At 46.8% G+C, this 144,179-nt stretch overlaps 3 protein-coding genes, 1 long non-coding RNA gene and 1 other non-coding gene across 5 annotated transcripts; 3 read left to right on the top strand and 2 right to left on the bottom strand.

Moving 5' to 3' along the window:
• The first annotated feature begins 31,267 nt into the window (after window positions 1-31,267).
• Window positions 31,268-31,339, top strand: TRNAS-ACU (transfer RNA serine (anticodon ACU)). The gene has a single exon. It is a non-coding gene; the product is annotated as a tRNA-Ser (tRNA).
• Window positions 31,340-56,763: 25,424 nt separating this feature from the next.
• Window positions 56,764-69,291, top strand: LOC144108395 (sodium- and chloride-dependent neutral and basic amino acid transporter B(0+)-like). Its single transcript, XM_077641642.1, has 5 exons — window positions 56,764-56,817; window positions 62,433-62,536; window positions 63,412-63,536; window positions 64,245-64,363; window positions 69,193-69,291. The coding sequence occupies exons 1-5, from the start codon at window positions 56,764-56,766 to the stop codon at window positions 69,289-69,291; spliced, it is 501 nt and encodes a 166-aa protein (XP_077497768.1).
• Window positions 69,292-77,501: 8,210 nt separating this feature from the next.
• Window positions 77,502-88,543, top strand: LOC144106408 (uncharacterized). Its single transcript, XM_077639213.1, has 3 exons — window positions 77,502-77,570; window positions 82,275-82,430; window positions 88,169-88,543. The coding sequence occupies exons 1-3, from the start codon at window positions 77,502-77,504 to the stop codon at window positions 88,409-88,411; spliced, it is 468 nt and encodes a 155-aa protein (XP_077495339.1). The 3' UTR covers window positions 88,412-88,543.
• Window positions 88,544-95,734: 7,191 nt separating this feature from the next.
• On the bottom strand, window positions 95,735-104,776 carry LOC144108394 (uncharacterized). The gene is made up of 5 exons (XM_077641641.1): window positions 104,627-104,776; window positions 102,978-103,224; window positions 99,369-99,534; window positions 96,810-97,176; window positions 95,735-95,752 (listed from the first exon to the last, which is right to left on the bottom strand). The coding sequence occupies exons 1-5, from the start codon at window positions 104,774-104,776 to the stop codon at window positions 95,735-95,737; spliced, it is 948 nt and encodes a 315-aa protein (XP_077497767.1).
• Window positions 104,777-108,081: 3,305 nt separating this feature from the next.
• LOC144107115 (uncharacterized) lies at window positions 108,082-110,517 on the bottom strand. Its single transcript, XR_013309220.1, has 3 exons — window positions 110,387-110,517; window positions 109,316-109,377; window positions 108,082-108,170 (listed from the first exon to the last, which is right to left on the bottom strand). It is a non-coding gene; the product is annotated as an uncharacterized LOC144107115 (long non-coding RNA).
• Window positions 110,518-144,179: the final 33,662 nt, after the last annotated feature.

Below are 144,179 nucleotides of genomic sequence, written 5' to 3'. Positions count from 1 at the left end.
ATTTTACAGGGAACATACTGTTGGGAACATTCACCCCATACATGGTCAGAATACTGCCTAATGAAGTGCTGCAGTCCTTTGCATTGCCAGTTAAATGCAAGCCTTATTCGTTGTCACACTTCCATAACACAGGGCATATCATGCCAAGGCCGGTCTCGAGGGAAGCGCGCGCTCTCTGTTACGGCCTCAGCAAGAGGGGCAGTTGCGGCCTATCGCCGCATCTCTCCGGGGCCGCTGCGAGCCAACCCTCTCCGCTCGAAGGGAGCCGCTGAAATGTTCGCTGGAGGCAGCCTCGGCGCGCGCTGGTTCCGAGGCCTTGCACTTGTTACTGAACAGCTGCTCTCAAACATTATGTTGGAAGTTGGAACAGATGGATCTCAAAACATTGAAGTTGGCATGCAATGATGGCCCATAGCTAGGCTGCATTATTTGGGACTGACTCGAGTAAAAGTGAAGCATGACATTTCAGTAAAAAACAGGATTAGGAAACATTTATTTTCATCTCAAAGGCCGGCAAAGTCTCTGTCGGTACTTAAAAATGTATTCTAACAATAATATAGCATTTGCCGCTCCAATGCGTTCAAACGCATCTGTTCAATCTGTTCGCACTGCACGAAACACAATACATCAGACAAATCATTTGCTCTTTGAAGCAACGTTTCACATGCTTAAAAGAACTTACACCAATAACAAGAACTGTTTGTAATAAATTATACAACATTGTCGTGCGACTGACAGTTCCGACTGATTCTGTTTAGAGCCTGAAATGCTTTCGCGTTGGTTTGTGGATAAACCCAGACGGCTTGTCATTTTGGTCTGTCAACTTTGTGTAATTGACGAGAAGAATTGAGAGAAACTTTTCCGAGATCAGATCTGCTAAGCGTTTGGCGTGGCTCCTGTCAACACCTTCCGGGCATCATAGGAGGGGAGAATCTTCAATATGTGGCTCAACAATTAGTTGTAAGGTTTCAAGAATATTCCATCGTGGAAGATCCTTGAACGCCTTTTAAAAGACGTCGAAATAATTTCCAAGAGAGCTAGAAATCCTGGCTTTGGATAGTGAAGTTCACCATTCTCCTGGCCATGCAGAAGTTTGTAAAGGGGGCTGCTAGTCTCGTTCGTCTTCACAAGCATAATGCAAGCGTCACACCCAAGATCACTGATAAGTTTGGCAATATAGCCGTCTACGTGCACCAAGCCTGAATAAGCAACAGACGCAGCCGGAGCTGGAAGATGTGCTCGCAGAGCTTTCAATTCTTCAAATAAATCTTGGGGAACAGAGGCGGCCGGTTCTTCAGCGTTTTCACCTTAATTAGTGGCATCTTTCGATGCCAGTGCTTTTTCTTTACAATGTGATCTGGAGCTGCTGTAACGGATATTGCGTCCAGCGCGTCGTTACCTCCACATATAAAGCGCAATTTTCCGAACAATGCCTCCACAGGATCACTGTTGAACTTTTAGTGAGACCGTAGTTGACGCCTCTTCTCAGTAGAAATTGAGTTACCTCCACTGGATTTCGTGGTGAAAAGTAGGGCACTGTACGTTTCCTCTGTGAAGTTCCCAACGTTAGAGGCGATGGAACAGTCTTCAATATTCTTCACGTAGCGGCAAAACTCAGTTTGTAGCCACAGTAGTCGGCCATCGTCTTCTTTGGAGATGGGCATTTTGCAGTCACTTCCCTTGTATGTTGTATCATGAATGTCTAACCATTTCTTCATCACTTTCATGAACTTAATCGTAGATGTTGCGGCCTTGAAAGCAAAGAGAATGGAACTGACTCGCGATTTCTGCTGGAGGTGCTCCAGAGCCGCGGTGACTTGGGGCGAAAACACCTGCACGGTGCGTAGCATGTTCATTTTCTCAAGGTTCGACGGATAAACGTGCGTTCGTGTTAGATTTCTGGCCAAATTTACCGTCATTTCCTTCTGGTGCTCATACAGTTTCTGCACAAATGCCCCGCTGATGACGCCAGTGCCGTCTGTGAGCTCCCGTTCCAAAAATTGGCGGCGGACATTCTTGAAAACATATCAAGGATCGAAGCTGAAAAAAATTACTCTTTCATCGTCCTGAAGATGCTTCACTATAGTTGACAACGAACCGTTCCCCATGTGCTTGAACATCGTTCTGTTGGCTGAGTAGTTATTCGTAACGATACGAATGACTACAAAGCCGCATTCCTCAGCTGCAGAGATGACGTCCTTCGTCCACGCATACAAGTCTCTCCCGCTGAGTTGCTTTGTAAAGTAATATGAACATGGTATCTTGTACGAGCTGACCACTCCGTGGAGCACAAAACAGCACTCTGTTGGCAAGCGTTTCGTTCTTGGTACGTGGCGCACCGTTTCCTGGCTTTTCTCTGATCCCAAGAACCACGTCGGACTTCCGATCATATATGCACTTTGGCTTTATTACTGCTTCATCGATTATTAATGACACCATGTGCTGTTTGTGGCTGAGAAGGGAAGCCTCCTGAATTAACCTTCCTTTCATGGCGTTACTCATTCCAGTACAAGTTGAGCTGGGACCAACGTAGCGCTGAAGTGTGCACTTATGTGGCAGTGTCAGCAGAGTAGTACGCGCATGATGATAACCTTTCGGCGAAAGAAATCGCTATATGACGCACTCTCTGATTGCTTCTTCGGGATAAGACAGGAATTTCTTCTGATATCCGTCGATTTGGTTAAGCAGGAAGACGGCCTTTTTCTCCCCCTTTTCAGCGCCTGAAGCAATATTTTTAAGAGATGAGTAGCGCTTGTCGTCGCGATATGTGGATACCACCTTCCTTTCTGCTTCTAGTTGCTGCTGTACTTTTCAGACTTTGGAGCGATAGTACGCTACCTGTGAACGAAGCCTCGCTGTCATTAAAAGGTATCGGCTAGCTCGCTGCGCATGGTTGTCTGTTGTTTCCGTGCATATAGTAGCCATCTGCTTGGTTTCACCTTCCGGCGACTCTAACAATGCATTCTCGCAATCTTCCGGCTCTGCTTTTCGTTTTGTTGGCTTCCTGGAAGGAGCAGTGTCTCTGATGTTTAGGGTTCTGAGTGCTTTCTTCGCACTGTGTGCTAGGTAAGAAGGATACCGTTTAAATACGGTTGGGACTACACCGGGAACCAGTTTTCTTATTTTAGAATCACTTACGTAGTCAGTCGTCAAGAAATGCTTGCTGCATACTGTAGTCGAGGGTGCTTTGTCATTAATGACGAGATTTTCCCGAGAAATGTTTTTTTTTTGCCATTGGGTGCACAGTTCCTGGTCAACTGGAAACTGGTGAAACGACACACTGGGAGTCTTTCCGGACCACGACTGACAAAACGGCAAACAACAGTACACCATAGACACCCAATATATGAGCAAAGCTTCACTTCACAACCTCGTGAGACGAGTATCCATGAGAAGTCTAACGCAGAAGCTTACTGGGGAAGGTGTCCTTATCAGCATGGCGAGTGAAGCATGAGGCAGGCGTATTGATGGCACCACGTGGCAAGCCTTCCGTTCACACGTTTAAGCACAGCGACAAACCCAGCACGTGAAGAAATGGGCCCACGCGCACGGCGACTTGCTGCTCAAAACCGGCCCTGGCGCCCCCGCAGCAAGGGTTGGCTCGCTGCGCCCTCTCGCTGAGATCAGCGGTGGGGCAGTGCAGAAAAAAATGCGTCGTCCCCTTGTCGCCTGCTCAGGCCGTAAGGAGAGAGCGAAAGCGCGCGTTTGGTGTGATGTCTTCATTTGGTGTGATGTCTTCTAAGTGACTAATACGACAACAACAGCTCTTTTTTGACAGCAAGCAAACGCGTGTGTTTTCAGTACCAGTGTAATTCACCATCGAGATTGCTGCTTTTCCCACTTCCTACGGAGCAAATGTGTCAATATAATAAGATTCGGCGCTGACTTTCAGTAGCCGGAATATACAACTGCAGGAGAAAACACGCGTCCCTGCCAAAATGGCTGAGCGGCTACTGCGTCTAGGACCGCACCTCATTGACCCAGGCTTATGTGGCCACGGTGCGATGCAGCGCAATTGTGAAGTGATTGTGGTCAAATATCACTGCGCGTGAAAGCTGTACGGGGGGGGGGGTGAAAGTGAGCGCGGGTTGCTGTATTCTGCAGACGAGGCTGAACATCCGTTGTTCTGGCGCTGGCAGTTCTGCTTGTGCAATGAACATAAGCTGCGCTGATAAAGATCACACATGCGGCACCACATCAAGGCAATGAGAGAGGTAAATGTGGTACTCACCTGGCCGAGTTTCAGTTCCTGAAAGTGTTCGTCGGCCGCAGCGCTTAGCGCTGGAACAAAACACGAGAGCATTTGACTGTGATGGGATGAAAACAAGAAAATATATAATTTTTTTTTATTTTGAATGCTTCCATGCGCGCAGCCACCCAATCGCCGCCAAATTCAACAGACTCTCACTAAAACTCCGCTTGGATCGGTCAACCTCCCGTCCATTAACAGCAAAGCGGGCGGCATGAAAGTTGTCGGAAAACTCTTCCTCCTCCTTGCGTGCTGCAAGGTGTTCAATACGCTAAACACTGATATTGCTGTCAAAAACTGCACGTGCGGAGTAAACTGCAAGAACAGCATTAAATAAAAACTGAGAAGTATTCCACACCCTCCATTCCTTGCCATCCAGTGCAGAATAGGACACGGCATTGAAAAGCGCAGTCAAACAACAGCAACCGACATTAACATTCATATATCCCTTTCCAAATACACTCAAGCCACAGAGCCCTGGGCTAGAAAACTAGAAATATTAGAGCGCGATGCGCATTTTCGGCGATGTAGAGGGCCTTTCTTTTGATGCTTTCATTGCTGGCATCTCCTAGGAACCTATGTGCTGGAAAATATAAGTTTATGAACAAATATTAGGCCCTGTTGCGCATTATAACCGAGTTTAAGGTTAGTCCTATATTACATCTTCCTTGCCTGAAAACATGAAATTTCTTGACCGCTGTTGTTACAAGCACTTCTTCCCAATAAACAGCTCAAGTATATGAACGAAACCGGAATTCAGGATGTCACGTCATATAAAATTGACAATTTTTGTTTAGCAACAAGCCAACAAAGACAGCCTGTTTTATCTTGTTTTTTTCGGCCCATTAATACAAAATGCTTTCCTGTAAACGCTGATGTTACCGTCATGCCGCGTAGAACACACAGAAAGAAGGTCAAAATTGTACAGAAGAGGAAAATATAGATAGGAGAAGACAGGATGAGAAGAAAGGAGGAGGAGGCGCTGCGCTAGCACGTGTGGCGGATGATACGAGCAGCGGGTCCAGTGTTTCTGGCGAGCAGTCAGAGATTATGGTGACCTTCCGTAATGATATTGACAATGATGACGCTGACGATGATGATCTATATGATCGTTAACAATATGTGTAAGATTACTACGTAGACTAAGTCAACGATTATGGAGTTTGAATACACGCGTTTTGCTATTACGTCTTGCTTTTTAGCGCCTTCATAGACCCCGCATTGTAACCAGAGATTCTCGGGTTACATGTTTCGAAAGCCAGTTGACTACATTTCCTCCTTTGACAAAAGCGGACTCAGTAACTCTGGAGACGAGCACTAAATGCATTCCTTAAAAACATAACGCGAGTTTCTTCGTGGGAAAATAACTCAGAAACGATAGGCTGCAGGCCTCCTTACGCGCATGGGATGCAACCACACAAGGGCTGCGGCCTCGAGTACCAGGAGGGGAGCGTTTCGACAGCCGCGCTATTCGCTTCTGACAGCGAGTTGCTAGGTGCGACGAGGAGGAGATTTCTTAGAGGACGGAACTTCTCGCCCAGCGGCGGTTCAATGCGTCATGCGGTGTTGTGGTTCTGAATGGCACTGGTTTATTCTCTCATTTCAATACGCGGCCTTCACCTGACATTACATCAGTGGGCTCGCTGCTACGGCGGCTATGTTTATCAACCGCTTGGCTGTCCCGCGCGCTTCGACATTCCGATAAACATGCGCACGCTGTGACCGACTCCTTTCTGCTATTAAATCGAGTAGCGTTAAGGCGCTCGATTAGCGGAGAACCCTGCCTGGCAGTCGGCGGTGGAGTGTTCAGAAAATCGGGATTGTTCGAGAAGGCCACGGAGAAGCTGCAGGGTTGATAAGCGAGTAAAGAAAGAGAGAGACAGAGAAGGACAAACGGAAAGGCAGGGAGGTTAACTAGTCACAGCGCCCGGTATGCTACCCTACACGTGGGAAAGGGAACGGAGGAAGAGGTAGAAAGGGAGAGAACCAAGGAAGATTCTCACTTTTCCACATGTCCGACGATTATAATATTTGATAAATTCGATCATAAGGTCGCAACATTACTCATGCGTCATTATGACTAGTAGGACTCCAAAATTAAAAAAAAAGAATTGGGGTAATTAGAGGGAAAACGAACCTGCGACCCCTGGTTCGCAAATCAGACATGCTGGCCCTAAGCCAATGAGACAGTTTTTTTTCTTTATTTCATGGAAATAGGGCTGAGAAAAAATCTAAGCATGCTTACGCCACAAATCATCAGGCCACAATAACCCTGCACGACCCCACCTTCTAAAACACCAAAAGTCTGGGGGCATATACATGCATCCAGATAGGAGAGCCGGCTTGGCGGCTCTTCCAGGGCAGCAATACTCGCCCCACCAAAGTGCACTGCTCACGAAACAAAGTGCACTGCTCACGAAACAAAGGTTTCGGGGACCGTAGTGATTCGGTGTGTTGGTCCATCAAGCGGCTTTTCCTAAGACTAAATGGTCCCAGCAAAATAATGAGATCATATGGCACAACACAGTTTTTCTTCATAGGTAAAAACGAACACTGTAGGCTGTGATGTCAATGTCCTTCGTAATTGTACATTGTAATATGTCCCAGAAGAACATAGCATCAATGCACAGAATAAAACAATGGTCAGTTGTCTCTGGTGCAATGCACAGGTGGCAGTTCACCGTCCATGGCGAAAGCATCTCCTTTACTTGAAGCCATGCCTTCACAGGCAGCGTGTGTTTAGTTTAAAGAAGATTGTTTTTAGCCCGGAATTAATGCACATTCGCCTAACACGTTTTAAAACACGGGTGTCAAGGAACTCCAGAAAAGGTTTCCGATACAACGGTACAGGACACAAATACTCTGCAAATGCCTGAGTAATCTGCGTTCATGAAAGGATATACAAGTAGACTAAAAAATGCGCACAGTGAGGAAATTGAAGGTGTCAGAATCTCCCTTAAGGAATGTCTATAAAGGCCCCTCACGAGTTTGTCCAGTCGGTGCGAACACAAAAGGCTAATTAGCAGAGACGCCTGATAAGCACAGCTACTAAAAAAGGAAGGTTCGCCGATTTCAAAATGAAAAAAAAACGCGAAACAATCTTATGCAGGAATAAGTGAACAAGGACTATTCCACCAAGGTTTTGAGAAAGAAATATGTTAGCGTGATGCATGGGTTCTCATTGGGAACGCATACGAAGGCAGCAAATATTCTGTGCATCACCGGCACTTTCTTCCTAGCAATGTGGAGAACGTTTAGCACATACGAAAGTTTTTTGAACAAAAAAAAAATGTTGCAGACTTAAGCGCGAGCAATCACTGACAGGTCCCTACCCATCAAACTCTGGGTTTGTCGCCTCATGAAGATTATCTCCATGATTATCCAGATTATCTCTAGTAGGCTCCACTGTTGCGCATCTGGTGAAAAGAAACACATAGGTACTGAGGGTCCCACAGTCAAAGCTTATGCCACCAAAATGACTTGGCACTGTACCCCCCAAAGACTGAGCCAAAACTTCTTGGATTGATTTAAATAAAGAGCCGCACCTGATACCTCACGAAACTTTTCAGTCAAATGTAATGGCTTAAGCACACTACTTTTGTCACAAAAAATGAAGATGACATGTGCATAGGCTAAAATATTAAATTAACATTTTGCAAGGAAGAAAACAGGAATAGTTGCGCTGTTAATATTACAAAGGCAAAGGAGTTCAAGATTATAATTAAAGCTACTTGTCAGGTCTCATCTGATAGTGTCTCCAAAACAGAACATGAAATAAGAATATGGGTTTGGATGCTGCGGCCGCTGCTACCGCAGGCCTGATGCATACCTATTAAGTCAGCGACAGCTATATGCAGACGGTTGCAAATAACATTTGCACAAAGTTTGTAATCAACATTGCAGAGGGAAATTAGACAATGAGGCAACTTTATTTGACTTGGTTAAAGGGAGGCTTTGTATTTGTTGTTCGACACGGTCCGTGTCTGCAATGTGATATGCAAAGAGGAATCCAAGCCGCTCTAGGAACCCTATAACGCTAACGCGTCATAGGCTTAAAGTGAAGCTTAAGTGTACTCCAAATTAAGGTGCCTCCCGAAGTGCCCCTGTCCATCACAATCACGAGGGCTACAGAGCGCACCTGATCGTAAAGGTCCGTGTTCGGTACGAAGAAAAGGTTTTATAGTTTGTGGGCGTTCAACCTTCACGATGCGACGGAAAGAGGGACATACAATTACGTTAGCCTCATCCACAATATTACACGTAACATTATCGGGTACTTTGTAATTCTCGAATAAATGCCTAAAAATCGTCACAACTACACATTTCGCTTCTTTGTTAGCCACCCAGTCCGGAGACGACGAAGTGCTTCTTTTATAGCGGTCGGCGCAGTTTTCAGCCATACAGCCTGCGGAAATCACATTCATTATCAGCACCATCATCATCAAGTTTTCATGACATTAAGGCTGCTTGAGATGGGGAACTGATCTAGGGTTGTTACTGCAGCACTCCCCGAAAGTGTTAACGAATTTTTACGTTTCTCGATGCTAAAACACACTTCAGCAAAATGCTGAATTCTTCTGTGAGCCGCGGTGGCCAGAGAAAGTCGGCGCGCGGCTGCCTCAGCGGCATCATCCTCGGCTGCATCAGCTGCATCAGACAGCGCGGCTGTCTCAGCTGCATCATCTTCGGCATACTGTGTCTCGGCCTCACCTCAGCGGTTATTAATGTTTCTTGTCCTCCAAAAGCACCAAATCACCAAAAGCAGAACAAAAAAAGATAAAAATCACGAACGTACTACCTACAACGCTTTTGGATGTTTCGTTTTTCACTGCGGGCAGGTGGCGTAAGGAAAATGTATTATGCTCGGCGCTGTTCCCAAGGGTAAACAATGAGGCCTTTTCGGATTACGCCTGGTCAAGGTACTTAGGTAACACCCTCTGAAGCCTACTAAGCATCCATTCGGCTGTAGTCTTGATCTTTGTGACGGCGGCGTGTGCCTTCCTGACGCTCTAAAGTAGTAGGCCGAGAATCCTAATCTGCTGTGTTGGCTTGATGACCGCTCCGTCGATAGTGATGATCACGTTCGGCGGCAGCTCCTTCTTGGGCTTTCCCGGTTGGATAATGAGCAGCTCTGCTTTCTGGGGAGCGCCACTCTCCGCACGACTTTGCATACTCGTGCACGGTCATTGCCGCCCTCTACAAGGCTTCCTCCGTCCAGGCATCGGACCCGGCTAGGGTCGTCCACACCGTAATATCGTCGGCGTAGAACGCGTGGCCCACGCCTCGATTTGCTTGAGTAGATCGGGTAGAGGTAGGAGGGCCAGATCGACGAGCAGGGGCGACAAGACCGATTCTTGAGGGGTGCCCCTAACGCCGAGCTTGACAGTGTCCGACTTCTCCCCTGTCCCAATGGTCGTCGTGCGGTTTGACAGAAAATCTTTTATGTAGCCGAATATCTTTCGGCCACATCTGGTCTTGTTCAGACTCTGCAACACACTTGCGCGGTACAAGCTGTCAAACGCTCCCTCCAGGTAGAGGGTAAGTTCGACATCTAAATTACGGATTCAGCTCTTATGGAGTGCGCGAGATGCTTGAGGATTACGGTTCCCACGGCAGATCTAGGCAGATTTAATGCACGCCACAAGGAACCTCCGTTGCTTTGTGTTCAGCGCGCCCTCGCTCTCCCGCGCTATACCTCTGGGAACTTTCGGTAAAAGAAGTTTAATTTTATCGGAAGTATCCTACCACGGCTATTGCTGCGATTGAAGCAGCCACATTCCACGCATATGCACATACTGACATCCCTCCACTGATGTTTGTGGAAGCTATCTACTGCTATTGCAAACGCAGAAAGATATGTGCCATAAAAAAACCGCATGCACAGCTATGGCTCACATTCCATAGGTAATGGCGCATAAGAAGGATGCAGTATCGGTACCAACGACTGCTACCACTTCTTTCATTTTTGGTCATCTTTAACAAGACCAAAACTTTATGCGCGGTTCGTGCACCTTAAAAGACACCGTTTGGTTCCAGCGATTATCCTCAAAACTAGCCGCTTGCCTCAGGTCGGGCTGTCAGCTCACTGTATGCTCGTCACGTTCAATATGCCGGTTTTGCGCCCCGACATGCATTAGTGCGTGCCGGCCATCTTAGAGCGGCTTCCTCACGACAGCTCTGACAGAAAGAGCGAAAGTAAGTTCCCAACAACAAGAGAAAGAAAGGTTCGAGAGGACAGCCGCAGCCCCACACGCACTGCTTCTTACAATTAATATCGTCTGAATGACAGTATTCATGTCACAACGCGCGCATTTCATCCAAACCAAAAGAACTGCTTTTGGTGTAGCTCTGGTTAACACTGGTCGAAAGCGAACCGCTGAATCTCCCTGGCTAAGTTTGTGGTCGAGCGACTAGGGGTCTCCGCGGCAGCCGTCGCATCGAACACACCTATCGTTAGGCTGTACGCATCAAAGTGACCGGCGTTCTATGCAGAACCCACTTTGATGCCTTGCGCACGCGAATCGAGCAGACACTTTCCGCTCCGCTCGGTCAAGGTGTGTTACGTCACGGAGGGAGTAGGCACACCTGGAATGCCTCCTTTCCTCTCTCCGCAACGCGGTGACGGAGCGCACATCTGCCGCTTTCTACGGCCGGCTGCGCATTGATCACACCTAGCGTTCTGCCGAACAGATCAAAGTGCTCCAGCGTTTTATGCAGAACCCTTTTTCATGACCTCCACATGCGATGCCGGTAGAAGTTTTCTCGCTCGACTGAAGGTCAAAGGTCATTGTCGAGATAGATGGTGTAACAGACGCTGGTGTCGCCGCTGCAGCTGGCGTCATGTCGATCCTGAGTACCACCAGTTTTCTCATGGTTTAACATCGAGAGAGAGAGAGTAAACTTTATTGTTTAAATTGAGAGGTTTGGTTGCGTGCCCGGAGACTGCCGATGTCTTCCAGGCTGAGCGTGGTTGGCGCCCCTAGTCCAAGGCACCACTGTCCCTGGCCATCCGGCATTCGTGGCTCACTAGGTCCCTTTGGACCTTAAGCTGGCTGCTGGTTAGCCGGTCCTCCCACTGCTCTGCATTTGGGTCTATTATTTCGGAACGCTACATTGTGTGTACATTCCCATGTGATATGATATAACGTGGGGGTTGCCCCGCACCACGGACATGTATCCCTATACTGCTCTGGATACATCTTATGTAGGACATGAAGGTTGTAGAAGGTCCCTGTTTGGAGTCTTCTCCAGCATGTCGCCTCGTATTGTGTTAACTGAGGGTGCGGCTGGGGCTATTTGCGCATTCTGCCTTTAATGAGGTTGAGGATAGCTGCGTACGTGAGCTCCACCGTCATCCCCGGGCCGTCCGAGGCATTTGACACACCAGCTCGGGTAGTGAGCTCGCGAGCTAGCTTGTCTGCCTTCAGATTGCCTTTGATTCCGGCGTGTCCTGGTACCCAGTAGATCCTATGTTGAATATTTTCATTGGTTCGCTTCGTTTTCAAGAGTATCTTTAGTGCTTTCTTATTGATTCTTCCTGCCATGTAGCGTCTGCACACTTCCTGGGAGTCAGTTAAGATATTGAGAGATTTGTTGGTGCGATAGCCCTCGGCTGCCGCTAGGGCTACGGCTATCTCCTCTGCCTGAGCTGTCGTTCCATCTCTCGTGGATGCACCGCTGAAGAGGTCACCTTCCTTCGTTGTTACAACCGAAACTGTTTTCTTGATGCTTTGGCTGCGATTCCATGGATACAGTGCGGCGTCAGTGTACACTACTCGATCTTGTGTGGCTATCTTCGTTTCTACATATTTAGCCCTTGCCTGTCTTCTTGCTGCGTGGAGGTTTGGATGCATATTCCTGGGTATGGGACTAACATGGAAGGTTCGACGTATTTCATCTGGGATGTTTTCCGACCGGTCCTCGACGTCCAAGGCTTCTTTATAATTCTTCCTTCTTAAGAGGGCCCTTCCTGTTGTCGAGTTCCATAGCCTTTGTATTTGCGACATGAATTGTGCCTTACTAAGCTTATCAAAAGTGTTGTGCAGCCCCAGTTCTGCCAGCTTGTCGTTTGACGTGTTTCTTGGTAAGTTCAGAGCTGTTTTGTAGGCTGCTTTGATTAGAACCTCCGTCTGATTTTCCTCGCTTTTGAGCATGTTGTGGTATGGTAGTGAGTAGATTATTCTGCTGATGACTAGGCTGTTCACGAGTTTCAGCGTGTCGCACTCCTTCATCTGCATTCAAGGCCAATTTTGCGGCCCTGCTGACAGCTCGAAAAGCTGGCGTTGTGAAGCTTTTCCCTTTAAAAAACACACACACATAGATACTCACGTTCCTCGGGGCGCCACGCTTCTCGCAAGGCTGGTTCCAAAGACGGAATGTCAGGCACTGCAGTGCTCTGGTTCCTCGCTGCAGCTCCAGGCACCTGAAATTCACGGGTGTGCATAGAATGGGGGCGAGGTTAGTGCTCGAGCTAAAAGCTGATCGCGCACAAGGCAAGTTACCTGAGTGCCTGCGTGTTCCTAACCTTTCCGGAGCAGAAAGATCCCTAACTACCAGCGAGTTCCGAGTTAGGGCGTTGCACTAGACCTTTGGGCCCTTCTGAATCCAGGGAGTGAGGAAGAATTGTGTGTGTGCTCTGGAGGCTTTGAAATGAAGAATAAGCCTGCTGTTTCCACCGTCTAATAATACAAGTTATCACTAGGAACTAGAATAACTAGCATCCGAATACTCCCATGCACACCCTATGTAAACTGTATTTTTAAGAAGGAGAGGGAGGTGGTAAGCACAGAAAATTTGAAAATAGCTTGCTCGCCTGAACATGTGGTCTCATACCATATAGAGAGGAAACCTACCCAGAAAAGAAAAAAATAAAGAGTTAGATTGACCTCAGTTCATTGAGTTCAAAGCGCTTTCTTAACAGAATTTCTTTTTTTCATTCTTTAGGGGAATCGCGACGTCAGACTGTATCAACATAGAATTTAAAAACGGAGTGTTTGCTGATCAATAACGTTCGGTGCCAAAGAGGGCACTCGGATTCTTGCATCGCCATCCTTCATGTTCCAACTTCCCCGCAACCACACGTTAATCTGAAATATATCCTTTACTCCTGCCATGTAGCAATTGAATCCCCTTTAATGCGCACTCCTCACCCCCATTCAAGCGCGCCTGGCTGACATCTGATCAGCTCACAAACAAGCTGGCCTTGGCGACTCTGGCGCAGCATGTACTCGATGCTTAGTGCTTTCTTTGAAACTTTCTCTTCCTCCCAGTCCACAACAAATATATAGCGCAACATAGCACATAGCCGAAACACACAAGTGTCATAGCACTCTTTCTTCCTAATGTTACCATTATAAGAATATGATTGTTTTTGGTGGACAATGAACCGTGTAAATAACCATTTATAGGCATCATTTGCAAGTCTACAATCCCTCACAGTATAAAGAAAGAGTGAGGAACAGAGGGCCAACACAGTGCGGTCCATCAAGGAAAAAATACTGCTAGAGAGCGACGGATGCTATGGAAAATATGGAGCGTTGTAAACAAGTAATGAGTTAATACCACGCCTTGATTGTGGTGCACTTGCCATATTGATCGCATGTCCAAGTCGCCTAGCCAGAGTTCGGATATTCTGCAAAACACCCCCTCCCTCTATGTAGGCGCTTTCTGTATAATGCTCAGGCGCCAACACAGCTTGGTCCGGGGATGTGCTGTCCATCGCTGTCACTCTGACACCATAAAGAAAGAAGCTGGCGTTTAACTTCAGACGTCCAGATTCCGCGAATTTTGCAGGATTTTCTTTTCGCGAAGTCATTTATTCCAGGCACGATCATCAAATGGAACCATTCGCTTTCAAATATCGCTATGGAATCGGGCACAACAAAACTTCAAGAGCTAATCCGTGGCTGGAGTCACATATACCTTAACCCGCAGTCTTAAAGGTGTCAACCTTTCTTTCTTACAATGTTTCTTATCTAAAAATCCGCCTCTTGGAAAGATTCATTATGCACCCTAATATTTCGGTGCAATGTATTCGTTTGGCTTTAGCAATAACTGTATTCATCATTGCATAGTCTAGTGAGAACACTAGCGTTGTAAAACTTTTTTCTCAAAATTAATTACAATAAGCGCGTAGATTTTATCATTCATTCTTATTTGTTTTAGGCTGCTTTTTCTGTGTTATGTTGCCACTAACATTTACTTTTTTTGTGCCACCCATCTGCCGCAGTGGCTCAGTGGTTAAGGCACTCGGCTAATGATTCGGAGTTTCTGGGTTCGAACCCGACCGCAGTGGCTGCGTTTCGATGGAAGCGAAAAGCTGAGGCGCATGTGTGCTGTGTGATGTCAATGCACGTTAAAGATCCCCAGGTGGTAGAAATTGTTCCGGAACCCTCCACTGCGGCACCACTTTCTTCTGTCACTGCCTTTTTTATCCCTTCCCTTATGGCGCGGTTCAAGTTTCCGCCGGTATGGGAGAGAGATACTGCGCCATTTCCTTTCCCTAAAAATGAACCAATTTTTACTGCCAACCCCCTCCCCTTCCTCTCTTACGCAGTAACCTTCCAAGAGGGCCAGTAAGAGAAAACTGAATAAACAAATAAACGCGCGCTGATGCCATTGTGGCACAGTCGCGGCGGCGCCGACATGCTTAGTGGAAGTTCCCGCCATCACGTCTTGCCCCGGGCCACGGCTGCAGTATTTTGATGCATGCAATGAATGACCTGCAAGCATCTTGAAATTTCTATGCACGACATTAACACCGAGTGACTGCTGTAAATACGAATCCCCTCTTATAACGCGTCAAATAAAGAAACCTGCTGTTTTTGATGGAAAAGTAGGCACCAACAATTGCCATTAACTGTTAACTTTAAAGTGAACGATCACAAACTTCGTGAGTACGACGGCACGTAAGGCACACTAATGGACAAAGAGCACGAAGCGATAGGAGAGATCGTGGGCGATACAGGCTGCTTACCTTAAAGGGCTTGAGTTCCTCAAAGGCTTGGGCGGTTGAAACGAGTGTCGCTGAAAAAAAAATGTGCACAGTTATGAATGCGGGCGGCACTTTTTCTAAAACGTGAAATTTGTAGAGTTAACGAGTCCAGCAATTCTCAGCTATCCGAACAGTGCTTTGTACAAAGTCCGCTCTTGCCCCTTGATATTCATGGCAACACTAGTGGCGTAAATAAAGTGGACGAAAACTAAGTACTTGTCACGTATCAAGGAAAAGCCTTCCAAATGCTTAACTGAGGCAAAAGGGATGGCGTTCATTAGGGTCTGGCCTCAAATTCTAGCGTGAGAACCAATATACCGTGTGCTCATAAGCAGTTTGAGCTAAAACGATTCTTTCGCGATCATATATCGAAGGTGTTGGCGGACATGATAACATATTTGTTGGATAATCGATTTAAATCTGCGAATGAACTCTTATGTATTAACACTTAGGCATTTTTTGCATTTATTGAATAGTAGCGATTCGATAGCGAATCCAATATCAATTGTCAGGTGTGAAGAATAAAACTGCCCTCAGCAGTGGCTCAGTGGTTGGCCGCTCGGCTACTGATCCGGAGTTTCCGGGTTCGAACCAGACCGTGGCGACTGCGTTTTCATGGAAGCAAAACGGTAAGAGCGGCTGTGTGCTGTGCGACGTCAGTGGACGTTAAAGATCCCCAGGTGGTCGAAATTATACCAGAGCCCTACATTACGGCACTTCTTTCTTCCTTTCTTCTTCTTTCACTCCCTCCTTTATCCCTTTCCTTACGGCGCCGTTCAGGTTTCCGCCGATACATGAGACAGATAATGCACTACTTCCTGTCCACAAAAACCAATTATTATTATTATTACCCAGTGCAGTGGATTGAGAAATTTCAGCTGTTCAGATGTATCTAAGGGACACGTAAGCAGAGCGTAGCCACTTCTACCTCTCTCCGCCCCTGCTAGAGCAGTGCCTCGCATACCGCCACTCGAACCAGAGGGAAAGCGCGAAAGGAGTGCCATGCGTCCGTTCTGACCTACGCCATTTCGTGGAAGTGACCATGCAGGCGGCGCTGTAGCCCCGCGCCTCTTCGAAGCCTCTGGACACACGAAGTTCCACACGTCGTAGAGCGGCGAGAAAAATTATAAGGCCTCTGTGGCACCCCCCATATGAAGAATACGTAAGCATTGACGCCTCCACGCCTCTCTTTGCCTGAATTAATTAAGTTGCGTCATTGCGAATTTCGAGTTTTAAAATTTAGCCCAACGCTTCGTTTTCAAACTTGGCGCCACGGTTCGCTTCGTCCGCACTTCTGGTTTTTCAAATTTGGCACCAGCTTTAGCTCTGACCACTTCCCGTGTTTTCAAATTAGCGCCACTTTTGCACCCGCCCCACTCGTTATGTTATATTTCTGGCTAATAATAATTAGCTAATTACCCAACATGCACCTCAAGATTTCCGCTGCGAGATTTTTTGATGCTCTTATTTAATGCAACCATTCTTCTTCTTATAACATTTTCGCGATGACAAGCTCGTGATGACACGAAACCGCAAACATAGATATACAATGAATACGCAATAATACATTTTTACACATCTAGTAACTCGCACTAGCTGCCCTGGTGGCCCGCTACAATTTTCTACTTGCTTCCAAGCTTCTAAATGTTAACAACTTGAAGTTAATTAGCCGTTCTTAAAGTTAATGCGTAGTCAACTTCTATCATAACCGTTTCGGCGTCGGTCAATGCCGTAACTATAATCGCAAAACAATCATGACTTTAACTAAATATGCGGGTTTTTGAAAATTCCTCATGGCGAGATGCGCGTCTTGAAATGAAAAATTGTTATCAAAGATATCGTAATGAAATTGGGTGTGCATATGTGTTTCTTCCGGTTTTAGAAATACAATAAGTTTAAGTATACCTCAATTATATTCAATAATATGCGAAAATAACTGAACACTATTTAGCTAAACTCTTGCGAGCCATTAAGACACTTTCTTTCACCATTTTCTGTTTTCGATTGAAATGAAGCCGTAGCCAAAGGCCTGCTATCTGCAGCTTGGCTAATTATGCTTTATTGAGGTATATCAATGTATAAAATTGTTCAAGTATGTCCAAGCACCATAATTATGAATGACCTTATGGTTCACATATTTAGTAGTGTTGAACTCAGCGAAAAAAATATAGCATAGCTACACAGTTTTGTACTTTCTGAATTCAACGTTGGTATATGAACTGAAATTGCACAGTAAAAATGTAATAAAAACTGCCGTAAGGCTAGTCACGGTTGCGAACAACACGAAGCTGTGAAAAACGCATTTGATGTGCGCGTGCCAGCGATTTTAAGGTCGCTGCGGAGGCCTAAAATACAAGGAAATGCAGACGTTTTAAAAAATATCTCACAGCAGTAATACCAGGCTGTGGGAAAAGGGCTTAGTCTTCAAACAAACCATGATGGCGGCCATCGGAGACGCAGCCGTGGGAAGTGAGGGGCAGGATGGTCTGCCGCATTTAACTCCCAAATCGCCATTTCCGCCCTTCGTAGACGGGAAATGTATGTTTCTTTAATTGCAGGTGCAATTCGGCCTTCAAATCTTTTTGGCCAGTATTTTAGAGTGTGCAAAGATGCCGAATATGGTATTGTGCACAATAGAAATTTTTGCATTTTTTATCACTTCAAGATGATCTCCCCTTAACTTCCCGTGAATACCCTGTACTTCTTTGCTGCTCTCTGCGGTGCCAAGGAAAGAGAATGCCTCATTAGGCCTAGCCCATTGGCAGCTTCCGCTTTGCTTCCAATGCAAAGTTACCCATAATGGAAGCCAGCACCACCACTTGTTAGAGAAAGCGCAGATGCGTTGTGTGTGTGCATATTTGCATCTCTTGTGCTCAAGAAGTCGCCCCCACCTGGGGCCGCACTCGGCCCACGTGCCCTGACTCCTGACCCTCAGGTGGCAAATAAAGTTTTCTCTCTCTCTCTCTCTCTTGCTCTCTCTTGGCCTCTCGTCATTCCCTGTCTCCTTCGAAAAGTTCTATATTTGCTGAAAGTAACCAGTACGACGTACACGAAGGAGCTCTAATGCTGACTGCACTAAAGTGCGCATCTTTGTCCAACGCTGAAAATAACTCCCTGGTTTTCAGGAGTACACCCCGGCGACTGCGGGCATGTCTAATGATGAAAAAATTTCATGTTTAATGTCTTATCATGCCTTGTGTATATGTAAGCGCAGTTCCGCTGCCTGTCGGGCTCTGCCCCTCAAGCTCTATGCAGCTTCGGCTGGCCGGATGCTTGTACATCTTGTATATATTTGGCGCAGTGATGTATGATTATCATTACCCGCACATAATACAGAGATTAATGGCAGTCACAGGCTGTCCAGATGTGATCTATATTTATCGACGTAGCTGTTTAGTAGAAGACAATCGGAAACATACTGCATTGTTGGGCTCCGAAAAAGCCCCTGATTATGTTAGTTACCTAGTCGCATTAGCCATAGCAGTGTGCCTCGCGTTTAGTGGTCATCAGACGGCGCGTGCGTTCGCAACAAGCTGGCGTCAAGTATCATGAAACGCCTTTGAACATTACATCCTGAAAAGACTATATGGCGCGGCCATGGGCAGCAGCAGCTGCCATTGTTATAAAATTTATAAGGTCACTGTGGCATCCGTATTGGAGGAATGCGAAAGCATGAACGCTTCCTTGCCCCTCTTCACCTATCTTAATAATAATAATAATAATAATAATAATAATAATAATAATAATAATAATAATAATAATAATAATAATAATAATAATAATAATAATAATAATAATAATAATAATAATAATAATAATAATAATAATAATAATAGTAATAATAATAATAGTAATAATAATAATCGGTTTTTGTGGAAAGAAAACGGCGCAGTATCTGTCTGATATATAGTTGGACACCTGAACCGCGCCGTAAGGGAAGGGATAAAGGAGGGAGTGAAAGAAAGGAAGAGAGGTTTGCCGTAGTGGAGGGCTCCGGAATAATTTCTGCAACCTGGGGATCTTTAACGTTCACTCACATCGCACAGCATACAGGCGCCTTAGCGTTTTTCCTCCATAAAAACGCAGCCGCCGCGGTCGGGTTCGAACACACGAACTTCGGACCAGTAGTCGAGCGCCCTAAACCTCTCTTTCATCAATACTCCATTTCGAGTTTGAAAAATTGGCTCCACGCTTCGTTTTCAAATTTCGCATCACGCTTACCTCCGGTCTCACTTCCAATTTTCAAATTTGGCGCGACCTTTGCTGCTGCTCTGCCCACTTCCAGTTTCTCAAATTTAGAACCACGCTTTAGCTCCGCCCACTTCAGGTGTTTAGAAATTTGGCGCCAAAGTTTCATCGGCCCCACCTAATTTTTGGACATTTTTCGATCTAATTACCCCGCAAGCGCCTCATGATTTCGCCTGCGAGATTTTGCGATTTTCTATGTAATGCAACCATTCTTTTGCTTATAAGCTAATTGGTTCAAACGTTCTCGTGATGAAACCAAACCGCAAACATAGCCATGCAATGAACATTCATCAATTGTCAAAAGCAGCGAAGTGGCACATAAGTCGCTTTGCGAAAGTGCCAAGAATGTACCAAGGCGAAGCATCGAAGCCATAACGCTACAAGAACACCGGAGCGCACATGGCTCCGTTTCTTCCGCGTCGCGTCAGAATCTCGTGCACCGGCGCTGCCGCTCGACGCCCCGCAGGAGAGGGCGAGCAAACACGTGAGGGCAGTGGGATGTCTCCTGACGAGGATGACCGGAGATGATCGATAAAACCGCTAAATTATCCTCTGTCTGTGGCCTACCGCCCTCTTCAGCGGCGACGGGAAGCTACTGCAGTGGCGAGGAGCACAATAGCACGCGGACCGCAGAGGTGAAGGTTGGGTCGCAAAGGCGTGGATTGATCAGCAAGTAGCTGCCTACACGCGCCTTGACATTAGCTTTCACCAATGATCGCATACGGGGTATTTCCGGTGGCGACGCTGACACCTGGCCTAGGCAGATATCTGCGACTCCCTGCGTTGGCACGAGCGAAGCGCCGAAATTACGCCTCGGCGACGCCAGTAGCAAAAACGCTAGCACGACACAGGAGAAACGCTGCCTTGTGGTTCGGCCTTGAAACGCGCGGCGGCTCGAACGAAAGCCAAGCGCCCTAAGAAAGCTGCACTATCCGACACTAACCTGTCGTAGCTGCAAGGGATGATTCGGTGGGCTTTCAATATAGCTCATGAATATGGCACCGCTACTAGTGGGCTCGACCAAAGCAAGCGGACTCCTCACCAGCGCCACGACACAGCTTTTCTATGTCCCTCTCTCGATGAGGGCTCGCAATGTAAAGGCGCCGCACGATGAGAGACTCAAGTCCGGTCTGCTACATTTTTCACACTACAAAGCCATCATATCTCCGCGCGAGCGACAAAGCAACCGTCGCCTAATCATGTGAGACAGCGCCATTAAAATCATATACAGCAAGTTCAAAAGCAATGTTGACAAGCTAGCACACATATGCACGATCATCGCTGTAATCACATTGCTTGTGTTCACCTGCGCCCGCTGTGAACAAGAATGAGTTTTTGCACAAGAGTTCACTGCCTCGGCGTGGTTTTCCTGATCATAGCATTTCACAGCAGACTGACCGTAAGGAAATACAGCCCAACACAGAGCTTGCAGAGTTTTAACGCGGAGTTTTAACGCATAACTCATAGCTTGAGTCGCTTTGGGACGCTAAACCCAATAAATCAAATCACTCCACACCAAAGAACAAAATTTCCAGTAGCGCCGACGCGTTCGCTCTTTTCAGTAGTGGTAACGTGAAGCGAGCGTCATGGGCGTTCAGGGGCAGACGCTCCCTCATGCATTTCCTCCCTTGTGCTTGCATTCGCTCCTGCTCGTTCCTTTCCCACTTATACGCGCCGTGCAGGAGGATACAGGTCGAGGAGGGCTGCGGAATAATTTTGATCACATGGAGTCTTTAACATGCACTGACATCGCACGTGACCCCCCACTACAGCACCTCTTTCTTCCCTTCTTCTATCATTGCCTCCTTATTCCCTTTACTTACGACGCGGTTCAGGTGTCCACCAAGTTGTGAGGAATATACTGCGTCATTTCCTTTCCCCGGAATCCAATTTACAATTTTTAGACACCGCGGCTGCAGCGTTTTTATCGAGGAAGAACGCTAAGGCGCCTGTGTGCTGTGCGATGTCCGTGCACGTTAAAGACCCCAAGGTGGCCGAAATTATTCCGGAGCCCTCCACTACTGCACCTCTCCCTCCCTTTCTTCTTTCACTCCCTCCATTCAGCATTCATACAACACGGGCAAAAACAGTATACAAAACCAGCTAGCGCTCGCATTTGTCTCTCAGGGTTGAACACTGGTCCTATTTTCAACCAAAATATAATTTCCCTCCGCGCAATCTAGCTATCAAGCGAGGAAGTCTAAGTCCGCCTAACAGAAACGCGGTTTTTTCGCTATCCGCAGAACACCTTTCGGTGCGGTTGATCTGCAACAACTCGCAATTAGCTTTTGTTTGCAGGACGACTCAGGCGGAGCTGTTCGCCTACGTCCAAAGAAAAAATGTTCCCGGGCAGCCAGTGCGAAATTATATACATGGCGTCTTGCAAAGCAGTTATACAATCACGCCTTCTTGTAGCCGTCAGCAGTGCTATTGGACAACTAACGCAAAAAAGGGCTTCTAGAACAGGTTGACGCTTACCATTTGTTGCCGTTGTAAGGAAATGCTCCTCGAGGTTCAAGAGGCGCGTCTTCAAGTCCACTGAGTGCGGGCGCCATGTTTCTTCTGTTAAGTCCGGTTGCTGGCGCTCTAAGGTTTTGTCAGTGTTCAAGTCAAACAGCAAAAATGGCAGGTAAACCACAGATGAAGTGAAATTTTACGACACACAAGAGCACCTCGTCCTCCACAAAATAATAATTATAGGCCACTAATGGCCCTCACGCTGATTGCTCGGCGTCACTGTTGACTGAGAGCACCGGCTCCTTTCTCAACCCAGTTGTCAAGCTTTGCAGCCCATGCGGTGAATATTGGATTCCCAGGCGAACGCTCGTCCAACTGCTTAAAAAACAAGCGCGTCGCCCGCGAGGAACAGCAGGTGAAGACGCGTGCGCATGTGGGCATTGAATCGCGTGAAGCTTGGACGCTACCAAGACGATACTCTGAGGGGGAGACAGGTACTAACACTCGGAGACAGCTATCTGTTGCTGCGCGATGGAAAGTGCGAATGCGTGCCGCCAGGTAACAGGCCGCCGTCTTTGGCTCGAGAGTGCGTCTTAAGAGCGCGGTTGTTGCAGACGGCGTCTCGCGTTCGTAGCTTCCACTGCATATCCATAGAAAGCTGTATCTCAGTATAAACAGTTATTAAGCCTAGATGGACATGTGCTTTTCTCGATGAAGGACACTCTCTCCCGTTACGACGCGGCTCAGGTGTCCCCCAAGATGTGAGGCACATACTGCGCCATTTCATTTCCCCAAAATCTAATTTTCAATTTTTAGACAGCGGAGATTAAAACGCTTGCAACTGAAGTTACCCAAAATTTATGCGCGTCGCAGGTGTGGAGAGCCAGTTACAGAGGCGAGGTACCGGCACAGTGAACAGTGCAGCGACGTTCTGAGACGCGCAACCTAATCCAGAGACGGAGTGCCTCGACATTGGCGACGAAAGCACTGCGGCGGTTAAGGCGCAAGGGCCCTGGGCAGGAACTTCAGCTAGGGACGCTGGGCACAAGCAACCCGCACAGGTTGGACTCTGCGACAGCGAAGAGGGTTCCGTAACAGGACGTCCTTTACCGTGTTATTGGCATGAAGCGTTCAAAGCGCTCGGTGCCGACAGGAAACAGGAACGCCAGTACCTCGAAGTTGGTTTGGTTTATGGGGTTTTGCTATTCCAGAGAGAGTTAGGCTATGAGGAACGCCGTAGTGGATGGATCCGGAAATTTCGATCTCCTCGGGGTTTTAACATGGACTAACCTCGCGCACTACGGGCCTGTACAATTTCATGTCACAATTCGATGAGGCGAAATTCTTTAGGCCCGTTCGCGTTTGATGCATAAACCGTAAATGGGATGTGCGTGAGTAACCCAAGGTTTCATTTCGCAAAGGTGAACCAGTAAAATCCATTCAGCATTCGTACAACACGGGTGAAAACAGTATAAAAAAACAGCTAGCGCTCACAATTGTGTCTTCAGGGTTGAGCACTGGTCCTATTTTAAACCAAAATATAATTTCCCTCCGCGCAATCTAGCGAGGAAATCTAAGTCCGCCTAACAGAAACGCGGTTTTTTCGCTATCCGCAGAACGCATTTTGGTGCGGCTGATCTGCAACACCCCGCAATAAGCTTTTGTTTGCAGGACGACTCAGGCAGAGCTGTTCACCTATGTTCCAAAAAAATGAGGCTCCCGGTGCAGCCAGCGCGAAATTATATGCATGGCGTCCTGCACAGCAGTTATAAAATCAAGCCTTCTTGTAGCCGAGAGCAGTACTATTGCACAACTAACGCATAAAAAGGACCAGTAGAACAGGTTGACGCTTACCATTTGTTGCCGTTGTAGGGAAAGGTTCCTCGAGGATCAAGAGGCGCTTCTTCAAGTTCACTGAATGTGGGCGCCTTGTTTCTTCTGTCAAGTCCGTTGGCTGGCGCTCTAAGGTTTTGTCAGTGTTCATGTCAAACAGCAAAAATGGCAGGTAATCCACAGATGAAACGAAATTTTTCGACACACAACAGCACCTTGTCCTCCACAAGATAATACTTATAAGCCACTAATGGCCCTCACATTGACTGCTCAGCGTCACTGTTGACTGACAGCACCGGCTTCTTTCTCAACCAGAATGTGACGCTTTGCTGCGCATGCGGTGAATATTGAATTTCCTGGCTAACGCTCTTCGAACTGCCTAAAACAGAAGCGTGTCGCCCGCGAGAAACCGTTCATGAAGACGCGTCCGCACGTGAGCATTGGCTGGCCTGAGGCTTGGACGCTACCAAGTCGATTCTCTGAGGGGGGTGGCTTGAGAGAGGATTGGACGCTTCCAAAGCAATTCTCTGAGGGGAGGAACAGGTACTTATTCTCGGGGACAGCTATCTGTTGCTGTGCGATGGAAGGTAGGAATACGTGCCGCCAGGTAACAGCCCGGCGTCTTTGGCTCGAAAGTGCGTCCAAAGAGCGCGCTTGTGGGAGACGGCGTCTCGCGTTCGCAGCTTAAAATGCATATCTATAGAAAGCCCTATCTAAGTTTAAACAGTTAATGAGCCTAGATACACGTGTGCTTTTCTTGGTGAAGGACAGGGACGCCACCTCATTCTCACAGCAGAGAGCATAATGAAGCGAAAGCTTTACTGGAAGCGAGTTTGAGATTTCGCCATGAAGGTGCTTCGAAAAGGCCAATGACGTTACAACGCGTGCCTCGGCGCGGATATTTCTCTCTCGCTCGCTCCCTAACCACTACTGAGCATGCACCGCTACTAGCGCCGAGCCACAGGCAACCCGCCGCAGTGCTGCACCACGCCTTTACTCAAAATTCAACTTTCCATTTTCAGCTCTGTCTCTTCTTTCTGTGCCTCCTTTATCATTTACTTTGCGGCGTGGTTCGGGTGTCCACCGAAATATGTGAGACGGTTACTGTGCCGTTCCCTTTCCTCAAAAACTCGACAAAACAAGTGAGCCGACGTTCTTCATATAGTTGATTGGCGTTGACGACTATGCAAAGGCCGTTCATTTTCATGAAACGAAAGCCGAAAAACCGGCTACGTGTGTCAGTGCAGAGCTCAATCTGCTTTGATTGCGTTCCGAACTATCCCACTGGATAGGCAGCGCGCTCTCCCTGCCACCCTGCGAGATGACATTCAGGTAATGGTTGATCGCGAGAGATCGATCACCAAATGAACGCTGTGGCCCAGCTATTGTTGCAGTGCCACATATCAGCCACAACGCTTCCATCGCTAATGCATTCAGGCCACATCTCTCTCTCACCACTGCCACGCCACTTGTATCGAAGGACGAATGAGGCGTCCTCATATCCAGGGGGCCTGTTGTGCGCCCTTCCTTTGTTCAAAACCATCGCCGTCTTGAACATTGTCAACGCCACTGTCAATGAATTCAGTGAAAACCGACATCTTTCGCTTGATGTATTCTAGATTAGGTGAGGTATTCCACATTAGTTTTAGTGGTGGCGTTGGTTTAACTTTATTTGATGCCCTGGGGCGTGTTTTAAAGGAGAGTGGAGGGTTTCACAGCTCCCTTGCTTGGGTGGTAGTCCTCATACCGAGACCCCATTAGCAATAGCTGCTGCCCACGTTCTTTGAACCAAAGCCCCCTGGGACTCCAGGTTTAAGAAGCCGGAAAATGTCGCCTGGCAGCCCACTCTCGCTGGCTGATTTACTCTACTTGCGGAATTTTATGACAGGCCCATACCATATAAAGTGTGTTTGCCTAAATGTCACAAAATTTAAAGTACCCCGATAGAGTTGGTTCTATGCGCTTCAACGTCGCTGGGCTCAGAAACGACCCCGTTTGCAGCCGGCTGTGGTGTGTTTCCTCAGTTCTATACCGGCGCTTGGCGGGCTCTGGGAACGTCTGCCTACTGAGGCGCAGATATGCTGTAATGTCCGCTTATGTGGTAAGCGGATTCGGTACAGGAGTCCCGACAGAGTCTGGGAAGTCAGTGGAACTCCGGGGGAGAGACGCTCGGGCGGCTGTGTGGGCAGCCTCGTTCCTTTCTATTCCCTGGTGTCCGGGCACCCATTTATTTCTTTATTATTAATAATTATTGATTTTTGGGGACAGTAAATGGCATAGTTTCTGTGTCATATATCGTTGGACACCTGAACTGCGCCGTAAGGAGAGGTATAAGGGAGGGAGTGAAATGAGAAAGGAAGAGGTGCCGTAGTGGAGGGCTCCGAAATAATTTCGACCACCTGGGGATCTTTAACGTGCACTGACATCGCACAGCACACGGGCGCCTTAGCGTTTATCCTCCATAAAGAATTAGAGAAAAACTTGCCTTAGCGTTTATCCTCCATAAAGAGAGAGATAAACTCGCCTTAGCGTTTATCCTCCATAAAGAGAGAGAGAAAAACTTTATTGTAGGAGAGGAAGTCGGGGCACGCCACTGGGTCTCCGCCCGACCCCACTGCACTCAAGTGTTTATGTCCCTAAGGTCCATAACACTGGCAGCCCGGCCGGTGGCGATTGTCTGCACGGCCGGGTCCTCCGAGCGCAGCAGGGTCTCCCAGTCCTCCCAGGTCTTGAGGTCCTCTAGAGGGAGAGGATGTGGTGGGAAGAGGCGAATGGTTCTGGGCACAAGGTGCAGGCAGGAGTAGGGAAGGAGGGGTGATATTGGGCTAAGGTCAGCGGTGAGCGGAGTGCGAATGGTTCTGGGCACAAGGTGCCGGCAGGAGTGGGGAAGGAGGGGCGATAGTGGGCTAGGGTTAGCGGTGAGGGGAGTGTGTGTGTCTGGAGTTTGCGCCAGAGCGTGTTTGTTATCTAGGGAGGGGTGGGGCGGGGGGTAGAGCTGGCGCGAGGCTCTGTAGGCCTGCGTCATCTCGCTGAACGAATGCATTCGCTCCCTCGCGAATCCCCGATCCGACGCCACCTGAACCCGGTTTAAAGAACCTCGGGATAAAAGGTTGGCGGCCTCGTTTCCGCGATTCCCGGAGTGCACAGGCATCCATATAAGCTCTACATGGCGTGAGTGGGGGTGCATCAGGCGAGCCCAGTATGCCAAAAGCAGGGACGTGGATTCGGCCTCACGCAAAATTTAAAATTGCAGTTTTAGAGTCTGTTAAAATGTATGGCAATTGCGATGGCGGCTTCCTCTGCAGCCTCTGGGGTGGTGTTAGGGGGGAGAGGTGGTGTGAGGAGGGCGGATGAAGAGCAGTCCACCACGGCTGCGGTTGCTTCGTCACCCGTGCAGCCGGCGTCCACCCATACGGCGTCCGGCTCGGAGCCGTACACTCGATGGAGTGCCTTCGCACGGGCTCTGCGGCGCTGCTCATGGTGGGAGGGGTGCATATTTTTTGGCAGTGGCTTGATGACCAGCTCTCGGTGAAGGGATCGAGGAATGGGGAGGAGGGTTGGGCCGTTGGCCGGTATTCTGATTCCGAGGGAGTCTAGGATATACCGGCCTGTGGAGGTTTGTGTAAGCCTTATGTAGTGGGCCTGTCGATGGGTCTCCGCGAGTTCCCCAATCGTGTTGTGGAGGCCCAGGCCTAGTAATCTGTCTCTGGTGGGTGTTGAGGGGAAGATGAAGTGCGACTTTGAATGCCTTACGGATCAAGGCATCCAAAGTATTTATGTCGTGTTTGGATAGTTCTATGCATGGGGTAGTATAGAGCACATGGCTGAGGACAAAGTCATGAATGAGGCGACAGAGGTCGCGCTCCTTCATGCCTCTATGATGGCCTGAAACTCTGCGGATGAGATGCGATATCGCGCCTGCAACCTGCTTGAGTTTCTTGAGGGTGGTGGTGTTTTTGCCATCGTTCTGGATATGCAGGCCCAATACGCTGAGGGTGTCAACCTCCGGTACCGGGTCCCCATTCAGTTCGATGGCAACGGGGGAGCGGGGGGAGCATTGGTTGTTAGGCCGGATGAGGAGCAGTTCGGACTTCTCTGGGGAACAAGACAGTCCGATCTTCTATGCATAAGTTTGGGTGAGGGTGGCTGCTTCCTGTAAGGTGTTCTCTATGTCGCCGTCACTGCCGTTGGTGGTCCAGAGTGTGATGTAGTCGGCATAAAGAGTGTGCTTAAGGTGGGGAATAGTTGCCAATTTTCGGGCGAGGGACATGAGGTTGATGTTAAAGAGGAAGAGGGAGAGGACAGACCCTTGAGGGGTTGCGATACTCTGAAGCGTGTAGGAGGGGTGAAAAGGGAGGTCCAAAATGTATCTCAGCCGTGCGGTCAGTGAGGAATGCTTGAATGTAGGCGTACGTGCGCGCACCCACATTCAATGGAGATAGGGCAGTCATGATCGCCTGATGTTAGATGCGATCAAAAGCTTTGGAGGGATCCAAAGCTAAGACTGCCTTTGTGTGACCAGGCAGAAGCGGGTCGAAAGTGTCATGTGTGAGTTGCAGCATTGCGTCCTGTGCGGATAGATGGGGCGGAATCCCACCATGCTATGCGGGTATAGATTGTTGTCCGCCATGTGCGTTGTGAGTCTTGCTAACACAACATGCTCGAAGAGCTTTCCGAGGCATGAGGTTAGCGAAATCGGGCGAACGTTTTGAAGTGTAAGTGTTTTGCTGAGTTTTGGTATGAATATTACCTCAGCGACGGCAGTAGCAAAAACGCTAGCACGACACAGAAGAAACGCTACCTTGTGGTTCGACCTTGAAACGCGCGGCGGCTCGAACGAAAGCCAAGCGCTCTTAGAAAGCTGCACTGTCCGACACTAACCTGTTGGAGCAGCAAGGGATGATTCGGTGGGCTGTCAATATAGCTTATGATTATGGCACCGCTACTTTTGGGCTCGACCAAAGCAAGCGGACTGCTCACCAGCGCCACGATACAGCTTTTCTATGTCTGTTGCTCTCTCGATGAGGGCTCGCAATGTGAAGGCGCCGCACGATGAGAGACTCAAGTCCGGTCTGCTACATTTTTCACACTACAAAGCCCTCATATCTCCGCCCGAGCGACAAAGCAACCGTCGCCTAATCATGTGAGACAGCGCCATTAAAATCATATACAGCAAGTTCAAAAGCAATGTTGACAAGCTAGCACACATATGCACGATCATCGCTGTAATCATCATTGTTTGTGTTCACCTGCGCCCGCTGTGAACAAGAATGAGTTTTTGCACAAGAGTTCACTGCCTCGGCGTGGTTTTCCTGATCATAGCATTTCACAGCACACTGACCGTGAGGAAATCCAGCCCAACACAGAGCTTGCAGAGTTTTAACGCATAAAGGAATTAAAGGAATTAGCTAGCGCCTCAGTGAGGGATTGCACGGTAACCGAAGGGGAGGAGCTGGCCGTAGCTCTAGCGGCGGTAGCCGGTTATCGAAGCAACATGTCCCTTACCATCCTTACAGATTCGAGAGAAGCGTGCCGTAACTACATGAACAGCCGCATAGGTCGCGCCGCGCTCCGGCTCCTCCAGAGCGCGACCCCACCAAAAGTCATACATAGCATTTACTGGGTGCCAGGACACACCGACATAGCGGGGAACGAACGCGCCGACGAGGTAGCTCGAGGGTATACGAGCCGAGCTCCCTTCCAATCGGACGATCTACCCGACCGAGTCAGTCCTACGTACTCAGACATTCTCAACTACTATAAGGGGGTACGGATCCGCTATCCGCCACCTCATCCTGATCTAAATCAACTAGAGGCAGTGTATTGGCGAAGATTGCAGACAGGAACATTCCCAAACCTGCATATCCTTAGCAAGATTTACCCGACGCAATATCGGGACACTTGCCCGTGGTGTGGCAGCAAACCATCGTTGTACCACATCACGTGGGAATGCAGTAAAAACGACAGCTTTCGCAAAGACCCGAGTGCGGAACAGTGGGAGAGCCGGCTCTCCAGCGGCGATCTGGGTTGCCAACAAGGTCTGATCCAGCACGCCCAACGAGCAGCGAAGCTCAGCGGAGCCCTGGAATAGGGGCACCAACCCTCTAAGAAGAAGGAAGATGGACCTCTTCTTTCTCGTCTGCTACTAGCACCTTTCTAGAGCATTAAAAGTCTTTCCTACCTACCTACCTTTAACGCATAACTCATAGCTTGAGTCTCTTTGGGACGTTAAACTGAATAAATCAAATCACTCCACACCAAAGAACAAAATTTCCAGTAGCGCCGACGCGTTCGCTCTTTTCAGTAGTGGTAACGTGAAGCGAGCGTCATGGGCGTTCGGAGGCAGACGCTCTGTGCTCTTCACCCTCCCTCATGCATTTTCTCCATTGTGCTTGCATTCGCTCCTGCTCGTTCCTTTCCCACTTATACGGGCCGTGCAGAAGGATACAGGTCGAGGAGGGCTGCGGAATAATTTTGACCACATGGCGTCTTTAACATGCACTGTCGTCGCACGTGAACCCACCACTACAGCGCCTCTTTCTTCCCTTCTTTCATTACCTCCTTTATCCCTTTGCTTACGACGCGGTTCAGGTCTCCACCAAGATGTGAGGCAGATACTGCGCCATTTTCGTTCCCCAATAATAATAATAATAATTGTTTTTTGGGGGAAAAGAAATGCCGCAGTATCTGTTTCATGTGTCGTTGGACACCTGAACCGCGCCGTAAGAGAAGGGACAAGAGAGGGAGGGAAAAAAGAAAGGAAGAAGGAGGTGCCGTAGTGGAGGGTTCCGAAATAATTTCGACCACCTGGGGATTTTTAACGTCCACTGACATCGCACAGCACACGGGCGCCTTAGCGTTTTTCCTCCATAAAATTGCTACCGCCGCGGTCGGGTTTGAACTCGGGTACTGCGGCTCAGTAGCTGAAGGCTGTAATCACTGAGCCACCGCGGCGGGTTCATTTATTTGTTTTGTTCCCTGCATTGAACTATGTTGCGCGTTTATTAAAGTATTGCTGGCAAGCAGCGTCATTCTTCCTATTAAATAATTTCAACAGGCGTGCTGAGAATAAGAAATTATATGCGCGGCGTCGGAGTGACTGGCTTCAAAATCTATTGCCCCTGTTAAACTAGTAAAGTGGCTTTAGCCGACGATGTGGCAGAATAATCAAATTCATTTAACTGTACTGTCCGATGTCAGTGCACGCTAAAGCCCTACACTACGGCGTCCTTTATAGCCTGAAGAGCTTTGCGACGTTGAGCCTTCATTAAAAATTGACTTTTTTAGGAAAGGGAATGGCGCAGCATCTCTCTCACATACCGGTGGACACCTGAACCATGCCGAAGGGAAAGGAACAAAGCAGGGAGTGAAAGAAAGAATAGGGGCCGTAGTGGAGGGCTCAAGAATAATTTAGACTTCTGCCTGAGCCGCTTTGGGACGTTAAACCCTCATTAAAAATTGATTTTTGGGAAAAGAAAATGGTCCCCGCCGCGGTGGCTCAGTGGTTAGGGCGCTGGACTACTGATCCGGAGTTCCCGGGTTCGAACCCGACCGCGGCGGCTGCGTTTTTATGGAGGAAAAACGCTAAGGCGCCCGTGTGCTGTGCGATGTCAGTGCACGTTAAAGATCCCCAGGTGGTCGAAATTATTCCGGAGCCCTCCACTACGGACCTATTCGTTCCTATCTTCTTTCACTCCCTCCTTTATCCCTTCCCTTACGGCGCGGTTCAGGTGTCCAAAGATATATGAGACAGATACTGCGCCATTTCCTTTCCCCCAAAACCAATTATTATTATTATTATTATTAATATTATTAAAAGAAAATGGCGCAATTTTCAATGAGAGATTAAATCATAAATTTTATACGTGCGTTTGACGGCTGAGCGTTCGACTGAAACCAAACAGGGCAGTGTCATGCGCCCGGCGCCAAGCTGATAGCGTCATGTAGGGAAGTTGAACACTTCGATATGGCTCAAGCAAACCGCGCAGCGTGCCCTCAGCATGCCGAAACAGGTTCATCGAATACCGCTAGGAATATTTGTTGCCAGTGATAGTCCCCAATGATGCACCACATTTTTTCCTGCCACCTGGTTTTTGTGAGAATCCTTTAGCTTAACACAGATTCTGAACACAAGTGCATGCAATATTTTTAGTCCCCAACCATTTATTATGGACATTTCCCGGATTTATCCGTTGCGAGTTTGTCAGAATATCTGTTTGTTTCAATCCGGGTTTATGGCAGGCTGGTTACCTGCCCACCGGGTGGTGGACGCCTGCCTCGGTATAATGGGTGGACAGGTAAGCGCCGTAGACTGCCCACCGCGTCAGGCTTCAGCTCAAATAATCGTTAGAGGCTGCCCGGGAAGCTCAACTTGGATCGCAACCCAAGTACCACCAATGGCAGCACCTGCCATAGAAGGAGTGTGGCTCATGCCTTGACCGCTGCACCACTGCACCAGGAGCGGCAGGAAAACTGCGATTCATCTATGAATGAAGAACAACCCATTTCGCATATATGGACATTAACCCACTATCGCTATCCGAACAACTGCCATCCGTGAACCTTGCATCCGATCACCAGAACTAAAATGACAGTGGAACTTCCAGCACGCGGACTTGCCTTTGGCTTAACGGGACAAATCAACCATCATTTGTTTTGGCAATTCTGGATTGTTTTGCTTTTTAGTGTGCTATTATTTATAGCGGTCATGACCTGCATTTTTCTGCTGTCTGTCAGTCTGTCTCTCGGCTTGAAACCAGTTTTGTGGCAGGCCTCGTATCTGCCCGGCAAGTGGCTTGCAACCTGGCCATATATATATATATATATATATATATATATATATATATATATATATATATATATATATATATATATATATATATATATATATATATATATATATATATATATATATCCTTCTTTTTCTTCTTCAGTGATTGTTGGGAAGGATGAAAAGGAGGGAGACACGGGCTTGTCTACTGGAGGACTAGCCTCCACGCCCACTGCCGGCGTGTCTTAGAAAGAGGAGGGGAGAGGAAAAAAGATTGAAAGGAAAGGGTAGGCGCGCAGCCGCAAAGAACATCCGAACTCTCATATATATATCCCAGGTGCACATGACAGCAGGCCAGTATTAGAGAGCCACTGGCAAAGCATGGCCCTAAGTAGGCCCAGAGTTGCCAGTGAGGATCTGATATTGGCTGTGCCATCAGAAAATTATGGCTATGATGGGCCATGTTAGCCAGAGTTCTCCCATTCCTTGCCAGAATTGGCTAAGCCATTTTCAAAGCCTGGCTATCATGGGCCATGTTAGCCAGAGTTCTCCCACTCTCTGCCAGAATTGGCTAAGCCATTTTCGAAACATGGCTATATTGGCCTTGGCTTGCCACCCCTTATCCAGTGTTAAAAGTATACTAGCAGGTGTTAGCAAACATTGCACCATCCATTATACTGGGCAGAAGATTGATTTTGTAATTTATTATTTAAAATAGTTTACAATTTTCGAACGCGCTAAAACCCGTTTGAGCTCCTGCGCTGCGCTTGGGCGAATTCAAGAATTTTTAAGTTTCATTATTCTTTTTCTTACCAAGCACTTTCGCGGTATATGTGCGGAGTTGGATAAACAACGAATATTTTCCGACTGCGCAGCCGGAGATAGAGGCATAGTTACGACGAAAAAACTCAATGAAACCGATTTAAGCTGTCAGCAGATCGCGCCGGCCAGAGGGAGCTCTCGCACAGAAGAAACTATAGGAGGAGCGTGTCGATGCCGTCGAGGAGCGGCGCGGCGACGCCTGCCGCAGGCTCCGCCGCTGATGAATTGTGTTCTAAGATGCTTCCCAACAATTTCCAAACGCATTCCGAAGCATTCCAAAGGCATTCTGTCGCTGTGCGCTGCTGCCATCGACTTTTGTTCGGTCCGTTCGGTGATTTTGAGTTGTGCATTGACGTGACGGCGACTTCGGTGGTGGTCAGTCGAGTATGCATATTCCGCCACAGAGGAACCGCTCTGTCCATAAGGCTCGTTTCACATGCTGCAGCTAGAACTAAAAAGTCGGCCAAGCCGGTGATGCCGCAGTGCGATTCTCGGCCAGTGCTTTCACATGCAACTCCGCAGAGAATTCGGTCAAAGGTACAGTCCAGGTTTCTTGTTTTTTGTAAAGCCAATCCATGATTAAACGCGACAGAAACGCTACACGAAATGTGTTGATAATGTTATGACGAGTGTATTTTTAGATGTGGGGCATTATTTCAATGTCTTGATTGGGATAAACAATTTTGCTTCCCCCGCGGCAACTGCTCCCACGTGACCGCAAGTCGCACGCATTCTCGGCACTCCCCATTGTTCAGTCGTTGAGCGAACACACCGAAGCTGCGATTGAATACCAACCGGACGGAACTCGATCGCAAGCCGTCTGCAAATAGACCGACGGCCCTCCCCAGTCACAGACCGACGGAGTTCGCAGTGTCGCAGGCGAAAATCGCATGCGTGTGAAACGGGCCTATGGCCGACTTCGACACCATCCAGACAACTACGGATCTGTAAAAGTCTATTGTTTATACTGGGAACAAGAAGCGGCTGCAACTAACCACTAAAATTCCTTTCAAAAGGTCTGGTAAATTTAGTAATTAACGAATATGCGCTGGCCTGACCCAGTTGCAATGATTCGTTTAACTATATATGGCTTAGCCACGCCGCTGATAAAAAAAATACTTTTTTGAGAAGTGCACAGAGCTCACGCTGTTGCCTTTGTCCGATTCCTGGGTATAATAACCCACCTATTTGTATGAACTTTATGTATTTTAAAGTGTTTTTGCACGCCCTGTTTGCGCGAGTATCTGAAAACCAGCCCAAGAGGGCTTCCTTCTAAAAAAAATCAAATGACTTTCATTTCATGATTTTTTAATAGAAAAGCGCTTTTTTGCTTCACTCTAGAGAATTCACTGCCACACTGCGCAGTGAATCTTTGCTTAATAGAGATACTAAATAAAAAGTAATAACTTGGTGCAAGTGCATTCCCTAAGCCGACTTTGTGTGCCATTTTAGCAACGTCCAGAAACGAACCTGTGGCCTCGTAATTTACAATTATAGGCTGCGCACGCGCGGAACAGTAGGCCGCCCCTTCAACACGGGGTAAAAGATTCCTACGCTTCCGTACGTCCTTCCCTGTGATCGCGCCTTCCCCTGTGTTTTTCGATTTGCTTTTTCCTTCCTTTTCTGCAGATCGAAATGTTTCGAAATGTTGTTTTTTGTGCATATTATGGCTCTGTTGCGTAATTCTCATTGAGGGCTATAGCTCTTGCTGACGTCTTTACTTATTTGCTAACAAATTATTTTTTTCTTTCGATTATTACCTTTGTTGATGAAAAGCATCGGCAATAGTTGCGAGCCACAGTTCAACACGATGTTGTTTCTTTTGGCTTTTTGTATGAAATTTCCACACCAACAAAACATTGGAAGATTATTCGACGACCAGCGAATAAATCTACTGACAAATGGTGTTAGACGCATGTTAACCTAGCTTGTTTGCCCCATGTCCCGTATGTAATACTATGAAAAAGTGCGCATTTGCTTGCATAATCTTTAATTTATTCTTTTATGTTTTTGTTATTTCATGTAATCATTTAAGCCATCCTGAACTAACGGCCCCACAGAATGCGCGAGTGTCTGAGGTCGTCTTGGCGAAGTACATCTCGAGCTCCACATTTTTCACTTCAAAGTTTTCGGTCGCCAGACATGATGTTTCTATGGGCTTCGTGCGCTGGTATGGTAGCGCCAGCAGCAACCACATCGCCAGCGCCGCCTCGCGGCACTCGCCGCGTTAACCGGACGCTCAGTCACGGCCGGTCTCTCGAGGGGAAAGCCCGTGCTCTCCTCGAGACTGGCCGTGTTGGCCCTGCGCCCTCCTTCATGCCGGTGCGTTCGCGTCAGCCCGGCCGCATAGCAGACGAGCACTAACCGCGATGCCTGCTTCTCTGCGGATTTAAAGGCATTGAAAGCCTTGGCGCCACCACTGCTACAATTAGTTTCAATTGCTTTCTGGTTGGGCTGATCACCGATGGCGAGCAGTCATGATTGTGTTGCAGTCCCAACGGCAATGCAATATTTGGCATCGCATTGAGCTTATTGAGATTAATTAAGTACCTTTACAGTTTGAGAAAAAGTCTCTGACACTGATAATGAAATCAGCCATGTAATTTACACCCACTATGACATCCGCTATGTGAATGGTCGGCTAGAATTGCGAAAAACGCACTTACTACACATATCAGATTATAATGCTCTACATCCTGCAGGATCGACTCTGCTTTACTTTGTGTATTCCCCTCAGAGAAGCATAGCTCTAAGCATACAAAAATACGATGGATTTCTTGCTAAGTACCTTCCACAGTTAGAGGACTTTCATTCCAGGGATTTCGTGAAGGCACCAATTACATGAATTATTTCGGTCGTATTTTTCTTTTGGTAAATACTTAACTCTAGAAAGGCCGCGGCGGTGGCTCAGTGGTTATGGTGCTCAGCTGCTGACCTAAATGACTCGGGTTCGATCCTGGTTGCGGCGGTCGCATTTTGATGAAGGCATAATTCTAGAGGCCCGCGTACTGCGCGATGTCAGTGCACGTTAAAAAAAAACCAAGTGGTTCAAATTATTTGGAACCTCCTACTATTGCGCCTCTTATAGTCTGAGTTGCATTGGGACGATAAACTTCATTAAAATCAAAATATTAATTCCAGATATTAAGGGTTTAGGGATGTTGTGAAATCCAAGAAATATATATAGGGAAATTTGAACCACTCTCTATTTTTCTTTTCCCTTGACCAGAACAGGATTTGAGATCTCAGAAATGCAACAAATAAGCATACAAAATATTAAACCACTGTAGGAAATAAAATGATTCAAATAAATGCACAAAACAGGCGAAACAATGTGAAAACAACATAAGCATTCTCAGAAGTACGACGTCGCTCCCACAGCATACACACAAGCACAAAAAAACAAGAAGCAAAATTGACTCGCTGAACCACAGATGAGCATAACAAACGAAGACTCAAACTTCAGATGCTAGCTCCAAGAACTTCACCGTAGACCATTTCCTGTGACTGACTGAGCGCATTCCTTCCCTCTACATAAAGACCTAAAGCAACTCCTACCAATGATGGCACGTTCAAAACACCCTTGTCAGTGTCAACCCTTTCCCAGTTCACACTCATCAATTTAATTCCACAGTGTACTCATTTCCATCAGACCCTCTGTGCGTGAGTGAGCATGCACGATGTCCAAAGAAAGTTAAAATCTTTTTACGGGGAAATACTATTTACATTTATTTACAAGTGTTGGGGGTTAGAATAGTTCCTAGCAGGGAGCACCAACACTAACAGGGAGCTGCATTAACCACCTCTTCTTCGTTCGTCCTTTCACGCGAGCGGCCACTTCGTCTTCCACTGCCACTCCATCGTAACAATATATTCGGTACCTTTTGCTGCAGTGTTTTTATAGCTGTTGTGACATTGCTAAACAGAGCAGTAGGTCGAGCACCCATAATTATCCAAGTTTGTTTTCGCCTTCGAACGAAACACCTCACCGCTCGCCTCGCTCACTGCAAACTGAACCAGAGAGCTGCGTCGGCTGCGTCCGCCTTTCGCCACCGCTGTTAACCAGGTGGCGCCACTCGCGCGCACCAAACTGCAGCGCACGGAGCCTAAAGCGGCTTTGCAAGAAAACTTTGACGCTTCCACGTTTTCCACATCCTTACCTTCAAAACTGCTTATGACTCATTCTCGGAGAATTCCAAACCTCTTTGACATGTTTCGGCCCATCTCCCTCTTGGAGTCTACTATCTCCCCAACCGACCTCCCGGACGTGCCCTTTTCAAGGCAGCGCGGTACCCCCCCCCCCCCCCCCCCACGAGGCGCTTTTTTTTACTCACTTTCTCCTAGCTGTTTCTCCCACGCGCAGGTAAGTGCTGCGCCTCTCGTTGCCCCCCCCGCACCCAAAGATTTTCTTTTGTCTACCTTTCAGCTCGAAACTTTTTTGGGCCCACAAAACCTGCGTAAAAGAAAATGACTCCCCTCCTTGCTGCCCCTCCCTCCCATCACCGTCGTCTCCCCTGCCATTCGTCACAGCGCGATGATCGCCACGACACATTCCTCTTTTGACGGGACGAGTCTTGATTTGCCTGGCACGGCGGCCCCCAACCGCACAGCCAACGCGACGAAAGAGCATGCACACTCGAGCTGGCTCCGTTCGTAGTCTGCCCAAGCGAAAACCCACATCCGATACTATGTGAGAGCTCCGACGCGGTTCACTACCCTGGCCTGCAATACCTTGCTTGTAAGCACTACAAATATTTTATCTTGAGATACATTAGGAAATCAATGTGATTTTGGGAGTAAGTGTTGCTCTGACTACATGCGGCTTTATTTTTGCTGGCAGAAGAAGAGGAGACAAAGCACGAGGACGACTTCTATGTATCTACTCTCATTGCCAAATGTCTGGCTTGACGTCGTGCGCAGTGCAGATCTTCCCGAATGGTAAGAATTTTATTTTTCGTCCTTGGTGCAATGAATTCACCAAACATTCACTACTTCGTCGAACAGCGGTTTGAATTCTTCTTACCTTTCATCCAATTCATTCAGGAATACGTTTGTCATGTACAGCTTATGCAGGATAGGAATCTGAACTGTTTTGTGTTCCAATACAGAACAGTCGGTAAGGATATGTATAATACTTCTGCGCTCTTTCTCTGTGGTTAACACACTTGCAGGTGCAATTGAAAATCCACAATTTAAGGCAAAAGCTTTTGCCAAGTTATCTCTCAATGAAAAAAAAAAGCCACTACTCTGGATTGTCAGACGAGTGTTTGTGTGGTTTTCAAGTCAGTTTCGAATGTGTATTATATTCATTTGAAGCGACTAAGATAAACTGTTGGATTTAAAAAAACAGAGGTGTTATGAGTTTTTTTCATCCAAAGTATTTATTTTTACCCCATTGAAACAAACAAGCTTTTTTCGAAACTGCTGTTTTTACGTCCATATAGAGGAGATGCTACAACCTGTGCATCTTTACCTGAATAAAAAATGCGCTCACAGTTTAGAGACACGTAGTTATGATAATAAAACAAAATAAAACATTTACTTCCTTTCAATATTACATTGCTTAGTTTTTTTTTCACATCGAATACCTTACTGGAAGTGCGAAACGGCGCAATTAACTAAAATCATCAATTTGGGACAAGACAAATAAAATTTCACTTTGTGCGAAAAATGCGGTGCTAGTTGTTGCAAAATTTCCTATATAATGTGTGTCGAGTGTTTTCACGCCGACTGTACCTCACGAAATTCAGTGTTATTTAATCATTTCTGTTTTTGTCCTGTGACGGCTATATTTAGGTTAACGTGACATCATGCCTCTCTTTGCAGGCTCGACGCATTGTGAGGTCATTGTGGAAGAGTTGGACAAGAAATTTGAGTGCCGTGGAAAAGTCCTTTTGCAAGAGGAGTGCAACGATTACTTCAGATATGAGTGATCAGTTCACAGGAGGACAGCCTCGTTAAGCAGTTTATGGATCTCTTAGCCGTGCTACAGCCGATTGCCGAGCTGTGTAGTCTAACCTGAATCATCGGCACGCAGCAAACATGAAAATAAATGTACCGCACCGGAAGTTCTGCCCAGCACCCCACCAAAGTTCTGCCCAGGACCCCACCACAAGCCCGGCACCCCACTCCAGGTCCTGACCCCTGCCCGAGCCCTGCCTATAGGCACACCACCTCAAGAGCCTCTCAGCTGCTTTGAATAAAGACCCTTTTTAATACTTTTGGTTGGCTCTTTTCTTTCTTACCTTCCTGCGGGCTGGTAGGTGAATAGTACCATGTTTGCGAAAAGGAACCAGGGTGCAAGGTTTGCATCTCCGTTGTATAGGGTAGCCCTTCCCTAAAGACGAGTGTTGAATTGTGAGGACGTCCTAGGGTTCATACTCTACCATATATGTCACTCCAAGCAAGAAGCCAGCCATGCAGCCTGATTACTTTCGAAGACTAAATCAAAAATGCTGGTCAGTAACCAGCAACCGGGTTTGAATGTGCCGGTGTTCGAAACCTGGATACCATTGCTCAAAAACTGGATGCCGTGGTTCGAAAGCTGGATACCATTATTCTAAAGCTGGGTACCAATGTTTGATAGCTGGATTCCAGTCCGAGACCTTTACTGGCCCATGTTGCATAAAGCTAGATGTCATTGTTCGAAAGCCGGATACCAATGTTCGACGGCTGGATACCAATATTAGAAGGCTGGATGCAAATGTTCGAAACCTGGATGCCCATGTTCGAAAGCTGGATGCCAACCTGCGACCTTTACTGGCCCATGCCGCAGAACTAACGTCAGGCCTACGTTGACCCCTTAATCGGCCGTACATTGGCCCTAAATTGACATGAAAGTAGGGCCAATGTGTCAAAATGGTAGCGCTCAGCATAAATGCCAGTGTAGGACCGATGTTCGTGCCAATTTTTGCCAGTGATAGCTCAACGTTCGACAAATGTTGTTGTGCTGCCTGGGACTCCGAGGGCTTAAGTGGCAGACATACCTTTGTTGCCTAGACGACGCTGTGATCTTTTCTCCGGACATTTCGTCTCACCTCCAGAGCCTTGAGACTGTTCTTCGCTGCCTGGCCGACGCTGGCCTCCAACTCAAGTTGAAAAGGTGCCGCTTCGGAGCTCGGCAAATCACTATTCTTGGACATGACGTATCGAAGGATGGCGTTCTCGCGGACCCGGCTAAGTTGCGAGCTGTGACCGAATTTCCGAACTCCACTTCTGTAAAACACCCCAGCAGTTTCGTCAGCCTCTGCTCCTACTTCCGCCGCTTTGTCCGCAATTTCGCCAATATCATCTCCCCCTGACCAAGCTCTCTTCCAACTACGATCTTTCGGATTGGTCGCCAGCCTGTGATAAAGCGTTTACGACACCCCGTCGCCTCCTGACAACTCCACCAATTCTGCGTCACTTCGACCCTCATTCTGCGTCGGAACTCCACACCGATGCCAGAATCGTCAGCCTCGGTGCTGTACTCGCTACGCGCAAGCAAGGCTTAAGGCTTTGACGAATACGTTGTCGCTTACGGCCGCCGGGCAGTCACAAAAGCTGAAGTCAACTATTCTGTCACCGAGAAGGAGTGTTTAGCCATCCTTTGGGCAATCGTCAAATTTCGCCTCTACCTGTATGGGCGCCCTTTTGACGTAGTCACTGGTCACCACGCCCTCTGCTGGTTGCCCTCTGTGAAAGATCCCTATGGCCGACTGGCGCACTGAGCTCTGCGACTCCAAGAATACGACATTCGTGTTATCTATCGTTCCGGCCGCAAACATGCCAATGCTCATGGCCTCTCATGTTCGCCTGTACCATCTGAGGCAGTGCCTTGTATACCCGCCCTGCCTTCTTTGACGTTTGAGTTCGCTGATATGACTTCCGAGCAACGCAAAGACCCACTTGCCTCTTAGATCTCTTATCAGGCCAATCGGCTCGACCTCCTTCCCGTGCTCTCCGCCGAACCCGAACCCCACTTCTGTAAAACACCCCCGCAGCTTCGTCAGCCTCTGCTCCTACTTCCGCCGCTTTGTCCGCAATTTCGCCAATATCATCTCCCCCTGACCAAGCTCCCTTCCAACTACGATCTTTCGGATTTGTCGCCAGCCTGTGATAAAGCGTTTACGACACCCTGTCGCCTCCTGACAACTCCACCAATTCTGCGTCACATCGACCCTCATTCTGCGTCGGAACTCCACACCTATGCCAGAATCGTCAGCCTCGGTGCTGTACTCGCTACGCGCAAGCAAGGCTTAAGGCTTTGACGAATACGTTGTCGCTTACGCCCGCCGGACAGTCACAAAAGCTGAAGTCAACTAGTCTGTCACCGAGAAGGAGTGTTGAGCCATCCTTTGGGCAATCGTCAAATTTCGCCTCTACCTGTACGGGCGCCCTTTTGACGTAGTCACTGGTCACCACACCCTCTGCTGGTTGCCCTCTGTGAAAGATCCCTATGGCCGACTGGCGCACTGAGTTCTGCGACTCCAAGAGTACGACATTCGTGTTATCTATCGTTCCGGCCGCAAACATGCCAATGCTCATGGCCTCTCATGATCGCCTGTACCATCTTAGGCAGTGCCTTGTATACCCGCCCTGTCGTCTTTGACGTTTGAGTTCGCTGATATGACTTCCGAGCAACGCAAAGACCCACTTGCCTCTTAGATCTCTTATCAGGCCAATCGGCTCGACCTCCTTCCCGTGCTCTCCGCCGTCAGGCACACGATTTCGCCTTACGAGACGAGCTTCTTTACCGCCGCAAATACCTCCCGGAGAGTCGCAAGTGGCTTCTCGTCATTCTGACACATCTGCGCTCTTTCATTTCCTCTTTCTACCATAATGGTCCCCAATGTGCCCCTGCCGGATTCTTGAAGAGCTTGACCCGTCTACGACAGCTGTACTGCTGGCGTGGGATGGCCCGGTATGTCCGTCGGTTCGTTCAGTCCTGCACCGCATGTCAGCCACCAAAACATCCACCTCGCCGACCCTCCGCTCCTATGCAGCCGCTGCCTTGCCCAGCGCAGCCCTTCGAGCGGGTTGCATCAACCTCTACGGCCCTCTTCCCAGCACATCAACCGGGAACCGCTGGATCATTGTTGCCATCGACCACCTTACATGCTACACAGAAACGTCACCTTCACCATCCGCTACAGCCCTCGACAATGCATCCTTCATTCTCCATCGCACCATTCTTCGCCATGGTGCGCCCAAAGAGCTGCTCAATGATAGAGGTACGGCCTTCCTCTCTGAAGTTGTAGATAGCCTCATTCTGGAATGCAACATCGTTCACCGCACACGCTCCGCCTACTATCCTCAGACAATTGGCATGGTTTAGCGTTTTAACCGCACCCTCGGCGATATACTGGCCATGTACGTTGCTTCCGACCATTGTAACTGGAACCGCGTTCTCTCTTTTGTCACATACGCTTATAACTCCGCTGCTCAAGCCACCACCGGATTCTCTCCGTGCTCCCTTTTCTACGGCCGTGAGCTTCTTGCACAATGGACGCCATTCTACCTTACCGCCCTGACGATTCTGAATTTACATCTCTTTGTCAAGCCGCAACTTTTGCCGAACAATGCCGACAGCGTCCCCGGTCCTTCACTTCTCACGCCCAGCAGCAGCGGCAAAGCACCCTTGAGCCCTCTGCACTTCCTCCTGCTTACCCTCCTGACTCTTTGGTCCGGCTCTGGGTACCCTCCTCAGGTCCCGGCCTTTCCTCCAAACTTTTTAGCAAGTACCACAGGCCCTACCACAATCTTCAGCAGACATCCCCCGTCAATTACCTCATCGAACCCCTTACGGTATCTCCTGATCATCGCCTCCGAGACCGCGCCATTGTCCACACTACCCGCCTCAAACCATACTATGACTCCATTGTCGTCACATCACCCTAGGCAGCCAGGATGGCGCCCTTTCGCCCCGGGAGGAATTGTAAGACTGGCCTTCAGCTTTGGAATCTTCAGAGCCTGGCGCCGCTTAACGAAGAAGACGACGAGAGATGCCGAACGCTCCGAAGCTCGACCGCCGACCGCTCCGTCCCTCGTGCGTGCTCTGGACTGACCGGTGCCTCTGGTCTGTGCCTGGACTGTACCGCTGGTTGTTCGCGATGCTGTGTTTTGCAAGACGTTCCTTATACACAGGACGTTGCAAAAATATTCTTGATTATTTATGAGTGCCCAGAGGAGTAGTCCCGGAGTAGTAGTCAAAGAGAGCTTGGGCCGACTGGTGGCTGTAGGTCGAGTAAATGTGATCGTGGTGGATGGTCAACGACAAGTGCAAAAATTTACGTGCCTCTTCTTTAGACGTTTTAACGGCGAAACTCAGGCCTGAGATGCTTTCTTTGAAAGCCTTCGATATGTCACGGATTCTGCGTTTTATTTCGGAATTTTAAGAAAACACAAGATAGTCATCGACATACTTGAAATTTATTGAATTAGCCCCACCGAATTACACGGAATGTGTCTGTCCGCTTCGGCCGGGAAAATATTGCTCAAAACGGGTGCCACGTAAAAACCTATGCAAACACTAGTGTGTTGAGAGAAGTGCCCCATCCACCCTATTGCTCTTGATTTAGATAGATAGACAATTGTCATGAAGGTTTCTACTGAAACGTCGCACCTGGCTATAAATAGAAATTACTCATTATAACTGGTTACACACAGCTTCTGGATCTGGAACACTCGAGGTCACTGTCCCATTCAGCCCTGAGTTGCCATGGCAGATTATGAATAAGATTTTTACTCTTCGCCTTGCAGTGCTATCGATAAAGGTTCCTTTCGAAAATTTTCTCCTTACGCAAGCCATGAGTGACACATGATACTTGCGTTCCTTTTTCTCCTTCGACTACGGCTTCTTGGGTGGAGCCTATTGTTTCTTATTAACGGGACAGCGTAAGGAGCTTGTTCTGCTCAAAACATAGCGTCCCTCTTCTTCCGGCATCAGTATAGAAAAATACCGCAATTCCTGAAATCATAATATAGAAAAAGAAAATAGCCAGCAGCGTGTTTCGAACCAATGCTCTCTGGTTGCCAGGATAGCCAGAAACACGTAGAACACGAAGCGTCGTAGGCTCAAGAGTGTTAGAGGGGCACCTAGTGGACGCGTTGTGCTGTGCATGACTTTGTAGCTGCATTATGTTAGCGCAACTTCAACATTTCTGACAAACATGAATTCCTTTGCCTTTCAACCTCATGGCTGCGCTGAGGTGGATGGTAATGTGCAATTACTTCATAATTGTAACCTAGCAATGCAGATCTAAAAGCACGCACAGACTTTACCTAAACAATATCACCTTTACACGCATATCCGGTATGATTTTACTCTTGAAAGTGAACACACCTTCTTCAGACGAACACAAATATCACTGTCTCCACCAACATCTTTAGCGCACGCCGAAGTGCACAACTTGGCGAAGCGACCTCTACAGGCCTCCTCTGTTGATCTCTTCATTGTGTCCGTATTATGCTGAGCCGGAAACAATAGAGCACTTTCTTCTCTTTTGTCGTCGCTATTCATCGATCCAGAGGCGACTGTTAGAGGTCCCAATGAAAAATCTCAATATGCGTCTCTCTTCTGCGGTTGTACTGTCCCTTGGCGCTTCTATGCTTGGCCATACCAATGGGTATGTTTGCTCTGCCGTTCAAAATTATCTGCTAGAATCAAAAAGTCTACCTTCATAGGCTTTCGTACTGCCCATACCATCATAAGCTTTCGTATTTGGGTAACTACTTTTTCGATTCCTACTCTCTCTCTCTCTCAATCTATTTTTTAACTGATTCCCTTACCTAATTTTAAGTTTCTTAGGCCGCCCTAACCTCCTGCAACCTCCTCTGCTATGGAAACAGAGTTACACTATTTTTTTAGGTCATCCCACGCTGGCCATATGCAATCTGCAATTTAAATAGTCACCGCCTAGTTATGGCCAATCCCCCTTGTGTGTATGTGCCATTTTGTGAGGGGAACAACAACAACGACAGGAGTATGCGCTCTGCTGTGCAAAATTTTCATCAAGAAACGCAGCGACTCCCATTCTGATTTCTTTTTTCCGCTCTGACTCAGTACGACATTGAAACATTACAGGCATTGTATACTATGATGCACATTAGCCAATGTCCCGTCTTTGATCTTGAAGTTAACAGGATCCCTGCCCTTTCATCTTCCAATCTCTCAGACTACATACTATTACCACTCCTTTTCCCGTCAAAACTTTCCTGTATCCAGCAATTAACCGCCTGTGTCTTGGCCACTGCCCCGTAGTGGGTATGTGCCAGCAACGTCTGAGGCCTTCCTTCCTTCCTTCCCTGCGTGTGCATTTGCCACGCTTACTAAGGAGACGAAGAAGAAGAATGCGTTAAGCGATCTGACTCCGCAGAAGGCTCCTGTCAAGCTCCGGCTCGTATTAACTACAATTAACGACAGCTACGACGAAGTCTGCTTGCTGAGCGCACGGCATGGCCCGGCAGCGGGAGACGTGGTCCAGCAAAGCGCAGCAGTTCTCGGCCCTGGCTGCCATCTCCATGAACCTGCGGAGCCTCCTCTGGTGCCCGCTGTTGGTGCTGCGGTACGGGATCGGTGAGTCCTGGAATGAGGCACTGCCGTTGCGCAGGCAATGATGTTGCAATCTGACGTTGCACAGCCACGCGCCAAAGTGCTGGACTCTAAGTAAACAAGCTATTTTTTTAGCGAAAGCTACACTACGCTACCCAGTCGAGCATTTCGCCGTGAGCCTGGGAGGCTGATAGTGCGCTCGCGTGAAACCAGAGAGGAGCAGCAGGTGCGCGGCGCACGATGCCAGAGTTCGCCGCCGCCCAAATACGCCCGCTGGCGCCGCGCGTGAATGCGCATACGCGGCAACTGGAGAACGGCACCTGATGCGCAGTGCATGACGTCAGAGCTCGGCCGTCGCCGCGGCCGCGTGTGGGGTAGCGCGGATAAACTGCGTATGTGCGGCTGTGTGTATAAAAGCTGAGGTGATATGACTTGGTGTATCACACTCGCTTCGTATGGGTGACGAAAAAGAGATTCCAGTCGCCACTTTAAGGTCGTATCGTCAGGAGAAGATCAATTTTTTGGACCCAGAAATCGTCACCTGGCACTTGGCTGCTCTGCAGAGAAAGAATGAACGTCAGAAGGCTAAACGAGCGGCGGAGACACCATTGCGAAAAGCGTCTTGCAAAGCGGAGATGCCAAGAGGCGGAGCGTAACAAGCGGCGCATAGCAGCTTGTGCATCTGAGAGAAACCAACCAGTCTAAATACTGTTTAGGCAGCATTCAGACAACTGCATGTTGCATTACCGATCATTGGGCAGTGTTTATCTCTGTCAAGACAATTAAATACTTAAATATTGTGTTTCACCGAATACTTCTTCCTTGAGTATCATTACTCTCAGAACAAGGTCGAAACTTGCTTAACCAGGGGGGAACTGCAGCTCGTGCTTCGTCATTAATGTAACTCCACCTGGCATGGTGGGCAGTTTGCTCACTATCCTGTGGGAAGGTTGTGATTACGCCGCAAGGTCACGTGCCCTAAGTGGCTCACAGTTTTGTGTAGCACAGGGCCTTTAACGCTACCTCGTTAATATTCGTTTTTTCTTATGGAGTTTATTTCATTTTAGCTTGCAATCTGAGATTCTCTGTCGCCCACAACACCCTTTAAATATCTTGCTGCAAATCGATTACCTTGCCTGCTTTGTTATAACCAACAATTACGAAGCCGGAAACCATTTGCCAATTCCCGTAGGTGTGTGTTCATTTAAGTTGCATTCTGAGACGTGTTTGATTAAATATCTTGCCATATGATGGTTGCTTCTAGGCTTGTGTGCTCGAGTGCGCCAGTGTGATATATCGACAGTACCGTCACATGACCATAGGCAGCCAATGAGGGAAACTGCCTCCAACAATGGCGCCTTTATTCTGGTTTTAACAGTACCCTGACTGTTCTATGTAAGTGCGTCCGCAAGAGAGTGCGATCTTGTAGACAACACTCACACTCTCATATATATATTTTGATGTTTCATTGGGTATGACGCCTATTGCAAGCGCTACCATATCAGCACACAGACGCCGGGGTATTTTCTTGAACTTCTTTCACATTGAACGATCCTGTGAGACCAATGTCGATGTCTCACCAGCTCTCTGCCCTCTTAACGCGATGTAATATCTTGTTAATATACGTGATAGGCACAACGTAAATTTTATTTTCTTGCGTGCCTTCTTCTTGGGAATCAAGCAACACTTTAAACTCCTAAAGCGGCCATGGTGCCTCAGTGGTTATGGCGCGTGGCTACTGACCTAGAAGACGCGGGCTCGATACCGGTCGCGGCAGTCGAATTTCGATAGAGGCAAAATTATAGAGGCCCATGTAGTGTGCGATGTCAGTGCATGTTAAAGAACCCCAGGTGGTCGAAATTTCCGGAGCCCTTCACTATGGCGTCCCTCATAGCCTGAGTTGCTTTGGGGCGTTAATCCCCGATAGACCAAAGCTTTAAACGTCTTTGAGCTACGGAAATAAGGGGCTGTGAAGTGAAGGCGACGTTCTGTAATGTCTACTTCGGTGCATATCAGGTCAAATAAATAAAGTGGCGGGATAATTTCTGCAAGCCGTGGGTGAAGCAGCGCACGAGTGACCAATTTCAACAGCTTCTAGTGCCCGCAACAAAACGCTGAGTAGCCTTTACCTCACTCGCTTAATAATTCAATCCCGTGCATGTCTTCCTTACGTACTGCATGAGGTTGGGGTAAATTTAGCACCCTTGGGAGCTTGCGTGAGCCACTCAAGAAACAGCTGTTTGGTTACATCAGAGGCCGTTTCGAAATAGATAACCAATTATTTACGTACCTAAACTTCTACTCTCTACATATGTATGTTAACTTCTTTTTTGCTTACTCCTGTTCGTCCTGCATGCTGCTTTCTTTGTCCGTGCAATCATATTTTTGTCACAGAAAAGCAACTTGGAACTTAGTTCTCTGCTTCTCATCTAGAGTCCTTTGAAATCATGAGCACGTGGCCTGCGCACGGATGTTCATCGTGAGCTACATGATCGTGACTGCGTTCATCTGCTACCCTGTGCTCTACGTGGAGTCCGTTGTCTCCCAGTTCACCAAAAGCGGGAACCGCGGCATCTTCAACTGCTTCCCGCTGTTCCGAGGTGAGTGCGTGCTTCCGTTGCCAAGGAAATCGCGAGCCAGGTGGTCATTACGCAGCCCTATCGTTTGTTGCCTTCAGAAATTTCAAACCGAAGAGCGCACTCCCGCCCTTTCACACATCTTTCCTCATTTGTCTTGTGAGGACCAATGCACATATTGCTTCTAGAACAAGAATAAGAAACGTATGTCAAGTTACCTGATCATTTCATGTTAACAGAGTTTCTATTCGTGTTACGGATTTTGCGTTAGGAGAGTTTATTAGATTGCAGTTGGAAGCGGCGGCGTCCTAATCGCTAACGGCTTGCTTTGGTTTCCGTGCGGATGAATTTAAATCACAGCTTGCTTGCAACGACTCTCATATCGGTCGAAAATTGCAAATCACACTCTTTTGTGTCTCATTGTTATGCTATACTGCACTTGCTTACTTTCGTGTGTAGTTAGGCTCAGGTCAATGAAGCAGGTCCGCCCAGCGCAGCGCGGTGCGGCAGCTGAACAAACCTACTCTCTGTCTGAGGGCCAGAGTGACTTAGTGGGGGCTCTCACAACAGCGTAGTGTTCCTGTATAAATATGCTACCACCGCATGAAACACTTGGACGAAGGATGACGTTAGAGCGTGCCGCATTGTGGATTAGCAGTGAACGAAGCATTCCCGTTGCTGCCACTTTAAAGGCGATATGAGAGGCATTCTTATTAGAGGAGGCACCACTACGTGCGATCGTTCGCCAACTGAGCAGGAGGGAGCTTCTTGGCGTCATGCTAAGTACGGTTACTTATTAGTTGCTGGCGGATGCAGCAAAGAGGCAAATGCAATTAACATAAGTGTTGATTCTGTCGAATTTCTGTTGCATTAAAGCACTGGCCAAAAATGACAGACTAACATAACTCAATGGGCCATTTTTCTCTGTGTATGCCCATGTAATACGGCCCTTATGAATCAAGTTTTGCATATCAAAAATAATTATTGAACAAATTAACTCTACAACAGAGACCATACGCGATGGCCACAAAGTCGACTGTTTAGTTCTTCACTGCACAGGGCTCGCGGTATTTTATGCAGCAAACCGTGAACTATTGTACCGTTTCGCACTACTTATTTCCGTAATTTTTTAATAAACAGTAAAATAATCGTCCACAAGAATTTTTTCATCTCTCCTACCGTAAAAATGCGGTCGCCACGTCGAGTTTGGGCCCTCGAAATATTGCTCATCAGCAGAGCGCCACAAGGGCTGAGCATCCACTGAGGGTAATGCAAAAGGCAGAAACCTTCCGTTCACAAACATTACAGATATCAAGTTGCGGAACACGCTAGATATGGTTATCCGATTAGTGACTGTCTTGCCCCTACTAAACATTTGATAATTCAAAGTTGATACATTGTTACTGAGAATTGTAATGCCCGGATGCTTTATGTGCAGTTGGCGGCTAAGCTATGAATTTCCAGCCAAGAAGGAGCATCATGGAGGTGGTAGTTTTTCCTGAAATTGAGTAACAAATCGTCATTAAATGCTAACACCACTTCACGAAATGTAGGTTTTCCTATAGCGGACTCCATAAATAAAATCTTTAGAGACTTCTTAGAGGGCCATCAGGTGATTCACAGGTTTCCTAGTGTCAATTTTAGGAGGGCCGAGCCACTAAACTTGAAAACCGTAAACGAGTGTCCCCGATGGATCATGTTTTTTTTTTGAAGACTCCGAAACGAGAATTCGAGAAAGCAATGCTACGAAACAAATTCATCACCTCCGTTTACACAAAAGGTTTGATTTAGTTTAGTGCTCTCATCGCTTTGTTTTCTGGCGTTCAGGAAATCAGGAGACCGGAAAACATTTAAAACCTCACGGCGGTCCTCTTTTTTCCTGAGGAACTTCTCACACTAGAGCTGTGAACAAAAAAGTTTTGGTTTGGTTTGGTTTGGTTTTTTTGGGGGTTTAACGTCCCAAAGCGACTCAGGCTATGAGAGACGCCGTAGTGAAGGGCTCCGGAGATTTCGACCACCTGGGGTTCTTTAACGTGCACTGATATCGCACAGCACACGAGCCTCTAGAATTTCGCCTCCATCAAAATTCGACCGCCGTGGCCGGGATCAAACCCGCGTCTTTCGGGCCAGCAGCCGAGCGCCATAACCACTCAGCCACCGCGGCGGCTCAAAAGAGTTTTGAAAATTTGACTTTGAAGAAATGAAATGGCGCGGTAATTGTCAGACATCTCGGCGGACACCCGAACCGCGCTGCTAGAGAAGAGATAAAGGAGGTAGTTAAAGAAGAAAGGGGTGCCATAGTGCAGGACTCCGGAAAAATTTCGACCGCTTGGGGATCTTTGACGTGCGCTGACGTCGCACAGCACACGGGCGGATTTGAGTTCTGATCTTGTGCAACTCGAGGGGATAGTGCACACAATGTCAACACATGCGACATCCCTTCCCTGCCGACACTTGCGTGCGCTCAGCTGCTCCTCGATAAAAGACGGCGCCTCGCTTGCCATCTGCCGTGCCCCCTTCTCAGGACTGAGCTACTCGATGGCCTACTTCGCGGTGATGGCCAACCTGCCGCAGTACGCCGTTGTGTCGCACGCCTTCATCTACCTGCTGCGCTGGGTCGAGAGCTCGGCCCCGTGGACCAGCTGCGATCAGGCCACGTGGGCGGCGGACAACGGCAGCTGTTACGCGCCCTCGGCCGCTTACGTGAGTGACATCTCGCGTCCGTTGACGCTGCTCCGCCAGTTATCCAGAGATGCACGCTCTTGCTTTGTCTACTGAGAAAGCCGAGAAACTTGGAGGTCATCACCGTGATGACCTCCACACAAACAGTTAACCTTGAACCGAAATCAAGTAACAGCAGTTGAAAAGTTTCAATGTGTGGCACTCTGGCCATAGTAACTGAACAGCGCTACTTTTAGCGCCTCCTTGTTCCGAGGTACTTTTACGGGCATGAACCAACAGATTTTTGGATGTTTATTGAGATGTGCAAGCACTCGCTCATTCCAGCTACGTTAGGCTTATGCTGGTGACGAGGGCCAAGAAAGCGACGGAGGCCAGCGAGATCCTGGAATCGGGAAGACCGTCCACTGCAGCTCCAAATCTATCTCTCCACCATCTCCTGAGCCCTTACTCTGCTCTTCTAGAATAAATGTTTTTGCTGCTGGTAGTACTAGTAAACAGACAGCAGGTATGTCTCTCTACCCGCGAGGTTATAAAAGGTTCACCCTACATATTTGGGGATGCCCTAGGCCGAGTTCTTTAGAGATTATTATGACAAATTCTTCAGTTTGACGGAGGCATAGAAATAGTGCATACGCCGGGCCCCCAAAGCCATACACTGCAGTCGTTATGCAAGTCATGACAATTGCAGACTCCAAATTACAATGATACATTCGAAACATAAATATTGCGGCGCGGAGAAGCAAACGGAGAAAAACCGATTATTTTATCAATGCTGTACAGTACTGTTAAATACATAAACTAGAGCCGACGCTGCAGGGCGCCACAGACGACAAGAGAGAGATTTTCACAGTGAACAGGAATTCCGCCCACCACTGTCGGTATCGATAATAACAATTCCATCTCCGAACAGAACTGATGACTCACTCCTGATATTCACTTTGGCCCCGTCTGCTTTTCATTCCTGTTGGAAGACGTCTATAGCGGGAGAATGCTTGACACCCCTCTGCCTCACCCCCGTACAAATTCTGCCTTTTGCCAGCTTGCAAGCGCGTAGTCCATCTCGTCCTGTATCCACCGGGTATAAACCTTTACATTGTGGGCGATGTGCAGCACGGAGCCATGTTAGCTCGGTGCATGAATCTTGGAACTGTCAGTGACTGCTGGCTCCGCGCCCTGTCACTTCCGTGCATAAACTGCGCTGTTGAGAATAATGTGCTGCATAGTGTCCTGCCCACACCGCGCATGAATTGCGCCATTTTAGGGTCTTGCCGATGCCTTCAGTCCAGCGCTGGTAGAGAGCGCGGGAGTTGCCATTAAGCCGCGTCATGTGGGTTGAGTTCTCTAAACTTTTATTGTGTTGTGTTCCCCGAAAGGCTTCGTTATGAACGTGCGCATATTATAGTTGAAACTTACACTTTAAGGCAGCAGTAAAGGGTTCGATTTTCGATTCATTATGAGCCACAGGTGGACCACGATCTTACGTCATTATTCCGCTTACATGATCATCATCAATAAAATATAGGAGGTGGCGGAAGCATAAAGGCATGAATTAAGTTTATAACTAAGTGATGTTTATAATTGTTGTCTAGGGAAAGACAACGTTTAGAAGCAGCCGCAGCATATAGTACCTCAATATTATCTAGTGAGAAAAGTGACGGTGCGTTAGGTCATCCACCATGGAGATGAGTAAGAATGCAGGGATGATGAATTTTCGTACCCGAATCAGTTATCGTTGTGCACAAAACGTGCATTCGACCGTCACAGTACGACTCTTCTGGGCGGAAACCTCGAATAAAGGCGGTGCAAGTTTGCATGCCAACCTAACTTCAATCTTTCAACTTGCGTTATGTTAATTAAAGACGTGAAAAACGCAGTATTAAAATAATTTCACTTGCGCAGAGAGCGGAGCATTGCAGCGAAGTTGCGTTTTTCGCGGCGGAATCCACATTTTTCGCGCAACAACAGCGCATACAAATTCAAAACCTCGTCTGCCCGGCATGTCCTTGGTAGTTGAAATCCCCTATGGGAAAGTGGCATTGACGGCGGCGCCACTGTTGCATCCAGACTTTGATAAGCTCTAGGGCGAACAGGGAGCCAAGTCAGGAGAGAATATTATCATGTTTTTTTAAGAGGGGCGCAGCTGGCACAGGAAAGGGCTAGAGGTCAGCAGAACAAGCCTGCCTCTTTCAATGGACGGCCTAAATGAGTATAGACAACTAAATTTTGGATGCGTGTTTTCTTCTTTGTATTGAGAGTGAGGCATTATTACACACGGATTGATATGTGGTATCCACCTACGACAGCTAAACAACTTATAATCGAAGTTCTTTGTCGTGCTGTTTCTTTCCGTTTCAACAGCTTAACCATGACTGACATCAATGAAAGCTTATATATATATATCACGTGAAGCATGAAAAACTGCAATATAATCTACGCTTCTGCATTCACTGTCATTCCGGCTCTTGAGGAAGGCTGGCTTCAGCACTGCAAGTGAATTTAAAACGATAAGGCAGCGGTTAAATCTGAGATTTTTTATTTCACACGTCACCAAAATCCTCTCTTTGACGTCAAAGCCATCGTTCGGCTGTTGAAACCGCAAGAGCGTGGAAAAAATTCGATTATAAATTATTTAGCGGTCGTAGGCGAACACTGCAACGTGGTTAACGCATAGCAGTGTCTTCCGCATCACTATAGAGAACAAAAATTGCCACCAAAATTAAGTGTCTATACTGCTTTAACATGACTACGATGACGCAATGAAGTAGCGATTAAAGAATGGCCTCATCCGTGCGCTGCCACTGAAACTCTCAGTTGCGTTGTGCACAACCCCCTGCAGACGCCATGCGACACGGTGGCCACGGTGCTGGCTCGGCGCTTCTCCGGCTGCGGTGTCCAGGACGGCTACCCGCTCATCTACCGCGGCCGTGTCACCATCGTACCCATCGACGAGTTCAACAATGCGTCGGCCAACTGCGTGCCGGGCACCGAGTCAGCCGTCGCCGGCTTCTACAAGTGCGTGCGCAGCGTCGCCCACTAGACGAGGACCCAAGCAGCACAAGTTATCGACCCAATATTCCCAATATATTGGCAAAGGCCGGTTCTATATTGGTCCAGATTGAAACCATTCATTTCCAATATTGTTCTGAATACCTGCGCTTGAAAGGGAACGTTGGGCGTTTGGATAGCAGCAGCAGAGGGAAGGACAGTTGTGCCCTGTTTGATACCTCTCAGGTAGCTTTGTGTTAAGCCTTTACTGTAGCGGAACTAGCTATTAAAGCCTCCGTCAAGATCTTCCGGCCACATGATTTTGCAGCAATGATGGGGGGGGGAGTTTATGGTGCCCCTAAAGTTCTAACTTTGTGCCCCAAGTTTAGGATGCTCTTTTCATCAAGTTTTAAAATATTTTGGCCTTGATTTCGCCACGGGAGGAAGGGGGGGGTGCTTAACGATATACTAGCGCGCAAATGTAAATCCTGTGGCCCTAAGGGTTTTGACCGAGGCTTTGCATTGGTTCCAACTGACCGTCACTGTCACGAAATGGCATCAGCGTCAAATAGTGCAAAATAAAGGCAACGCCACTGAAAAAGCTGGAAAAACTATAGCTGCCAACTTTTATTTCGCGTGCACTTGCGCCTGTTTCTGAACTAATCGGCCTCAGCCTGGCGAACCTCCACACCGAATATTCACATGCGTTGTTGCTATTCGTCGCTTATATTTTAACGACTTCACGGAAGTATTCGCTGCTCAGATTCTCTGAAGACTTATTTTGTGACAGTAACCGCATTTGGAATGTTTAGTATTCCCGTTACGTTTGTTCCTTTTCTTCGTCTTCACTTCACGGTATGGCGCTTTTAATAGAAGCTTTACTTCTTTAATTTGTGATATTTTCTCTATCGTCTATAGACCCGCGTTACCGTAGTGTAGAGCGCTTGAACGGCGCACTGCCTTGCCAACCGAGAGGCATCCTGGACAACATGGTAGTTCTGCATGCAACGCTTGGGTGACAGTAGAGCCACATAGACCTGCAAGACATGTGGTCACGAAGATTTCCCTTGGCAGCCACCACGAAAATGTTTAACATGAGTTTTTATTGTGTGTTGCACTGTGTTCGAGCGGCGTACAAAAGTGTCCCGTCCACTGTTCGCTGATTATATTAAGGACTATTGGTATAATTTTTTTATTTTTATTCATTCAATTATTTACATGATACTACCTGCGTTTATGTTAGGCATTGACCGAAGTACACAGTGGGACAAAAAGTACAGCAAGTAAAAGCACCGTGTCCCACAATTAGATGAATCAAAGAATAGGCATATATAAATATAGGTTGTGTGCTCCTTGGAAAAAAAGCCCTTAATCTAGGTCGTACATTGAGTAACTGCAGATGCGTACTTAAATTTTATCCAAAGAACCGGCACGCATGTTGTTTACTTATTTTTATACTGAATTTTTTTATGTGTGAGCCCAATGGAAGCAGTTAATTATTGGTTTACTTTCTTATGAGTTGGTGGTTCCAGTTTTGCTGTTTAAATCCGCAGCTTCCATTAGCCATCGAACTTTCAGCCCCAGCTTTCCTTACATGTAACAACAAATAACATTAAAGAAAACTAAGTTAAGAATGGTACCAAAAATAACGCGACTCAATGAGAGCAAATAAAGATCAGAAATTCGCCGTAAGCTCTTCAGCATGGCACTGCGACACAGGACCTTAGTAACGCCACAGTATATTTGGACCCTTGAATTTCTTGCGTACCTTGCACTCAATAAGAAAGGACGTAGGCAGCAGAGCTCAAGCTTCTATGTCAGTAAGAGTCACGTGGTTTTCCTGTAGTTTACCGTTCGAGATGGGCTTTTATGCGGGCGCCACCTATAGTCGGTGCGTTTTGGTATATCGTAGTACAGCCACCTTGTAGTACCCCTAGATGTCACAGTTTCCCAGGTGGGTATAAAAAAAGAAAACAGCGCAAAAGAAAAAGGACGCAGAAAGAACCAGAGGCGATGAGAATCAACTGAGCGTTTCTTCACAAAACGCCGACTACTTACAGTCGTGAGCAATATGAGAGGGAACAATTTTGCAAAAAATCGCCGATTTTCTGGTTATGTCCCCAATAAATTTATGAAGGACCTTTGGATGTTATGTGCCAAAAAGAACAGTAGTTAGAAAACAGAAAAGACAGTGCTGATCGAGAATAACTATGAGTAGATAAAAAAATGAATGCTATAGATTTTTTCCCTCTCATATTTGTCACGACTGTACGCTCTGAAAATGCGCATGCCCAAAACAGCAGTAAAATAAAAGAAATTAATAAGGCATGTTTAGATATGGAAACTTCCTTTCATGCAGCATGACTTATGGGTCACTTACACATGTGTGTTCTTTCTTAGATATGATAGGCCTCTGATGCTGCCCTTACGTAGACGCGCCTCAGTGACTTCTTTTGTTCTGTTGTTGTGTTGATATTTTTTTAAAAAAAACGGCCCGCCTGCTACGTCAAATGGCAGTTTTTGCCAGAGGTTGCGCATTGTACAGATATCGCGTTCCGCGCCCGTGTTAGAGCACTCCTGTCACCTTCACCACGGTCACCGATGCGCAGCAACGTAATGCTGGGACTCGGAAGCAGCGTGAGTGACCTCTGGGGCCTGCGGCTGAACACGGTAATGATGTCGGTCGTCCTGTTTACAGGCCTCTTAGCGCTGGTCAGAGACGGATTGCCCAAGATGCAACACGTGAGTTGGACCTAGGCTCTCGGGATCAGGCTAGGGTCTTCACTTGCAAAAAATTCTTCAGGCAGTCTATAGACTGTCCGTATTCCAACTGTCTAAGCGAAGCGAATTTTTTTCTTCCATAGATTTCTGTCTATAAAGTCAGTAGACTCTCTATAGACAAATCCTAAACAATAGTCTATAGGCAATACAAATCCTATCGACAGTCTATAGACAATCTATAGATTTAGGACCATACACTTTAATTAGGCTTTTGTATATACACAAGCTATAGACAATGGATAGACAAAATAATTATCTATAGGATGGCAATAGAGTCTATAAAAATCTATAGACTGGCTTTAGACAATTTTATAAGGATTAGCCGGTCGGCGGATCAAGCTGGGAGGGCATTCACTACGCTTGTAGCATGATGGATTCCATGGGTACAGAGAGTGACTGAAATTTAATCATCCAGATCCTTCTCCCTCTTTTTGGGGCCAAGAAGCGAGTGTGACGCCTGTGTTGCAACCTATAACCTATTTACTCGCCCACTATCACGCTGACACGGATCACGCGTCCATTGAGGGCGTTGTTTGCACTGCACCCACTCTTTGATTCACATCGATGGCACTCTCACAGACCGACAAGGAAATTCGGTGTGGTCAGGAACGTCATTCAAAATTCTTGCTGGCTCAGGACCTGTGGTATACGTAGCAAGCAGGGGATGCGACTTACGCTAAACAGTGTGCTCTGTAAAAATGTTCAGAAATAAAATACAATTCAATTCAATGTATGTCCAGCTATAATCGCTCAGCTCCGTCTCCTCTGTTTCCACTAGCTTATTTCTGACGATAATTGTGAAATATTATGGCGCAAGGGCATCTATGGCCAAAGATGCGCCATGGCACACCGTATTTTCGACTTCTCAAGGTGAGGTCAAAGACCCATTTCCCAAGCATTTTATCCGAAATGAGCCGAGCGCCGGACCAGGGGAAAGCTTGTACTCATTGTATCACCGACAGGTACCCGGCGGCACTGGGGATCGAACCCCACACCTTCCGCATGCGAGGCGGATGCTCAAGCACTTGGCCACCGCTGTGGTCCTACACTAGCTTATTTCTGCTTATGTGTGTACACTTCTGCGTATGTCATTTTCAACACGATGATTCCTTACTGAATATGACATCGTATTGGTCCAGTCTCTGTACTTTCTGGCTGCTGCCAAGTGTTCCCTGCTGGTTGGGCTCTTCCTTGGAACCATCTTCCGCGAGGGCGCCTTCCGAGGCATCGGCCAGCTGCCTATTTGGAAGCTGGAATTCCTTCGCATCCCTGCCGGTGAGCGACACGCGCTTCGGACTCTTTTTTTTTGTTTACTGGGAAAGCGGAGTCGGAAGCAGTTTCTGACTGGTCGCTTATTCATGATTGTTTCAGCGGGTTTCACAAATAACGCTCAAGATTAAAACGTTTCTCGCGAAAAAGCGCTCGCGAAATGAAGGCCGTACAGATATCACAAGCTGTGAATACTGACCCCTCGAATGAATATTGGACAGCTGGAAGTGAGCACACTGAACTCCTATCGTTTTGATGCGAAAGCATCGTTTGACTCATCAGCAACAAAACCCGGTGTTGGAGTTGATCAACAGCAGTGGTCCCAAAAATCTCGTATGACGTCAGCGTGGTATCAAACAAAAAATAAAAATTCCGAACGTGCTACGAATTAAACCCAGAACTTTCGGACTGCGACGCAAGCACCCGCAGTCCACAAAACCGCGTGGCTTCTTGGAGAACAAAGGTGAATCTACGGTGTGCGTTCCCTTACGACGGCATGCTAATCAGTAGGTGTATTATTGCAAAGGAAGAGAAAAATAAAAAGAAACGAAATAATGCTTTCGCATTCAAAGCACGCAAGAAGCTGAAAGTGCCCTTAGTATTCTTTTTGTTGTCTTTGTGTTTTCAGCGCTTATTTCGTGGCAACCATGGCCGAGCAACGAGCCCAAATAGGTTATGCGGGTTCTACTTCAAATATTCGGCAAGAATTATAAAAAAATAACCCATTTTCTTCATCCATCGTGATAAGTATACTTGATATATAAAAAAAAATTTACCTTCCCGACACACAGGCTGGAGACGCCACAGTGCAGTGGTAAGATCAATTTAAACCACGTGCGGTGCTTTGTGTGCACCGACGTCGGGCAGCACACGGTTATTCTCTAGTCTCCACGAAATCAGGCCGTCCGGGCTAGGATTCGATCCTGCGACCTTGGGTCAGTACAAGAAGGCCAAAGCGAATGCGCCGCCGTGGACGTTCTTACTTGTCATGCAACAATATTATAATAGCTTTCAAGCATATTCCCTTCAATTAATGTGCTAAACATGTTCCACAAAGCATCCTATGGATACGATCATGAGCCTCGACTTCTAACTGGGGAGAATATCAGGGGATTTCGTACGTTACATACTAAGGGACTGATTTTACGCAAGGGCCACGCGTAAAGAAGACGAGAGGGTGTCGGCGAAGACTGTTCAGAATTGCCGGTTTTGTGTAGACTAGCGGAGTTTTGTACTATGAATTTAGCTTTGTTACCAAGATGTCATCATCAGCAAGTACAAAGTGGGAGATGAAAGGCGACAAGAATCCGAAGAGACCACTTGAAAGTGGGCTCCTACCATTCATGATCACGTTTCGAAAAGCATTTTGCCATTTTCAACTCCAGAGAATTTAGTACGTGATTCAAGAAAACACTTTTCCTAGATACAAAGAATAAATAGTGAAGCGCGCAATCATTTCAGGCCAAGTTGTCACCTCATTCTATGCTGAATGCGAATAGCTCAATTATTAATTATAGCAAAGCGACTTTTGCGTAACGCCATGTTTCTGGTCCATCGTCGTGCAAAGTTATAACCTTTCGAAACATTCAGAAACTGTATTGTGGTGGAAAAATCACTTCCCGATGACAATTAATAGCGCTGTGTGTGTGTGTCTTTATCTTTCAGTCCATGTCTTTTGAGCGCAGGTATATTTACAATTAATAAATTGGTAACGTCTGCATCTTGTTCACGATAGTCTTTCCTCTTTTGAAATCGAACAGTGATTCACGTTTCACAGCTGGTAGGCTTGTCTACTCTCCTTAAGGACTCTTCTCTGTAACCTCAAATCGCCGTTTTCACAAAACGCGGCGCCCTCTGGCGATTGGGAGTATAATTTATGTGTTGCACAAAAACAGCCTGAAATCTTATTCCATGTTGAAAACAAACGCATTTGTGTGACCCACGCGCGGACCGCTTCCGCAAGGCACCAACTGAGCGTAGGAAGTGGCAGATGGGTGCTTGCACCTGTCGCCATTTGTCAGTTGCACCTGTCGAAAATATTAACTGTTCATGTGCAGTAGCAGTTTGCTTTCAACTTGTCCGGGGACGTTGCGAACTGCACACAATTTTGCTTCTAAGTAAAAATCTCTCCTATGGCTCTTTCAGGGTAAGTCGATATAGAACTTTTGTCCGTAAAGTTTCCAGACTGATATATTTTCTTCTCTACAAATGATTCCTCAAAACAAATGTTGGTGCGTATGTGTAGCGCCATCTTTTCGGGCTAACCTGAGCTATTTATGTCAATTGCTGTGGCAGCTGCTAGATGGCACTACATGTAAAAATTTCCTTGTCACAAGTCGTCTGTACATTCCCCTGTGAGTGAATGCCGAGAGATGGACGTCCATCTCGAACAGCGTGTAAACATAAAATTCTGTGTGAAGCTTGGCAAGACAGCCATAAAGGCGTATGATCTCCTTCGCGACACTTACGGCACCGATACATAATCGCGGGCGCGAGTTTTCGAGTGTCACAAGAGGTTCGTTTCAGGGAGAGCGTCGGTGGAAGACGACACAATGCAGGGGCGCCCTTCAATCTCACGGAATGAAACCAACGTGGCTCGGAACCGGAAAATCGTACAGCAACGCCTCATGATTACATTCCGCATGCTATCAGATGTCCTAGGCATTAGTAAGTCAGCCTGCCTCCAAATTTTGCGTGAGAACTTGGGGAAACGAAAGCTGAATGCCATATTTTCACCCGCACTCTCTCACACAGAGCCAGAAGGACACGCCGGCATCAGTGAGCGTTGATTTGCTCTCCGAGGCAGAGAAGGATGCTGCATTCGTCGACAGCATCATTTCCGAAAACAAAACATGGTGTTTTCAATACGCTCCTCAAACAAAGAGGCAGAGCGCCGAATGGCGGTCCAAGAGCTCTCTGACGCCGAGAAAGGTGCGGCTACAGAAAGCCAAAACAAAGGCGATTCTGATAGTTTTTTTAGATGCGAGAGGATTCATACACCACGAGTTTGTCCCACAAGGGCAGATCGTGAATCAGGATAGTTATATCCGCGTGCTCCAACACATGTGTGATGCACTGCGACGCCGTCGCCTTGTCTTATGGGCATCTGGACAATGGAGCCTTCTCCACGATAACCCAAGGCCGCACTTTGCTCTCAGCGTGACAAAATTTCTCGGCAAGCACCGCAATGCCGTAGTTCTCCATCCGCCATAGCCACCTGACCTCTCCCCGTGCGATTTTTTCCGGTTTCCTTGTGAGAAGAGAGCCCTAAAAGGTCGCTTGTTCGGGAACATGGAGGCTATTCAAGACGCCACGACAAAGGAGCTAGCTGACCACCCTGACAGAAGCGTTTTCCAACTGTTTTCAAGACCTCAAGAAGCGTTGGAAGCTCTGTGTAGACTGCAACGGAGACTATTTATTAGAAGGATGCTGCACGGTTGATTTCAATGTCAAACGCATTTTTTAATGTACTCAGACTCGCAACTTTACGGACAAAGTTGTATGTCCGATTGCAAAAGACGCAGAAAACTGCTTGCAGATATTTTTGAAGCGAAAAGCTTTACTACGGTACGTAAAGCAGTCTTTGGGTAGCAGCACAACGACCTTGAACGATATTCAGTCCAAACAAGGATAGCCGTGTATGATCATATGTGGTAGTTCAAATGTCAAACCCCTGACTCCTGACCTTTAGTTGACTTTTGACAGTAGATGGCCTTTCGGTTGACCTTACACCTTAAGAACATCAGATAGGGTTATATGAAGCCAGGTGATTACATCAGATGGAGGTGCTGCAAGACCATGCAATACCACGTCATAGGCACGTGGTCGTGTGGGCATATACATAAAACGGCTGTCGCGAGCCTGTAGAGGAGCTGTCAAGAAAGCCTTAGAGGCTTAGCAAGCGTGCTTGCTTTTTGCTGAATTATACGGTCAGCACAGTTAAGCCACTGCCATTTTTTAACACTCGATTCAAACGCGTGTCGTGTCGTCGTCGCCATTTTGGAGTCTGCGACCATGCAGCCCAACCTCCGAGATCCGGGCAAAGAAAACAGACTACGCGTTGCCGTTTAATTCGAAATCGGCTGGAGATCGCAACATTTGTACCTAAATTTTTGGCCTTTTCCTGCATATAAAAGTTCTGTTTTCAGATAAAGTAGCTTCATCGTCGTTATAAAGCGGTAATTTATCGACACAGGCTAACCTCAGTTTATTGTTTGGTTCCTATTTTCGCACAGATGTGGCAAGACGTGATCGCCTTCGCCGCATTCGGCACTGGTCTCGGGGGCTACGGCATCAGCTTCATCAGCGCCCACAATTCTTTCCAGAACAACTTCTTCATGTGAGTGTCTCAGTGGGGCTACGCTTATACAGTCATTGCGCGTTATTTTACCTTTATGCATTTGCCAGGGGTGGAGAAAAGGCAGTGACTGTGGTGCCACCATCTGCAGTCTTCCCTCCCTCTTCCTAAATATGCACACTAGGAGTACTAGCCGCCACATGTGACCACATGCAACATCGCCCACTCCTTGCCCGCACGTCTTTTATCAGCCATCTAGGGGTGTCCAGACAACCTTACATTTGACCTTTTGGTGGAACGTGAAGTTTTTTAGCTAAGATTCACCACTCTGGTTACGATCGCAGCACCTTCAAGCACGAATAAATTATCTCAGAGATGTCAGTGTAAATAAATAAGGACTGCATGATAGGGAGACTAAGGTTTTGGCCGATTGTTCTTGCATAGTTGCAGAAATAGGTGAAAAATACGCACTCCACAGAAGACTCCACAGCATATGACAAGGGCCCTACTCTGTGCCATGGTCTGCACCATCTGCCTATGGTCATAACTAGAGGACTTAACTGAGCTTCATGTAGTGTTTTCTCTATCTCTTCTATGTGCTAGTTTTATTTACGTTTTTGCTCCAACCATGTCGTTACTCTGTCCTCGCCAACATCAGCGCTGCCGTCTGCCAAGCATTCCGTTTTGGTGCAGCCAGTCCGTGATGAAATTGGCGCCGCAGATCTCTTTACGCCTTTGCGGAGTAACAATGCACGAAGCTTAATACGCAAGTCATGGCATGAAGTTTGCGGCCAGTACTTGCTTTATGTGTTTGTACAATGATTGTAAAGGAGAAAAGAAAATTTTGAGCTGTCACCGGAAACTCGCATTCCTTTGCTGCAGGCTTTAGTTTATATTTCTATTTCTCTGTGACGCAGAGACCTCGTTTACATCCTGGTGGTCGATGCGCTAACTTTTTTCGGCACAGCGGTGGTCATATTTTTCATGCTCGGCAGCTACGGCCACAAGACGGGCCTCGAGATTGACCAGATCATGGGCAGCAGTAAGTATTGTCGCATTGGCTGGTAACAAAGATTTGGACGGAAAAAAACTCTTCGCGAAGACACGCCTCATTACCCTGCCTCGACATAAAGAAACGGAACTAGAGATATTGATAGCGTAGTAGGAGAATGAGCTTGTCGGTATTACCTTTTAGAAAGATACTTAGTGCGGAAACAGAGGACGAAGAAAAAAGACTTGAAAAGCGCTAACTGTACATCTGGTGGTTTCATTCGCAAATCACATTCGAACAAAAACTGCTCAGGTCCAGCCGCACAGATAATAAAGTACATGGAGAGATTGTGGCTGTGGCTGCAAAAAAAAAAGACTTATCATAGAATGCCACGGCACGACATTACGTTCCGTCGCATAATATTGACGGCAGTCGGGCGGTCAGGTAGTAGGCGAAAGGATTCTAAAAGAAACACTTTATTGCGATAGCTGTACCCTCAAAATATGAGCTCGGCGGAGGCGATATCAGCAAACGAGCACAGCGGTTGTCAATGAACAGAATACCTGGCGCTGTCGGTGGCATTCAGTTTGGTGCTTAACGTGCGTCTTAACGAGACCTATGAAATACAACAAGTGATGTGCCTCTCAGCCCCGCTACCTGCAGATATGCAGATTTGCAGATTTGCCGAGTCTGTCTTGAACCGAATGCTGGGAATTCTCAAGCTCGCTTTCTCTGTCTCTCGCATTCTACCCTGTGCAGACGTCGTTCAGGACTTGGCCTTTATTGAGATTCCACAGGGGCTGCTCTCGACCGAGACAACCGGCGCTCTTCTGGTGTTGTTCCTTCTATTTCTGGCCTTCACTGGGCTCGGACCTTTGGTATGTGGCGCCCCTCTGAAGGCATGTGCCTCAAAAACCCATACTCAACTTGTATCAAAGACACAGAGATAATTCTTGCTTATTTCCAAATGTTGTAATGTGAGTGGCGCGAGAAACAACCCGTCACTTTTCGTGGCTTTAGAACGTGAAGATATAGACAAGGCGCACACATGCTATTGGCGAGCACGGCAGAGATCGCATGTTATATTACTCAGCATGAATACATTGGTTGAGCAAAGAGCTCTGTGGTGTTAGACTTAAGCGAACAGACAAACAGTGCGTGTCCGGAGAGTAAAGCTCTGGTCGTTAAATACTACTTAGATACATAAATCGGGGCACATGCAATGATATAACTAGTGGCGCTGAGACTGAGCAGAATGCTGCTGCCTCCTGGAAACGCCAAAAGTGAAGCCTCAAAGGAGTAGTCGTCCGGCAAATAGCAGCAGTGTTCCTAAGGGCACAGGTACGTTTGATCTAGTCACATATAGCCTAGAACATTCTTGGATATACGGTTTCTGCAAACTAACTAGGCAGCTCTGACCGCTGCAATCGCTACATGAATCCTTGTGCCATTCAAACAAAGATAGCAGCGGTGCAGGTTCAAGCCATGCAGGCCGTGTTATGAGCCGCCGTGACCTAGAGGCCGAATTGCCAGCTGTCGCCGCGAGCCCGTTCCAAGGCAGACCACTTATTGTTCTGAACGACGCTCCCTCCACATCGTTTGCAGCCCAAACTTGTGTAGAGTAGGCATACTCATTAGCAAACAGGGCACGTCTAACCACTTTGACTTACATCCGCATTTCACCCCATCCCAGCTATCACCGAAATTTGTATGGCCACAAGCGTGAATGTCCGGTGAATTTTTTGTCCCTTCCTTCCTTCATTCACTGTTAATGTGTCCACTCGTAGTGTGACATTTACCAAGCCTTTCGTTCCCTTTGCTCACAATTTTTTTTTTCTTGCAGTCAGCGCACCTCTCATAAGTGTGCCAGCACTCCATTTCCACTTTGAGTTTGGTCTAAATGCACTCAACTATTCTTTGTCCGGCAAAACGAACTGTGTATCAAATCAGCTGCAGTGTTTTGTGTAAACGATGGAATGAGGAAGAAATTGAGAACAGCGATATTTGCATCAACCTCCCGTGCAGCGTGAATTCGTACCTCTGATTGCCTAACTTGTTTTACGTGCTTCATGAGGATTGGTACCTCGCCGAGCTGAAAAATATACCAGGCAGTGAGCATTTCCTTCACAGAACATGGCGCAATAAAGGTCCCGGATACAACTTTGCAATTATTGGCTGAAGCAACAATTACAGGGTTTATGCCTGGCACTTCTAGGTTTGCATCTGTTTCTTGTCAGTCACATTTTGTAAGAGCGCTCAAAAAGGCCCCTTCACCCTTGCTTCGAAACGCTTGCAGCATGGCCTTAAGTTTGCCATAGCGCCTGCTACAGAATAATGCGCGAGGTCAATTGCGAAAATCCCTAAGTCCTATTGTGTTCAGACAGAATGCTCAATCAGGTAAGCATAAAAGAAGTGCCTCACTTGAGCTTCACCGGACTGCTGGCCGCGAAGGTGAATAGCCCCGAGGGAAACATTCTCGTGAGTCAAACACCAACGTTACACCTATCTTTAGATGGGTGCGACAACTGGCAGGAAAAGTAATTTTTTGTTACCTAGTAAAACTACAACATATAAAGTAATACACACACTAGGGAAGAATTGGTTGATTTCCACTGCCATTGGTCACGCTAAAGTGAGGCAACAATCTTGAAAGGTCGCTAAAACTACCGCTCATTTTCATTTTTTTAGTTTTTATCCTTTTTTCTTCCTGGAGTTAATACCATGTTGGAATCTGCACATTCTATTTGACTTCATATTATTTACGTCCAGAAATATCTCGCCAACATCATCAAAAGATTTTGCTTGCTAAGGCATGACATGGAGAAGTTCATGAGACGTCTTGATAAAAATATTCTAGAACGTTAGCTCTTCTCAGATTTTCCCTAATTTTTTTGCCGTCGGCGTCGGCGCCGTCCGCATGACACGCTGTAAGGGAGACGATAAACAGCCAGTGGCAGGCGCCCTTCTTCATCAAAGCTGATCGCCCGCGCACGAGTCTCCTGTGTGAACTGTTAGCGGTTGTTGGCGGTTCCTGCCCATCTGCCTTGGCATCTCCATGTGCTCGTCGTCTGTTTTCTACAAACAAAATCTCGTCTTCAAATGTAAGGTTTTCAGACAGTGAGCTTTGTAACAGCTCGTTCCCAAATTATGCGCCATCGGCGTCGGCGCCATCCGTAGCACAGACCTTGGCTGCTGACGCTTCTGCTGTCGGCTGTGCCAGGCTGTGTATAAGAAACCTGTCGAGACTATGAGCATGGGGCATAGTGCACAAAGCTACGCATGTTGAAAAACGTTCACCTGAGCAACCGAGAGGAGTCGCCTAGTCTAAACCAGAACACTAAAAGAACTCGTAGCTCTTTCACCACAGCTAACACAAACATTCGTGTTTCACACTTGAAACCATACTGTGTAATTTTTGACTCATTGTGTCTTATAACGCGATAGCATTAAGGGCCTCCTTCAACGGAAAACTCGATGTCGGTGTTGGCACTGATGGAGTTTCGAGAAATACGGATTGGTCGACAGGGTCGCAATGCCACAACCGCACTACCTCGCGCGGGTAGTTCAAACACCACGCAACGATCACACATTACAACAGTGATGACTTCACTGCACAATTCCTCATTGGTCTACAGCGTCGTGACCTCACAGCTACGTAGCGCCCCTGAAGAAGTAAAAGCAACTGCGCTGAAAACAAAAAACGATCCCTCCGCGATTCGAACCGGTACACCGCTTGACCACTGAGGATTGTTCGTTCGACTTGGTTGAAGGGAGGCCTTCTGTGCCTCATGGTAAATAAACAGTAATACTAATAAACACAATACCAGTCACGATAAAAACGACAAAAAATGAAATAAAGAAGCACGCCCGTGTCTGCGAAATGGCATAAAAAGAGCACCCTAGGCCGCTGATGCTGGCCCATTAACGCTATCGCGTCGTTCCCTTAAAGCTGAGCTGCTCAGCTTAAGGCCCCCCAATTTCGTATCAGGAAGTGTAGAATTTAGATGTCAGTATCTAGCTCCACTAGGGCGCCTTCATATTTGAGATGCCTTATAAGAACTCTTTTTATTCCTGGTCTAAAATAGAAAAAGCGCTATAATTGGTTCATTATAATAAGTGCTCAGGCAAAATGCAACCCCGCTTTAAGAAATTTATGCAGGGTGTCCTTGGTGCGTGAATCCATCCCTCTGCTCTTTACAGTCGTGTGGGTTAGTGTGCAATATTTTTTTATTATTTTGGCAATTTCGGTTAAATAGTAGAGAGCAATTAGATAACTTTTTAAAAATATTCGCTTCGGGAAAACGTCAGTTCTGGAGTAGCGAATCGTCTTGTAAAACCGCAGACTAAAATGTCTACGTCGTGGGATAATTTACGCATATTTTTAACTCGCCTTTAAGCTCCTGGCGCTTATATTCCTGCCAATGCAAACTCAAAGCTTTGTAGTGTACAGTACTCCGCAGACGAGTAGATATTGTTCTTGGACAGCTAGTCGTGGGGCGCTAAAATAAAACCGCTCACATGCGATGATTCTGGTATTCCGCGAAATTTTTTCAGACCAGCAATGAGACCAATGATACCCTGCTTCAAATATTTCAGTCTATGGTTTCTCATAACCATCAATAACTTTCAAATGCTCAGTATTCCCGAAGCATTAATTTGTAATCTCAGCTAACTGGTATTTTATAATAGAGTTACTCTACACAGCGAAGAAAATGCTGCAGAGTAGGCGACACGACTGTCAACAGCATTCAGTGCGCTTCACTTACCTAAGGCACTCGGTATTCTTAGAAACCTTGGTGTGCAATGAGCTTGATTACTCGGTACGTAATAAACATATGTAACATAAGCCGATTATCAGGACACGGAAGACGCAGTAGTCCCTCACTCTCGCTCAACACGCGAACGGCGCGGTGAGGGAAGGAGGGAAAGAGGGAGAGAACTAAAGAGCAGAGAAAGAGGCCTCGTACAGGAGAGCTGCGGAATAATTTCGACCACCTGGTATTGTTTAACGTGCAGTGACACCACACTGTGTCCTGTGTTTGAATGCCTGCCCTTCATGGGATCTTCCGACAATTGCCACCCGAGCGTGCCCTGTCCAAGCAGCCGCAATCTCTGATGATGCCGCAGATGAGCATTCTTCATATTCTCTCATTTTTCGCTGAAATTATTGGCAGAAATCTATAAGTATAGAGATGTAAGAAAGCAAACTTAACGCATTCGTTTATTGTCAGCTTTTATTTTTTTGGAGAGCTTAATTGTAGCTCGGATACACTTGTACTGAGATGATCACCACCATGACCGCAATTAAACAACAAGCTAGGAGCAGCTTCTTATTCTGCTTCTTACAGTGTCCACCTCCCCCATGGTTTACGATTTTTCACCGCAATCAGTGGTCAGGAATTCTGCGGTCAAGATTACTTGACACTGTTCTGTAACTTGGAACTTTCTAAGTGCCGTATAATCAGAATCACTGCTAAGCTCAGCAGCTAACCCTGTTTCATGGCATGTTTCGCAAATCTTTGCTTTAGTTATTTTTTATCTAATGAATACAAATTGCCTCAGTGCAGTAGAATGAATAGCTAAAATACCCGTCCACAGCAGCAATATTCGAAGAATCGTGATGTATTGCGTGGGGCGTTCTCCGAAGCTTTTACCAGTTGTTTTGGCGTTGAACAACAGAACGTGCCTCTCCACGTGCTCTGTGCAGCTGCTCACGACTGAGCTGGTGGTGGAAGTGGTCGACGAGGAGTTCCCGCACTCTCACGTCAACAAGCGCACGGTCCGCGGAGTAACGTCGGCCGTCTGACTGCTCGCGAGCTGCGTCTACGCCACACCCGTGAGTCGCGCGGCCAGTTCAGACGCTTTTCCAGGGGGACACATCAGTAATACAAATATTGTTTTAGTCTTTTTTAACTTTTTGTCTTCTTGCACATGCACCCCTACCGAATGCATGTTTTTATATTACCAGTTATATCCTTCCATAGCGCTTTTTCACTTTCTATTTCATGAAGACTGGTGCATGCTATGGCGTCATTTCCAGAAGTGACGCGGATAAGATCCACTATGCTTTCTTAGAAAGCAATGATTCACTATGTTGCACTATTCACCTCTAGGGTTCATCACGGGAAAAAAATGTACATCCATCAATGAGACTTTTAAGGGCTGCAATAATGTCACGGTCATTTCCACTACCCTAAGTTCCGCAAGGAGATATGCCAAAATCACAATCAAAAGAATCGGTTGGAAGTTAACTATTACGCATTCACCTATTTTGCCCAAAACTTTATTATTCATATTTTAATGCGAGCTCTCTTCCAAGAAACAGACTAACCTGGAGCTTCGAGATTATAATGACAATCATGAAGAAAAATTTAGGCAGGAACGTTTAAACACCTTGTGTTGGGCACACGTAATATGTTCAAAGTATATGGAATTTAAACGTGTACAAAACGCAGACAATGTCAGTGGAAATATTTAGCCACACACAGGGATAAAAAATCGAAGCTGCGTGTTTTAAGGAAGTTAAGCAATGGATGCGGAATTCTATCTTCTCACCAGAACCTCCCGTAACAGACAAAAGTTTGCTTCCCGCTTACCGTGCTACGATCACATGACGTGCTTGCAGTAAAGTCAACGCTTTTTCTTAGACGCAGAACAATCACAGATGCCGGAAATTAAATACCACTTTGTCACGTTTACTGCAATTCGATTCTTCTGCTAAGTTCAGGTAGACGTAAAAAATTTGCAATCTACGCTAGCGTGGCAGCTCTATGCGTCAACGTGGTTTTTCCTGTAGGAACAGAAACGCAGTACCGTTACAGAACGCAAACTCGTACCACTACACTCGCTTTCGAAGCCAGTGAATGTAGGCGACTAGGCACAGGAACCAAGGCAGTAGCCGGATAAGCAGATTACGAGAAAAGTTAGACGGAGCCATTAGTGTCTGTCATCCTTGAACTTGCATCACTTCCGCTGTGCTGCTTTCATTCTTTAGACAATGTGTATCAATTTGTCATCAGCATCATCATCAGCCTGACTACACCCACTTCAGTGCAAAACCGCTCCCATGTCTCTCCAATTAACCCTGTCTTTTGCCAGCTGCACCCACCCTATGTCTGCAAACTTAATCACATGCACCCACCTAACCTTCTGTCGTCCCCTGCTATGCTTGCCTTCTCTTGGAATTCATTCCGTTAACCTTAATAACCAGCAGTTGTCCCGTCTTGGCATCACATGACCTGCTCAAGCCCATTTCTTCCTCTTGATTTCGACTTGGATGTCATTAACCCTCGTTTGTTCCCTCACCCATTCTGCCCGCTTCTGCTCCATTAACGTAATACCTATCATTCTGCAGCGACAGCTACATTACGGTATCATTTCGAGCCTCCAGCGTGGTGGCGCTGCCACCCTGTGGCTGCGCTGCTATCCTGTGGCTGCGCCGCCACGCAGTCACGTGGTTGGTCACTTGGGGCGGAGCAGCTGCCGGCGACGCGGCGCCATGGCTGATCACGTCGGTTGTCATGTGGTTGGCCACATGACCTAGTCCCACCCGACCAGCTGTAGCTACCGCGTCACTTTAGGTTTAGTGAAGCCTAAACCACCGCCAATTTTTTTTCTTTTCATGGCTCGCTGCGTTGTCCTTAACTTATTCTGACCCCTTTTCGTTAGCCTCCACGTTGCTTCCCCGCAGGTGAGTACCGGCAAGATACAGCTGTTGTAAACTTTTCTCTTGGGGGATATTGGTAAACTGTTATTCATGATCTGAGAGAACCTGACATATGCGCTTTACCCCATTGTTATCCTTCTAGTCAATTCCCTCTCATTATCTGGATCCGTTCTCGCTAGCTGTCAGCAGCGTAACAACTGCCAACTCCTTTCGGACAAGTGTCAACCCAAAACCTGCGCAACCAGGCAGGAAGAGAAAAACACTACATCGCTGAGTTCACCTTTTCGTTCTATTCCGAAGAGAGGCGGTACAGCGCATTTGGAAGTGCAGGAACAAAAGGAAACCAATAGTGCCGATATTTGGTTTAAGAAGGCATGAGGCAGTGCAAAAAAATCCAAATTTTGAGATGAATAACGACCAGTGTACACGACGACCACATGGACAGGTGATGACAGGCGCAGTAGAATTTTTGGGAGACCTAAAGGAGCAAGAGCTTGGAAAGGTATAAAATTGGTAGCGGTAAATACCAGGCCGAGAATATGGAAACAATAAATAGTGTAAAAAATAAAAATATATATAAACTAGCTACACCCTACTGTTGCAGTCATGGTTCAATAAGGTACCGCGATTCGCTTTCTGCCCGGTAATCGACACGGGGCTGGATCAGTCATCTCTTAATCTGAAAATATTTTAGGGTTCGTCATAATGGCACGTGATTTTCTGCGTTTTCTTTGCAAGGACAGCGCATTATTTATTTATCTTATTTTTAAGCAAGGATAGTGGAGGGATAGCAAATGCGTATGCACTGACGTGTATGGCACATTTAAGACAGCGCACCCTTAGGTGTCTCGTCACAGTTCAGTGTGCATTATTCCACTGCTCCGTGAGCCCTTTGCTAAGACACCTATTGGTCAGGCCAACATATTTCTTACCACTGCTTAGACAGATTTCGCACACGGCTCCTACACTGCATGCCGAGGACGACAACGCATGCATAATTGCGCGCTCTGGCTGACAGCTAGCCGAGGCATTAGCGTCATTACACAGCCTTGACAGCTTGCCAAAGGCTGAAAAAGACGACTGGACTCCAGCTCGTTGCATGGTCTTTTCCTCTGACGTGATAAACCGTCCATACGCGAAAGCATGACGAATCATTAGAGTTTTAGTTTCACGTACGTAGAGGTTTCACGTACGTAGAGCTCTTACGTGTGACCAGTGCGCATGCGCAGAACGCAAAAGGTATGCGCGAGTCTCACATACGTACCTGAGATTCAGATTTTTACGTTCCGGTCTTTGCGTTGCTTTCGCGCGTAGCGTTGACAAAACGGCGGCGCCCTGCCCGCCGCTTCACAGCGATAACAGCTTCTTCGCTGATCCCTAGACGCGATATCGTGTTCTAAACTTTTGTATTCGCCTCGATATGCCCATTCTTGCCCTGGAATTAAGTTTCAAGCGACAAATAGCTATTGTTTTTCAGATATAAGGGAGATTTTCCAGCTGTTAAGCCTAACGAAGCAGCGCTCTGACGCAGTTCGACTGGCTTAACTGGCTTTGACTCGTCTTGTCTTAGAGTGGCTACAGCAGTGTCTTCATCGGTCAGTAGATGGCGTTAGGAAGAACGCGCGGCGACTGCCGCGTGCGTGCAACTGAAAGGGTTCGAAGCGACATGCGCGTATGTTACGTGAACTCTGTACGCACGTGAAACTAAAGCTTTCTATTTTGTAACGCGTTTCGAGCTTTCAGAGTGACTGCGCTGCCATACCGTGGCTGTGCCGCCAAACTGTACGTAGTTGGTCACGTGGTGCGCAGAAGCTGCCGGCGGCTCTACGCAGTGTCTGATCACGTGGTCGTCACGTGGTTGGCCACGTGACCAAGTTCTGGCCAGCTGTAGCTATCGCGTCACTCCTAGTTTTACCAGAGCTAAACCACCGCCAGTTTTTTTTAGTAGCACCTATTAGGGCCGCACCTCCATCGAATCTTTTACTGCACTAGCACTGAGGCTTCAACTCAGCCGAAAAGCCATTGTCTGTCGGAGTGTGCGGTCTCTCTGTGTCAACCGCGTTGTGGGCAACGTTAGGTTGCCCACATGCCACCTAGGTAGCAGGTAGGCTAACTAGGTCCCGTGACCTTGTGATGTCATAACAGCCTACCTGCCGAATTGTAAACGAAATGTCTACCGTGTCAGGTGATAGTTCAGTTAATGATTGGTCACGAGAGGCTGCTAAGGGAGAGGAACGTGAGTCGCACAAGCCACACCGATGACAGCGCCTACCATCGCGGGACAGTGGCGCGTCGGTTAACCGCGGCACCACCGCGCCGGGAGTGGTATGAGGACTGCCAGGTATCTATGAAAGTAGAGAAACCTGGAAACCGAAGATCGAACCAAAAACCGAAATTCCAGCGCGCCTAGTTTCTATTTGGCTTAAATACGTTCAGCAACCGTCATTTTTGTTATGATAATGGTAGTGAATTTTTATGGCGCAATGGCATCTGCGGCCAAAGAGCGCCATGGCAAGAGGCATTTTTGTTTGCTCAAGGTGACGTCAAAGACCCATTTCCCAAGCATTTTTTCCTGAATAAGCTGAGCACCACGCCAGAAGAAGCTTGTGCTCATTGTATCACCGGTGGGTACCCGGTGGCACTAGGGATCGAACCCCGCACCTCCCACATGCGATGGGGATGTTCAAGCCGCTAGACCACCACTGCAGCGTGATGTTTTTTTTTTCCTTCTTCAGACAACTTCCTGCCATTGAAATGAGTAGGTGCTCGAATAGTCAGTTTAATCGACCCTGGAAGCTGCTCTTTTAAGGCGCGCTTATAGAGTGCGCGTATGACTTTCTCAATACATTTCCGAAAGAGAGGTCCACAGTGCCTCTCCTTACGAAATTTGAGTGAGCGTATTTGTCGGACAGAAGAGGCTTGCTCCCTCTCGGCTCAAACTACTAGCACAGGTGTCCATCGCCTACACCTAATATGAGATCAAAGAATCGGGAGGATCAGCGCTCTGCTAACTCTTGGGTGAACTCTATTTGACAAAGACAATGTACGAATGCCGTGATGAGTTCTGGTACCGCAGATTTAAAAGAACGCTCGCCACAGTCCCGACGATTGAGGAAGCCTTGAACGAATCTGAGCACCTTTAAGAAAGCGGGCCTGTCAGAAAGGCCAGCAAGATGTCGCTGTTGATGTCGCATGCTGCAGATGTAATTCAAAATGCGAGCAAGACGAGGTGATGCACAACCTCTTTTCTGTATATCAATCCGCTCTACCTGCGAGACATAAGTGAATTTGAGGTAACAGCCAACAATTCAAGGAATACACTGTCGAAATGCCACAAGAATTTGAAACGCTAAAGGATCGGATAAATAATTGAAGCCCTCCGTAATGACATCAGTATTACTCGTTACAGAATTTTCATGGCGGATGACAAAGAATATCTTGAATGTCGACCTAAAATGGCCTAAGACTACCAACGAACTTTGCATTTAACACAATGTTTTACGTCACTCATTCACGCATCTACGCTGGGCTCGAGACACCCACCATTAATTATACGACGGGCCAAAAAAGAGCTGGAAGAGAAGTGCGGATGGGATCTTGCAGTGACTCGTTGGAAGCAGCAGGGGCTGCCACTGGCAGAATTATTCGAGGCCACTACTTACAGGACTGGAGACGAATACTCAACTACAAATTTTTCACTACGGTAGTTGTGTCCATGTTCAGAGAAGACGAGTATGAAAGCATTGCAACCCCTTTCCATTATAATAATACGACTATCAGAGTTACTTCGCATATCTCGAGGGAAAAAGTGCCGATCTTTCTTTTTTAGGCCTTTTCACACTTAAACAAAGTTAGTTATGCATCTAGATGCAGCGATGTTTGGTTGTCTGGTTCCCTAGTCACTTTTGCACATTTGTCAGGGCCATTCTCCATTGCCTGGGCTTGTAGCCAAGAAACGTTCGTTCAAAAAGAACCTCGATGAGGGACACTCAGCATTATGCCACCCATGAGCTCCATTACTTCGCTTCTGTGCACAGGTGTGTTCATAAAGGAGTTTACTTCTTTTTACCTATGAATTTATATTTGCTGGCTGGCGTTCTCCCCACATGGCAATGTGTAAACAGCTGATTCCTTGCCAGTTCTCGCCGCTTTCTCTGAGCTTTTACTTTTCAGCATTCCAATGTGTGCAAGATGCTCCTGTTTGAAATAATAACGATATTTTATAATTTCAGGCTGGCCCCTACATAGAGGTCCTGGTCACGGAGTACCTGTATCACGTCGTGGGCTTCGCCAACATCATTGGAGAGCTGCTGGTCGTGTTTCAGCTCTACGGTGAGGTGGAGTTAAGCCGTTACATCACACACTCAACAGGAAGAAAGCATTGGCTTCTCTATGTTGTGCCATGGGTGGTGCATGCGGTGCAGTATTTTTGCGTATACTTTCATTACAAAGCCTAACGAATGTCAGTGCGCGGGAACGTTTTTAGTTATCTTTTCAAGCCCAAACGAACAAATGTACAAGGGAACTCTCACTATGTGCTTCTTTCTAGGAGACTCGAAATAGTTGTCTAAAGGCATCTAAAGTAATACAAAAAAAAATAATATCCAGGACGTAAAGCTTAAAGGTCACGTGAAACAAATGTTAGCCTCGCTCTTACAAAGCAAACCAGCTACTGCAGTGCTTCAGGAAATAAGGTTCGTCACCGCTATCAGGGTAGATCTCCAGAGTCTGCTTAGCCTTTTGGCGGGGCCGCTGAGTCATACCGCAGGAATGTCGTGAACGGCCAATATTCATCGTACCTCCGTCAACTATGTTCAGTCCTGACAGAGACAAAGTGCGTTTTCAGTTATAGGCATTTCTTTTTTAGTGGTGTGGTACTTCTCTGCTGAAGGCCGCGAAAGGAAACTTATCACAATGAAACAAGAGGGATGGTTACATAAACGAAAAAATAATAGGAATGACCGTTGATCCACTCCCTGCATCCGACCATCATAGACCAAACAACTGCACCGGTTCTGCGTCACCCCGACAGCAACCAAGTCCATCATTTCTTCTCTCCCTCAGACCCTTTACCACAAACGGCTACCTCCAGTTTCTTTAGCTAATCAGTGCATTACATTCGTATGCATAGCACCTCCTCCTTTCCCTTGATATCCTCCTGTCAGCTAATACTAACTGGCCTAACAACCTTGCATTGTTTAGCAACTCTCAACAGTGAGCTATTTGTAATCGGCACGAGTGCCTCTTGAATGCCTAAAGGCTGACGCAATGGACAGTTTCGGGCAAAGCTGCGCATTTATGAGGTGAAACTTAGCGGACTCTACTGCCGATGAGGTGTGCAAGAAGCAGGAGCCAGCTAGATATTATAGCAGGCGACTCAATACAGTTTTCATCAGGCGGAGGCCCGACATCATATGGACATGAAAATGCGTTTTCAATGCGGAAGCAAGGTTATATAAAAAATGGGGAAAAAGCTGCGAATTTTGCTTCTGAAGTTGTTAATCAGTCGTTAAGAACATCCTATAGTAGAAAGAGCTTAGATGCTCTGCGCAGCGTTTAACGCTCGCATACGGGGCGCAGACGGCGCTTACACCCAGAATGACCCAATCAATGGACGTTTCTTTTTTTTTTTTTGCACGTAACCACTCCTCATGCTCGCTCAGGCAAGGAAATTCTTGGGGAAAAGACAGATTTACAAAGTTCATTGCATTGTGTGGGGAAGGAGTAATGGGCCGTAAGCTGGACCGGAAAATGCAGTGATTTAATACTTACCCTACTCAATATTTACTTCTCTTTGTGACTGACTGAATCTGCACCACGCCTACATTTGCTTCTGGTGACTGCGTACAGCCAAGCGGCAAAAGAGGTGTGTCGTCTAGCCTATTACAAAAATCAAAACCGAGCTAGACGAACTGCAGCAGGAATGAAATTACTATAACATGCCTGCCCAGCTGGCTTTTATCGTGCGAGAATCAACCAGCTGGAAATTGAATTCACGATGCCGTCTGCGTTCTTGAGACTGAACACTACATACAAGCGCGTGACAATAAGAAAGGAACAGCCAGCACCTCTCGCTGTTTTTCGCTTATACGCCTGCAGGCCTGTTAGTCTCTCAAAATTTGGAAGCCCAATTTTTGAAAGCCCTTTGTTTCAAAGTAGTACCGTTAATACAATTTGATCCAAAGCCCTTCACCTTGCTTCTGACTTCACTGCTGTGCCTGTCTTCAGGATCTTTTCAGCCTGCTACCTTGCCGCATATTCTAGTAACTGTGGACTAAACATTAACTGAAATTTAATCCCTAACTGCTCCAATGCCAGGTCTGGAGCGCGTGGTGATTGACTGCGGCCTCATGCTGGAAAAGACGCTCGGCCGGATCCTGCAGGTGCTGTGGTCGTCCGTCACCCCAATGCTGCTCACGGTAAGATATAGAATTTTCCTCATTAAATATGCATATATAATATACAAGTTGTTTCACGTAACTTAAACAAATGATTTTTAAAAAGTGGAGTACCGGAGCTAAGTGAAACTAACGACATATTGTGTCCCGTCGCGTGGCGTTCCTCGGATTACTTTTTTAATTCCGCTTGAATAGTTGATGAAGTTTACAAATACAATATTATACTTTAGATACAAATTTTCTAATATTCACATGAGGAGGTTCAGAGAGAATGGATCAAGTTTTTTGTAGCAGCGTACTATCTGCCGCAAGTTTGCGGGACCTGCGATGCGCGGCGGAGCTAAGCAAAACTGCACTGCTGCACCATCTGCGCCACAGAGCGCGGTGTCGAGGCTCACGGCACGCCTGCGGCTGCAGTACTCTGAGTGAGGCTCGACACCATGCTCTGTGGCGGCAGATGCCGCAGCAGTGCAGTTTTGCTTAGCTCCGCCACGCATCGCAGGTCCGGCAAACTTTTGCGGCCGACTGTACCTCATACGCAGTTCTTTTTCTCGGCATTTCAAGAAAGCCCGCCATATATGCAAAACGTCAACAGCTGACTGCGTTTACGTGCTACCATATTCGAGCGCTTTAAACCGTGTTTTGAACGAACAAAACGTGCTCGCTGACGATGCCTCAGTGAGCGGCCGCCGCTCATTTCGAAGGGCTGCAAAGTTGTAAAAATGACGGAAGAAAAACGGAGGCTACCTTCACATACGCCAATTTACTGCTTTCACTTCCTTTTTGGTTTTTATATGCAATGGCTGAGTAGAAACTCCGTCCGAATCGGTTGTCGGTGGCGTGCATGTCACTTATCGCAGATCACGGTACGCGCTTTCCGTTTTCACAAAGAATGTGCGGACGCACTTTCGAGACTATGCTGAGAGCCGCGTCGGCCAGTCACTCAGAGGCGTTAGCGCGCACTCTTCGTTCACTGAGGACACGCCGCGCTGCAATACGACACTGGAAGAGCGAAACTCGTCCAGTCGAGAACGGAAGACACTGGAGAAGCGGAATCATGAGTATTCTTTTTCATCTTTCGCGGGTTTTCTTCAAATGCTGGAAAAAGAACCACGTAAAACATACGTTGCCAAAAAATATTAGATTAATTGCTTCGTAACCCCATCTACAATATAAGAAACCGCATGCGATGCTTAAGTGACTATGGAAATTTTTCGTTAATAATCTACGCGAAATACCTATTTACACGAAATTTAACATTCACTCTGAGCAGCACCACACAGTGGGAAACTACATGTCGCTGTTTTCACCCAGCTCCACTGCGCCTTTTTTCTTAATCCTTGGTTCAGCTTGTGTAAAATACCCCGCATATGAGCCTTACATTTTCGGCTTGCGTTTCGTTCCTAATTTCACTTCAAATTCGGGTGAAAATTATGCTCTCAAAAAGAAAAACTTCCAAAATTTGGGGTATCGCGGTTGGTGTTCTTGCAGTAAGCATAACTGACTTAATTAAGCCCCATTATAGGCACTTCTACCACACCGTTGAACATTCGCAATGGCTATCTGCGACACTTCTGATTGGAGCATGGGAAATAAGAAAGGATCCACGAGGCCGCAATTAACTATACCCGTTTCCAACCTTTGACATGACACTGGGCGATAATACGGCTCGCCGTAATGAACGCAACAATTTGTCCTGCAGTGCAGGAAGGGAAGAAATTTTTCGAGTCTGTTTGTTGCTTTTGCTTTGATGTCACGGGAACAAACCCACCTTCAAAAATGAGTGAAGGTACGAGTATCATTCTGCTATTGTTTTCGCCGCCTGTACGCCTAATCAACGTGGATATTTTGGCATGACGCGGCCCAAATATGCACAACTTTTCTTTGTGTGCCAAAGCACATCAGTCGGTATCCTTCCACATGCCTATACATGTCGATACGTCTGGCTCATCTGCTTTTCAATGGATCGTGATTGAAAAAAAAAATGATTAAGAGCCATCGCGGTATCTCAGTGGCTATGCCGCTCGGCTTTTGTCAGGAAAGATGATGGCTCGATCCCGAATGCGGCGGTCGCATTTCGATGAAGGCGAAATGCTAAAGCCGGTGTACTGTGCGATGTCACTGCAAGTTAGCCAGATGGTCAAAGTTATCCAGAGCCCTCCATAGCCTGGGTACGTTCAATGTCATTCGATTAATTTTTGATAGTGTTTAAATACCGCATTGTGTTAATGGATGCTTTACAGCATTTTCTAACGCAAGAAATGCAGTAGCTAATAAGCGCTTCCATTCTAACGACGATTGAAAATGCTAAACTGCGACATTACACCAAAACCGTATTCACCTGTCAATGTTCAAGTTGACGTTCTCACCGAAAAGACACGTTTTCACAGGTGCAACCGCATTTGTTTTCATCACGTGCTTTCGCGACCATCGTCGCATTAGTTGTTCAATGTTGCTGTCATCTACATACAGAAAGCGAATATATGCAGGAATCCCAAATTTTCCTCCACATTTTTTTATATACCATGTACAACCTCTGCAATATCAAGCAATCTGGAACCAACGCTTTTCATTACCATCATCAGCCCAACCAAGCTCAATGCAGTGCAAAGGCCTCTCGTAAATCTCTACAATAAGCTCTTTCCGTTCCCCGCTGAGGGTCAACCTCTTTCCTCAGGCTACTTAATCTGATCTGCCGACCTAACCTTATGCCACCTCCTGCTACGCTTGCCTTCTCTTGGAATCCACTCCGTTACTATTAATGCCCACCGGTTATCGTGTCATCGCATTATATTCGCTGCCCAAGCCCATTTATTCCTCTTGGTTTCAACTAGGATGTCATTAACCCGCGTTTGTTCTCTGAACCACTGTGCCTTCTTCCAGTTTTAAACATTACACCTATTAAGATACTCTTTTTTTTGGCCGATAAAGCATTCGGTGCTGGAAAAATACAATTTGCATGCCTCGCCACTTATATCCCTGGTCTTTGCGACAGGTGCGATGTATCTGAAACGTTATGAATGCCTTCCTCTGGTTTGAGAGTAAGAGCCAGTTTTTTTTTATTACAGTTTTGTCGAGGGATGCGATTCTTTGGTGACCAAGCTGCAGATTCAGTCAGGACTATAAGTGGTATTACCTACACAGAAGACGTATAGGACAGCGCTGGACGTGGACATCAGAAGCCCATCAAGGTTGTGGGAGCTTGCATGTAGGGCCAGTGCCTGTATTACGCGCTTCCGCGCTGGTAAATAAATCTAAAAGCCGGATTTGCACCATTTTCAATTTAATTTATTCAATTTGTTCATTTACTGTAACGGCTATTGCTGTCCTCACGGGGGGAGGGGGGGGGGGAAGTTGCCTAACTGGAAAGAACGTGTACTTGAACGAGCATTTGCACATAGGAAAAAATGATACAGCACAATGAAGCACTCTGTCGTAGAAAACCACATAATTGAATGGATGTTTCATAGCCATATCCTATTAAAGTAACCATTAAAAACATGTGGGACACTTAGCACGCCTTAAGAGTGGAATGGAAGAGCACTATAGATCAGCATCAATGCTCCTTTGGTGCGTTCTGCCTTCTCTTCATCCCTTTCTTTCTTCCCTTTCTTGATTCTTCAGTTCGGAGGCTGTGATGAGGGGACCAGGTCACGCGACCTCTCTCTTCCAATCAATAACCAACCTCCGAGTCAAATGGGCAGATTGTTCACGACGAAATGGGCAGGTTTATTTATTTATTTCAATACATTCAAACTTCAATACCTTCAATACCTTCAAACCTTCAACATTGTTATAGCGGGGCGCAAACGTCGAGTGTTCTTTAAAAGCACTGCTGCACTTACAAACACAGTCAATGTCGCAAAAGAGCACTGAAGCAAGAAACACCTCATATGCATAGAGATATGGAAACATTCATGTAAAAGTTTCAACACAAGCATTTTAGGAGTCATATCAAACACCGCATGCAAAAACATTCGACGAACGAAACATGCTGCAAATTTTTTAACTGCCGGTCGTTTACGGTTCTCAGGTGTGTTTTAAAAGCATTTGGAAAGTCACTCCTCAAAATGACTATTCTGTTTGGACGGCTGTTCTATTCGCTTATTGTGCGTGCAAAGGAAGATGACTTAAACAAAGCAGTTCGACAAGCTATTTCTCTTATTTTGCCACTATGGTCGCTTCTTTTTGAAATGTATGTTGGAGGTTTTGAGGCAACCGTCCCGCTCAATGCCAATATTTTCATTTAAAATATCGTTTAAAATGTTATCCCGAAGACGGCGCGACGGAATTGTAGGGAATCCTAGTCAAGCTGCCTTTTTAACCTGCTTGCACTGTTGCCGTGATCGCGACAGTTCAAAACGAAACATGTTGCGCAATTCTGTATGCCTTCTAGTTTGTTATTAAGAAAAATTTTTTTTTCCTAGATCCCTCACACCTGGAGAATATTACAAGGCCGAACGCACATTTAAGGCATGATGTAAGGAGGTCAAGGAACCTCTCAACTCGGTGGGCTGGTTGCCACCTGCCCGGGTGGGCCGATTGTGATCATCTAACAAGATCACGTAGCCTCTTTCAACCGTTCAGCGAATTTCGTGTCACAAAGTAATTTTTGCGGAATGTGGACTCGAATGTTACAACATTAAAATGCAGTAGGTCAAGCGCGCTAGCAAGCGCCTGAGCAAGTTTTTGTGGCATCATGAGGCCACGGCGGGATCTGCGCAGATCTCTCTGCTGGTGGGCCTGCTGTTCCGGCCGAGTCCCACGTTCCGCGACTACGAGTATTCAACGCCGGCCAGGATCATCGCAGAAGCCGTGGTGTTTGTGGGACTGACATTCGTGCCCTCCTATGCGTACACCGTTCTCGCAGCCAACGCTTTCGTGAGTACATCGTGGATGTTAGATTGTTCTTAACGCGTGGGCTCAAACATCGCTTCTCTGTTTCGTTGAATGTGCACGATGATATTTGGCTTCTCTAAGCGGGCACCAAAGAAACAAGAACTCAACATGCAGTTGCCTTTAATTGCAGTTGACGCTTTCGTTCTACTCTAGTACATTAGCGCATACCGGAGTGTTGATATTTGCACTATTTTTAAACACTTGTTGGTTCTTGTATTTCATTGGTTCCCCCCCCCCGCGTTTGAATTTGTTTATTTTAAGGCGAAAGCCTTTAATGGCTCATGCTCGCGATCCTGTCCGTCCGTTACGCTATTCAGCAACTCGATGAGAAAAAAAAAACCTTTGTGCACGATGGGATTGCAACCACCATCCTTCCGTTCAACAGCCGAGCGTGCTAACGACTACGCTACTTCATGCCAACGCACATTTAGTTCTCCTTGTCTAGGACGCTGGAGAGTGTTTTCAGAAAGACGTCCAATCAGTCGCTTGACTCCCGAACGCCCTCCAGTATCTCTAGATTTTAAGAGTCGCGAACAATTGTGTACTTAATTAGCATCTTAACCACACATCAGTGACACAAGGAGCAACACCGTATTAAAGGCTTTCGCCTCACCGCACTTAGGTCAGCAAAGTGACCTGAATTTTTTTGCGGTTTTCTCTTAATTTTGTACTTATTTTCTTTATTACCTGCTTTTTAATCTTTTTATTTTTCCTTCCTCCCTTCTATCTAGCTCAGTGCAGTTGTGGCCAGTGGCAGGTTTATTTGTGATGTGTCTAGGAATGTAAATTTTTGATAGCATAGTTCTAATGCACATGCGTCGAAGTACAAAGTAAAAATTGGAAATTTTTACATATCTGCCCTAGAGAACATTTCAACCTTTCAGCAGGTTTGTATTGTCTGTGCTATTCGCGCAGACGTATTAATGGGTAAGCACTAATCCGATGGATGCCATCCCCGATAAAAAAATAGAGATCACTGCGGCTACCTGCATTAGAGGAATGCGAAACCGTTGACGCCTCCTCGACACCCGTCACCTTTCAAATTTGGCGCCATGGATGCTTTCCCGTCCATTTTATTCTTCATATTTTTCCTTTTCCTTAATTACTCACCTTAACTTAACCAGGTTTACCCTGATTGTACCCTCTTTTCGTATAAATCATTCATTTTGGCCCTTCAAAATTTGGCGCCATGGTTGCTTTCCATACACTTACTATATATTCGTCCAGCCTATTCAACCGTCCTTGATATTTTATAAGTAATTAACTAATTATATTATGCAAATCAAACTTTTCCTTCGATTAAATATCACACATCGAAAACATTTCATCTCATTTCAAACTTCATGTTCACTTCCTTGCCTATTCTTGCGCTATTTTGTCGTCCACGGCTGTTTTACCATCCACTCACTATATCGACGCTGCGCTATTGCGTGGTTTTTGCATTATTGGCTCTAATTAAATAGCTAATCATCCTATTCAAATCAACTTTTTTTGCGCAGCATCCTCGCATTGACCTATATTGAGCCCAACCATTCGTTTTATAATATCTCTTCTGCGAACGTTGCAGTCGGCGCGGACACGTTTTGGTGATATGACCCTGCCGACATAGCCTAGAAAGGCTTTCGCATTAAAATCATCTTTTTCGCGCTGTCTGTTCACCTAGCACAAGCTCTCCGTCCCGCGGCACTGCCCGCTCATCGTCGGCTTCTATACATATCAAAAATCCATGCTTTCGCACTGATTCGATTGTAGTAAACGTTCTTCCCAGACCATTTTTTGGCTAAGGCTAGTCTGACTACAGGACTTGGCGGTTAGAGAATTTCAGAAAATACCTCACAGCTGCAAACCGGCACGCATGACTCGTCTAGGCCTTTAGTGTTACTAGGGGGAACGCAGCTGAATCACAAGTTGGAACACGAAGGCGATCAATGCCACGAATGCTTACCAACCGGTGTTCCATTTATTCAGGTGTTGTAACTACACAAACATCTCTTAGAGGTCTGAGATATTGTTTGTCTTCTTTCCCGTCTACTTTCTTCAGTTAGCACTGCTCAATTCGTGCGACAGAGAGTAAGGAACAATTTCTTTCAGCGCAAGTTTATTGTGAGCTAGTGAAGAAAAACATTCTTTTCTGAAAGGCGACAGACGCTAGTGGCTCAGAACAGCCGACCAGCGCCACTGCTATACTTATCTTGTCGCTGAGATTAAAATCATAGGAAAGCGTTGCCCAAAGTCGCTGGAACTTATTACTCCGGCAAGAGAGAGCGTTCTTAGTTCGTGGTAATTCCGGAAGTATATCTGAATAATACAAAGACAATGCAGGAGTGACTCCCTGTTGCCAATTTCCGATGCGCAAAACGTTTTTGTCAATCTCCCTATTATCGGCAGCCGGTTTCTAAATTGCCAATGCTTCCAGTGCTTCACAGCTCACTTCTTGGTTACACAACACTGAAGTTTATTCAGAGAATAGTATAACATACAAAAGAATTCTTTTTTTAGTTTAAAGCGGCAAAGGGCGCTTGACACACATTCCAATCAATACACCTGTGCTTATGATTGCGGCAGCAAGGTCTTGTTGCGCACAGCCGGTTTAGATCTCCTCTGCTCGGAGACCCTTGATTGCTTGCTCGGCCATGAAAACGAGATTCGTATTTCAGGAAATCGGGACAGTGGTGTCACTGTACTACTGACTTGTTAAGATTCACCTCATTATTATGTGGAGTGGAATTACAAAATGCAATGGAAGTTTTTGATAGCCAGCTGGCTAGTTAATGCGTTCATGCAGCTTTATGCATCGTACCGAGACAATAGTATCCCGGAGAAAACTTTCTTTCAATTTAGAACCTTATCTCTCAATATCCCGGTCAGAATTCGATTAAAAGAGGCTGCATTATAGTTGCTGTGTTGTGGTAAATAAGGCAGCCTGCAGAAATATTCCCGTGATATTTTTTGTGTTAAGAGCACCTGTGGTCCCATGGAGCAGAATTTCTTTCCGTAGCTGTGTTCAACTACTCGGTGCATGTCGCAGCCAGTGCCGGCGGAACGAAGGGACGCTGTGATAGGACGCGTTAACCGGTGAAACTTACAGCTTTTTGCACAAAATGATAATGATAATAATGTTAATAGTAACGTTCTTGCGCCAAATATAAACAAAATGCACAAACTGCTGGCACGCCTAAACCTCATAGGGCTTGATCGGCAGAGCCCGACAGGCAACGGAACTGTGCATATATATAAAGAGGGCATGTTAATACATACTAAACATGACAAAACATTAATGTAGTCCAATGACAAAAATAAATAAATAAAAAGGCACAGGAAAATTGAGTATTTAACACCACTCCTATGCGGTTCAGCGTTAAAGAAAAGAATGCAGCACGGCAAAACTAACATCCATGCAATTGGAAATGCAAAAGAAAATTTCTTCCAACAGATGCGTTGAAGTGACAGATCACCATTACTATCTCAGTGTAGTTCGCTATGCCAGTCGATTCTTATGTCCACAAGCAGTTATAGCATTTTTGCACGCACAATAATCTTAACGACAGATAACCTTAGTACGACTGCGCTTTTCTAAGGTATTCACAGTTTTGTAGTTTGGCGCTGCCTCTGTTGTCACTACAAAGCTGGCACAGTTCTAAGAGCTGCAAACTGGGTGAGCAGGACAACCAACGTAGGGGAACAGTTTTTCAAGAGACCCTGTCTTATTTTTCACGCACCCTGTTTCAACTCAGTAATGGCCAGGAAATGAAAATTTTGAGTACAAGTTGGAAAATTCCAGAATCTCGTTAGAAGACGCTGCCCTAAAGGAATCTGATACTTCATTTTTCATTAAAAAAATACGTTGCGCAAATTGAAAATGAGCTGATCTGGCGGTTCTCTGGGCACATAAAAACTTTAAAACTGTACACGTGTATCTGAGACATGTGATGCATGAGCAGCAATTTTTTTATGTAAAAATAAGCTCGTTGAAAATTTCACTTTTATGCTGTAGAGGTAAGTAAAGGTTTGCCGGTGGTGTTGTTCCGGTGATTTCCAGAAACTGGATGCACCGCTTGAAGGCTTCGCGATAATACGACTTGCAGGCAAAGCGATTTAGTGAGAAACGAACTTTTATACAGGCTTTTTACAGATCGTTACAAACAAGTCAGTATACGGCCACAGCTATCCGCGGCCGGTCTAGCCGACCGCCTGCACAGAGGCGAGGGACACCGCGTCCCAACAGTCAAACTGGCGCGCCTCGCACCAGCTCTCCACGGTCACTCCCTCCGCACTCGGCCAGACCGAGCTCCTGCCAGCTAGGAGTCGCTAGAGACAAAAGCACACGGGCGCGGCTCCCTTCGCGGGTGCACCCCGAAGATGCCCGCGCCCCTTTCCACACGTAAAAATAAACTGCTAACTGCTGCTCATCAGTTTTGACGAATAGGAAAGCTTAGAACTGATGTCAGCGTTTTCCCTTACCCCCGAGTTCCTCCCCTCCCTAGGTGGTCTCGCAATCCTTCGCCAAGGGGACAGGGGTCCAAGGTCGAGGCCGGCAGATAGTCGCGCCGTCCGGAGCGGCGAAGGAAACCGCAAGGACGAATGGGGAGACTAACCAAAAAGGCATGAGTCCCCTTCTAAGGGCGTGCACCAAAACAAAACAAAATAAAACAAAACCGGACGCGCAGCCTATGTCACTGCCCTCTCGGGGAATATTCGCAACACATGTACAAAAAGATGCGACAGCGCGCAGAACCCTACAAGGTACCTCTTAATTAAAGTGGGATCTTTTAATTAAGCGTTCTACATTTTTAGCAGCCCGCGTCTTCACTTGATTGTCAGAAGTGCAACCATAAATGCGGTTTACAGCAATTTTCTGGAAATCTCTCATCACGCGCCTAATAAAAAAACAACGGGTGGTGTTCAACGTGGCTTGAACCTAGTTATACTACGAAAGCGCTGTTATGCATGGTCTCCACTATCTCGGATCAAATGTCAAGGTCAAGATCAGAGGTCTTGGTTATAGAAACCCAATTGTCATAGACATATTGGTCACGTGGCCTTACTACCATAGCTTGGGCCGTACCACCACACAGTTAAGTTCAGTTTGACCTTGTGAGGCATTGAAGGTCATTGTCTCATGGACATCAAAATCGGAAGCTAGCTGTACCACAGGGTGTAGAGCTCTCGTTTTAAAATATTGACATTTGTGCAGATTTTATTGCACGCGATGCGCTTGGCACCACAATGTGAAGTGAAGAACTTTCCGTTGGCATTTTATAGAGTGATGTTTTGTACTGCGCGCCACTGTGACTCTCTTCAATAAAAAACATCCAGTCGAAATAAAAGCAGAATTGAACGCAGTTGTAATCAATGTTTTCAGTTTCTTCATTATTGTGGATGTTCTAATTCGTCGTTTCTGATTGGGTATTTCCGGGTTGCGAGATAAACGGATGATGTTTAAACCTATACCTGTTATTTTTTTCGTTTCCCCATGACCAGCTATTTGTTCTTCTAATACCTATGTCTGTGCTGCAATGCATAGCGGTGCTTTTTACAAAGTGTTTTCTTATTTTGTTTCAGTGTTTATTTGGAAAATTGAAAATCTCTGCCTGCGTACGTTACTGCCAAGTTGATAAAGGGGGCAGGATCTCTGTCAAGCTTACGAGCTTTTAGTCCTGTCTCCTTCTCTGTCCAAGAGAAAAATAAAGACTGAATGAAATGAAATGTCGGTCCCGCAGAAACTGGAGGTGGTGAAGGCGCATGCGTCAAGGTGGCGTCCGGCTGACCCGCAGTTCGCGCGCGAGTACAAGAACCGGCTCGTGGCGCGGGGTTTGATCGTACGCCAACATCGCCACGAAGCGGTCAAGTCCACCGACGGGGTCACAGTCGGGCCCACGGGCACCTTCGTCGTGCACACCGACAGACCCACCGGCTCGGAACAGCGCACTGGGGAGCAACCCGCTGCTCCGGCCCCCCAATGAGGAGGAGAGGGCCGTGGGCGTTGCTTTGAACGCAGCCGCGCCATGCGCCACCAAGCTGGGAGTGTTGGTGCACACCTGTGGTGCTGTATGACTGCTTGAGGGCGTGCAAGCTGAGGTTAAGCATTGCTAGTACATGCCACACTTAAAGTGTTCACTCTTAACGTCTACATTTTTCTTTTATGCCTGTTTCTCTATTTTCCTTCTCAGACACAATAATTATGTTGTACTAATTAAATTTATTCTTTCTATAATTAATCATGAACCGACTGCACATCTATTATTATATTTCAGAGCGCACGGTTTAGTTCCCCACCGAGACATTTGTTAAAAACTTCGTACGTTAAACTATCATATGTTAGCCCGGATGTTGAACAGCTTGCAATTTAAACAGGCAACGAGTGCTACACTTCTTAAGGTTCAGTTTTCTAGAACTATTGCCAGACACACTCGTCGCTGTAAATTTGCATATAATTTTTATAAACTATCTGCCTAATGTTTAAATCATCACTTACCGTCTTCACAGGCTATTCAGTACTTTATCGAGCAATGACTTCCAGCACCCATGTACCCTTTGTCGTATGACTTTAAGGGAATTACCAACTCGACAAGCTCCTGGAAGGGAAGGGAGAGATAAAGGAAGGAGTGAAAGAAGAAAGGGAGGTAGAGGTGCCGCAGTAGCAGAAGTCTATATCGTGGTATATGACTTTCGCTACAATGCGTATGCTAGCAAGCCGTTTCGGGGAGGAAAAGGCTGTTTTCCCCATTTGCCTCTCGCACGTTTCCCCATTTACCTGCTGCAGGAGCTCGATGCCTTTAACCGCCAAAGCCAAGGTCGCGAGATCAAATCCTGGCTGATACAGCCCCATTTTTGTTTTTTGGCTGCGGCGGTGGTGGTAAATTTGTACTGCATGCACTGGGGCGGATTTTAGAGGAGAGTGGACGGTTTCAGCGCTCCCTTGCCTGGGTGGTAGTCCTCATTCCGGGACACCGTTGGCGGTTGCCGCTGCCTGCGTTCTTTGTACCTGAACCCTCTGGGACTCCAAGTCCAAGCAGCTGGACAAGGTCGCCTCCCAGTCCTCTCTCTTTGGCTGATTTGCGGAATTTTCTGGCAGGCCCAACCATATGATATGCGTCTGCCCGCATCTCAGAAAATTTACAGTACCCAGAAAAAGTTGGGTATATGTGTTTCAGAATCGCAGGGCTTAGAAACGACCCCGTTTGCAGACTCCTGAGGTGTCGTTTCTCGCTTCTATCTCGGCCTTTGGTGGGATCTGGGAACTTCTGCCTATTGAGGTGCAGATATGCTGTAATGTACGCATATATGTGGTAAGCGGATTCGGTGCAGGAGTCCCGACAGGGCCTGGGAATTCAGTAGAACTCTGGGGGAGAAACGCTCGGGCGGCTGTGTAAGCAGCCTCGTTCTTTTCTGTTTCTGATGTCCGGACACCCATAGCAATTGTTTTGTTCGCTGCACTGAGCTGTGTTGCGCGTTTGCTAAAATTTTGCTGGCAAGAAGCGCTATTCTTCCCATTCTATAATTCCGGCAGGCGTGTTGAGAATAAGAAATTATCGGAGTGAGTGGCTGCCGCGCTATCGCCGCTTCTTCGGCTAACGCAGTTTTAATAGTTTTCACCGAGAGTCCATCCACCTGCTTCCACTCGTGTACGACCGCCACGGCGCAGAGGCCCACTTGCGTAGGTCGCGGAGCGTCTATACAATACGTGCCATTTTTGCTACCGAAATTCTTCTCTATAGCTCTAGCTCCGGCATCTCTCCTGCCTTGATTGTTCTAGGGATGCATATTTTTGGTATTTATTTAGCTAGCAGTTTATCTCTCCAGTCCTTGGGGATGTTTCCTTTGTCTTCTGTTATTGGTGAAGGCGCTATGTGCAGATCCTGGAGGCCTCGTCCACCAACTGTGGTCGTTCATAACCGCATTATTTGGCTTGTTTTTTGAGCTTGGAGTAGTTTTCCAGCGTGTCCTTCCAGTAGTCCTTCCAGGTGGAGAAGGCGATAGGTGGACGTCTTGGAGGTGAGTGCAAGCGCCATCTTGGCGGTAAAATACATAAGCACTCGTGCACTGTGCAAGTCATTTTGCCCGTTAAATAACCAAAGGTAGTCTAAGCTAACCTGGAGCTGTCCATTGCTGCATCGCACACAGCCGACATGCAAAATCAGTTTATCCCGACTAATCCGAAGCCATCCACTGCACAAAGACACAAAGCTCTCATGCAGCTTCGGGACAATAAACTTCATTTGACGCCCGTCTTAATTTCATTTTTAACTCACAGGAGGCGGGTTCAATGACCAGATTCCTCCAGAGGCTGCGCATGTCCATACTGCTACTTTTTCTCACAGCGGAAAAGGTGCTCAGGAATCTCAGTGAAGCAAATAGGACAGAACTTCAGGAACAAACACATGAAGGAAACAAAGGATCAATTCCGTGCGTTGGCGCCACTTCGCAGTTTTTGAAAAAAGGAAGGGGCTAAAGAGCCATAGATCACAATTTTACGCTCCACATAGGCTTGCCAAAGAATGTGTAGACTATTGAGGGTTACCTTCACAGAATCTGTCTGGCAAGCAGTAATATTACAGGTTTTTAAATTTTGTTGAGATTTATGCTGCATGTTTAATTATCCTGTGGCATAGCAGGTGTTGGAAAAGAGCGGGCAGTAAAACTACTTAGAAATTTAGGTCAGTGACACAGCAAAATAAAGGATTAATGGTCATCTTGGCCTCTACTCAGGAGCTGCACAGATCTTCTGACTGGAAAGTTTTCAGAAGCGTTGGAGATTGAAGATGTGGGCACCCCTATGTCAGCTGCACCGCTGTTTTAAATTGTCCGAAGAGCATTCAAACCTTGCTACAACCGTGTGGAATGTGTGAAGTTTCTCTGCAGATGACATTTGGTGGTTCTACTGGGTTTCTCTGTATATATAACATAATTGCTCCCACTATTCTGCCGCAGACAAGATATAAACTACGTCGGCGCGTTCACGTGTGCCTGCTACTTCACCTTTTTTTGTCTGGCTTTCGGAGTTCATGTACAAAGCAAGTCTAATTCGTATTGTACGGTGTGAAAATCCCCCTTTAAAGTCGTGCAGAGTAAACGAAGTGATGGAGTGAAAGATTATTACCATTCGAAGTTCATCTCCTGCATAAATAAGAGCAGTGCACAACAATGATGTATTCCTCATGCAATAAAAGTTTTTATGGTTACGTAGACGTTCGCCCTTCATGGTTCCTGCTTTTTGCAGCGCCTATGCACTAAAACAAGTGGCAAAGATTCGGGGTGAATATTAAGCAGTTGCAACACCGGTTTCCAGTGGCTTTCAGCTGGCTCATGGCTTGCTGGATCTGATTGACATTCAATATCGAGCAGGCCGTGAGCCAGCTGCAGGCCTCTGAACGCGAGTGTGAAAAGACTGGTTGATATTCCGCGCGAAGCTCTCAAGTTTACAAGAATAAAGAGGAGGGGGATCCAAGATAATACAGCTTGTCATTGGTTACCGGGGCAATGTTGGTGGATGGTTAGACAGAGGTCTCAAAGTGATTGGTTCTTACTTGGGCTGGCATTCGCACATAATATCGGGCCACTTACGAAACAATTCAAATTCGGTATCGGCTGTGCATAGGCTCCTGCTCGGCCCTACGTTGGGAAGAAAAACACCTGTGGCTGCGGAGCACTTCCAAAAGCGACGTGACCGCGGCGTGCGAAGACCCAGCTTCTATTGCCCACGTTTGATGCTGGTCTGAAAAGTTGCTATGTCCTCGTCACCACTTTCACGATCTGCTTCACAATCACAAAAGTGTACAATAGCGGTTTCTTACCGGTACTCGCCACGGGGCAGAAACGTAGAGGCTCAAGAAAAAGGGTAAGCTTAAGTTAAGGACAACGCAGCGAGCCATGGAAAGAAAAATACTTATTGCAACCTTAAGAGACCGGAAGCGGGCAGATTGGGTGAGGGAACAAACTCGGGTTAATGCCATCCTTGGGCAGGACATGGAATGCGAAGGCAGGATAAGCGCTGTTCCTTACGGGTAACGGAGTGGATTCCAAGACAAAGTACGCGTAGCATAGGGCGGCAGAAATTTAGGTGTACGGATGAGATTAAGAATTTTTCAGGCAAAGGGGGATGCAGCTGGCAAAAGACAGGGTTATTTGGAAATACATGGGAGAAGCCTTTGCTCTGAAGATGGTTTAGTCAGGCTGATGATGATGATCACGACGACGATGATGATGATTATCAACCTAAGGGCAAAGGTCCTGATGATGGCAATAAGTGTTTAAATCTACAAAAACCGATGAGGTCCCAGGGTGAGCGTCTTCACTTCTGGGGCCACGACACGGCACGTCCACAGTGTGCGGCGCCAAACATTCGGTCCCACATACATAACTCTGTAGGTGGTTTCACTGCTTGGACATTGGATCTGCACCAGCTTCAGCCCACGCAGGGAGCTGCAGGCTACCCTCAACGCGTCTTTTCCTTCTGCGAAGAAATTTCTGCCCATGACTATCGGCTGACCTTGTTCAAATCTACAAATGCATCTTTCACTTTTTCGAGAACTATCGATCCTGCCACAACGCGCATGTGCGAGTCGCATACTTGCATCGGCGTTACAGTGAACTATAATATTTGATCAGTGTGCCGGCGTTGCGGATGCAGACTTTTGCTTGGCTTAAATGCGAATTGCCTACACACTGTAAAGACGATGATGCTGATGCGCTCATAATGCAGTGTAAATTCTGGTCTGTTGGAGTAAAAGAAGCCTTCACTGGTTTGTTTTTTTTTTCGCCTTATGCGAATAGATTACCTGGTAGATTCTGGCCTTTGTAGTAAAAGAAGCCGTCACTATTTTTATATTTTTCGCCTATAAGTAAATAGAAATATTCTGCTCTCTGTCTTTGATCCTTTCGTTTTAATAGGTCTGATTTATACTGTTATGCCTGAGTAGGGCAGGAAGACGCTGTTTTACCGTTTTTTTTTTGCCCTGAAATTAAGCGAGTGTCATTCCCGCCCATTCCTAATGCATACCGCCACATACTGCCTGGATGGAAAAGTGTGTCGCATTTTTTCTAGTGTCACAGTTTACTGTCAGGTAGACAGAATACACATCGTTGTACAGAGAATTCGTCTAAACTGGCTAAAAACGAAGACCGCACGAATTGAGAATAATTGTACATTCATGCGTCCATCCTACTGAAAACAGAACAGCCCAATTCTCTGTACAAAGAACTCTAACCTGCCAGCCCCATACTCGTCGTGTATATTGCGCGTGGCGAAATCGCCTCGGCAAAACCTTTGTTCATTACTTACAGTGCGATATGGTAATGTATGGTATAAAATCTCGATTCCCATGCATCTTAAGTTGGTAATAATGGAGTAATTACTTATTTGCATCTAGCCAAGCACAAACATACGGCTATAAAAGAAGGCTATCGTACAACTTTCTCAACAACTTCTCAGTTAAGTTCGTTCCGGTCGGGGGTTCAAACCCGGGACCACCACTTCATCGGAGCAGTCGGTCCAAAAACTGAGCTAACCAGGACGGAAAGCTTATGGTCACGCGAGTGTGAATTGCAGATCTATGACAAAAAAAGATGTCAAATGTTGGCAGCTGCGCTAATTTCTTCGACTAGGCTTAATTTCACAGAAATGGCTAAGATTCTTCGAAAGCGTAGGCCGCTTTAGAGTCTAGTTTCGACTCCACGGCTAGGACCGCGGCGGTACCCTTAGAATCCACTCAGCTTTCTCTGCCAATGGAGCGGAAGTTACGAAGTCGAAACGCGTCCTTACATCTTTCGCGCTTTCTAGAAGGCATATATGTAACACAACCGACAACCTAGAGCCCTATGAAATCAAGAAAAACATTTTTATTAAAATGAGTTCGCTAGGCCGGTCTTGTCAAGATACTATAATATCCCACTGATAAGCACAACACATAAAAAAAACATTCCCCTATGCACCTTGCTTTCGGTGACTGTTAGCTCCCTTCATAGGTTTGTCAAACGGGCCCCTCATTTCATTGAACTTATCTGCTAATAGCTTAACGAGGGTCTCGGTTCTGGCAGTCTTGATGCCATAGGTAGCTTAAGAGGGCTCTCGCACAGTTTCCGCCCTCGCCGTTAGATGACGTTCCACGTCACACTCGCGGTATTACAGGACGTGCTACGTCCGCCGCTATGGTCGAGGGTGGCGCTGGTGAACACTTTCAAGGTTCGCTTACACTCAATGGACATAAATACTCACCAGAGCAGCAGATTGGACAGCCGTCGCCGTAGCTCAGTCGGTAAGAGCACCGGACGCGATATTCGGAGGTCGTGGGATCGGATCCCACAGGCGGCAGGGTTGTTTTTTCTGCTGCTTTATAAGTAATTTTCTTTAAGCGACTTATTAATGTAAATACTGTAATATCCCACTGATAAGCACAACACATAAAAAAAACATTCCCCTATGCACCTTGCTTTCGGTGACTGTTAGCTCCCTTCTTAGGTTTGTCAAACGGGCCCCTCATTTCATTGAACTTATCTGCTAATAGCTTAACGAGGGTCTCGGTTCTGGCAGTCTTGATGCCATAGGTAGCTTAAGAGGGCTCTCGCACAGTTTCCGCCCTCGCCGTTAGATGACGTTCCACGTCACACTCGCGGTATTACAGGACGTGCTACGTCCGCCGCTATGGTCGAGGGTGGCGCTGGTGAACACTTTCAAGGTTCGCTTACACTCAATGGACATAAATACCCACCAGAGCAGCAGATTGGACAGCCGTCACCGTAGCTCAGTTGGTAAGAGCACCGGACGCGATATTCGGAGGTCGTGGGTTCGGATCCCACCGGTGGCATGGTTGTTTTTTCTGCTGCTTTATAAGTAATTTTCTTTAAGCGATTTATTAATGTACATAGTATAATATCCCACTGATAAGCACAACACATTAAAAAAAACATTCCCCTATGCAGACGCCAGCTACCCCATAGATGGGCTGTAGCTATCGAGCATAAAAGAGCTGAATTGGGCCAGGCGGCCTCTCGAACCGTCATATAGCCAAATTATTTGATGGCATGACAAATATACAGAGCCACCAGGGATCCCCAAAAAGAAGGTAATTGGCAGTCATCCCCCCCACCCACACACACACACAATTTTCTAGAGGGGGCGGCGCCCGCCGTCCCCTGACTCCAATTTCTTGCACTTGGATCAGATTTCTGACAAGTGAAACACTTCAGTTCTAGGACTCTTTTAATCCAAAGCACAGTGAGGCTTAGCTATTTTGTTTCGTAGCCAGTTGTGAACATTTCGAATATGAATAACTTAAAGCAGTCATGTCTCAACAGAAGTCGACTGTCTGCAACGTGTACATTAACATAATTAGCAGAATTTAAACAAATTCTGCGCAAACTTTTAAAAGCAACTGATCACTCCTCGTGCGTAATTCTTCTCGACTATAAAACATCCCATGCAACTTCAATTATATTGCCGAGAATATTTGCACTGTTTGTGCGTTCGCACTCAGAACCACCAGCACGCGGCTTTATCAGTTTGGACGCCAGATGCTACCAGACTTATCTCCATTCATCAGGGCTAGGTTCAAATTCCTCCACATTTTTCCAGATTGTTGTAGTTGGCTTTGGTTCATTATCTCGAAGGTTCCCTGCATGCTTTAAATTCAGCGCGGCCAAGAAATGCGAGCATTCAGTTCCATGACCGCCGAGCACGATTGTGCGTAGCGCCGCCGTCGGGCCATTCAGTTCTTAGTGGGCGCGAGTCTGCCCCTTACACAGTTTCTTTGGAAGCCTTTTCCTTGTCTTCCTTACTGCTGGAGTGTCGTTTCCACATCCTTAGTTTGCATCAACCTTTGAACATTGAAAAATAAGAATTATTAAAAATGTGTGCAACTGAGAATCAAATAAGATACAAAATAAGCTCGACGTCTTGCCCCCCCCCTCCCCCTCAAAAACAAGTTCCAGAGTCCCTGGAAGGCTCCACATATAACCTTCCCTTCATTGTCAAGACAAGCTGACATCGGGTGTAATCACATTCCGGGGCGTTGTCTATAGGTTCGTCCTTTCGATTAACGTTTGACTTCCTTTAGCTTTTCTTTTGAGGAATGGAGACTTAAAGTGTATGTGACAAAAAGTTATTTATTCTGTACAGAACGCTGCATCTCGCAACATCTCGCCACATTACATCTCGCCACATCGCTACATCTCGCCATCTTGCGTTACCTCTTTACTTCGTCGACCTTGACCGGGTTTCACTGCTTGCTGCGGAAGTGCAACTCCCGTAAGCTTCTACGGTCTCGGCGTTGACGCATCTTGCGTTACGGCTTTACGTGGTCGACCTCTGCCCCGCTTCACTCCTCCTTGCAGCGGCGTACCCTCCGTTGTGTGCAGGGGTCGTACCGTTGGCGCAGTTCCATCTGCCCTTAAGTGTGGCCGTCCTGGGCCCCGCTTGAATCCTTCAGTACCCTCCGTCGCTCCCAGCGGCTTGCATGTGTGGCGCCTGAGCTTGGAGACGCTCAGGGCCCCAGCCCCGCACCGTGGGCAGTGGAACGGGTACCGGCGGAAGTGTATGACCTCCTCGTGATTCCTTGCATGGACGCGTTTCCTGAACCTCTTGCCACACTGGCTGCACTCGTAGGGCTTCTCGCCAGTGTGGATCCTCATGTGAACCTTGAGATTGTCCGGCCGGGAGAACCTCTTTTGACACAAATGGCACAAGGACTCTCGCCTGTCAAGGTGGGTGCGCTCGTGCCTGATGACATCTGCCCTGCGTACATGAAGGGTAAGGAGATGCAGAATTTCCACACGACTACAAAAATCTCCGATGCCTCCTTTAGTAGACATATTTAGCATAGCATATACCATGTTCGCGGTTCCGGTACCGTACCATAGTACCGGGAGCCCACGCAGCCAGTGCACATTCGCACATCACCCTGACAGTACCAGATGGCACCAGGTACCCGGTAGCTGTGCGTGCGCATGCAGCATCAGGACCAATCAGCGCACGCTCACCGGCGGTGGGCTGTCTTCCGGTACTTCGGTAACGAAAACGCGGTGCACCTTCCGTCTATATTCGTGCCGCTGGTGTTAGGCGCATCTTTGCCTGTTTCTGACGCAGCTCTTCCGCATGAGCGAACGTCTCACGCTTGCTCTCTTTCCGCTCCTGTTGACGTTTACTTCCTATGTCCTCACTAACTGAACCTCGATTGCCCCGTACTTCAGTTGTAGTGGGCGTGACTCAGCACTAATGCTTGCTAATCAGGCTTATTGAGGAGCGTTTGAGGAACCACTGCTCAGTTCAGCTCTGCAAGTATTGAAACACACACGCGCAAAGTCACGCTCAATTCATTAGCGTCCATAATGGTATGCGCTTATGAGGGGCTGGCCACGAGGCGACCAGAAAAGGTGGGCGGCTCATCCACTTGCGCCAGTCCTGGTGAGAGGCCGCTACCACAAGCACCAGCCGGGCTATTTTGTACACGGGAGATTCGTTCAATTCTGACACCGCAACAACGGCTTCAGGCTACCGGTATCTACACAGGAGAGGCAGCAATAACGGCCGCAGTTATACGAACACTCGCTTATTGCGAAAGAAGGTGCCGCTACCGTAAAAATGTGTATAAGAGGAGTGGCACTGCGTCTCAGATATAACGAACGACTCGGCCGTGCAACTCGGTTAGGTCGAACAAGGATTCGCCGTGAACTCGACCCCTGTATATAAAATTTCGCACTTTCCGCGACCGCAGATGGCGAATAATGCCACCCAGCCCCGATTACATTGCTCTGAAGTGAACTTCAGGACCCATAAAAGTAGTAATTACAGGCAGCATTAAAACTACGCAAACTCGCCGGCGAAGTGCGAGCCGACGTGTTTACACATACAACGCTGACCGCTGCGTAAGGGTGCGCCGTCTGGGCAAACCTCTAAAGTGCAAGTGAGCATATAGCGGGGTCGGCGGTCAACCAATAGTAGCAATTAGAGAAGTATGAATAGCAGTCACGTGGCATGCCTGGCTTTCCCAGCTGATCACGCGGCCAGTGTCACCAGCCCAATCTGCTCTCCACAATCTACGCGGCCACCATGTGTAGACAACACCCAAGCAGGCTGTGCAGTTGATACGTTCTGCGCGTACTTGCGTTAGCTTCACGGCCGCAAGGACCCAGGCGTGGCAGACGTCTGTGACGCACGTGGTGTTTGTGGCAAAGTGTCGTTATTGGGCAGCTGGCAGGCACGGATGACTTCGTTAACGCCGACAGCACTGAGCCACGATTTGATGAAGCATTGTAAGCAAAGTACAAAAACTCCCAGACTGCCAGGAACATTATGAACACCACGACGAGGAGGCGTACCTATTGCCACCTGCTCTGAACGCTTACCTTAATTAGTTATGTCGCATCCCTAAAGCAGTTTGTTGGCGACAAGGTTCTCGGCGGGGAGCACATGACCACCGTGGACAGCTTGGAAAAGCACCATAATAGGGCTTTTAAAGTATTAGACGCCCATTACTTCCCTAACTCACTTTTTCAAATATATGTATTGTTTTTCTGATTTTATAATTTGGGTGTAATATTAGATGTCCACTTACAGCGAACATCGAATACAAGAAACACTATCAGTGCTACCGCCAGGCTCGTTTGGACTGTAATCGTTAGCTTGCTGGAAAAAAGCTGGCAGTGTTTCCTTATGATATGAACGCGAAGCCCGCCAAACAAGAGCGAAGGGACAATTTCGAGTGTGCTACTGCTACTACTGGTGCTGATGACTGCGTCGTGCTTTATCCGAAAATCGTGTCATTCAAGCATTCATTGTGTAGTTGCACGGCGATTTCACGATTTGTGCTGTTTTAACATATTTACGGCTTGAAAAGGTGGCTCGTCAGCAGAAAGGCTATTTCACCAGTTAACTAGGCACGATGGCGTCAAGCACAAAACGGCGCTATAAAACGGTTTAAGACCTACTTGCGACTGCTCGTGTAGGTGCAGTGCGTGCAGTGGTGGATTCCCTGCGTGCTATGGCAGTGTTTCCGTCGGTTATGCATTTCTTTGTTGTACTGCGTAGTGAAGAGGTCGCCACACTTCTCACAGGCATGAAGGACGCTGTGCAAAGGAACGGTATTGACGTCCTCTGAAAAAGAACCGAGCAGTGGTAGAAGCGAATGAGCACATGTAGATTTAAGGACTCCCTAAAGCACTCAGTGTTCTTAATGTGCACCGTGGCAGAGAGGAAAAGGCTGGCAGTAGTACTTTTTCACATCAGTTCCTTTGTATCAATTACGTGCATGGTAGTTTCCTTAAGATAGTAATAGATTAGTAGATATCACATTAAATATTTTGCCTATTCGTGATTCAAAAGCAGCGCGATGGTACTAACCCACAGCGATCAGTCAATACGCAATAAAGCCATTAAATATAAAGAGACAGTGCCTTTTCTCGAAGCGCTATCGAACAGCTTTGCATCGGTATACACACATCAAATGAGGAGTTATCTCACATTGCTAAGGTCCTTTACAGGCACTAAGAATAAATACATAAAAAGCAATCATCCATTCTCTTTTATCCACAATTTTATATCCCTGCTTATTAGGCAATGTTTCACTGCTCCTTAACCTTTCGACCAGATGTCCTTGCACAGAAAGCTCCGCCGTCCCTGCTGACATTCAAAGTGTTCGTAATCAGGCATAATCGAATTAGCTTAGAATTGAAGAAGGAACAGAGGAAGCTAGTGAAGGGCAAGTCCATTAGCGAGTTAGCGTTAAGAGGAAAATTAGAGTAATTCAGTGTATCGCTGCTGAACCAATATTCAGTTTAACGGATGAAGGCGATCTTAATTAGTACACAAGGAACGATAATCTGACCGCTGTCATTACGGAGTGCGCAGTAGAAGCAGGCGGTAGGACGGTGCGACAAGGTACCGGCAAACTATCTCAGGAGACAAGAGATCTCATTAAGAAGCGCCAAACTATGAGGGGGCATAACCGTACAAACAGAATAGAACTAGCAGAGCTATAAATGTTAATAAACAAGCTCAAAGTAGCCCACATAACGAATTTTGTTATGGAGACAATTGCGCATGCTCTTAAGAAAGGAGGCAGCCTAAAAGTGGTGAAGGGGAAGCACATTACTGCTAACGTACCATATCTGCAATCAAACTCTCAGCTCTCTAAACTGTTCAATATACTCAGAGTTATTGAGCTATACAGGTTTTGGTTATCACGAGAATATTATATTAGTCAAAATGACGGAAGCAATACCATTACCGACTTTGCCAGACAGCGGTTAGCCGATTCAGTATACAGCACCAGGTCTGCCTCATTTTGCAAAATATCTAGCTGCCGGACTAATTATGGTCTACAAATACTGCATAATCTGTTACCATGTAAGTTAAATGAATATATAAAGCAAGGTAACGACATTTCAAAACTGCACATTTCTGATCTTATCACCATGTTCTTCCGCTGAATATTTATTATTCTGTATAACATGTGATATGCGCTCTATAAGTGTAGTGTGATGTGTTTATTTTAATAGGTTTTATGTTTGTACCACCTAGTAAGGTTTTATTTTTATTACTGTTTATTCGGGTTTATACTGACTGAGATAGCTGCATCCTAGGACATTGCTTCTTCTGCTTTTCTCGCTGCGGCCACTGCATGATAAGTGGGGCCAAAGACAACACAAGCCATGCTTGAACGGCTTTTCTGTTGGCTCCTTTTTACTGTATAGTGAGAAAAAGAAAAAATGAATGAATGAAGAATGAAAGTGAACAGGAGGGAAATGACATTAGCAACATGGAGAAGATAGTGAAAGTAGCCTCAGAGCTCTATATAAATTTTTACAGTAGCCAATGTAATCCGAACACCAATGCGAGAGACAGTAGCCCACACTAATATGTCGTCCTGCCAGCAAGGAAAGAAGAAGTAAAGAAAGCCTTAAGAGCAATGGGAAGAGAAAAAGCAGCTGGGAAGGATCAGGTAAGATCAGATCTGTTAAAGAGTGGAAAGGAGATCATGCTAGAAAAACTAGCCACCCTAAATACAGAATGTCTTATGGCCTCGACCGTACCAGAAGCAAACTTTATCTTAAATCAGAAAAGAAAGGAAGGCAAAGGACTTGAAAATTACAGCCCGATCAGCTTACTGTCTGTTGCCTGCAAGATATTTACTAAGCTAATCGCTAATAGTCAGGTCTACCTTAGACTTCAATAAACCAAAACATCAGGCAGGGTTTCCTAAAGGATACACCACAATATTTCAGATTCAGACTATCAATCAGGTGAAAGAAAAATGTGCAGAATACAAAAAGGACCTATATATAGCTTTCATTGAATATGAGAAATCGTTTGAGTCAGTGGAAATCTCAGCAATCATAGAGGCATTGCGGACTCAGGGTTTAGAAGAGCCTTATATCAAAATACTGAAAGCTATATAGAGCAAAATGGCATCCCTCTGGAACCGTTGGAATGAATCCATCTTTGGTCCAGGGTGAATGTTTGGACGCACCAGTGTAGAGAGACACATTGAAATATGGAACACCATAGCTACAGTAGTCCTCCATAAAGTCAGCAAAAATATACCAAATGGAAGCGCGTCAGGCAGTGTGACACGATCTTGCCAATGCTATTCTCCCCTGTCTGCAGGAGGTATTTTGAGGCATGAATTGGGAACAGTTGGGGATAACAGTTCATAGAGAATATCTAAATAATCTGGGATTCGCAGATGATATTGCCTTGCTGAGTCACTCAGGAGGTGAACTGCAAATCATGATCAATGAGTTAGACAGGCAAAGCAGAATGATGGGTCTAAAAATTAAAACAGCATAACGGCATAAAAACAGCATAACGGCCTAGCAGCAGAACAGCAGTTCACAATTGGCAGCGAGGTGCTTGAAGTGGTAAAAGTATACGTCCACTTAGAACAAGTAGTCAAAGCTGATCCGGATCATGAGAGGGAAATAACTAGAAGTTTAAGAATGGGGTGGAGTGCATATGGCAACTTCTCTCAGCTCATTAATGGCAGTTTACCAATAATCCTCAAGAGAAAAGTGTACAGCTGTATCTTACCGGTACTCACCTATGGGGTACAAACATGGAGGCTAATGAAAAAGTTCCAGGTTAATAAAGGACAACCCAACTAGCCACGGAAAGGAAAATGATACGTGTAAGGTTGCGAGACCAGACGCAGGCAGAGTGGGTGAGGGAACTAACGCGCGTTAGTGATATCCTAGTCGAAATCAAGAGGCAGAAATGGGCTTGGGCAGGGCATGCAATGTGAAGGCGAGATAACTGCCGGTCCTTAAGGGTAACGGAATGGATTTCAAAAGAATGCAAGCGCAGCAGGGAGCGGAAGAAATTTCGGTGGGCAGAGGAGATCATGAAGTTTGCAGGTATAGGCTGGACACAGCTGGCAAATGACAGGGTTAATTAGAGAGACATGAGAGAGGCCTTTGCCCTGCACTTGGTGTAGTCAGGCTGGTGATGATCATGATGAATCAGGCATGTTCGCCGCTCGCATGCGCTATCAACCATTTATTATCGACCAGCTAAGGAGGGCAGGATAAGTTTCTCCTCACCTCCTTGCAACGCCCCTGGTCCTCTTGGGCTCCCGAGCAAACTCTTGGCGAACGACGTTGAATATCCAACGAGAAGTTCTTCGTCGGTGCCGACGTTCCTTATCGTGCGGTAGTATATGTCTCCGTTGAAGAGCAAGGCCACGAGGTTTTGTCTACTCTTGCTGGGCGTGTAGTTCACGTCGTTCATCCAGTGGTTGCGGCGATGCGGGCGCCCGTCTACCACGAATAACTCTCCACATCGGCGCACCTGCGCAATAATACCGTTCAACTGTCTAAACGCTGAAGACAGATCCTTTCGCAACCGTGCCCACGTGAAACAACGGACGCAAAAAAAAAACATGGCGTAAATTTTAAGTGTCCAGAAAAAGGCCAGTATTTCGTGTTCTAATCTTATACCTCTGTCAAATGGGTATTTCGAAGGCCCTCGAACTGACAACTGAACCGAGTTAAGGCCACTGAGCGCTGTTAAACGGACGGTTTCTATGGCCATCGAGACACGGTAAGCGTGCCGTGTACACTGTTACCGTTACTGAAGTACCAGAAGCCCGCCCGCCGCCAGCGAGCACGCATTGACTGGTCTTGATGCTGCAGGCACGGCCGCAGCCTGCCGGGTACCTTGCGCCATCTGGCGCCGTCAGGGTGATTTGCGGATGTGCATTGGCTTCGCGTGGGCTCCCAGTACAAGTCAACGGAGCAGCATATAACTCTGTATAACTATGGAGCGGTGGCCGTGTACACTCTCGGACGCGATCGCATGCAGCAATGCGTATAGGAATAAAACCAGGGCAGTATCATTTTTGAAAATATGAAACTGAAAAATTTATGCCTTATTTTGATGATGATGATAGTAAAATATAATGGCGTAAAGCCTTTTGAGGCCGAAGATTACCATAGAACAAGTATTTTTGTCTACTGACAACTTACTTTGGGGTAAAAAAGGACAGCCCGGGCAACCGAACACTGCCGTGCGCATAGTGGCTCTGTCAGCGATATAGAAAAACCAACACCAGGTTCCTTAAAACTGCATAAATGCTACTGCATTCAGCTTGTCCAAGATAATGTAGTTCATTTAAAGAGTAAATAATATTCCGCTAACGAATAAATATTTCGTTTTTCACCTTTCAGCTTACGCTGAAGCTACCTGCTTGGCCTCTGAGTGCAACTCTTGCACGGTGCGAGTTTTGAAGAAAAATAAAAGGCCCCTGATGATATATCTGCTGACTCAAATATCCCATGGTTTTGTCTCATGTTTTCCGTGCCACAAATGTTTGGAAATATAGTGAGGCACTGACAATCATTGGTGAATATTCTTGTAATATTTTTTCTGTGTTTCATGTAACGTTTTCATAATGCGGCCTGTCAGTATTATACAGTGATGTTGGAAAGAGCGCATGTTCTTTGAATCCTCGATATGCGGTTTGCAACTGTTATCATCCGCTGCAATTTTTCCCTCTCACAAAAGAATGGCACGTATTTCAGCATAATCTGTCCCCATGAAAATAACTCACGTAGAATGCACTTGCAAATATTTCACAGAATGACAATGCAAGATGTGTAGTGCAATTACAGCCCAGGTGTTTCGAACGTTGTCTATAAGAGCCTTCACAACCTCAGTCTCAGTGTTCTGCGCATTGGCCGGGCAAGCTTACCGGCCAGGTGCAGCCGCCATTTTCGATGCAGTCCACCTTGACTCCGTGATACGGGCCGAAGTGCAGTCCCTTGGGCAGCGCCTTCAATGTGAACACTCCCACCGGGACACCCTTGACTGTGGACTCGCCCGAGACCCGCAACTCGAGCATGTTCTTACTGATGAGACTGGCGTCTTCCGATATCACCTACGTATATTATTCCGCCGTGCTCACCAGGCGCTGTACAGCAAACAGTGGGCTCACACACACATCAAATTTTGCAGCATGCGCTGTTAATGCTAGGATTGCAGTGTTTCGCGCCGTAATCACGGTCTTCATCCCGGCGCGTGTTTGAGATTAAGTGACCTGCAGCCAACTTTTAAGAAACGTGCTCGAGAAATTGGGTTGACTCAAGCAGCACGCCAGAAGAGCGAATATGGCGTTTGTGAAGTGCACTGCGTATAGAACCGGCTGTAGCTTGTACCCACCAAAGAGGCACGAAACCGTGTACATGGCGTGGTCAATAAGTGATATGTGACACATAAAATGGCGGGCAGTATGATTTGGTGGACGATTTGGCACCCATGTGAGATAATGCAATTGTGGAAAGAGTATCGCGTTCAAGCAGGTATCGCCAGGTGTTTGAAATATACTCGACTTTTTTTTAATTTCTTTGGGCTCATTTACTTCACCGACTTACATCATAAGATTTACTTTTTAATCCGATTTACATTATGCATATTGTGAAATGGCAACCAAATACATTCGAACTTCTTTAAAGCAAAACTGCTTATATCAAAATAACGGATATAACGAAGTAATGAACATTCCCTTTGGAAGTTCGGTCAACACGGGCTGCTATAAAGTAACTATGGCTATAACGAAGTAACCGCTGGGCCCCTTCAACTTTCTTACAACAAGGTTTAACTGTATGCCTTAAGAAAACGTTTTACTACCGTGAGAAATTGAGGCATCGGATTAGAGTTTTTCCGAATTCTGCGAGAGCTATATTTGGTAAATGCAAATACATTATTGCCAGTTAGGATAGGGAACCAATGAAACTCTGGGGACGCTTAGGCCACCTGTAAAGCTTTAAAGCCACAGCTTATACTGCAACTTATTCGAGTGTTTGCGTCAGTTTCTTTGAAATTATGAGTTCATCAAGCGCCATATTCGGAGTGCTGGCTGCTGCAGCCGTGCTCACAACATGGTGGGCACAATGCGATAACGTCACAACGTCAAGTCACGTGGCCATATGTCTGCCAATCAACGATTTTATAACGACTGTGACAGATTCTACTCCTTACGTAAGTACTATGCCCTCGCATTGATATTTTTTTATTTACAAATACCCTACAGGCCTCCAGAGAGGCATTGCGTAAGGGGGTCAAATAGAGATGTTTGGACAAAACAGCTTAGAAAAACGTAGTGAAGTACAGCAAAACCCCAAAAAACAGGTGAGATACGATATCGCAGTTCACAAAAAGTAATCAAGTAAAAACAACTATGCACCATGTAACAAAAATATGGGAAATGCACAAAAAGTTATACAAAGGCAAAAGAAAGTATATCAGGAATACATGAGGAAAGCTGCGCATCAACAGAACCAAAGAGGCAATAGTCTCAAGCAGCTGAAAATGAAGTTACATGAATCATGACTATGTAAATGGCGCACTAAGCGTTATCAATGAAGTGCTTGTGTAGATGTTTGCGAAAGGTGTCATGATTACCCTGCAGGGCAATGCAGTCCGGAAGACCGTTTCAGAGACGAATGGCACGCGGGAGGGATGAGAAGTTGAAAGCATGTGTGTTGCCATAAATGCGGGCATAGCTGTAGTTATTATGTAATCTATGTGATAAGTGGGAGGGACGTCGTAGATGTGTTGGCGGTGAATCGGTGGCATGGACGTATTTGTGAAAGATAGATAAAAGGGCAATGTCACGGTGAATTTGCAACGGGTGGAGGGATATTTCGACCTTTAGTTGGGATACACAGAACTGATAGCTGTAATTTTGCGAAATGAAACGACAAGCCCTATTCTAGACAGCTTCCTACTTCTCCATTAGATATTTTTGTGGAGGTGACCAAATGGATGAAGCGTACTCTATCTGCGGTCTGATAAAAGTAATGTATGCTTGTTTACGCACGTGAGGGGTAGTGAATTTCAGGTTACGGCCGCATATACTCCTTCAATTAACGAATGCCATCATCCACGGTGCAGTGCCAGTGCTTTACTGCTTGATTAGTTCATTCTGGGCCGCGATTGCAACTTTTAATAATAGAGAGCACCTGCCGAAGCACGCCAAGAAAGGTATTTTATACGTCCATGTATGCTTCACCTACCTCCCTCTCCACGTCGACCAGTGCTGTGTCAGCACTCGCAACTGTTCCGCTTCCGTCGCAAGCTGGAAGACAGGATTTCAGGCATATTTTAGATGGTTAAAAATCGCAAGTGTAGCAGTTGTGTTGGTGAATGACTTATCATGGCAGTAAAAAGGGCGGATCGCTCTAAAGAAACGCTGTTAAAATCACACTATTGCATTACTGAAGCAGCCGCAAATAAATATGGAGCTCGAAAATCCAGAAATTTCACTGACAGTTTAATTTTACTGGAAGCGGGTCCGAGGAGAATAACTTTGGTGAAGGCGCGTGACTAAACACATGACTAAAGTTGCGGGGAAACGTATATACTGCCGGCCTCAAAAGTTTCCTGCATGGGGGTTCTCAGAAAAAAAACACTGTTGCACCACCTCGTGACACAACCGTCCGGTATCAGTTAATAATGCGTGATGAGTTAATAACGCGTTTCCACACGCTTTCAGCCAATTCACGCGTTTAGCGTACGTCACTAGATCCAAATAAAGTTTCCCCGCATAGCCGCAACGCGTAACCTGCAAACTTTTGTGGCAGATAGTGCAAGCTCGACGCGCTAATACAAGTCGAATGACCGACAAGGCATGCTACAAAAATAGTGTTTTTTTAGAACAGATACATGCACCCCATAAGCGTCTGCCGCCGATATCAAAAACTTTTAGCCACGTAGCAAAAATATTCTTTATACTGAAAGCAACCTTTAGTCGTTTTGCAGATAAAAACGAGCATCCCGTCCCCAACCCCGCCCACACCTATAAAGTGTGCCAGGAACGTCGGTGACTTGATATGCGGTCGCCGCTGCAGAGGAAAGGAATTCCCTTCAATGTGAGTATGTCACAAGGGACATCCCTTACCCCTTCCTCAGCAAAGGCGGGCGCGAAAAGAACGAATTCCTGTTCCTCATTACGTATCATAGATGAGCGAAGTAAGCAGCTAGAGGCCTTTGCATATTCCTTCTAATTACTGCGGTATCAATAACTATATCCGCTCCTCCATGCAGGCCCCAGTTCAAGTCTCATGTAAGTCGGCAATCGAACACTCACGGTTTTCGTCGTGCTGCTCTTCCCGAGAAGATGGCTCTTCGGGCAGGTTCTGACCGCCGCTCTCAAGAGCCTCCCAGTGGTCCGGAAGCGCATCGGGGGAACTCGAAGGAGGGCTTTCTCTGTGAGTCTCCCGAAAGGCGTCGATTGCCTACGTTAGGCGGGCATGCAGAGAGTGGCAAGAAGTAATGTTTGCTTTCAAGTGACCAGGGAAGGCGATCGCTGGTAGCTGTAGGCTTACGGGGCAGCGAGGTTTATAAGTTGCTGTTAGAAGATGTTGGGCTTGTCAGTTCATAGTTATTGGCAAAAAAAACTGTACGAAGAAGATCGGACAAAAAGAGAGGGCTTTGTCCGTATTTGTGCCTGTTTTCCTCCCACCGTCTTCGCACACTTTATTTGGCAAACAAAGTTGAAGCCTCTGCATCAAGGTAAATCAAGTTCCAAGAAGCTAAATTGTTTGCCCTGCTTCAGAAACCGCTTCGTACATGTAGGGTGTTGCCCAGAGCTTGTACGGGTAACATAGAATGGCTATGGTTCGGGCTAGTGGGTTATTCAGATGATGTTCATAGAGCAAAACCATGAAGGAACAAGATACAAGCATTTGTGTCCTCTCCCTGTGTTGTTTCGCGATGTCAGTCATCTCCCAGCAGTCTTTCAATTCTCACCGCGCTAATGGTCCCAAAAGGAAACATTTCGCTGCGCTCGTCAGTGGTGAATTCCTTGCAGTCAGGCATATGAGTGACGAATCCGCAATATCGCATTATTGAATTCTGGGAGGAGACCTATACTGAGTAATTGCAAACACAGTTTTGCGAGCAAAAATAGGGGGAACAATGAAACTAAGGGGACGCTTAAGCCACCTTTAAAGTTGATAGCGATAATATTAAATCTCAGATTTTCCACAGTTTTTGCTGCAATTTCGGCGCGTGTTTAGGTCAGTTTGGTTGAAATTCACGGTGCACCAACTGCCATGTTCGGACTGCTAGGTGCAGATAGCTGTGCTGACAACGTGTTGGGCAAGTTGCGACGACGTCACAATGTCTCTCTTGGCTAAACACCAAATTTTATGACATCTATGGTGGATTCTGCTCCTTACGTGAATACTAATACAATCGCATTCATATTTGGCAGCATATACTCTTTTAGTTAAGGAATGCCATCATCCGCCATACAGTGCCAGTGCTTTTCTGCTTGGTTAGTTCATCCTGGGCCCCGACTGCGCCTTTTATATTTAGAGAACACCTGCTAAAGTGCCCCGAGAAAGGTATGGGAAACATCGGTGCATGCTTCACTTACCTCCCTCTCCGCTTCTCCCAATGCTGAGTAAACACGCGCAAACGTTCCGCTTCCGTCGATAGCTGGAAGACAGGATTTCAGGCGTATTTTTAGATAGATAAAGGTCACAAGCGTAGCAGCTGTGTTGGCGAATGGCTTATCGTGGCACTAGAAAGGCCAGATATCTCCAAAAATGTGTGTTAAAATCACACTATTGCATTACTGAAGCGGCGCCGAATAAATATGCAGCTCTAAAACCCCGAAATTCACTGCAGACAGCGAAATTTAACAGGATGCGGTTGCGAGGAAAAGAATACTTTGGTGAAGGCGCATGACCCAAAGATATGAGTTAGATAGTAGGGAAAAGTGTGGGAATACTGTCGGCTTCAAGCGTTTTCAGCATGCGTGTGCTCGGGTAAAAAAAGTTAATGTTGCGCCACCTCACGACCGAGCCGTCCAGTATCACCTAAGAACGCGTGATCGTTTCCACACACATTCATACCTTTTACGTGATTAGCGTACATTGCTAGACACAAATAAATTTTCCCGTATAGCCGCAACCCGTAACATGCAACCTTTTGTTGCCAATAGTACTTGCTACATCCGCTGATACGAGCCGAAGAAGTTACAAGGCATGCAAAAAATAGTTTTTTTTCGAAGAGATGCCTGCATCTCTTAAATGTCTGCCACCGATATCAAAATGTTCTAGCTGCGCACGAGAACATTCTTCATACTGAAATCTGGCTTCCGTCCCTTTGCAGAGAAAAACGAGCATCCGCCCCCGTCCCCGTCCACACCATTAAAGTGTGTTGAGGAACGTCTGTTACGTGATGTGCGGTCGCCGCTGCAGTGCGACGGAATTCCCTCAAATGTGAGTACGTCACAAGGGACATCCTTTACCCATTCATCAGCAAAGGCGTGCGTGAAAAGAACGAATACTGGTTCCTCATTACGTATCAGAGATGAGCGAAGTAAGCAGCTAGCGGCATTTGCACATTCTTTCTTCTAATTACTGGGGAATGAATAACTATATCTACTCCTCCATGCAGGCCTCTGTTCAAGTCTCATGTCAATCGCGAATCGCACACTTACGGTTTTCGTCGTGCTGCTCTTCCCGAGAGGATGGCTCTTCGGGCAGGTCCTGACCACTGCTCACAAGAGCCTCCCAGTGGTCCCGAAGCGCATCGGGGGAACTCGAAGGAGGGCTTCCTCTGTGATTCTCCCGAAAGGCGTCTTTTGCCTACGTTAGACGCGCATGCAGAGAGTGGCGAGAAGTAATGTTTTCTTTCAAGAGACCAGAGAAGGCGATAACTGGTAGCTGTAGGTTTACGGGGCAGCGTGGTTTAAAATTTGCTCTTAGACTGTTGGGCTGCTGGTTTCATAGTGATTTCTAAAAAACTGCGTGAAGACGGTGGTACAAGGAGTGAGAGGTGCGTCCGTCTTTGTGCCGCTTTTCGTCCCGCCGCCTTCGCACAGTTTTTCTGGCAATGTTGCAGCCTCTGCCTCAAGGTGAACCGAGATCTGGGAGATAAAATGATTTGCACTGCTTCAGAAACCGTTTCGTACGTGTAGCGTGATACGCAGAGGTTCTACTTGATACAGAGAAGGGTTATGATTCAGGTTAGTGTGTAATTCACATTTGATTTCATAGCGCAAATCCTTGAAGGAACAAGGCACATGCATTTGTGCCGTCTCTCTTCGTGGTTTTGCGATGTCATCCATCTCGCAGCCATCATTCGATTCTCACCGCGCTAAAGGTTCCGATAGGAAACATTTTGCTGCGCTTGTCAGTGGTGAATTTCTTGCAGTCAAGCATAGCAGCGACGAATCCGCAATATAGCATTATCGAATTCTGCGAGCAGACCTACATTCAGTAATTGCAGAGACACTTTTGCCATTTAGAATAGGGGTAAGAAAAAAGTATGCGGACGCTGAAGCCACCTTTAAAGTGGAATGCGATATGATTAAATTGCGCATTTGCCACAGTTTCTGCTGCAACATCTGTGCGTATTTGCGTCAGTTTTTTTGAAATTGTCGATGCACCAACCAGCATATTCGGACTGCTAGGTGCAGATAGCTGTGCTATCAACGTGTTGGGCCCATTGCGATAACGTCGCAAGGTCACGTGACCTATCTCGGCTACACAACGAATATAATGACATCTATGGCGGATTCCGCTCCTTACCTAAACACTAATGCCCTCGGATTGATATATGGGTGCATATACTCCTTCAATTATCCAATGCTGTCATCCGCCATGCGTTGCCAGTGCCCTACTTCTTGGTCAGTTTATTCTGGGCCGCGATTGCGCCTTTTAGAAGTGGAGACAACCTGTCAAAGCGCTCCAAGAAAAGTATCGTAAACGTCCATATTTGCTTCACTTACCTTCCTCATCACGTCGTCCAATGCTGTGGCAGCACGCGCAAAGATTCCTCGTCTGTCGTAAGCTGGAAAAAAAGATTTCAGGCATATTGTTTATGCTTAAAGATCGCAAGGGTCGCCGCTTTGTTGATTACTAATCGTGGCGTTAAAAGTGCCAGATCTCTCTAAAAAATAGTGCTAAAATCACAATATTGTATCAATGAAGCAGCGGAAAATAAACATGCAGCTTGAAAATCCCAAAATTCACTATATACAGTGAGAATCTACAGGATGCGTGTGTGACGAAAATTATGCTTTTGAGAAAAGTGTACGTATACCGTCGGCCACAAGTTTTTTCGGCATGCATGTGCTCAGAAAAAAATATAGCAGTGACTTATCACAGCTATGCCACGATATACATAGCCAGAGCTGCAGTTACCCCCTGGGTACGCATGTTGTCTAGCTCGTTGTTGTGATTGTAATGTTAAGGAATAAATAAGTATTCGGTAAAACAAAGTGTTTATTTATTTATTGTTTTGCCAAATATAAACACTGCCTATGATCGGTAAAGTAACACGCAGTTCTCTCAATGCTGCCTACACAATATTTAAAATGGTTGGTTTCTCTCAGGTACACAAGGTCGTTGGTAGTTCCTCACTGTGTTGGAATGCGAGGATCGCAAGCTTATTTAAAAGCAAACTTCTATTTTATGTATCGACTAAGGGAATCTTGTTCTGAATAGAAATCACCACACCGAGTCGTATCACCTCAGCTTTTATGCACAAAGCCGCATCCACACAGCCCCACGTGCGACCATGGCGGCGGCCGAGCTCTGACGTCATGCGCCTCACACCAGCTGCCCTGCTACGCTTGCGGCGCATGCGCATTCACGCGTGGCGCCAGCGGTCCTAGACGGGCGGGCGCGGCTTCTCGCGCAGCGGCGGCGGCGAACTCTGACTTAATGCGCCACGCTCTTCCTGCTCCTCTCCAGTTTCGCTAATGCGCACTGACGGCCTCCCCTGATCATGGCGAAATGCTCGACTTGGTAGCGTAGTGTAGCTCTCGCTACAAAATTGCTGTTGCGCCGCCGCACGACGCTGCTGCCCAGTATTATCTAATGACGCGTGATCGTTTCCAGGCAGATTCAGACGTTTCACGCGATTAGCGTACGTCGCTAGATCCAAATAATTTTTTGCCGCATAGCCGTAACCCGTAACCAGATACTTTTTGTGGCCGATGGTAGAAGCTCCATCCGCTGATGCGAGCGGAATGAGTGGCAATTGTTTCTACAAAAAAGGGATTATTTTTTTAAAACACGTGCATCCCCTAAACGTCTGCCGTCGATATCACAACGTTCTAGCCACGTACGAGAATCATTCTCAATGCTGAGAGGGACATTCCGTCGCTTTGCAGAGAGAAGCGGGTATCCCGCCCCCCGACCCCGACCACACTACTAAAGTGTGTCTGTCATCGGGGCAACGGCTAGGAACGTCGGTTAGGTGATGCGCGGTCACCGCTACATGGGGAGGGAATTCCTTCCGACGTGATTACGTCACAGACGGCATCCTTCATCAGTTTCCACAGCTGAAGCGTAAGTAGAAAGAATGAACATGACTTCCTTATTACGTATTACATATTAGCGAGGCAATCAGCTATAGAGGCCTTTGCATATTCTTTCTTTTCATTACTGCGGCATCAATTACTATGCGCACTCATCCATGCAGGCCTGTGTTACAGTCTTGTGTGAATCGCGAATTGTAAACTTACGTTCTTCGCCTCGCTGCTCTTCCCATGATGCCGGCTCTTCGGGCAAATACGGACCGCCGCTTCCATGAGCCTCCCATTGTTCCAGAAGGATATATTCGGGCGCTGGCGGGCGTTCGCTCTGAGCCTCCTGCGGTCAGGTGACATGCGGATATACTGATTGTTATAGTGAACTCTTACATTATATAAAAGACAAAAATGCGATCATAAACGATATTCTGCCCAAATGTGCTTTTGTCTAGATTTGCTGGATATATATATATGAAAACTGTCTTCGGAAAAAAATTAATCTGCGACGTCTCTGTTCGAACTAGGTGCCAAATGTTCGAAAACTACACGAAAACTTAAGAGCGCTATCGAATTGTCCAGAATCATTTTGAAGATGTACGACTTGACTCGCTCACGGACTCAAAAACAAGGTAATCTGATCAGCTGTCTGAATACTTCGGATATGCGCGAGTCTCTATTGAAGAGAGATGCACCGAGGCCGCACAAAGCGATGCTAATTACAGTTAACCATTACACGCAAAACTTAAAATAACGAGCAAATTTTCTATAACAGCGCCAGTTAATAATTTATCGTGCTCGTTTCATGCCGACCGCCAAAATTGCCGGCATGACCGTTTAGAAGTGATCTCTGTAGCTAACAAAACCATTTTTTACATCACTTAGTTTACCCACGAACATCTGGTAGTTTGCGTCGTCTCTTCTGTCGTCCGCAGTGTCGACCGGCACGTTTAATTTTTTCACGAGTTTACGTTAAAACAAATACGCAGGCCGGAACACCAGTTTCTCTGAAGATGGTCGCTGCCTCACCTGTCACACAGACGACCGAAAAAAGGCTAAAGGCACTGAATATTCGCGAGCAGAATGTGAAGGCGCAGCAGCAAACACTTGGCATTGGATAAGTTGCTGCGACGCATTCGCTACGGTAGCAGAAGGCTAACGAAAGACCCCGGGATCCTGTCATGGCGAGCTTATCGTCTTAAAGAAGATGTTGGAGCTCAAAGCGCCCATCCGCCGAAGTTGTGGTGCAACATATTGAAGCATGACTCTTGGACATTGATCAGGAAGTTCAAACTGGACGTCTTCAGACCTGATGGAATGGGTTTGACCCACACAATTTTGTAAGCGAGCGCCGCGGTGGCTCAGTAGATATAGCGTATCGGCGGATGGCCCGAAACACGTGGGTTTGATCTAGGCCGCGATGGTCGAATTTAGTGGAAGGTGAAATTGTAGATGCCCGTGTACTGTGCGATATCAGCGCACGTAAAGAATCCCAGGTGGTCGAAATTTCTGGAGCGCTTCACTATGGTGTCTCTCAATTCCTCAGTCTCCTTGAGACGTTAAAGCCCAATAAAACTAATATAAAAGAAAATTTATTAAGGTTTAAACACCAGCGAAGACCATCAGGTTTGACCATGCAACGCACTTCAAGGTAAAAGAGAGTGAAGACGGAATGTTTTCCTCACCTGGTTGAGCTCGACAACCATGGGTTCATCTTCTCCGCTGGCAACACCTTGGACGAAATGCATGAGGACATCAATAAGGTGTGGCGAAAACCACAGACGCCAATTCTAAACGTGAGATGGATACACGAAGCTGCTTTGCACAAAACACCTCCTTGCATTTATGAGCTCTAATTAGAAACTCCGGCCCTTCGTGTTATGCACGCGTCAAGCGCACCACCCTCTGTTCGGTCGAGGTCGTTGCAAGTTTAGGGAGCCTGATCTGTCATTCCTATATCTCGGACGTTAGGGTGGGATTTGTTAGTTTTCAAAGCGTGCCTTCCTGTGGTAATTTTAATTCGATGACATTAGAAGCCCAATCGAAGAAAAATGCGTCTTCAGTCATGAAGTTCGTTGGCTGGGTGAAAGTGGTGTCACCGGGCCAGATATTGGCATTGGTTGGACAGAAGTGACGTCCCCAAACTGGAAATTACGCCACTGCTGGTAAAGGCATCATCTAACGCTATCGCATCATCAACACTGTGTGATTAGGAGTCGCTGTGAACTATTTCTTTACATGATGCTGCAGACATCTTTGCCGCGTCTAGGAAGGGAGGGCACAGAACAGAAAAAATTGTTTACATCTGCCATCACAGCGAGCCTTTGAGAAAACACCGGATCCACAAGCCATGCCAGACACAGGCACTCCTCAAGGCTCGATGATGTCACCCCTCCTATTCAACATCATCATGAAAGCGGTCGCCAGGGCATTATAGTCTATAGAAAACATTGCATTCACCCTATGTGCCGACGACATCCCTGCGTCGACAAGAACAATTCCTCGAACAAGCCGCCGGCTGCGTAGAGCATATCGCCACGCAATACTGCGCTAGTGCTCTCCACAGAAGTTCGAAGGGATCCGCATGAAAGAATACAATGACCGCACCCAAGAACCAATCCAAATTTTAGTTCCAGGGGCAGAAATCAGAGAAGTCCCAGTCATCAGAATCATCAGAATCTGGCTTCAGTCCGACCGCAGAGCAGTAAACGCCATCAAACTTCTGATTAAATCAACCAGCGAAGTATCGAGAATGATCGGCCGCGTAGCAAGAACATGGAAGGGAATGCGGAAAGAGGACACTATGCGACCCGTACAAGCGCTGACCATCAGCAGAGTTTCGTGCAACCTCCCCAACTTACCGCACCTCATAGGGGAACGCAAGGGAATCGACGCCATATTCCGTTCAGCGATCAGGAATGTGCTAGGCCTCCCACCTTACACCGCCACCAATAAACTCGACGCGTTGGGTGTCCACAACACTCTTGAAGAAATTAAAGAGGCCGTTCTCCTATCCCAAAGAGAATGCCTGGTCACAAAAGAAACAGACAGACAAATCGTACGAAGAGTCGGATACCCGGCCGACTTATATAGAGTCATCTACAACCATCATTCCCCTCACAAATAGAGCTCACATAGACGCAGCTACAATACCCAAGAACATGCCCGCCTACTCCCATGAAGACCGAACAACAGCCATAATGCATTACATACCATGAATCACAGGGAAGAGCTGTAGGGCAGTCTACGTAGACGAAGTCCTATATCCCTCTTTACGAGAGAACACAGCTGTAGCTACCGTAGAAAAACCCAACTACCAGGAAATCGTCACCTTTTCCATACAGAACTGCACTATACTGGAGGAAGAAGTGGCTGCGATATCGCTGGCTCTACAGTACGGGAATGCTACCGGCCGGTTCTGCAACACCGTGACCGAATGACAGGCGGCTTGAAGGCTGGTACTTGCAAGCACAATAAAGATTGCTCCTGCTAGTCACGGGCAACCCCGAGTCAAATACATCTATCAAAGATAACTTCCACCCCCGCATCCTCGGGCTTGGTAGGGAATGAGGTCCTGGTTGGCCTAGCTCGATGCTACACAAACCGAGCGGGCAAGTTCTTTATTTACGCAATAGACGCGATCCTAAAGAGATTATATCATTCACAATACGCGCATCTGTTCGAAATCAGTGACGATATGGCATCTAAACTCACATTTCACGTCCTGCCAGTTTCCTCTCAAGGCTGGCTCTTGAGGTTGACGAGGCCCTCTGCATCCTGGAGCTGCCCATGGGTTTGGAAGCGACGATGCGGAATTCATCATCGGGATATTGCGCCTGTTCTCCATAGTGGCTGGAAATACCTGAAAATAATGCAGTTTTATGGAGTGGCGGGAAACAATTTTGATAGGTTTTGCTTCAAGAGACCCAGAATACTGATCGCTGAAAGGTGAATGCTCACAGCGTGGCATGCAAGTGCCAGTTATACTTGTGGCCCAGGCAGAGGCTCTATATTTTTATTCTTTTTTATGCCTCACTATAATTTATGTTCTAGGAAACTATGTCTGTTATAACCTTTTAAATTTCGTCCTTAGTCCAAAAATAAATTTTGTTGTGGGGCACTGAAGGGAGGGAGGTTTGACTGTGCTTCTTTCTCGGGGCATTCTTCACCATCAGAATTCTGCCGGTGTAGTTTCTACTACTAGGTTTTGTAGTGGTGCAACGGCAGTGGTTAGAATGGGACTGCCGGGTAACACTCAGTACGGTTGCAAATCCCCAGGAGAGGGTGCAGTGGCCTCTCCATAACATTGTCGTCCTGACGACGCCCGTAGCCCCTGTGCGGGGATAGGTCCGAAGGGTTACGGGCTGGGCACGTGGAATCCGTCTCAAAAGCAGAGCGGCGTCTTGAAACTGAATATGACAAATTAAGCCGCGTGGCCTTCCTCGCGGTACGAAGGGCTCACCACCAACCGCGGACGCGTTGGTTTTCGATTCTGAAGAGCTCGGTGCCATGTGGGGGCATGCACCTAGGTGAGCCAAGCCTGGGTTTTGGGGTAGTCCCCTTTATGCCCGAAGATGGGAAAAGTGACAGAGTTAGCAGCCCACTCGGTAGGCCAGTAATCCCCGGAGCTGGAGAAAGCCCGGTGGTCAATACCAATAACTGTTAGTAGACCTGACGAAATCGCACAACGATACCGAGCCTTGTGAACGGCCAGGCAAAAAGACCTTGTGGTAGCGCGAGGTTTGAGCTGTAAGCTGTTGCAGCTTGGAGGCAGGAGTTTCACAGACTATGTCATGGTGTGATGGTCGATGGTGCGACGCCATTCAAAAACCGTGAAAGGATTCCCACTGCAAGCGATTACCTTGGAGTGAGGGCTGAAACACCGAACTACCGGGCGAAAATTGTCATCTTAGTAAAGTTGGAAGGTCAGGGTTCCGAAACCTGGCTTGGGGGAGGAGATTTCAGTCAAGCCCCCGTTAGATTACCCTGCCTTGAACGGTCGGAGAACGCGGGAACGTTCACTATGGCATTCAAGTACGCTTGCAGGCCGAGGGCAGCGCTATTGGTTGAAGTTTGAGCACTCGCCCTCTGCGCATGCCTGGAAAGGGGCTCAAAGGCATCAGAAATGCGTAAAACATTTCGCGGTCCCCATTCCCTCCTAAGTCTCATAACCCCATCCCTATATCCTATTTCCGTATCGCATCCTTTCTTGCTACTTCTTAGGGTAGATCAGGGGAGTTCACCGGACCCGCTCTGCCAGCTCTGGGTCGCTTCAGTAGATCTCACCCTCCTCTATTTTTCCATCTTCGGGTGGCCAAAATTACAATTGCCCTTGGACTTCTTGTGTATTAAAATTGAATCGAGGCTGTTGTACGAAATAGGGGAGGCTGGGGCTACTCTTTCCATTCTTTTATTTCGCCTCACCCTATTTGTATGTTCTAGAGTATTTCTCCCCAAAACAATAAAAGTTTGAAGTTTTCTGCAGTGTGCAGTACTGCAGTATGCAGCTCTTCAGTACTCTTTCAGGTTTGTTGAACCGCGCTGCAATTTACCAGGCCACCTTCGATTATCAGGAAGGAAATCATGCATTACCGTTTGAGGTTGAGACAACGAGCAAAAAATGGAGGGGACACATAAGCTCCGCTTTAAGGGTATTACACGATGCGTTAATTAGTTAGTGCCCATTAATGCTGAATTACTAATTGTCGACTCCACATTCATAGACCCCTGGGAGTCCACATGCCACACTTGGCGCAGCTGTGCACCAGTGGTTTGCTGTGCTGGGAGCTGCCACCGGTGGGGCTAGTGCGACACAGGTTGTGGTTCCCGAGGTGCCGCTTACGACCGATGTTTTAATTCAGCTGCCAGTTGCCATGGTGGTCAGTTTGCTCACAAGCCAGTAGGCTGGTTGTGATGACGCCATGCGCTCACGTGACCTAGGTGGTCCATCTGTGTCTGCTTCACCGAAGACCTTTTTTTGTTTACAATGCCGACGTCGACGGTGTCTGATGTTGAGTACAAAGAGAACCTTAATGCTACCGATTTAAAAATGTTCACACGAGCTCTGGAGGCCTGGTCGAAGAACAGGCCTAGTCTTGTGATAGTTCGAGCACCTATAGTGCGCGAAGTAGATTTAAGCAAACGCTAGTCGCGGCGATATTAACGGCCACGTGCGAAGAATTGAGCGAGGATCTGGCAGAAGTTCCACATGTGAGTTCGATGCAACTGTGTTGCATAAGAGCATCAAGAGTTGCATAGCGGCCACTTTTGAAGCGAGAGCTCTACTACGCCATATTTCGCCAAGGCCATCGGGTGTTGCATTTCGAACTTCAGCAGGAGCAGCGCCGGAGGTGTGGCTGTGACGTCAGAGCACGTGACTCTCAGCAGCTTCAGCCGCCGCGCCACTGCTTCGACCGCGGTGAGCCCAGCGCCGCTTTGCCAGATGTGGTCATGTGATTATGCCCGTGACTCGGCGTTCGCTTAAGGAGGCTACGCCGCTCGACATGGATGAGAACGCGGCTGACAGTGTGCTTGAAACGCCTGGCAAGCGTTTGAAGCGTCTAACCAACCACGTTTAGAAAAGTTAAACCACTGGCTATTTTTTATGGCGTGTTCTTACTTCAAACACTGAAAGTAACCTACAATATGATGACGAGGTGTTAATCTCCTTTCTTTCATTGAAGGATTTATTTCTTCCGGCAAGAATGGTTTATTTTCCCCAGATTCACAATACTGGTTTGAGACAAACTGCCTCTGGCATAAACAAAACCTCTGTCTACAAGAAGTATACGGAGCCAGCTACTTGAAACGCAGTCACGTTGCGGCTCGTTTACTCTGGTTCAACTTTGTAACCCTGTGCTTCACATGGGCAGGTAGGAAAAATACCTCTTTACTGTGCTGTGACCCAAAGAGACCACAGACGGTATGCGCGAGCGATACCTCGCAGAATGAAGACTACGTAACGAGCAAGGCTACCAAGACAGCGCTTATCTAAAAAAAATGTGGTCAAAACTAATTCTTTCATTAATATAATCGGACATACCTGGATAGTAGAGTATGTAGATGAGGGGACATATTTTACAGGGAACATACTGTTGGGAACATTCACCCCATACATGGTCAGAATACTGCTTAATGCAGTGCTGCAGTCCTTTGCATTGCCAGTTAAATGCAAGCCTTATTCGTTGTCACACTTCTATAACACAGGGCATATCATGCCAAGGCTGGTCTCGAGGGGAGCGCGCGCTCTCTCCTACGGCCTCAGCAAGAGGGGCAGTTGCGGCCTATCGCCGCATCTCTCCGGGGGCGCTGCGAGCCAACCCTCTCCGCTCGAAGGGAGCCGCTGAGATGTTCGCTGGAGGCAGCCTCGGCGCGCGCTGGTTCCGAGGCCTTGCACTTGTTACTGAACAGCTGCTCTCAAACATTAGATTGGAAGTTGGAACAGATGGATCTCAAAACATTGAAGTTGGCATGCAATGATGGCCCATAGCTAGGCTGCATTATTTGGGACTGACTCGAGTAAAAGTGAAGCATGGCATTTCAGTAAAAAACAGGATTAGGAAACATTTATTTTCATCTCAAAGGCCGGCACAGTCTGTGTCGGTACCTAAAAATGTATTCTAACAATAATATAGCATTTGCCGCTCCAATGCGTTCAAACGCATCTGTTCAATCTGTTCGCACTGCACAAAACAAAATACATCAGACAGATCATTTGCTCTTTGAAGCAACGTTTCACATGCTTAAAAGAACTTACACCAATAACAAGAACTGTTTGTAATGAATTATACAACATTGTCGTGCGACTGACAGTTCCGACTGATTCTGTTTAGAGCCTGAAATGCTTTCGCGTTGGTTTGTGGATAAACCCAGACGGCTTGCCATTTTGGTCTGTCAACTTCTTTGTGTAATTGACGAGAAGAATTCAGAGAAACTTTTCCGAGATCAGATGTGCTAAGCGTTTGGCGTGGCTCCTGTAAACACCTTCCGGGCAGCATAGGAGGGGAGAATCTTCAAGATGTGGCTCAACGATTAGTTGTAGGGTTTCAAGAATATTCCATCGTGGAAGATCCTTGAACGCCTTTTAAAAAAAACGTCAAAATAATTTCCAAGAGAGCTAGAAATTCTGGCTTTAGATAGTGAAGTTCACCATTCTCCTGGCCATGCAGAAGTTTTTAAAGGGGGCTGCTAGTCCCGTTCGTCGTCACAAGCATAACGCAAGCGTCACACCCAAGATCACTGATAAGTTTGGCAATATAGCCGTCTACGTGCACCAAGCCTGAATAAGCAACAGACGCAGGCGGAGCTGGAAGATGTGCTCGCAGAGCTTTAAATTCTTAAAATAAATCTTGGGGAACAGAGGCGGCCGCTTCTTCAGCGTCTTCACCTTAATTAGTGGCATCGAAGTGCTTTTTTTTTACAATGTGATCCGGAGCTGCTGTAACGGATCTTGCGTCCAGCGCGTCGTTTCCTCCACATATAAAGCGCAATTTTCCGAACAATGCCTCCACAGGATTACTGTTGAACTTTTTAGTGAGAACGTAGTTGACGCCTCTTCTCAGTAGAAATTGAGTTACTACCTCCACTGTGGATTTCGTGGTGAAAAGTAGGGCACTGTACGTTTCCTCTGTGAAGTTCCCAACGTTAGTGGCGATGGAACAGTCTTGAATATTCTTCACGTAGCGGCAAAACTCAGTTTGTAGCCACAGTAGTCGGCCATCGTCTTCTTTGGAGATGGGCATTTTGCAGTCACTTCCCTTGTATGTTGTATCATGAATGTCTAACCATTTCTTCATCACTTTCATGAACTTAATCGCAGATGTTGCGGCCTTGAAAGCAAAGAGAATGGAACTGACTCGCGAGTTCTGCTGGAGGTGCTCCAGAGCCGCGGTGACTTGGGGCGAAAACATCTGTACGGTGCGTAGCATGTTCATTTTCTCAAGGTTCGACGGATAAACGTGCTTTCGTGTTAGATTTCTGGCCAACTTTACCGTCATTTCCTTCTGGTGCTCAAACAGTTTCTGCACAAATGCCCCGCTGATGACGCCAGTGCCATCTGTGAGCTCCCGTTCCAAAAATTGGCGGCGGACATTCTTGAAAACATGGCAAGGATCGAAGCTGAAAAAAATTACTCTTTCATCGTCCTGAAGATGCTTCACTTTAGTTGACAACGAACCGTTCCCCATGTGCTTGAACATCGTTCTGTTGGCTGAGTAGTTATTCGTAACGATACGAATGACTACAAAGCCGCATTCCTCGGCTGCAGAGATGACGTCCTTCGTCCACGCATACAAGTCTCTCCCGCTGAGTTGCTTTGTAAAGTAATATGAACATGGTATCTTGTACGAGCTGACCACTCCGTGGAGCACAAAACAGCACTCTGTTGGCAAGCGTTTCGTTCTTGGTACGTGGCGCACCGTTTCCTGGCTTTTCTCTGATCCCAAGAACCACGTCGGACTTCCGATCATATATGCACTTTGGCTTTATTACTTCTTCATCGATTATTAATGACACCATGTGCTGTTTGTGGCTGAGAAGGGTAGCCTCCTGAATTAACCTTCCTTTCATGGCGTTACTCATTCCAGTACAAGTTGAGCTGGGACCAACGTAGCGCTGAAGTGTGCACTTATGTGGCAGTGTCAGCAGAGTAGTACGCGAATGATAACCTTTCGGCGAAAGAAATCGCCATATGACGCACTCTCTGATTGCTTCTTCGGGATAAGAGAGGAATTTCTTCTGATATCCGTCGATTTGGTGAAGCAGGAAGACGGCCTTTTTCTCCCCCTTTTCAGCGCCTGAAGCAATATTTTAAAGAGATGAGTAGCGCTTGTCGTCGCGATATGTGGATACCACCTTCCTTTCTGCTTCTAGTTGCTGCTGTACTTTTCAGACTTTGGAGCGATAGTACGCTACCTGTGAACGAAGCCTCGCTGTCATTAAAAGGTATCGGCTAGCTCGCTGCGCATGGTTGTTTGTTGTTTTCGTGCATATAGTAGCCATCTGCTTGGTTTCACCTTCCGGCGACTCTAACAATGCATTCTCGCAATCTTCCGGCTCTGCTTTTCGTTTTGTTGGCTTCCTGGAAGGAGCAGTGTCTCTGATGTTTAGGGTTCTGAGTGCTTTCTTCGCACTGTGTGCTAGGTAAGAAGGATACCCTTCAAATACAGTTGAGACTAGACCGGGAACCAGTTTTCTTATTTTAGAATAACTTACGTAGTCAGTCGTCAAGAAATGCTTGCTGCATACTGTAGTCGAGTGTGCTTTGTCATTAATGACGAGATTTTCCCGAGAAATGTTTTTTTTTGCCATTGGGTGCACAGTTCCTGGTCAACTGGAAACTGATGAAACGACACACTGGGAGTCTTTCCGGACCACGACTGACAAAACGGCAAACAACAGTACACCATAGTCACCCAATATATGAGCAAAGCTTCACTTCACAACCTCGTGAGACGAGTATCCATGAGAAGTCTAACGCAGAAGCTTACTGGGGAAGGTGTCCTTATCAGCATGGCGAGTGAAGCATGAGGCAGGCGTATTGATGGCACCACGTGGCAAGCCTTCCGTTCACACGTTTAAGCACAGCGACAAACCCAGCACGTGAAGAAATGGGCCCACGCGCACGGCGACTTGCTGCTCAAAACCGGCCCTGGCGCCCCCGCAGCAAGGGTTGGCTCGCTGCGCCCTCTCGCTGAGATCAGCGGTGGGGCAGTGCACGCTGATAAAGATCACACATGCGGCGCCACATCAAGGCAATGAGAGAGGTAAATGTGGTACTCACCTGGCCGAGTTTCAGTTCCTGAAAGTGTTCGTCGGCCGCAGCGCTTAGCGCTGGAACAAAACACGAGAGGATTTGACTGTGATGGGATGAAAACAAGAAAATATATAATTTTTTTTTATTTTGAATACTTCCATGCGCGCAGCCACCCAATCGCCGCCAAATTCAACAGACTCTCACTAAAACTCCGCTTGGATCGGTCAACCTCCCGTCCATTAACAGCAAAGCGGGCGGCATGAAAGTTGTCGGAAAACTCTTCCTCCTCCTTGCGTGCTGCAATGTGTTCAATACGCTAAACACTGATATTGCTGTCAGAAACTGCACGTGCGGAGTAAACTGCAAGAACAGCATTAAATAAAAACTGAGAAGTATTCCACACCCTCCATTCCTTGCCATCCAGTGCAGAATAGGACACGGCATTGAAAAGCGCAGTCAAACAACAGCAACCGACATTAACATTCATATATCCCTTTCCAAATACACTCAAGCCAGAGAGCCCTGGGCTAGAAAACTAGAATTATTAGTGCGCGATGCGCATTTTCGGCGATGTAGAGGGCCTTTCTTTGATGCTTTCATTGCTGGCATCTCCTAGGAACCTATGTGCTGGAAAATATAAGTTTATGAACAAATATTAGGCCCTGTTGCGCATTATAACCGAGTTTAAGGTTAGTCCTATATTTATTTATTTATTTATTTATACAAATACCTCACAGGTTCCACACTTGGAACATTGTGTGAGGGGAGGGGTTACAATATTTAGCAGACAAAAGATGGTACAAAGTGGAAAGAACAAAAAATAATATTAAATACATTGGACTGCAAACAATGATTACACCGTACATGAAAAAAAAAAACCGTAATATACTGACACAGAGGAAAAACAGCAAACAAATAGTGGCACTGCATGGATTTGACAACACATACGAAAACAATTTATGTACAATATCATGGATGCATGAAGGTGGTCAATTCGTTTTTGAAGATTAATGGGTCACGTATGGTAGCAATGCAATCCGGAAGGCCATTCCAACACTTGATAGCACGTGGCAAAGCAGAAGAATTAAACGCGAGTGTTCGGCCGAATAGACGTTGGAAGCTAAGATTATTATGTAGGCGACGTGAAGTGCGCATTGGACGTGTAAGGGGCAGTGTGGACGCGTGACGACTGTATATTAGTTTCTGTAGTAAGCAAAGAAGTGCGATATCCCTACGTGTCTGTAAACTTATTAGCGATAAAGATAACTTGATGCTTGTTACGCTGGAATGACGGTTGTAGTCGTGAGAAATAAAACGCGCTGCACGGTTCTGAATTGCTTCGAGTGAATGAATTAAATAAGCCTGATGTGGTGACCAGATGGCTGATGCATATTCGAGTTGGGGACGGACAAATGTTAAGTATGCTAGCTTGCGGGTAGAAACAGGTGCGCTATGAAGATTTCTTATCAGGTAGCCAAGCGTGCGCGATGCTTTAGCAGTTATGCATTGAATATGTTCCGCCCAAGAAAGATTTGAAGTCAGATAAACGCCAAGGTATTTATAGGAAGACGTGCGGGATAGTGTGACACTGTTAAGGGAATAAGTGAATAGCGAGTTTGAATGCTTCCGGCTAACTGTCATGATTTTACATTTGTCAGTATTAAGTGTCATTTGCCATGATGTGCACCAGTTAGTTACACATTCAAGGTCCTGCTGAAGAATTGCATGGTCAGTGGTTGAGCGGATTTGGCGATAAATTATGCAGTCATCGGCGAACAGTCGGACCGATGATGTAAGATGCGATGGCAGGTCATTTATGAAAATTGAAAATAATAAGGGACCGAGAACACTTCCCTGAGGGACGCCAGAAGTGACGTCACTAAGGGGTGATGAAAAGTTGTTTGTTACCGTGAACTGCTTACGAAAAGATATGAAGTTCCGGATCCAGGAGACAGTTAGCGAGTCTAAATTAAGCGACGATATTTTAGCTATAAGGCGACAATGGGCAACACGGTCAAACGCTCTGGAAAAGTCAATGAATATGCAGTCAGTCTGGTAGTTTTCATCCATGTTCTTGAATAAATCACTGGTAAGTTCAATTAGTTGTGTATCACAGGAAAACCCTTTTCTGAATCCGTGCTGGCGTGGGAAAAAGAAATCATTGTTCTCAAGATGGCGCGCGACGTTAGATGCAACGATGTGTTCAAGTAACTTACATGGAATACTCGTTAGTGATATGGGGCGGTAGTTACTAACTGTGTTTTTGTCGCCCGATTTGTAAACAGGGATTATTTTGCCAATCTTCCAGTCATAAGGAATTTCGCCGGTTGCTAAAGATTGCCTGAAAATATGACACAGAATGATACTAGAGGGATGTATGGTGTGTTTGAGAATTTTTGTATTTATTCCGTCTACCCCTGAGGAAGTTGATACCTTAAGACTGTTAATTAGAGACGCTACGCCTTCTGCTGTTATATCTATTGTAGTCATGAATGGGTAATTGAGTTCTTGGGGTTGAGGTAGGTTGGAATAGTCTTCGGTAGTGAATACTGATGTGAAGTAGTCATTAAACGTGACTGGACAGTTCTCTTGGGGTATTGGACATTTGTTTTCATCAAGCAATGAAATGGTGTCCGACGTGCGTGACGGGGAAATTGTTTTCCAAAATTTTGCGGGGTTATTTTTTATGAGCGATTGAAGGTCCTGTGATAAAAATTTATGTTTGGCCTTCCGGATGGCATGGCAGTATGATGCTTCACACAGTCTGTGCTCAGCATGCGCAGAATCAGTGCGCATTCGTTTCGCGGCTCTGAAAAGACGTTTTTTCTTGTTTTTCAATGCTCGTAAGGAATTGTGATACCAAGGTTTAGATATGTTGACCCGTAATGTTATTCTCGGTATGTGTTTACGCACCAGTTTCGCTATTTTTTCTTTGAACAAAGTCCAGTTTTCGTTAACAGACCGGGATGAAAAATCACGCACAAGAATTTCGGAGAAATGCTCGAGACAACGATTATAGCGTCAAAGTCAGCCTTCCTGTAATTTAGAATCTGTTTTGGTTGGGTGCGGCGTGAGTAATAAGGGGCATTAATCGATAACTGAAGAAGCTGATGATCACTGAACCCGTCATTATAAGATATATCACTAACCCTCTCGGGAGCAGATGATAAAATAAGGTCTAAAATATTAGCATCGCGTGTTGGAGCATTGACTAGTTGAACAAAAGAAAAGTCTTACATCTTCCTTGCCTGAAAACATGAAATTTCTTGACCGCTGTTGTTACAAGCACTTCTTCCCATTAATCAGCTCAAGTATATGAACGAAACCGGAATTCAGGATGTCACGTCATATATAATTGACAATTTTTGTTTAGCAACAAGCCAACAAAGACAGCCTGTTTTATCTTGTTTTTTTCGGCCCATTAATACAAAATGCTTTCCTGTAAACGCTGATGTCACCGTCATGCCGCGTAGAACACACAGAAAGAATGTCAAAATTGTACAGAAGAGGAAAAGATAGATAGGAGAAGACAGGATGAGAAGAAAGGAGGAGGAGGCGCTGCGCTGCAGCACGTGTTGCGGATGATACGAGCAGCGGGTCCAGTGTTTCTGGCGAGCAGTCAGAGATTATGGTGACCTTCTGTAATGATATTGACAATGATGACGCTGACGATGATGATCTATATGATCGTTAACAATATGTGTAAGATTACTACGTAGACTAAGTCAATGATTATGGAGTTTGAATACACGCGTTTTGCTATTACGTCTTGCTTTTTAGCGCCTTCATAGACCCCGCATTGTAACCAGTGATTCTCGGGTTACATGTTTCGAAAGCCAGTTGACTACATTTCCTCCTTTGACAAAAGCGGACTCAGTAACTCTGGGGACGGGCACTAAGTGCATTCCTTAAAAACATAATGCGAGTTTCTTCGTGGGAAAATAACTCAGAAACGATAGGCTGCAGGCCTCCTTACGCGCATGGGATGCAACCACACAAGGGCTGCGGCCTCGAGTACCAGGAGGGGAGCGTTTCGACAGCCGCGCTTTTCGCTTCTGACAGCGACTTGCTAGGTGCGACGAGGAGGAGAGTTCTTAGAGGACGGAACTTCTCGCCCAGCGGCGGTTCAATGCGTCATGCGGTGTTGTGGTTCTGAATGGCACTGGTTTATTCTCTCATTTCAATACGCGGCCTTCACCTGACATTACATCAGTGGGCTCGCTGCTACGGCGGCTATGTTTATCAACCGCTTTGCTGTCCCGCGCTCTTCGACATTCCGATAAACATGCGCACGCTGCGACCGACTCCTTTCTGCTATTAAATCGAGTAGCGTTAAGGCGCTCGATTAGCGGAGAACCCTGCCTGGCAGTCGGCGGTGGCGTGTTCAGAAAATCGGGATTGTTCGAGAAGGCCACGGAGAAGCTGCAGGGTTGATAAGCGAGTAAAGAAAGAGAGAGACAGAGAAGGACAAAGGGAAAGGCAGGGAGGTTAACTAGTCAGCGCCCGGTATGCTACCCTACACGTGGGAAGGGGAACGGAGGAAGAGGTAGAAAGGGAGAGAACCAAGGAAGATTCTCACTTTTCCACATGTCCGACGATTATAAAATTTGATAAATTCGATCATAAGGTCGCAACATTACTCATGCGTCATTATGACTAGTAGGACTCCAAAATTAAAAAAAAAGAATTGGGGTAATTAGAGGGTAAACGAACCTGCGACCCCTGGTTCGCAAATAAGACATGCTGGCCCTAAGCCAATGAAGCAGTTTTTTTTCTTTATTTCATGGAAATAGGGCTGAGAAAAAATCTAAGCATGCTTACGCCACAAATCATCAGGCCACAATAACCCTGCACGACCCCACCTTCTAAAACACCAAAAGTCTGGGGGCATATACATGCATCCAGATAGGAGAGCCGGCTTGGCGGCTCTTCCAGGGCAGCAATACTCGCCCCACCAAAGTGCACTGCTCACGAAACAAAGGTTTCGGGGACCGTAGTGATTCGGTGTGTTGGTCCATCAAGCGGCTTTTCCTAAGACTAAATGGTCCCAGCAAAATAATGAGATCATATGGCACAACACAGTTTTTCTTCATAGGTAAAAACGAACACTGTAGGCTGTGATGTCAATGTCCTTCGTAATTGTTCATTGTAATATGTCCCAGAAGAACATAGCATCAATGCACAGAATAAAACAATGGTCAGTTGTCTCTGGTGCAATGCACAGGTGGCAGTTCACCGTCCATGGCGAAAGCATCTCCTTTACATGAAGCCATGCCTTCACAGGCAGCGTGTGTTTAGTTTAAAGAAGAATGTTTTTACCCCGGAATTAATGCACATTCGCCTAACACGTTTTAAAACACGGGTGTCAAGGAACTCCAGAAAAGGTTTCCGATACAACGGTACAGGACACAAATACTCTGCAAATGCCTGAGTAATCTGCGTTCATGAAAGGATATACAAGTAGACTAAAAAATGCGCACAGTGAGGAAATTGAAGGTGTCAGAAACTCCCTTAAGGAATGTCTATAAAGGCTCCTCACGAGTTTGTCCAGTCGGTGCGGACACAAAAGGCGAATTAGCAGAGACGCCTGATAAGCACAGCTACTAAAAAAGGAAGGTTCCCCGATTTCAAAATGAAAAAAAAACGCGAAACAATCTTATGCAGGAATAAGTGAACAAGGACTATTCCACCAGGGTTTTGAGAAAGAAATATGTTAGCGTGATGCATGGGTTCTCATTGGGAACGCATACGAAGGTAGCAAATATTCTGTGCATCACCGGCACTTTCTTCCTAGCAAAGTGCAGAACGTTTAGCACATACAAAAGTTTTGTGAACAAAAAAAAATGTTGCAGACTTAAGCGCGAGCAATCACTGACAGGTCCCTACCCATCAAACTCTGGGTTTGTCGCCTCGTGAAGATTATCTCCATGATTATCCAGATTATCTCTAGTAGGCTCCACTGTTGCGCATTTGGTGAAAAGAAACACATAGGTACTGAGGGTTCCACAGTCAAAGCTTATGCCACCAAAGTGACTTGGCACTGTACCCCCCAAAGACTGAGCCAAAACTTCTTGGATTGATTTAAATAAAGAGCCGCACCTGATACCTCACGAAACTTTTCAGTCAAATGTAATGGCTTAAGCACACTACTTTTGTCACAAAAAAATGAAGATGACATGTGCATAGGCTAAAATATTAAGTTAACATTTTGCCAGGAAGAAAACAGGGATAGTTGCGCTGTTAATATTACAAAGGCAAAGGAGTTCAAGATTATAATTAAAGCTACTTGTCAGGTCTCATCTGATAGTGTCTCCAAAACAGAACATGAAATAAGAATATGGGTTTGGATGCTGCGGCCGCTGCTACCGCAGGCCTGATGCATACCTATTAAGTCAGCGACAGCTATATGCAGACGGTTGCAAATAACATTTGCACAAAGTTTGTAATCAACATTGCAGAGGGAAATTAGACAATGAGGCAACTTCATTTGACTTGGTTAAAGGGAGGCTTTGTATTTGTTGTTCGACACTGTCCGTGTCTGCAATGTGATATGCAAAGAGGAATCCAAGCCGCTCTAGGAACCCTATAACGCTAACGCGTCATAGCCTTAAAGTGAAGCTTAAGTGTACTCCAAATTAAGGTGCCTCCCGAAGTGCCCCTGTCCATCACAATCACGAGGGCTACAGAGCGCACCTGATCGTAAAGGTCCGTGTTCGGTACGAAGAAAAGGTTTTATAGTTTGTGGGCATTCAGCCTTCACGATGCGACGGAAAGAGGGACATACAATTACGTTAGCCTCATCCACAATATTACACGCAACATTATCGGGTACTTTGTAATTCTCGAATAAATGCCTAAAAATCGTCACAACTACACATTTCGCTCCTTTGTTAGCCACCCAGTCCGGAGACGACGAAGTGCTTCTTTTATTGCGGTCGGCGCAGTTTCCAGCCATACAGCCTGCGGAAATCACATTCATTATCAGCACCATCATCATCAAGTTTTCATGACATTAAGGCTGCTTGAGATGGGGAACTGATCTAGGGTTGTTACTGCAGCACTCCCCGCAAGTGTTAACGAATTTTTACGTTTCTCGATGCTAAAACACACTTCAGCAAAATGCTGAATTCTTCTGTGAGCCGCGGTGGCCAGAGAAAGTCGGCGCGCGGCTGCCTCAGCGGCATCATCCTCGGCTGCATCAGCTGTCTAAGCTGCATCAGCTGCATCAGACAGCGCGGCTGTCTCAGCTGCATCATCTTCGGCATACTGTGTCTCGGCCTCACCTCAGCGGTTAATAATGTTTCTTGTCCACCAAAAGCACCAAATCACCAAAAGCAGAACAAAAAAGATAAAAATCACGAACGTACTACCTACAACGCTTTTGGATGTTTCGTTTTTCACTGCGGGCAGGTGGCGTAAGGAAAAAGTATTATGCTCGGCGCTGTTCCCAAGGGTAAACAATGAGGCCTTTTCGGATTACGCCTGATCAAGGTACTTAGGTAACACCCTCTGAAGCCTACTAAGCATCCGTTCGGCTGTAGTCTTGATCTTTATGACGGTGGCGTGTGCCTTCCTGACGCTCTAAAGTAGTAGGCCGAGAATCCTAATCTGCTGTGTTGGCTTGATGACCGCTCCGTCGATAGTGATGATCACGTTCGGCGGCAGCTCCTTCTTGGGCTTTCCCGGTTGGATAATGAGCAGCTCTGATTTATGGAGAGCGCCACTCTCCGCACGACTTTGCATACTCGTGCACGGTCATTGCCGCCCTCTACAAGGCTTCCTCCGTCCAGGCATCGGACCCGGCTAGGGTCGTCCACACCGTAATATCGTCGGCGTAGAACGCGTGGCCCACGCCTCGATTTGCTTGAGTAGATCGGGCAGAGGTAGGAGGGCCAGATCGACGAGCAGGGGCGACAAGACCGATTCTTGAGGGGTGCCCCTAACGCCGAGCTTGACAGTGTCCGACTACTCCCCTGTCCCGATGGTCGTCGTGCGGTTTGACAGAAAATCTTTTATGTAGCCGAATATCTTTCGGCCACATCTGGTCTAGTTCAGACTCTGCAACACACTTGCGCGGGACAAGCTGTCAAACGCTCCCTCCAGGTAGAGGGCAAGTTCGACATCTAAATTACGGATTCAGCTCTTATAGAGTGCGCGAGATGCTTGAAGATTACGGTTCCCACGGCAGATCTAGGCAGATTTAATGCACGCCACAAGGAACCTCCGTTGCTTTGTGTTCAGCGCGCCCTCGCTCTCCCGCGCTATACGTCTGGGAACTTTCGGTAAAAGAAGTTTAATTTTATCGGAAGTATCCTACCACGGCTATTGCTGCGATTGAAGCAGCCACATTCCACGCATATGCACATACTGACATCCCTCCACTGATGTTTGTGGAAGCTATCTACTGCTATTGCAAACGCAGAAAGATATGCGCCATAAAAAAAACCACATGCACAGCTATGGCTCACATTCCATAGGTAATGGCGCATAAGAAGGATGCAGTATCGGTACCAACGACTGCTACCACTTCATTCATTTTTGGTCATCTTTAACAAGACCAAAACTTTGCGCGGTTCGTGCACCTTAAAAGACACTGTTTGGTTCCAGCGATTATCCGCAAAACTAGCCGCTTGCCTCAGGTCGGGCTGTCAGCTCACTGTATGCTCGTCACGTTCAATCTGCCGGTTTTGCGCCCCGACATGCATTAGAGCGTGCCGGCCATCATAGAGCGGCTTCCTCACGACAGCTCTGACAGAAAGAGCGAAAGTAAGTTCCCAACAACAACAGAAAGAAAGGTTCGAGAGGACAGCCGCAGCCCCACACGCACTGCTTCTTACATTTAATATCGTCTGAATGACAGTATTCATGTCACAACGCGCGCATTCATCCAAACCAAAAGAACTGCTTTTGGTGTAGCTCTGGTTAACACTGGTCGAAAGCGAAACGCTGCATCTCCCTGGCTAAGTTTGTGGTCGAGCGACTAGGGGTCTCCGCGGCAGCCGTCGCATCGAACACACCTATCGTTAGGCTGTACGCATCAAAGTGCACCGGCGTTCTATGAAGAACCCACTTTGATGCCTTGCGCGCGCGAATCGAGCAGACACTTTCCGCTCCGCTCGGTCAAGGTGTGTTACGTCACGGAGGGAGTAGGCACACCTGGAATGCCTCCTTTCCTCTCTCCGCAACGCGGTGACGGAGCGCACATCTGCCGCTCTCTACGGCAGGCTGCGCATTGATCACACCTAGCGTTCTGCTGAACAGATCAAAGTGCTCCAGCGTTTTATGCAGAACCCTTTTTCATGACCTCCACATGCGATGCCGGTAGAAGTTTTCTCGCTCGACTGAAGGTCAAAGGTCATTGTCGAGATAGATGGTGTAACAGACGCTGGTGTCGCTGCTGCAGCTGACGTCATGTCGAACCTGAGTACCACCAGTTTTCTCATGGTTTAACATCGAGAGAGAGAGAGTAAACTTTATTGTTTAAATTGAGAGGTTTGGTTGCGTGCCCGGAGACTGCCGATGTCTTCCAGGCTGAGCGTGGCTGGCGCCCCTAGTCCTAAGCACCACTGTCCCTGGCCATCCGGCATGCGTGGCTCACTAGGTCCCTTTGGACCTTAAGCTGGCTGCTGGTTAGCCGGTCCTCCCACTGCTCTGCATTTGGGTCTATTATTTCGGAACGCTACATTGTGTGTACATTCTCATGTGATATGATATAACGTGGGGGTTGCCCCGCACCACGGACATGTATCCCTATACTGCTCTGGATACATCTTATGTAGGACATGATGGTTGTAGAAGGTCCCTGTTTGGAGTCTCCTCCAGCATGTCGCCTCGTATTGTGTTAACTGAGGGTGCGGCTGGGGCTATTTGCGCGTTCTGCCTTTAATGAGGTTGAGGATAGCTGCGTACGTGAGCTCCACCGTCATCCCCGGGCCGTCCGAGGCATTTGACGCACCAGCTCGGGTAGTGAGCTCGCGAGCTAGCTTGTCTGCCTTCAGATTGCCTTTGATTCCAGCGTGTCCTGGTACCCAGTAGATCCTATGTTGAATATTTTCATTGGTTCGCTTCGTTTTCAAGAGTATCTTTAGTGCTTTCTTATTGATTCTTCCTGCCATGTAGCGTCTGCACACTTCCTGGGAGTCAGTTAAGATTGTGAGAGATTTGTTGGTGCGATAGCCCTCGGCTGCCGCTAGGACAACGGCTATCTCCTCTGCCTGAGCTATCGTTCCATCTCTCGTGGATGCACCGCTGAAGAGGTCACCTTCCTTCGTTGTTACAACCGAAACTGTTTTCTTGATGCTTTGGCTGCGATTCCATGGATACAGTGCGGCGTCAGTGTACACTACTCGATCTTGTGTGGCTATCTTCGTTTCTACATATTTAGCCCTTGCCTGTCTTCTTGCTGCGTGGAGGTTTGGAGGCATATTCCTGGGTATGGGACTAACATGGAAGGTTCGACGTATTTCATCTGGGATGTTTTCCGACCTGTCCTCGTTGTCCAAGGCTTCTTTATAATTCTTCCTTCTTAAGAGGGCCCTTCCTGTTGTCGAGTTCCATAGCCTTTGTATTTGCGACATGAATTGTGCCTTACTAAGCTTATCAAAAGTGTTGTGCAGCCCCAGTTCTGCCAGCTTGTCGTTTGACGTGTTTCTTGGTAAGTTCAGAGCTATTTTGTAGGCTGCTTTGATTAGAACCTCCGTCTGATTTTCCTCGCTTTTGAGCATGTTGTGGTATGGTAGTGAGTAGATTATTCTGCTGATGACTAGGCTGTTCACGAGTTTCAGCGTGTCGCACTCCTTCATCTGCATTCAAGGCCAATTTTGCGGCCCTGCTGAAAGCTCGAAAAGCTGGCGTTGTGAAGCTTTTCCCTTTAAAAGAACACACACGCAGATACTCACGTTCCTCGGGGCGCCACGCTTCTCGCAAGGCTGGTTCCAAAGACGGAATGTCAGGCACTGCAGTGCTCTGGTTCCTCGCTGCAGCTCCAGGCACCTGAAATTCACGGGTGTGCATAGAATGGGGGCGAGGTTAGTGCTCGAGCTAAAAGCTGATCGCGCACAAGGCAAGTTGCCTGAGTGCCTGCGTGTTCCTAACCTTTCCGGAGCAGAAAGATCCCTAACTACCAGCGAGTTCCGAGTTAGGGCGTTGCACTAGACCTTTGGGCCCTTCTGAATCCAGGGAGTGAGGAAGAATTGTGTGCGGGCTCTGGAGGCTTTGAAATGAAGAATAAGCCTGCTGTTTCCACCGTCTAATAATACTAGTTATCACTAGGAACTAGAATAACTAGCATCCGAATACTCCCATGCACACCCTATGTAAACTGTATTTTTAAGAAGAGAGGGAGGTGGTAAGCACAGAAAATTTGAAAATAGCTAGCTCGCCTGAACATGTGGTCTCATACCATATAAAGAGGAAACCTACCCAGAAAAGAAAAAATAAAGAGTTAGATTAACCTCAGTTCATTGAGTTCAAAGCGCTTTCTTAACAGAATTTCTTTTTTTCATTCTTTAGGGGAATCGCGACGTCAGACTGTATCAACATAGAATTTAAAAACGGAGTGTTTGCTGATCAATAACGTTCGGTGTAAAAAAGGGCACCCGGATTCTTGCATCGCCATCCTTCATGTTCCAACTTCCCCGCAACCACACGTTAATCTGAAATACATCCTTTACTCCTGCCATGTATCAATTGAATCCCCTTTAATGCGCACTCCACACCCCCATTCAAGCGCGCCTGGCTGACATCTGATCAGCTGACAAACAAGCTGGCCTTGGTGACTCTGGCGCAGCATGTACTCGATGCTTAGTGCTTTCTTTGAAACTTTCTCTTCCTCCCAGTCCACAACAAATATATAGCGCAACATAGCACATAGCCGAAACACACAAGTGTCATAGCACTCTTTCTTCCTAATGTTACCATTATAAGAATATGATTGTTTTTGGTGGACAATGAACCGTGTAAATAACCATTTATAGGCATCATTTGCAAGTCTACAATCCCTCACAGTATAAAGAAAGAGTGAGGAACAGAGGGCCAACACAGTGAGGTCCATCAAGGAGAAAATACTGCTAGAGAGCGACGGATGCTATGGCAAATATAGAGCGTTGTAAACAAGTAATAAGTTAATACCACGCCTTGATTGTGGTGCACTTGCCCTATTGATCGCATGTCCAAGTCGCCTAGCCAGAGTTCGGATATTCTGCAAAACACCCCCTCCCTCTATGTAGGCGCTTTCTGTATAATGCTCAGGCGCCAACACAGCTTGGTCCGGGGATGTGCTGTCCATCGCTGTCACTCTGACACCATGAAGAAAGAAGCTGGCGTTTAACTTCAAACGTCCAGATTCCGCGCATTTTGCAGGATTTTCTTTTCGCGAAGTCATTTATTCCAGGCACGATCATCAAATGGAACCATTTGCTTTCAAATATCGCTATGGAATCGGGCACAACAAAACTTCAAGAGCTAATCCGTGGCTGGAGTCACATATCTGGAGTCTTAAAGGTGTCAACCTTTCTTTCTTACAATGTTTCTTATCTAAAAATCCGCCTCTTGGAAAGATTCATTATGCACCCTAATATTTTGGTGCAATGTATTCGTTTGGCTTTAGCAATAGCTGTATTCATCATTGCATAGTCTAGTGAGAACACTAGCGTTGTAAAACTTTTTTCTCAAAATAATTACAATAAGCGCGTAGATTTTATCATTCATTCTTATTTGTTTCAGGCTGCTTTTTCTGTGTTATGTTGCCACTAACATTTACTTTTTTTGTGCCACCCATCCGCCGCAGTGGCTCAGTGGTTAAGGCACGCGGCTAATGATTCGGAGTTTCTGGGTTCGAACCCGACCGCGGTGGCTGCGTTTCGATGGAAGCGAAAAGCTGAGGCGCATGTGTGCTGTGTGATGTCAATGCACGTTAAAGATTCCCAGGTGGTAGAAATTGTTCCGGAACCCTCCACTACGGCACCACTTTCTTCTGTCACTACCTTTTTTATCCCTTCCCTTAAGGCGCGGTTCAAGTCTCCGCCGGTATAGGAGAGAGATACTGCGCCATTTCCTTTCCCTAAAAATGAACCTATTTTTACTGCCAACCCCCTTCCCTTCCTCTCTTACGCAGTAACCTTGAAAGAGGGCCAGTAAGAGTAAACTGAATAAACAAATAAACGCGCGCTGATGCCATTGTGGCACAGTCGCGGCGGCGCCGATATGCTTAGTGGAAGTTCCCGCCATCACGTCCTGCCCCGGGCCACGGCTGCAGTATTTTGATGCATGCAATGAATGACCTGCAAGCACCTTGAAATTTCTATGCGCGACATTAACACCGAGTGACTGCTGTAAATACGAATCCCCTCTTATAACGCGTCAAATAAAGAAACCTGCTGTTTTTGATAGAAAAAAAGGCACCAACAATTGTCATTGACTGTTAACTTTAAAGTGAACGATTACAAACTTCGGGAGTACGACGGCACGTAAGGCACACTAATGGACAAAGAGCACGAAGCGATAGGAGAGATCGTGGGCGATACACGCTGCTTACCTGAAAGGGCTTCAGTTCCTCAAAGGCCTGGCCGGATGAAACGAGTGGCGCTAAAACAAAATGTGCACAATTATGAAAGCAGGCGGCACTTTTTTTCTAAAACGTGAAATTTGTAGAGTTAACGAGTCAAACAATTCCCAGCCAACCGAACATAGCTTTGTACAAAGTCCGCTCTTGCCCCTTGATATTCATGGCAACACAAGTGGCGTAAATAAAGTGGACGAAAACTGAGTACATGTCACGTATCAAGAAAAAGCCTTCCAAATGCCTAACTGAGGCAAAAGGAATGGCGTTCATTAGGGTCTGGCCTGAAATTTTAGCGTGAGAACCAATATACCGTGTGCTTCTTAGCAGTTTGAGCTAAAATGATTCTTTCGCGATCATATATCGAAGGTGTTGGCGGACATCATAACATATTTGTTGGGTAATCGATTTAAATCTGCGAATAAACTCTTATGTATTAACTCTTAGGCTCTTTTTGCATTTATTGAATTGTAGCCATTCGATAGCGAATCCAATATCAATTATCAGATGTGAAGAAATGTAAAACTGCCCTGAGCGGTGGCTGAATGGTTACGGTGCTCGGCTAATAATCCGGAGTTTCCGGGTTCGAACCAGACCATGGCGACTGCGTTTTCATGAAAGCAAAACGGTAAGAGCGGCTGTGTGCTGTGCGATGTCTGTGGACGCTTAAGATCCCCAGGTGGTCTAAATTATACCGGAGCTCTGCATTACGGCACTTCTTTCTTCGTTTCTTCTCTCTCTCTCTCCTTTATCCCTTTCCTTACGGCGCCGTTCAGCTGTGCGCCGATACATGAGACAGACAATGCGCCTCTTCCTGTCCACAAAAACCAATTATTTTTATTATTAGCCAGTGCAGTGGATTGAGAAATTTCAGCTGTTCAGATGTATCTAAGGGACACGTAAGCAGAGCGTAGCCACTTCTACCTCTCTCCGCCCCTGCTAGATCAGCGCCTCGCATACCGCCACTCGAACCAGAGGGAAAGCGCGAAAGGAGTGCCATGCGTCCGTTCTGACCTACGCCATTTCGTGGAAGTGACCATGCAGGCGGTGCAGCAGTCCCGCGCCTCTTCGAAGCTTCTCGACACACGAAGTTCCACACGTCGTAGAGCCGCGAGAAAAATTATAAGGTCTCTGTGGCACCCCCATTGGAAGAATACGTAAGCATTGACGCCTCCACGCCTCTCTTTGCCCCTCTTTCCCTGAATTAATTAGGTTGCGTCATTGCCAATTTCGAGTTTTAAAACTTAGCCCAACGCTTCGTTTTCAAACTTGGCGCCACTGTTCGCTTCGTCCACACTTCTGGTTTTTCAAATTTGGCACCAGCTTTAGCTCTGGCAGCTTCCCGTGTTTTCAAATTAGCGCCAATTTTGCACCCGCCCCACTCGTTATGTTATATTTCTGGCTAATATTAATTAGCTAATTACCCAACATGCACCTCAGGATTTCCGCTGCGAGATTTTTTGATGCTCTTATTTAATGCAACCATTCTTCTTCTTATAACAATTTCGCGATGACAAGCTCGTGATGACACGAAACCGTAAACATAGATATACAATTAATACGCAATAATACATTTTTACACATCTAGTAACTCGCACTAGCTGCCCTGGTGGCCCGCTACAATTTTCTACTTGGTACCAAGCTCTTAAATGTTAACTTGAAGTTAATTAGCCGTTCTTAAAGTTAATGCGTAGTCAACTTCTATCCTAACCGTTTTGGCGTCGGTCAATGCCGTAACTATGATCGCAAAACAATCATGACTTTGAAAATTACTCATGGGGAGATGCGCGTCTTGAAATGAAAAATTGTTATCAAAGATATTGTAATGAAATTGGGTGCGCATATGTGTTTCTTCCGGTTTTAGAAATACAATAAGTTTCAGTATACCTCAATTAGATTCAATATTATGCGAAAATAACTGAAGCCTAATTAGCTAAACTCTTACGGGTCATTAAGACACTATCTTTCACCATTTTCTGTTTTCGATTGAAATGAAGCCGTAGCCAAAGGCTTGCTATCTGCAGCTTGGCTAATTATGCTTTATTGAGGTATATCAATGTATAAAATTGTTCAAGTATGTCCAAGCACCATAATTATGAAATGTAGTTAGGTGACCTTATGGTTCACATATTTAGTAGTGTTGAACTCAGTGAAAAAATATAGCATAGCTCCACAATTTTGTACTTTCATAATTCAACGTTAGTATATGCACTTAAATTGCACAATAAAAACGTAATAAAAACTCCCGTAAGGCTAGTCACGGTTGCGAACAACACGAAGCTGTGAAACACGCATTTGAAGTGCGCGTGCCAGCGATATTAAGGCCGCTGCGGAGGCCTAAAATACAAGGAAATGCAGATGTTTCAAAAATATCTCACAGCAGTAATACCAGGCTGTGGGAAAGGGGCTTAGTCTTCAAACAAACCATGATGGCGGCCATCGGAGACGCAGTCGTGGGAAGCGAGGGGCACAACGTTCTGCCGCATTTCGTTCCGAAATCGCCATTTCTGCCCTTCGTCGACGGGAAATGTATGTTTTTTTGTAATTGCAGCTGCAATTCGGCCTTCAAATCTCTTTGGCCAGTATTTTAGAATGTGCAAAGATGCCGAATATAATATTGTGCAAAATAGAAATTTTTGCATTTTTAACACTTCAAGATGATCTCCCCTTATCTTCCCTGTGAACACCCTGCACTTCTTTGCTGCTCTGAGCGGTGGCAAGGAAACAGAATGCCTCATAAAGCCTAGCCCATTGGCAGCTTCCTCTTTGCTTCCAATGCAAAGTTACCCATAGCGGACGCCAGCACCACCACTGGTTAGAGAAAGCGCAGATGCGTTGTGTGTGTGCGTATTTGCATCTCTTGTGCTCAAGAAGTCGCCCCCACCTGGGGCCGCACTCGGCCCACGTGCCCTGACTCCTGACCCTCAGGTGGCAAATAAAGTTTTCTCTCTCTCTTGCTCTCTCTTGGCCTCTCGTCATTCCCTGTCTTCTTCGAAAAGTTCTGTAATTGCTGAAAGTAACCAGTACGACGTACACGAAGGAGCTCTAATGCTGATTGCACTAAAGTGCGCATCTATGTCCAACGCTGAAAATAAGTCCCTAGATTTCAGGAGTACACCCCGGCGACTGCGGGCATGTCTATTGATGAAAAAATTTCATGTTTAATGTCTTATCATGCCTTGTGTATATGTAAGCGCAGTTCCGCTGCCTGTCGGGCTCTGCCCTTCAAGCTCTAAGTAGCTTCGGCAGGCCGGATTCTTGTACATCTTGTTTATATTTGGCGCAGTGATGCATCATTATCATTATGCGCACATAATACGGAGAAAAATGGCAGTCACAGGCTGTCCAGATGTGATCTATATTAATCGACGTGGCTGTTTAGTAGAAGACAATCGGAAACATACTGCATTGTTGGGCGCCTAAAACGCCCCTGATCATGTTAGTTACCTACTCGCATTAGCCATAGCAGCGTGCCTCGCGTTTAGTGGTCATCAGACGGCGCGTGCGTTCGCAACAAGCTGGCGTCAAGTATCATGAAATGCCTTTGAACATTACATCCTGAAAAGACTACATTGCGCGGCATGGGCAGCAGCAGCTGTCATTGTTATAAAATTTATAAGGATATTGTGGCCCCCGTATTGGAGGAATGCGAAAGCATGGACGCCTCCTTGCCCCTCTTCACCTCTACTAATAATAAAAATATTAATAATAATATTAATTGGTTTTTGTGGAAAGGAAACGGCGCAGTATCTGTCTGATATATAGTTGGACACCTGAACCGCGCCGTAAGGGAAGGGATAAAGGAGGGAGTTAAAGAAAGGAAGAGAGCGGTGCCGTAGTGGAGGGCTCCAGAATAATTTCTACCACCTGGGGATCTTTAACGTGCACCCACATCGCACAGCATACAGGCGCCTTAGCGTTTTTCCTCCATAAAAACGCAGCCGCCGCGGTCGGGTTCGAACACAGGAACTTCGGACCAGTAGTCGAGCGCCCTAAACCTCTCTTTCATCAATACTTCATTTTGAGTTTGCAAACTTGGCTCCACGCTTCGTTTTCACATTTCGCGCCACGTTTACCTCCGGGCTCACTTCCAGTTTTCAAATTTGGCGCGACTTTTGCTGCTCCTCTGCCCACTTTCAGTTTCTCAAATTTAGAACCACGCTTTAGCTCCGCCCACTTCAGGTGTTTTGAAATTTGGCGCTAAAGTTTCATCGGCCCCACCTAGTTTTTGGAAATTTTTCGATCTAATTACCCCGAAAGCGCCTCATGATTTCCCCTGCGAGATTTTGCGATTTTCTATGTAATGCAACCATTCTTTTCCTTATAACCTAATTGGTTCGAACGTTCTCGTGATGAATCCAAACCGCAAACATAGCCATGCAATGAACATGCATCAATTGTCAAAAGCAGCGAAGTGGCACATAAGTCGCTTTGCGAAAGCGCCATGAATGTACCAAGGCGAAGCATCGAAGTCTGAACGCTACAAGAACACCGGAGCGCACAAGGCACCGTTTCTTCCGCGTCGCGTCAGAATCTCGTGCACCGGCGCTCGACGCCCGCAGGAGAGGGCGAGCAAACACGTGAGGGCAGTGGGATGTCTCCAGACGAGGATGACCGGAGATGATAGATAAAACCGCTAAATTATCCTCTGTCTGTGGCCTACCGCCCTCTTCAGCGGTGACGGGAAGCTACTGCAGTGGCGAGGAGCACAATAGCACGCGGACCGCAGAGGTGATCGTTGGGTCGCAGAGGCGTGGATTGATCAGCAAGTAGCTGCCTACACGCGCCTTGACATTAGCTTTCACCAATGATCGCATACGGGGTATTTCCGGTGGCGACGCTGACACCTGGCCTAGGCAGATGTCTGCGACTCCCTGCGTCGGCTCAAGCGAAGCGCGGAAATTACACCTCGGCGACGCCAGTAGCAAAAACTCTAGCACGACACAGAAGAAACGCTGCCTTGTTGTTCGGCCTTGAAACGCGCGGCGGCTCGAACGAAAGCCAAGCACCCTTAGAAAGCTGCACTGTCCGACACTAACCTGTCGGAGCTGCAAGGGATGATTCGGTGGGCTTTCAATATAGCTCATGAATATGGCACCGCTACTAGTGGGCTCGACCAAAGCAAGCGGACTCCTCACCAGCGCCACGACACAGCTTTTTTATGTCCCTCTCTCGATGAGGGCTCGCAATGTAAAGGCGCCGCACGATGAGAGACTCAAGTCCGGTCAGCTACATTTTTCACACTACAAAGCCCTCATAACTCCGCGCGAGCGACAAAGCAACCCTCGCCTAATCATGTGAGACAGCGCCATCAAAATCATATACAGCAAGTTCAAAAGCAATGTTGACAAGCTAGCACACATATGCACGATCATCGCTGTAATCATCATTGTTTGTGTTAACCTGCGCCCGCTGTGAACAAGAATGAGTTTTTGCACAAGAGTTCACTGCCTCGGCGTGGTTTTCCTGATCATAGCATTTCACAGCAGACTGACCGTAAGGAAATACAGCCCAACACAGAGCTTGCAGAGTTTTAACGCGGAGTTTTACCGCATAACTCATAGCTTGAGTCGCTTTGGGACGTTAAACCCAATAAATCAAATCACTCCACACCAAAGAACAAAATTTCCAGTAGCGCCGACGCGTTCGCTCTTTTCAGTAGTGGTAACGTGAAGCGAGCGTCATGGTCGTTCAGGGGCAGACGCTCTGTGCTCTTCACCCTCCCTCATGCATTTCCTCCCTTGTGCTTGCATTCGCTCCTGCTCGTTCCTTTCCCACTTATACGCGCCGTGCAGAAGGATACAGGTCGAGGAGGGCTGCGGAATAATTTTGATCACATGGAGTCTTAAACATGCACTGACATCGCACGTGACCCCCCCACTACAGCGCCTCTTTCTTCCCTTCTTCTACCATTGCCTCCTTATTCCCTTTACTTACGACGCGGTTCAGGTGTCCACCAAGTTGTGAGGAAGATACTGCGTCAGTTTCTTTCCCCGGAATCCAATTCACAATTTTTAGACACCGCGGCTGCAGCGTTTTTATCGAGGAAGAACGCTAAGGCGCCCGTGTGCTGTGCGATGTCCGTGCACGTTAAAGACCCCAAGGTGGCCGAAATTATTCCGGAGCCCTCCACTACTGCACCTCTCCCTCCCTTTCTTCTTTCACTCCCTCCATTCAGCATTCATACAACACGGGCAAAAACAGTATACAAAACCAGCTAGCGCTCGCATTTGTCTCTTAGGGTTGAACACTGGTCCTATTTTAAACCAAAATATAATTTCCCTCCGCGCAATCTAGCTATCAAGCGAGGAAGTCTAAGTCCGCCTAACAGAAACGCGGTTTTTTCGCTATCCACAGAACACCTTTCGGTGCGGTTGATCTGCAACAACTCGCAATTAGCTTTTGTTTGCAGGACGACTCAGGCGGATCTGTTCGCCTACGTCCAAAGAAAAAATGTTCCCGGGCAGCCAGTGCGAAATTATATACATGGCGTCTTGCAAAGCAGTCATACAATCACGCCTTCTTGTAGCCGTGAGCAGTACTATTGGACAACTAACGCAAAAAAGGGCTTCTAGAACAGGTTGACGCTTACCATTTGTCGCCGTTGTAGGGAAATGCTTCTCGAGGTTCAAGAGGCGCGTCTTCAAGTCCACTGAGTGGGG

Source organism: Amblyomma americanum, chromosome 10 (assembly GCF_052857255.1).
Source record: "Amblyomma americanum isolate KBUSLIRL-KWMA chromosome 10, ASM5285725v1, whole genome shotgun sequence".
Taxonomy (NCBI): domain Eukaryota; kingdom Metazoa; phylum Arthropoda; class Arachnida; order Ixodida; family Ixodidae; genus Amblyomma; species Amblyomma americanum.
The sequence above is the reverse complement of the archived record's forward strand: the minus strand, read 5'-3'. Positions and strand labels throughout refer to the sequence as shown.

Excerpts from the sequence above, each read along its gene's own strand:
- LOC144108395 (XM_077641642.1), top strand. The coding sequence starts at position 56,764 with ATGCTGGGACTCGGAAGCAGCGTGAGTGACCTCTGGGGCCTGCGGCTG. Across the intron at positions 63,537-64,244 it reads TGACCAGATCATGGGCAGCA|ACGTCGTTCAGGACTTGGCC; the intron begins GTAAGTATTGTC and ends TACCCTGTGCAG. Across the intron at positions 64,364-69,192 it reads TCACTGGGCTCGGACCTTTG|CTGCTCACGACTGAGCTGGT; the intron begins GTATGTGGCGCC and ends TGCTCTGTGCAG.
- LOC144108394 (XM_077641641.1), bottom strand. The coding sequence starts at position 104,776 with ATGCTCGAGTTGCGGGTCTCGGGCGAGTCCACAGTCAAGGGTGTCCCG. Across the intron at positions 99,535-102,977 it reads ACCAGGGGCGTTGCAAGGAG|AGGACGTCAATACCGTTCCT; the intron begins GTGAGGAGAAAC and ends GTTCTTTTTCAG. Across the intron at positions 97,177-99,368 it reads ACCTACACGAGCAGTCGCAA|GGCAGATGTCATCAGGCACG; the intron begins GTAGGTCTTAAA and ends TCATGTACGCAG.
- LOC144106408 (XM_077639213.1), top strand. The coding sequence starts at position 77,502 with ATGCTGGAAAAGACGCTCGGCCGGATCCTGCAGGTGCTGTGGTCGTCC. Across the intron at positions 77,571-82,274 it reads TCACCCCAATGCTGCTCACG|ATCTCTCTGCTGGTGGGCCT; the intron begins GTAAGATATAGA and ends GGATCTGCGCAG. Across the intron at positions 82,431-88,168 it reads TTCTCGCAGCCAACGCTTTC|AAACTGGAGGTGGTGAAGGC; the intron begins GTGAGTACATCG and ends TCGGTCCCGCAG.